General features: G+C 50.5%; 5 protein-coding genes across 14 annotated transcripts; 2 read left to right on the top strand and 3 right to left on the bottom strand.

Annotated features, from left to right (window-relative positions):
• The first annotated feature begins 23,972 nt into the window (after positions 1-23,972).
• On the top strand, positions 23,973-77,758 carry ZBTB46 (zinc finger and BTB domain containing 46). 7 transcript variants are annotated; one of them, XM_071572571.1, is made up of 11 exons: positions 23,973-24,070; positions 24,465-24,645; positions 31,327-31,454; positions 33,165-33,302; positions 39,806-40,778; positions 56,172-56,453; positions 62,551-62,723; positions 63,836-63,887; positions 64,195-64,506; positions 70,355-70,530; positions 72,893-77,758. In XM_071572571.1, exons 4-11 carry the CDS (start codon positions 33,249-33,251, stop codon positions 73,277-73,279), a joined length of 2,409 nt encoding a protein of 802 aa, XP_071428672.1. In that variant the 5' UTR covers positions 23,973-24,070; positions 24,465-24,645; positions 31,327-31,454; positions 33,165-33,248; the 3' UTR covers positions 73,280-77,758. The 7 variants fall into 7 exon arrangements, with proteins under 7 accessions (XP_071428672.1, XP_071428671.1, XP_071428673.1 ...); XM_071572570.1 differs by lacking the exon at positions 23,973-24,070 and adding an exon at positions 24,097-24,348; XM_071572572.1 differs by lacking the exon at positions 23,973-24,070 and having other exon boundaries at positions 24,365-24,645; positions 39,809-40,778.
• Positions 77,759-79,197: 1,439 nt separating this feature from the next.
• SLC2A4RG (SLC2A4 regulator) lies at positions 79,198-83,302 on the bottom strand. Of its 2 annotated transcripts, XM_071572854.1 has the most exons (8): positions 83,176-83,302; positions 82,065-82,216; positions 81,279-81,388; positions 80,952-81,196; positions 80,342-80,442; positions 79,976-80,243; positions 79,491-79,570; positions 79,198-79,401 (listed from the first exon to the last, which is right to left on the bottom strand). In XM_071572854.1, exons 1-8 carry the CDS (start codon positions 83,269-83,271, stop codon positions 79,290-79,292), a joined length of 1,164 nt encoding a protein of 387 aa, XP_071428955.1. In that variant the 5' UTR covers positions 83,272-83,302; the 3' UTR covers positions 79,198-79,289. The 2 variants fall into 2 exon arrangements, with proteins under 2 accessions (XP_071428955.1, XP_071428954.1); XM_071572853.1 differs by lacking the exon at positions 83,176-83,302 and having other exon boundaries at positions 82,065-82,451.
• Positions 83,303-87,837: 4,535 nt separating this feature from the next.
• Positions 87,838-94,725, bottom strand: LIME1 (Lck interacting transmembrane adaptor 1). 3 transcript variants are annotated; one of them, XM_071572893.1, is made up of 7 exons: positions 94,548-94,725; positions 92,368-92,546; positions 90,616-90,768; positions 90,103-90,151; positions 89,918-90,005; positions 89,312-89,745; positions 87,838-88,953 (listed from the first exon to the last, which is right to left on the bottom strand). In XM_071572893.1, the coding sequence occupies exons 3-7, from the start codon at positions 90,729-90,731 to the stop codon at positions 88,549-88,551; spliced, it is 1,092 nt and encodes a 363-aa protein (XP_071428994.1). In that variant the 5' UTR covers positions 90,732-90,768; positions 92,368-92,546; positions 94,548-94,725; the 3' UTR covers positions 87,838-88,548. The 3 variants fall into 3 exon arrangements, with proteins under 3 accessions (XP_071428994.1, XP_071428993.1, XP_071428995.1); XM_071572892.1 differs by lacking the exon at positions 92,368-92,546; XM_071572894.1 differs by lacking the exon at positions 92,368-92,546 and having other exon boundaries at positions 89,312-89,724.
• Positions 94,726-94,930: 205 nt separating this feature from the next.
• ZGPAT (zinc finger CCCH-type and G-patch domain containing) lies at positions 94,931-102,837 on the bottom strand. The gene is made up of 6 exons (XM_071572988.1): positions 101,790-102,837; positions 101,048-101,181; positions 99,498-99,656; positions 98,622-98,753; positions 97,477-97,888; positions 94,931-97,045 (listed from the first exon to the last, which is right to left on the bottom strand). Exons 1-6 carry the CDS (start codon positions 102,434-102,436, stop codon positions 96,907-96,909), a joined length of 1,623 nt encoding a protein of 540 aa, XP_071429089.1. The 5' UTR covers positions 102,437-102,837; the 3' UTR covers positions 94,931-96,906.
• A 149-nt stretch (positions 102,838-102,986) lies between these two features.
• Positions 102,987-114,456, top strand: ARFRP1 (ARF related protein 1). Its single transcript, XM_071572877.1, has 8 exons — positions 102,987-103,058; positions 104,325-104,424; positions 104,799-104,886; positions 105,315-105,397; positions 106,461-106,542; positions 106,706-106,776; positions 112,854-112,954; positions 114,289-114,456. Exons 2-8 carry the CDS (start codon positions 104,332-104,334, stop codon positions 114,374-114,376), a joined length of 606 nt encoding a protein of 201 aa, XP_071428978.1. The 5' UTR covers positions 102,987-103,058; positions 104,325-104,331; the 3' UTR covers positions 114,377-114,456.
• Positions 114,457-121,875: the final 7,419 nt, after the last annotated feature.

Genomic DNA, 121,875 nt, shown 5'->3' with positions numbered 1-121,875 from the left:
CCGGTGTCCAGCTGCAGGGACCAGGCCACCGTCTGCTCCAGATGTCCCGCGGTGCCTCCTGCAGCAGCACCGAAGGAGCAGCGCTGGCCAGAGAGAGGGGACTGGCCTGTCCTCACTGCAGGCAGAGCTCAGCCCAGGTGACCTCCCCTTTGGAGGGGCCCAAACCTGCCAGCAGCACTGCCTGAGATTCCACCTGGGTTTGAGACCAACATCAGGGCATGGAGAAACCCTGGGCTGCTCCACTTCCATCCATTCTGCAATACCTCCCCCTCCCCAAAAATCCCGCTGGGTTGGGGTCTTGTTTCATTTTCAGAGCCTTTCCCTTCAGTCTCTTTGCATTGCCCAGGATGAGGTGTGAAAAGGGAAGCGAATATAGCTGGGGAAATGGAATTTGTCAGAGCCCTTTCCATCAGCACCCTGGCTGCCTGAGCAGAGGGTTTGCACCCACGGATGCTCCTGGAAATGCCCTTCCTGGAACATGGCACATGACCAGCATCTGTCTGCTTGGGAAGGACAGGGAGCACTTTACTGACTCAGCTTTTAACTGGGGGATTTTTGAGGGGGTTTTGTGACGTTTGGAGCTTTGACACATGTCTCTTTTCAAAGCTGAGCTCAGTGGAAACCCGAGGAGTGGCCAAATGCTGAGCCCATGAGAAAAATCTGGATTTTTCCAAACTCACCAGAAGCCAGATTCCTGAAAGTCTGGCCCCAAGAGGTGGCTGCAGCAGGAGGAGCTGGTAGCGCTGTGGCTTGCAGAGACTGCATGGCCTCTGCCAGCTCTGCCAGGCACAAAGCCCACTGCCAAGTCCAGCCTCCCTGAACAGCCAGGGATCAGGCTGTGCCTCACAGGATCACCCTCCAAAGATCCATTGCTCCAGCAGCTGATTTCTCTCCACCTTCAGGCACTGGCTTTTAATTAAATGCATCATGCTGCCAACTTAATCATTCCCCAACCCAAGCCCTTGAAAGGCATTGGGAGATGCAAAGCAATCAGTTGCTTGGGGAGGGGGAAAAAATAAAATCTTTTTTATGGAGGTTCATTTCTTTCGGATCCGCTGTGGCTCTGGCAGGGTTGGGCAGTAATTTGGGGTCGAAACGCCAGCAGAGGCGTTTGCTCGCCCTGACAGCAGCAGTTCTGCACCCTCCATGTCCTCTCGGTTCCCCTTTTGCTGCCGCCGGGATTTTCGCTTGGTTGGGACTTTTTTTTTTTTTGGACATTTGCTGCGAACGCTGAAATGTCAGACCTGAGGCCAGTTCCCTTCGCTGATGCCCTTCCAGGCGTGTGGAGGCGGAGGGGAGGGAAGGAAAGGGGCCATTGATGGGCGGGTGGATGTCTCGTTTGGGAGGTGAGTGGCATCTCCCTGTGCCTGGGCATCCGTGTCTTTGGAACGCGCACGTCCCCGGGCACCACCTTCTTTTCCAGCCCTGGTAGAGCCAGAGCTACAAATCTCTGTTTGCCAGCAAAGCAAGGAATTGCGTGAAGGGCCACGCAGACGGGAAGCAGCATCCGTGGGCGCCCTCGGCCGCCGCAGCTCCCGGGAAGGGGATGCTCCGGCTGAGCACGAACATTCCTCAGCCGCCGGTGTTCCCGGTGTTCTCGGTGTTCTCGGTGTCCGCGCCGCGCTCGGGCAGGCGCTGCTGCTCCGTGGCTTCGCTAGAAGCCGCCGCAGTCTGGGCTCGGTGCCCCCTTTTAAAGCAAGCCCTGACCTAGATTTCTCTGCCTGTGCACAGCCAACTGGGCTCTCTGCTCCCCCGCCGCTCCTCCCTGCGGCTGGAAGGGGCCCAGTGGAGCTTTCGGATCCGTTCCGGGCTCCTGCGGCTTGCGCCAGAGGCATCCGCCCCGGCGGGAGCGAGGAGCGAGGCTGTGCCGGCTGATAGAGCCCTATCGCCCTTTTCCCGGCCCGGGGCGATTCCCAGGCGCTAACGGAGCATCCCCCGTGCAGGAGAGGTGGCCGGTGGGGCTATCTCTCCTCTGCAGATGGGCGCCCAGATGCACTGGTGCTGGCCCACTGCCAGCCCCCTTGGCCCTGCCTGCCCCCCGGCCAAGGCAGTGCCCCCCGTTCCTCCTGGCCTGGCCTGACATGAGGTGCAGCATCACTTGGGGGGTGCCATGGGGAGGGAGCACTGATGGATGGCCTCTGGTGGAGTGTGGGTGCAGCAGGACCCTGTCTGTCCATCTATGTGTCCATTCATGCATCTGCCTGTCTATCCCTTCATCTGTCCATCCTTGTGTCCATCTGTCCATCCATTTGTCCATCCATCCATCCATCCATCCATCCATCCATCCATCCATCCATCCATCCATCCATCCATCCATTTGTACATCCCTCCTTCCTTCCATCCATCCATCCATCCATCCATCCATCCATCCATCCATCCATCCATCCATCCATCCGAATCTCCCCATCAGAATCAACACCCATTCATGGTTACATCCCCAACTCTTTCTTGGGGAACTGCCCTGCTCCCTGTTACCTGTGCCAGCAGCTGCACAGAATAACATTTATTTGCACTGGTGGCAAAACAAACTTAGGAGAAAAAGCACCATTAAAACTGACGTGTGCACCAGTCCCCCATCCACTCCTGCATCCTGGTAAACGAAGTCAGGAGTTGGGAGCTAAGGAGCATCGGGGGATGCCCTGCAAGCACCACTGGGGCTGCCCACTCCTCCATTGTGTGCCCCCTAAAAATTCTTCAGATGGGATGAATCCTCTTTCCCAGTCCCACAGGTGAGAGGGGGGTTCCTCTTTCCCCGTTCAGCGCTGGCTCCTGCGTGCTGTGGAGCATCATCCGCCCCCACGCTCCGGTGCTGCCTTCTGCTTTTCTCCAGACCCAAAATAGCCTCCGGACGCCGGTGGGTGACGCTTCCTCTTTCTGAGCTGCCACTGTAGCTGCTGGGGAAGGTACCAGGACCCCTGGGTGGGGATGAGCCAAGGGGACGTGGGTGCAGCTGCTGGGGCTGATATCAGCTGTGGGAGCCCGTGGGCTGGATCCAGAGCATCCTCTGCAGATGCCTGGCCCATTGCCAAGACCACCCCAACATCCCCCACCCACCTTGCCATCTCTCTGCTGTTGGGGGGCTTGGTGCAGATGCTCGGGCCACACAGCTGTATCCCGTGGAGCAGCCTGGAGTGAGCTGGAGTCACGGCATGCCCCGGAGTTCCCCTTACCCATCTCCACACCCTGAACAGAAAGCTCCACACACCCACAGGCTGCCTGATGGGTTCCTGCCCAGGTCTCTCTCTTTCTTGGAAAGGGATGGTGACTGTTCAGCCAGTAGCTGGGCTTCCCCACTGGCAGCTGGAGTCCCCCTGCTCCCACCCAAATGCCCTCCAGAGCCATGAGACCAATCCCAGCAAGAGCAAGTCAGACTTTTCTCCTTTGAAGCCCCTCATCACACTTCTCTGCCTAGAAATGAGTCCCTAAATTTCTGGTTCGTTATCCAGGCTCATTTGGCTTCTCTCAACTTCAAAGCAGCTCCTGGGGACACCCAGGCACACCCTGCCGGACACCAGCACTGACCTATCAACTGTGGGGTTTCTCTCTGGTCCTGCCTTGTCACCTCTGGTTTCCACCCTCGTCACTGGGAATTTCCCCAGCAGCATTAGGGGTGAGGTTGCTCATCTTTGCAGTCTCAGCAGAGCCTGAGAAGCCACCAACACTGTGAGGAAGGAGGGATTGTCCCACTCCAGCCCCATGGAGTGGGAACAGCCCCTGATGCCCACAAGCCCCATCCCAGTGGACAGGAACAACTCAGAGGATGCAGGGGATATGGGGAGGGTGTGGCATGAAGCCTCTTGTCCCAGGACTTGCCATGCATTCCCTGGAATGTTGTGCACACCCGGGAGCGTGCACTCATGTGGGGACAGGCACACTCATGGGGACAGAGGACATGGGCAGCTGAAGGACCGAGTAGGTGACAGAGCCACATCCCATAACTGGGATCTTGAGCCCCACAGCCTGGCTGGCGCTCAGGGAATGATTCCCGGGGACGTGGGGTACAACAGCCATGCTGTGACACGACACCCACTGCGGCTGTGACCGGCTCTGGACATCAGCTGACATTCCTGGGAGCTGGGGGAAGGATCCAGCCCTCCCGCCCTCCCTCGCACTCCGGAAACGAGCTGGGCAAAATCCCTCCTCCTCCTCCTTCTGCCTGATTCCTCCTGCCCTGCCCAAGGCTGCTCGGGGACCTGCTTCCCACCCCGCTAACCCTGCCCTGGGATCCATCCAGCACCATCTGCCGCTTGGAAGAGCCCTGTTCCCTAAGCTGCTCTAATCCCCGAATCCTATCTGCGCCCCGCAGTCGGTGTGAGCTGCCGGCACCGACATCTCCGCGGCTTCCGCAGCCCCCGCTCCCGCAGCCCACGGCCACGCTCCCTGCGGCTCTCCCGGCTTTTCCTGCCCATCACAGTGGGGCTGGTTGGGCTCTGAGCAGGATCCGGCCAGCCCAGTCCCTGCGCTGCGGGAAAATGGGCAACGCTGGGAGGGACAAAAGAGGAAAAGCGGTGTGTGATGCCCGACACTGCTGCCTGCTGCGCCCTGGGAGCGGGGCGAGCTCTGATCCAGGGCAGGAGGCTGGATGGCAGGATGCAGCCTGGGATCGGGAGGCAGCAGAGGGCAGAGATCCCCGGGGATTGGGAGCTGGGGATCAGTTGGGAGGACAAGAAAGAACGAGGGGCCGGGGAGAGGTGGGAGGGGAGATGAGGTGGGTGAGCCCTGGAGGGAAAGAGCCGAACGAGGGAGAAGAGAGACGGCGGCTCAGGAAGCCGGGACCGGAGGAGTGGGGGGTCAGGGGTGTTCTCCCCCCGCTCTCCCCGCCGAGGAAGCGCAGGGGAGAACCTCCCGGAGGATGCAGGGCATGGGGGGAGAGGAAGCGCCGGAGACAGCTGCACAACATCTGGCAGCGGCGCGGCCCCCCGGGACCCCGAGGCAGCGGAGCACGGGGGGGCTGAGCCAGCGCGACGCTTCCTGCCACCCCCCCGCTGCCAGATGTGCCCCCGCTCCCCTCGGCCCTGCGTCCCCTCCCTTCCTCCCCGCAGGGACGTGCCCAACACCTGCTTCCAGTTCAGTCCCAGTTCGCCGGCGTTCCCAGGACCCCGCGGTCCCCACAACGCCCAGGGGACATGTGGCCCCGTCACCTCTGGCATCCCCATCCTCTGATGGCCTTCCTGGCTCCCGCGGGGTGGGCTGGGGTGGGACTGTCACTGTGTGTCCCCAAACGTCCCCCCTCCGTGGCACTGTGATGCCCTTGCCCAGAGCCAGACAGGGTGCCCAGTAGCCCCGGCAGAGCAGGGCACAGGGTGCAGGACCACCCCATCCTGACCGGCACTTCCCAGCCAACCCCTCCTGTCCCCAATCCCTCTGGATGCAGACTGCCCCGGGCAGGGAGCTGCCCGTTTCCCGGCCCCGGCAAATAGCTGGGTAAGGTTGAACAGCAAGACAGGATTAGCCGCGGGCAGGGAAAATAGCCTCTCCCTTCAAAAATAGCTTCCTGGGATTAAAAATAGCCAGAGGTCCCGGAGCTGTGGCTGCAGGGGGACACAGGCACCAGCTGGGCCGAGCCACCCGCTCCCGCACCAGGGGACAATTAGGGGCATTATGGGGAGCTTAGGACTGCTCGGAGCCATCTGGCCACAGACAGAACCCCTCGACACCATCCTTGTGGAAGGGTCAGGCCCCTACAGGTGATCCCAGGGAGTCCCATGGTGGGTGTGGTCCCCAAATCGTGGTTATCCCCCTCACCAAGGCAAGCTGTGTGACACAGATGACACACTGGAGGGAAGGGATGGCATCCAGAGGGATCTTGATAGGCTGGAGAGGGAGGCCTGTGTGAACTTCATGAAGTTCAGCAAGGCCAGGTGCAAAGGGCTGCCCTGGGTCAGGGCAATCCCAAGCACAAATAATGGGCAAATAATGGATCAAGCACAGCCCTGGAGAAAAGGACTTGGGGGTGTTGGCAGATGACAAGGTGGGCCACGGATATTAAGAAGAAATTCTTCCCTGTGAGGGTGGTGAGGCTCTGAGACAGGTTACCCAGAGAAACTGTGGCTGCTCCATCTCTGGAAGTGTCCAAGGCTTCAAACAACCTGGGCTAATGGAAGATGTCCCTGCCCATGGCATGGGGTTGGAACAAGATGAGATTTAAGGTCTCTTTGAAGCCAAACCATTCTGTGATTCTGTGAAGTCCCCTGGGAGATTTAGGGCTGCCCCAGGGCACAGAGCAGGGTTTCCCCTGTGGTCTGGATGGGGGCAAGTATAGGTGAAGTCCAGCTTAAAGTTCTGTGGGTGTCCCACAGCATGGGGACTGCCCCACTGCCCCAGATCCCTGGCACTGGAAACCCCCAACCTGGGGTGATGCTGGGACATGGCCAGGCCCCCCAGATCCCAGCCAGCCCTGGGGATTTCTATCCTGTGTGGCAGGAAAGGGGCATCAAAGATGGCCAACAGCCCTCGGGCTGGGAATATGGAGCTCAGGTTTTCCCTGAAAGCTCCATCACAGACTGAGCCCTGGGTGTTGGCAGTGATGGCCATGCCACAATATCACCACCACTTTGGAGACTGGAGGCAAAGGTGGTCTTGGTGACGAGGGACAAGGACCAAAAACCTCCAGCGAGCACTGAGTCCCTGCACAGCCAGTGCTGGGAGGAGGAGTGGGAGCTGGTTTGACATTTTCACCTCCGCCTCCTGTTTTCTGCTCTCCTCCCACCTAGTGCTTGGAAACGGCTCCTCTTTCTCTCCCTGCTTTTCTTCCTGCATTTCCGCTGGCTGTGGAAAGCGCACATCTCCCGGTGGGAGAGGGCGAGCAGAGACCTCCCCCCACCCCAGTGGGAGTGCTGGGGGTGCGGGGCTGGTGAGAGCCCTGCAGGTGGAGAGATTTTAGCAGAAGCCTTGCAGGGAATAAATCCTCAGCGGAGTCCAAGGAAAGGGCAAGTCACCTGGATCATGTGGCTCCAGCCAGAAAGATGCGTGTGGAGTGACAGTGGGGACAGCTGGCAGGGAACGGCAGTGCCCCAGTCTGGAGCGGGGCCAGCTGCCCTCGGGGAGCAGCAGGGTGGGGGGAACTCTCCGTGCCCCCCGTTAGCATCAGTTCCATCCGTTCCGCAGCCCCCCTCTGCCCCCGCCGGCATTATCCAGCTGATCCTGCTCGCAGCCTCCCTAAGGCACTTACAGGGGTTAAAAACAGCAACTGCCCCAGCCCTGACCCCAGGGGACCCTCTGAGTCCCCCGCTTCCGCGGGGCGCTGCCACTGACCTGAAGCAGGGCGGGCACTGCGGTCACCCCCTGCGTGCGTGCATGTCCCCCATTTCAGGACACGTCCTGCTCACCCCATCCCTCCCAGCTGGGATGGTGGGAGCAGATATGGGGTAATTCCCCCTCCCCCTCTGCCTGGGTGGAGGGGTGATGGGTGACATTTATGGGTGCTGGGCTGGGGGGCCATGGCGGGGACTGCTGTTTGCTGCAAAGGGGGGAGGAGGTCCCACGGCACCCAGCCAGTGCCCCTTCCCAGCACCCGCCTCTCTGCCTTCTCCAAAATCCCGCCCGAAGGCAGGGAGATGAAAGCGGGGTCATGCTGCCCTGCCTGCCCACATCCTTCCCGCACATTCCTCTCCCTCCTTCATCTCTCCGGGGGTGCCCGTTCTCGCTCAGAGCCGCGGCAGCCCAGGCTGGAGGAGACCTTGGCGTTTTCCCCTCTGTTAAAAATAGCCTGAGATTTATTTTCTGGCAGCATGGAAAGCCCCCGGGGCGGCCGAGAGGAAGCAGCCGGGCTGGGGCAGGCTGGTGCGGCGGGGGGAGAGCGCAGAGGGCAGGAAATAACCCCCGGCAGCGGCTGCCCTGGACGGGGAGAAGGCTCAGATGCGAACAGTGTGTGGTTCATGTGGAAACTCCCAGGACAGCAGCCACAGCTCCAGTCCCGCACATCCTACACTCTGGCTAGGTGCCTCCTGCTCCCCACGGCCAAGGTCGGACAGGGCTGGGAGCAACCTGGTCCAGTGGAAGGTGTCTCTGTCCGGGGCAGGGGTTTGGAATCAAATGAGCTTTATGGCCCCTTCCAACCCGAACCATTCCATGATTATACAGCCGGGCTACAGCCTCCCTGACTGCCCACAGCACCCCGACCCCTCTGCCCAAGCCCCTGGGTTTGTCTCGATCCCAGCCCCACGTCCTTGTCGTCATCCTCCCCATTTGCGTTACACAGAGGGCAGGTGGGATGTTGTGAGTGGTTCCAGGATGCTGTGAGAGTGACTGGGATGCTGTGAGAGTGACTGAGATGCTTCAGGAGCCCTGGGATGCTGCAACCCCCAGGATGCTGTGGAACCCCCAGGATGTTTCAGGACCCCTGGGATGCTGGCAGGTGGTAGACAGGGAGGGCAGGGAAGTGCCCTGCCTGAGTGAGCACTTTGGATCCCACCTTCCTCTGCCCTATGCCCCTTGGATCCATCCCAAACTACCCCTTGAGTGCTGGGTACTTGCTTTCAGTCTCTGTCCCCCTGCCATGACCCTTCACGGCCATGCCTGAAGCAGAGTCAAGCGCTGCCTGTGCACAAACCACCCAGAGCTCTGTGCTGCCTGCCTTCTCCTGGCATTTCACTCCTGGGGAGCTCACCCAGGGCACCCACCCACCCTCCAGAGATGATCAGAGTGCCTCGGCTACATCTGCCTCCCATTGTCCTCCTGCCTAAAGCAGGTTGGGGGGACAGGTCTGACCCCATTCCTGGCTGGCACTTCCCATGCTGCTGAAGGACCCTGCCCATCCCCTGCCCACACACACCACCCTGGGGCACAGACCCACCGGTTCCTGCAGTTCCCCTTGATTCCTCCTCCCCCAGGATGTCTCCTCTGTGCCACTGACCACCATGACCTCCCTCTGCTACCCAGGGACCAGTTCCTGTTTCCTGGGGACCTTTTGGTTCTTGTCCCCCTTTCCCAGTCCATTCGTTATCAGCTTCACTATCATTTCCTCCCTGTCCACCCACCTGCTTATTTTAGCTGTTTCTTCCTTCCTCTCAGCTGCTTTCAGAGCAGAGTCCATCCCCACTACCCTCTGGCAGCACCCACCCCAGGCACACCACCCCCTGCCCACCCACACCCCCAGTGACTCCTGGACACCCTGACCATGGCCTGGGGTGATGCTGCTGGGTGTGGGCAGCACGGGGTGCCAGGACATGCTGCCCATAGCACAAGTCCCTGCCCACTGGTCAGGCATGGAGGCTCTAATTAAGGCAGGATCTGCTGTCTCTCCTTGGCTAATTGCAGCCTGTGCTGCCCTGCCAGGCTCCCTGGCTTGCTGGCTGGTCCCTCCCTGTGCTGCCTGCGCTGCCTGGCCTCTGCCTGAACCCTGCCTGCGGGCTCTGCCTGTGTCTGGCCTGCCTTCCCCAGCTGGCAGTGCCTTCTGGAACACTCCACCCTGCAAACCGACTTGCAAAGAAGCACCTTCCACCAAGGGAAAACAGATGGGTCACATCCCCCTACCCTGCCTGCACCCTGCCTGCATCCTCACATCCTGGCTGCATCCCCACACCCTGCCTGCATCCCCACACCCTGCCTGCATCCTCACACTCTGGCTGCATCCTCACACCCTGCCTGCATCCCCACACTCTGCCTGCAGCCCCACACCCTGCCTGCCTCCTCACACCCTGCCTGCATCCCCACACCCTGCCTGCATCCCCACACCCTGCCTGCATCCTCACACCCTGCCTGCATCCTCACACTCTGCCTGCAGCCCCACACCCTGCCTGCATCCTCACACCCTGCCTGCATCCTCACACCCTGCCTGCATCCTCACACTCTGCCTGCAGCCCCACACCCTGCCTGCATCCCCACACTCTGCCTGCAGCCCCACACCCTGCCTGCAGCCCCACACCCTGCCTGCATCCTCACACCCTGCCTGCATCCTCACACTCTGCCTGCATCCCCACACCCTGCCTGCATCCTCACACCCTGCCTGCATCCTCACACTCTGCCTGCAGCCCCACACCCTGCCTGCATCCTCACACCCTGCCTGCAGCCCCACACCCTGCCTGCATCCCCACACCCTGCCTGCAGCCCCACACCCTGCCTGCAGCCCCACATCCATCCCAGCACCCCAGGAAACAACAAGGGCTTCTTCCCCAGACACCCCTCAGTGGTTAAATCCCATTCCCAACGTGAGACTTTGATGCTCCATCACAGGAGGCTTTGAGGAGAGGGTTTGAAAAGCCATTAGTCAATGCTGACCCTCTCAGGGCCACCCCAGGACACCCCCATCCCGTTTTCCTAGACCCCCTCCAGCAACCCCACCTCAGACCAAGCTCCCAGCAGCACTGTCCTCATTCCCATCATTTTCTGGAGCACAGAGACTGCCAGGAAGGGCTCCCAGCATGGTGCTGCCAGCAGAGCCGAGAGATGTCGGCAGCTCGTTATTTATTTAAAGCTCCATCTTCGGGGGGAGAGCCTGTCCTGCAGAAGGGATCGGGCTGGTAGGGACAGATCTGGCTGCCAGGGTGGGATCCGGCTGCTGGGGAGGGCTCCAGCTGTCAGGAGGGAGGCTGGCCACCAGGCACCCTCACAGGGGCTTTTCTCCCTGCACAGGGCTGGGTGATGCCCCCCTGCCCTGGGGGAGGATTCAGCCCCCTCTGCAGCCACCTCTTCCCCCTGTCTGGCACCAGCTATGGAGCGGAATGGGTGGACACGCTTCCTGAAATCCCTGCTGTCATCCCAAGCTGGCGAGTGGGGTTTGGCCTCACCACCGTGGTGGCTCAGTCCCTCAGCGGTGACAGGGATGTGTGGCTCGGGCGCCGTTTCCAAGGTAACCCTGGATGAGCTCGGCCTCCGCATCCCTCCATGCCCCCGCATCCCTCTGTGCCCCTGCATCCCACCATGCCCCCACACCGAGAAGCCTCCCAGTGCTCCAGGCACTGGCACAGGGATGGGGACAGGGAGGAGGGATGGGGAAGTGCAGAAATGCAGGACATTCCTCCCTGACCTATTCCCAGCACAGCCATCCCCTGGGCATGGGTGTGTTCAACCTATTCCAGAGACTGAGACCTTGAGGACCTCAGAGACCAGGTCAGGGTGTTCCCGTCCTCTCTCCTGGAGCACCTCCCAGGGAGAAAATCCAAAATAAGATCTGTGGTTCCCCACCCAGCCCCGGGCATGAGGCCATGGCTGTGAGTGGGAGTGTACCCCGAGTCCCAGGGGACACCCTGGATGAAGTCCCACCCAAAAGCATTCCCTGTCTGGGCAGGATGGGCCAAGTGGGCAGTGTGGTGGGTGCCAGGAGTGACTGGGGTCCCACCCCAAGGAGATGGGGGACAGGGCGAGAGACCTATGGATGCTGTCCCAGCTGGGACATGCTGGGAAGGGACCTGGTCAGGCTGGGGGGCTGTCTGTCCTACCCAGTGCTTTGGACACAGCCAGTTGGGATAAATCCCAGGGGGCCACTCTGCTGCTCTGCCCCCACTATGCCCTGAACCAGTGTGGCAGTGCTGAGTCATTCAGCACAGATGGGGATTGCAGTCCCCCACTCACCTCCCCACCTCCCCCCTGCTCACAGCCCTCTGCCCACTCCAACCCTGGCCCACAGTCCATTCAGGATGAACACCCCCAATTTTCCACTCCCTCTGGCTTGTGACAAACAAATCTTTCAGAGCAGGCAGTTGGGGCCAGAGCAGACAGGGATGCTCCAATGGGAATGACATGAAGGGGCTCAGCAGGGGTGGGATGCTCGTAAAGGGAAGCAGAGCTGCAGAGATGATGCTGGACTTATTTCTGTTGCATTGGGAGCCCCAGGGGGGCCATGACAAGCACAGGAGACTGTCTCTCCAACCCTGGACCACCGGCTGCCGTGAGGAGGGGAAGCAGCTCCACTGCCAGGATGCTGCCAGCCCGCCCTGAGCACCGTTTCCACCACAGCCCTCCCTCCTCCATCTGCTCCCGCCGGCTCCTCGGGGCCCTCCTGCACGGGGCCACCGATAGCAGCGATTTCTTATTACAAATATGTTCCAGTCCATCGCCCCCCAGATCTGCATCCCTGGGACCTGTGTGATGAGGAATTCGATTCCTTGCTGTTAATGAGTTTATGCCAGCAAAGGGCTTTGAAGATGTAATGCTCTGTACAGGAGCTGAGCATCATTTTTAATATTGATTTCACTGCCAGCCCCTGAGATGCTGCTGGAGGACATGGACCTCTGGGTAAAACCTCTCTGGGGAGGCAGCAGGGAAGAATAACAGAGAAACCCCTTCTGTGTGGACCCACATCTCTGCAGTGCTTCCAGGTCTGAGCCCTTCAAAGAGCAAACCCCTCACAGGCAGTAGGACAGCAAACCTCTCCTAGGGTTGGAGAAGGGTTTGTAAGGCAAACCCCCACCTCAGAGCCAGGGCAAGAGACCTGAGTTGGCCAGTAACGAAATGTCATCACTGATGGCATCCTGCCACCCTGCCCCAGCCTCAGCCACTCTGGCAAGCCAAGCCCTGAGGTCCTGGCACCACAGAGGACCCTGAGCCATGAAGGACCTGGAGCAGCTGAGGTCGGGGTCAGGGTGGGGCTGTGGAAGCAGCAGGAAGGGCGGCAGGAGCCTTTTGTTGGCCTCGGCTGGCGGCAGCCACTCAAAGGTCCTTGACGGGCTCTGCATGGCCCTGTCCCCACACACCCCTGGGGACCAGCAGCTGCCCTTCCTTCAGGGCAAATGTAGGGTGGGTGTGCAGCCTCCTCAGGCTGCTGGTCCCCACTAAAGCACAATGCTCAGTGGGACCCTCTGCCTGCACCCACCTCACTGCCCTGGGCTGTGCCCGGAGCTGCTGACAAGCTCCTTGGACCCCCTGGGCTTTGAAACACCGGGGAGGATTTCCTGCCCACAAAGGGCATCGCTGTCCCTTGGCCTGGACTGCTTCTGGCCATGGGATTTTCGGGAAACGCCTCCCCAGCTCCCCACTCCTGGGGCCACCCATGGTCATTTCCCATGGTGAGAGCTGGTGTGGGTGTGGGACTCACGACTCCCTCCAGGCACCCAACTGGGGAAATGCCACGCTGGGAGAAATCACCGGGAACCACAAAGCAAACGGCTGCAGGAGGAAAAACCCAGCTAATTATCGGCAAGGGAAGGAAGTGGGGAGGGAGATGCTGTGCTGGGGCTGGAGGGTGGGGAGAGGAACTGGACTGCTCCCAGCTCCACCACTGACTCAGTGGCAGCCCTGGGAAAGCCACCTTGCTCCATGGTTACCAAACAGAGACATCCATAACACCCTTTGGCAATCACACCAGAGTGATCTGACCCTGGGATCAGCATCCCTCCCCCCTGGGTACCACTCCAGGGATGCTCTGGTGGCCCTGGGGCTCCTGGTGAGGCCACACCTGTGATCCGGTATCAGGAGATGGCTAAAAATGGCAGGTTAAGAAAAAAATCAGAAACCAAGTGGAGCCCCACTTTTGCTTCCTGTTTTGGGGTCTCCACCACTCACTGCCCTGGGTTTGGTGGGAGAGGCCAACATCCCCTCGATGCTGGGGACAGGACTCCTGGTGTGCACCATTCTCGGAAGGGGCAGTGGGGGATGTCCAGAGCTCCGTCGGTGTTTGGGGGATTTTTGGTGGAGTTCCCATGGGTCCTTTCTCACGGGTTGCTCCTGCTGTGGGCAGAGCCAGCACCCCAGGCAGCAGCACAGGCAGGCTGCCCATGGACAGGTCAAATCTGAGTTTTGGGGACTGGGGAGGGAGCCCAACCAGCCAACCATGGGGCGAATATCCCCCTGAGTGTGCAGGGGGGGCAGGCACTGACCCATTTATCAAGGTCACGGCCGTGGGCAGCACGAAGCAGAGGCGATATGACTATTTCAGTGAGCTGAGGGAACTTCACTGGCCTGATTCCCATAAATAAAACATGCAGGGAACAGCCCCTGCTCTGTCCTATTAATTCTGCACCCCAGAGGCCTGGCTCTGTGTGCATTCAGCAGCTCTGTGCTGCCTGCTCTGCTCCCCTCTCCAGAGCCTGGCTGGGCTCAGGAAGGCTTGAAACCCCCTGGTTTGCACAAAACACTGAATGTGAGTGCTCTTAGGGCACTTTATGGAAAATCCATTTATTTTCTCAGGCACAGAGACAGCCAGGAAGGATGCTGTTGTGTGGGTGGGCCAGGGAGCAGAGGACAGCTCCAGCTTGCTGCAGCCCCCAGCCCACATCCCTGGTTTCAAGAAGCCAGAGCTGTTTCCACCCACAGCTCTTCCCCCTATCCCAGTGCCTCCCATCACCCTTCTGCCTCCCAGCTCTCCAGCAGCAGCCACAGCCCTCCCATGGCTGGTTCCTCCAGCCCTTCACAGAAGGCATTAGCAGAACAAGGGAGTTTAATTATCTGGGTTTTCTTCTAGGAGGGCATGAACCTGTCTCTCTCTTGAATTTATCAATTGCTGCCAGATTTTATCTCCAGCTTTCAATTTGCCTGTGACAGTGTTTTCTGCACTGGGGGCACCGTGTCAGCAGCTCCCTCCTCGAACAGCACAGACACAGTAAATGATCTCGCTCTTCCCTCCATGGCATCGAGTCCTGGGTGCTTCCTCCAACACCACACCACACCTTCTCCCCACCCATGGGTGCTCATGTTGGATTCACATCCATTACTGACCATGGCATTGCCCACCCAGCACAGCAGAAAGATGCTGGAATGATTCCAGCACAGGGAGCAGGTCTCGCCCCGGGGCTCTGCTGATATCCACAGCCCCACCAGTCATACCCAGAGATGAAGGGCCCCCATTTTCAAGTGACTCAGACTCACCCTTCCTTCCTCAGGAAAACCTGTGATCAGATAAAGCCATCAAACTATCTGGTGAGAATAAACACTTCACATCTGCACGGATGCAGGCTCTGTACCCCCACTAACCCCGCAGAGCCCAGGCAGCCTCTGCTGCCCCAGGCAGCATCTCTCCATCCTCTCTCATCCCACTCAGCTGTATCCACACTGCACCAGCAAGAAATGCATGGACAAAGCAAAGGGTGAGCAGAGGAGGAGCAGAGGATAAAGGAGGAGGAGGGAGAGAAAACATTTAAAACCCCTCACAATTGCCAGTAGATGGGCACTGTCCCTGGCAAGGGGCTGCACTGGCAGGCCAAAGGGCTGGTAAGGAAAAGACCAAATGAAGGAGTGAAGATCTCCCTGCAGATCAAACCAAACCCACCCTTGACAGGGAAGCCTTGACAGGGAAAACAGCAGGATTGGGGTTTGGGGTTCCAGTCTGGCACAGGCAGGACCCCCCCCCAGCTCCCCACAGCTCTCAGTCTTGCCTATGGGATGTCAGGGGTGCTCAGGACCACAGTGTTCCCACCCTGCCTGGGGGTTTGTGTGATACTGTGGGGACCAGGAACCTGTGTCTGAAGGAAAGCTCTGCCCACCTCCCCCAAAAAAACCCTCGGAGGTTGAAGATGGTGCAAGCACGTGGCTGCAGGTGCTGGGGGAGGTTATGCCACCAACTCCAGCACTGCCTCCTCTGGGAAAAACAAGGATGGAGTGGGATCTGAGCAAGGCAAGGGAGAAGCACAACAGGGCTGCCTGAACCAGTGCTGGGTCCAGCAGGATTTGGAGCTCAAGGGTTGGTGTGACAATGCAGGAGCAGATAATGTATTACAGGGAACAAAATCCCACAGGGATAGTAAAAATGAGTGGGTTGGGTTTAGGAAAGAGCTGAGAAAAGAGTACAGGCATTTCTGGAGGGGGTTAGAACTACTGAATTCAGGGGGGAAAATAAAATAAATACATCTGTCTTCTTTGCCCACATCCCTGTGCTACTTCCCAGGGAGAGCAGGGGCTATCCTGAACTTAGGAGCCAGTGGTGATTCTGCCTCTGCTTGGGACCCTGAGATTAGCTCAGTTGGTTGTAATAATGCCAAGGTCATGGGCTTCATTCCCTGTGTGGGTCATTGACTTAAGAGTTGGACTCGATGATCCTTGTGGGTCCCTCCCAACTCAGAATAGTCTGTGAATCTGTGGGAGCATCCCTGAGCCTGGGTGTGGGTGTGGGTCCCACTGGCACAGCTCTGGCTGGGACAGCTCCAGGGCTCACCCAGACAGGGACTCGGGGACATGGATGTCCTGGAACCCCACACCCCTCCGGGCCGGCACCCCTGGCCATGGCCCCGGGTGAGGGTGGACTTTGCCTGATCGAGAAGAGGAAACATCTTCCCGGCAGGGTCTGGCTCCGGGAGGGATTTTCCGCTGCCTGTTGGCCACGTGCTGCCGGAGCAGCTCAGGTGCTGGATGTCCCTGGCTGTAATTCCATCCCCGGGCTCCGGTGGCGGCTCTGCCTGGGCGGCACGAGGGAAGTGACCGGGGCGCAGGTCCGAGCCCCGGCCCGGAGCTGCATCCGCACGCAGTTTCCAGCCCAGCCTTATCTGGCAGCTCCCCCTGTGACTCCCCATTTTCCTCCTCTCCCCTCCTTTCCCCACCCGGCAGAGCTTCCTGCGGCAGGGCGAGGGCTGGGGGCTGCGGGGAGCCTGCACGGACCCTCCCTCCTGACCCGGCTCTGCCCAGATAGGAAATCCTGTGGGAGCTGAAGCCTGGGAACAGCGGCCGAGTCCTCCCTGGGGCTTGGCAGCACCGGCATTTCAGCTACACGTCTTGCCAATCAGCCAGACTGCTCTGGGAAAAGCTGGGGTGAGTAGGGAGAAACCCAGGGAAGGGCACAGACACCCATAAAGTGCCCATGGTGGACACCCATCACCTAAATGTGCCATTTACACCAACAAGAGGGGGATTGCACTTAAATGAGCCACTTTCCCATTGGGAATGGTGGGAGGAGAGGGCACCAGAGCAGGAAGATGCTGCCCAGTGTGATGCACGGCCACCAGGGTGACCCTGGCAGCTCCCAGGTGGGTGCTCACAGAAGGCTGTGGTGGTGCAAAATACCATTAACAACCCCTGAAATGCTCCAGATGTGAACTAATTATTGACAGCCTCATTGCTCCTCCTGAGAAGCAATTTAGTATGAATTCACATACTGTGCAACCCCCTTCCTTTTCACTTAAGAGAATTTTGTGGATGGTTTGCCAGGGTCCTCTTAATTTTCCTTGTTGTTATTTTAGAATGGGAAGGAACCAGAGATGTGCCATTCCCTCCACCCCACGGCTCAGCTCCAAGCACAGCCCTGAGGGGGACCCCGAAACTGGGGCTGTCTGAGCAAATTTAGGACACTGGAGGTAAAACCACAAGGAAGCACTAGGTCAGGAGCAAAATGAAGATGAGCCCTCCATCCTCTCTGAGCTGAGGGGGATGGGAACGGAGGCGGGTTGATGCTCCCAGAGTGGAATGCCAGCCCCAGCTCTGCATTAACCAGAGCAAAACTCAGCTCAGTGTTTAACCCAGCTAAACCTCAGCTGTGGCCTGAGTCGTTAGGCAAACCAGCAATTGCCTGCCGAAACCCCAAACCACACTTCCCAGACTCCAGGAGTTCTATATATATATATTTTAACTGTTGCCTCTGCCTGTTGCCAGCGCAGCTCCGTCACACGCACGCCTGACACGGACTGCACGAAGCCAAACCTGCCCTGCAATTTCTCTGGGTCCTGAGGAAAACCAAATCTTTGCAGAGGGATTTATTTCAGTGAAATCTCTCTTAAAAGCTGAGTGGTTTGAGCTGCTGTAGTAAGAAGGGTTGAGCTTAACTGCGGGCCACATCAGACTTCAAAGGATGCAGGACCTCGGGGGTGTCCCTGCCTGTGTGTACTGAAATGTGCTGTGAATGGTGGTGAAGGTGGAGGAGAAAGGATCAAAGTTTATTCTGGATGTGGTGACGTGATACTGGTGGTGGCAGAAGAAAACCTGGCCCAGGCACAGGTTCTTCCTCTTCTACCAGGGGGACGGTCAGCAAAGAGCTGCAGGAGGAGATCCCGTTAAAGGGCACTGTCCAAAGTGCACAATGGTGAGCTGGTCCCAACCCAGACCTGGGAAAGGAGGAAACCCAGGAAGGGAGGAAGTACCAAAGCACTGTGATGGAAATACAGCAGGAAGCAACTCCGAGAAGAACCCAAGCTCAGGGAAAGGAAAGCAAAGATCCTTTACTTTACAGGTGACTTTGGCAGGGCACAGGGATTGGCTTGAGGTTGGACCAACACCCAAATGACCTGAGGCTTCTGAGTGGGAGTCAGAGGGACCTCAGGTTGGCTCCAGGCTCCAAAATGAGTCTTCAAGAAGCAGCGTTTGGCTCCTGCTGGGCCACTCTAGGGAAGAGAACAGGGAGGGGATGAGACAGAGCTAGGGCAGCAAGTCAAGGACAGGGAGGATGGAACAGCCAGAAGGTGGGGACAGAGCTTGCTGCACCCTCTTGCACCCCCTGTGCCATGGCCCCAGCACCCTTCATCCTTACCGTCCCCTACAGCCCTGGGGGAACCCAAACAGACACCCCAGAGCTGAGCCCACCAAAGCCATGAGAAGTTGGGAGTGGGGGACTGAATCTGGCAGCCTGGATGCTTCTCCACTTGAGAGGCTTTGAAAGGGAATGTATTTTTGGAGCATTCAAGATCGACTCTTTCTGACTCTGGCCAATCCCTTTCAAGAGAAGCACCAAAGGAGGTCAGTGGGATGCGGCTGGTCAAATATTTTGTACATGACCATCATCTCTCACCCCCTCAAGTATTTGCAGACCTGAGAGCATTTCCTGCTGTCCCCCCTGTTGAGTATCTGGTGTCTCTGCCTGCTCCAGCAGGACAGAGCAGTGCATCCCAGAGCGTGGTGAAGCCATGAAGGACCACCCTGGCGCTGCCTTGGGGTGCAGAAAACAAAACTAAATCAGCACAATGTGTTTAGTCACTCAAATGGCAGAGGGTTTACCCAGCCAGCAGTGAAACACAGTCATGATAATGACAACAAACCTGCGGGGGTGGTGATGGTGGGGAGATGGGGTGGAAAGAGGGAGGTTTATTCTCCAGGGTTTTTTCTGTAATCTTCATTCACCATATTTAGTAGGCTTGCGACTTGCCCTTGCTAGCTCATGGAGAATTCCCCCAAGTGTTTACTCCCACAACCCAGCAAATGCCTCAATACACATCATGGAAAAAATACAATCGACATCTTCACTCCCACTAGAGAAGGAATTCCGACTTGCCCGGCACAGATCGGGAGTCTGAGCCTGTGAGAGAGACAAACACTGCTTCATTAGCTCCCCTCAGATGTGGTTTACTCCTCAAATGACCTGGTCAGGGCTACACCACCTCCCTCCCTTCCTTCACCTAAGGAACCCCTGACCTTTGGTCGGAGCACTGGGGACAGGAATGTGGGTCCTTTAACCCTTTCCTCTGACATCCACCAGCTGTTCTCAGTGTGCTTCACAAGGCTGATGGTCCCAGGATTTCCAGAGATCCGGAGATGCTGTGAGGGGCAGCAGCACCAGAGCTGTGCAAAAGAGCTTTCTTCCTGCTGCACCTGGGGAGGAGCAGGATTTGGTGATGGAGAGCCCTGTCTATGATGCACAGAACATGGAAACAAAACGGGAATCCCTGTGAACAGAGACCACAGATCACAGATCACTCAGGATTACTTTGGCACCCTTATTTCAGAGCACAAAACTTTAGTGGAGGAAAAACCAAAAATTAGGCCATTTGGATTTTGTCAATGTGTTCCTAAACTGCCCACAGGACAAGGACATACAGGAAATCATTTTAATTTATCAAATGTAGAATCTCCTACAACTACAAAGTGACTGATGATTTGGCATCTCTAGCCAGGAATTTCTTTGCCCATACTGGAAATTTGGGGAATTTCTGGTCAGGGAAATTGTGGAATCTCCATCCATGGAAATATTCAAAAATATGTGGATGTGGCACTCAGGGACTTGTTTTAGTGGTGGGTTTGGTAGTGCCGTGTTAACGATTTGACTTGATGGTCTTGGAGGTCTTTTCCAACCTAAACAATTCCACGATTTTGCAAATGGGACATGGTATGAGTGCAGCAGACAGTCAGCTCTCCTCTGCTGCTCTTCCCCAGGCTATTCCCACCTTATCCTGGCACAGGGGACAGCAGGAGCACGGTGCTGACTCATTCACACCAGTGAGGTCTGGGAGATTGTGCAGGGAACGATCGGAGAGGCACAGGGACACAAAGTAGAATCCAAGGACACAAGTGCAAGCCCACGTGTGCTTAATTTGCACAGGCAGGGGTGATGATGAGGCTCAGAGCATTGACTCGGGGTGTCCGTGTGGCTGTGCTGGTGGTTGGAGAGCAAAAGGAACATGCCAGGGTGATTCCAAACACTCTTGTGCTACAGGAATATGAGTTCTGGTTTCCCAGGGGCTAAAAGCCATCAGTGGTGTGATATCACCAGTCTCTGCCTGGGTGAACCCCATGATATGGTGGACTGTGAGGGAGTGGACTCAGCCTGGAAACACAGTCTGTAAACCCTGACACTTCTCCAAAGAGGTTACACTCTTAATCTCCCCTTTGCACATCTTGTTTATGGTGCTTTGCACACCAAAAATAACATTAAATACCCTGATTTTTTACTCCAGCCCCTCTTTTCCCCCCATTCTCTTCTTTTTTCCACACACATCCTTTCCTCCTTCACGAGGAGAAAGCACCTCTCCTTGCCAGGGCAGGCTGAGCTATTGCAGTATTTGCCTAAAATACAATACCAACCCCTAATTAAAGGAGGGAGGGGATTGGCAGAAGAATATTAAAGCTTTTCAAGTCTCCTGAAATCCTTTGTGTGGAACAGCTCTGGGAAACAGGGCCTGCTGCCACCCTCCCCCTCTTGGGAGCATTCCCCAGGGCAGTGCCCGGGCAGCAGCTGCTGCAGCGCCGGGGGAGTCAGCCCAGCCTGACACACAAATAAATACCACGGCTAGAAAAGCTTTCTCTCAGCAAAGACCTGGGGAAGAAACCCTGGGTAGGAGGAGAGGAAGGGAATGCACACGCTGCACCTGAAGAGCTTTGGGATAATGGGAAGCTCGTTCTCAAACAGAGAGGAGTGAGGAAAGGCAGGAATGCTTAGAGGTGCAACCAGGTATGGCACAGATGTCATGCAAAAGAGATATTGCATAAGGATATTGGTCCATTTCAAACAGCCCCTCCAAGCTTTGTATTTCAGCCTGGGAAAAAAAGGGCAGACTAAAAGCACAGGAGGATTTAACACCTGCAGGCACTGGGGAGAACAGATTCTCGTGGAAACCAGTGTGAGCACTTAAGGGTGCTAAAGAAATTTTGGCTGTTTAGTCCTGGTGCTCCTCACCCCCGGGTAAGAGAGGCTGGAAAACTTGTGTACAAGGTGGTGAACTCACAGGATTGTGTGTGAAAAAAGGGCAGGTGGCAGCAGGAACACCCGCCCAGCACCGATCCTGCCTTGCTCAAGTCTAAGAAATTGTGTCCTCCGTTGCATTAACAACTTCTGCAAAGTCTTCATTTGCATTTTAATGGAACTCTTTCTAGGAAGGTGCTGCTTGGACTCTGTTGCAATGTAAAATGAAGCGGTAATTAAAACCATGCTGCAGTTAAAAGGCGTTTTGTTTTCATTAATCAGGTTTATTCACGATCTTTTCGAAATTAAAGGTATTTAGGGTAGGTGGGAGGAAACAAAGGGGAGGAAAACACATGACAGAACATCCGTTTATTTAAATTACAGATAAAAAAGTGGAAAATGCACTTTTCTGTGAGGGGACGTCCTGGAGATGAAAAGCACCTTGTAGAAATGGATTTGAATAAAGAGTAGGTATAAAGGTCAAGACAAAGGTTCCAACAGCAGGTCTGCCTGCTTGAAAGCCAGAGAAGAAGGAAACGTATAGGATGAGGGGAAGGAAACCACAGAGGAAATTTTTAAACCTTCGGCACGCAATTCCCGGGGCAACGACAGTGATTGCACACCTAAGGCAGCAAACGATGCGCAGCCCCGGCCACACACGCACTTCCCCAATTTTGGGCGCAATCACAGCACGCAGATGCTGATAAACTGTTTGCAAACGCTTTATCTGCTGGACCAGCTCCTGATTTCGCAACGCAGCGGCCCCGCAGGAGCGATTCCTGCTCTGAACCTCCGAGCTTTGGAATACCGGGCAGTTCTGTCACATCCTTTGCCAAAGGGCAAACCCTGCCCTGGGGGACACCGGGAGGCTTTCCCACCTCGCATCCCCCGTCCTCCCCATCCCTGTGCTTTCCCATTGCTCATCCCTCCATTCCATCCCTGTGCTTTCCCACCTCGCATCCCTCCTCTCCATCCCTGTGCTTTCCCATTGCTCATCCCTCCTGTCCATCCCTGTGCTTTCCCATCGCTCATCCCTCCTCTCCATCCCTGTGCTTTCCCACCTCGCATCGCCCCTGTCCTCTCCATCCCTGTGCTTTCCCATCGCTCATCCCTCCTGTCCATCCCTGTGCTTTCCCACAGCGGATCTCTCCTCTCCATCCCTGTGCTTTCCCACCGCGGATCCCTCCTCTCCATCCCTGTGCTTTCCCATCGCTCATCTCTCCTGTCCATCCCTGTGCTTTCCCACCGCGGATCCCTCCTCTCCATCCCTGCCCTCTCCACCCTTCTCGGCCATCAGCGGCTCAGGCGCTCCGAGCGCCGCAGGGCAGCACTTGGCATTTTATATCATTTTATACCATTTTATTTCGGGGCGTTGTGTGAAATACATCTCAGCGCGTTAAAGCGGTTTGGGTTGGTTTTTTTTTTTCTTTTTTTTCCCCCTCTCAAAGGTGCCGAGGCGGCTCCGCTCCCAACACTGCAGCCCTCCATCCATCCCGCAGTGGGGCCGAGGGGCCGCGGCCTCTGGGGGAGCACGGCAGGGGCAGGGGTATGGGGCAGGGGGGAGGCAGGGGTATGGGGCAGGGGAAGAGACAGAGGCAGGTATAGGGGCAAGGAGAGCGGCAGGGGCAGAGAAAGGGGCAAGGGAAGGGCAGGGCAGGGGCACGGGAAGGGCCGGGGCAGGGGCAAGGAGAGAGGAAGGGAAAGGGGCAGGGGCAAGGCAGGGGAAGGGACAGAGGCAGGTACAGGAGAGCGGCAGGGGCCAAGGAGCAGAGGAAGGGGCCGGGGAAGGGCAGGGGCAGGAGAAGGGGCAGGAGCACAGGTAGGGGCAGGATCACGGGGGAGAGAGGCAGGATGGGGATGAGGGCCGTGCCCGGGGCAGAGGCAGCAGGGGGCGAGGGGCAGCGCCCGGGGGGCCGAGGGGCAGAGCCCGGGGCAGGGGCAGCACGGGGGGCCGAGGGGCAGCAGGGCCGGGGGGCCGAGGGGCCCGGGGGGCCGAGGGGCAGCACGGGGGGCCGAGGGGCAGCACGGGGGGCCGAGGGGCAGCAGGGCCCGGGGGGCCGAGGGGCAGCAGGGCCGGGGGGCAGCAGGGCCCGGGGGGCAGCAGGGCCCGGGGGGCCGAGGGGCAGCACGGGGGGCCGGGGGGCAGCACGGGGGGCCGGGGGGCAGCAGGGCCGGGGGGCCGAGGGGCAGCAGGGCCGGGGGGCCGAGGGGCAGCAGGGCCCGGGGGGCCGAGGGGCAGCACGGGGGGCCGGGGGGCAGCACGGGGGGCCGGGGGGCAGCACGGGGGGCCGGGGGGCAGCAGGGCCGGGGGGCCGAGGGGCAGCAGGGCTCCAGGGCCGTGCCCCGACCCCGACCCCGCTCCCGCCGCCCCCGGCCCCGCGCGCGCCCTCCCGGCGTGCCCCGCGCGCGCCGCGCGCCCCCGCCCCCGCTCACTTCCGGTGTCCGGCAGTGGCAGCGCCGCCGGCGGCGCCCCCGCTCCCCCCGGCGCGAGACACAGAGGGGGGCGTGGCTCTTTGTGTATGGGCGTGGCTTAGCGCCACTAGCCGCCCAATCACCGCGCGCCGCCGGGGCCGGGTGGGCGGGGTCAGCGCCGGCACGCGCCGCGCGGCCCCGCCCACCTTGCCCGCCCCTCCCGCCGCGGGCTCGCGCCCCGCGCGCCCGGGGGAGCGTCGGGAGCGCGCCCGGGCCCCCCCCCCCTTCCCCTTTCTTCCCCCCCCTCCCCTCCCTCCGCCGGGTTCTCCCCCCCCACACCCCCCCCACCTCCTCCGCCCTCCGCCCCCCCTTCCCCTTCCCTCCCCTCCCCACCCGGGAGGGAGAGGCGCGGAGTGACCGACGGAGCCACCGCTCCGGCCGCTCCGACACCCCGCGCTCCTCCATGGGGCACAGGTAAGCGCGGCCCCGGGGCCGAGCGGGGGTCGCCATGGCCGCCCCCCACTCACACACACGCTCACACTCACACACCCCCCGGAGGGGCCGCGGGGACCCCCTCCCACCGCTGTTATCCTCGTTATCCCCCCCCGCCCCGTTATCCCCGTTTTTATCCCTCCCATCCCCGCTATTCCCACCCGGCGCTGCCGGTCTCGCCCTGCCCCGGCCGGGGGGGGTGTCGGAGCCTTGTTTGGGACGCGATGTCCTATTTGGTGTGGGTGGAAAGGCTTAACTTGGTAAGTGCCGGGTTTAAACCCCTGCCCGGCCCTGCTCCGCCCCCCCCGCTCCCCCTCCCCGTAACCTCCAAAAGGGGAATTTTCCAGCTGGTAATTTCTGCTGCGTCAACACCCAGCTCAAGGGAGAGGAGAAGAGACAAGGGGGCATTTCAGCAGCAGCTCCACTTGCGGAGAGCCAGCCTCAATCCCGGCTCCAGCATTAAAACCCTTTCCGCCCCCTAAAAAGCAGCATCCGTGCAAGTTGGACCAAGAGTTTGTCAGGAGTGTGGTTCAAAACTGCTTGGAAAAAGGGATGAGGTAATAATACTGTGAAGCATGTTGTATTTCTCTCTTTCTGCCTGTCTCTCTTTCTCCCTCTTCTCTCTCTCTCTCTCTCTTTTTTTTTTTTTTTTTTTAAGCCAGGCCTGTTTTGGGTTATTGTCTCCCCCTAAAGCCAGACATAGATCGCCTGGCCTTGCCTCCATTTTAATTGCAGGCTGAAATGGGGGAAGTGACCCTCTTTTAAAAAAAGAAATACAAAAAAAACCCCAACAAACAAACAAAAAAAACCCCCCAAACCTTGGGGAAAAAAATAACGCTGTTCCTTTGAGGGGATATAGGTGGTTTTTCATAAGGCTGTAACAAGTGCAAAAGTGGCTGGAAATGTTTTCTGTCATGCTGGGAAACTCGTGAGGTGTCCTCTGCCCTCCCCAGGCAAAAGTGCTGGGGAGATTTGGCGGAGAGGAGAGGGAGAGGTGCTGGGAAAAGCAGGGGCTGTGCTGCTGGATTGCCTTTGTGTCTCTGTAAATAGACATGTCAGTTCCCAAAGTAATACAAGTAGTGCCTGATAACTCAATCCCAGATGACAAATAGAGAATGGAGCAGATTTTCAGGACTGGAATAGTGGGAGGATTTCTCTTTTGAAACGGAGAGGGGAGGTAAAAAATGTTGGTCCCTCCTGGGGAGGTTCTTCCCCGGCTCGTTATTGTGGAGCGAAACCTTCGGGTGGAATCCGGAGACATAAACCCCTATTTATTTATTTTTACACCTGACCGGGGAAAGATAAACAAAGAAGAGTTTAACAGCTCTTTAATGAATTCCTCATGCTTTTTATTTTGCAATCCCAGTGATTCATTTGGCAAGCCTTGCAGGACGGGATTATTATCAGCATTGTTTAAAGCCATGCTAATTAGGAGATGTGTTCAGCAAACAGAGCTGTTGGAGACACCTGTACCAAAGTTCCTGCGTGCATTTTAATTGCATCACTGGTATCATTTTTAGCATTTGGTCACTGAAATACAGACGTAGGTCCCAGTTCCTGGGCTGGATCAGGTATTTATCACAAGTGTGTGTTCTCTGTGTGCACAGAACACCCTTGATAATAACACATTAAATGTGTTTTCTCTAAAAGGACAGGGAGTATTTTTTAATTTTTTTAATTTTTATTTTCCTGTGAGTATTAAAAGAAAAAGCAGTGCTGTCCAAGAAGAGTGGGAAAAACATAATTTTGAGACAGAATCTTGCTGAGACTGGATAGATCTTTCACTTAATCAATACCTTGCTGGTACATTTTATGCTTTTATAGCCTCTTTTAATTGAAGATAAAATTTTACTTTCCCCTCCTAAACTCCATCCAGCTTCTCTCGCTGTTTGTCAAGTTTTATATTTTGAAATCCTCAGTGATGGAAAAAATGGGTGGAGTGTATTATTAGTCACAATATTTTCAACATGAGGTGAGGAATTCCTGCTTTGAGGTGTTTTTTTGGGACGGGGAATGGGCAGGGGGAGAACTACGGGACAGGATTTCAGGGGGCTCCTCAACACACACATTGCCCAAAACTCTTCTGTGGTTTGGTACGTTCGTGGGATAAGTGCAACTGAAATAGAAAACGAATCTTTTGGTTTTGATGCAGCGTGTCCAGGAGGGGGAAACTCACTCACAGTGAAACTTCTCTCGCGGTTGTTTTCACAGACTGTGCCTTCGCCTTGGTGGAATTGAGGCAATTTCAGTGTGCCACCAAAACAGGGGCATTCGAGTAACTCTTACCCTCAGCTGTTTATTCATGTGCTGCTTCCTTCTGGAGGGGGTGGGATTGAGCCTTTGGAAACATGTCCTGTACTGGGGGTTCTTGGAGACTGGAGAAAATGGGCCACTTTCTCCCCGTGGTCTTTGTTTTCTGGGACAGTTGTACAACACTGGGTATGTTCTTCGCAGGAGGATTTTTTTTTTTATTTTAATATCTAGAAGTGCTTAGAGGAAAACCAGTTTAACAGTCCCCCCTCCCCAGCAGCCCTCTGTCAAAAGGAAAATTGCCTCATGTTTGGAAGGTCTGTTATTTGCCTGCATTTCCTCCCGTGCCGTGTTGTGTTGCTGTGAGGCTGAGCAGATTCTTTTTGTCTTTGCTATCCACTCGTGTGGATTTTTTAAATTTTTATTTAGATCCGTGTTTTTGAAGTTTCTGAGCAAAGTTTCCTGTCCTCCCAGCAGCTCAGAGCAGGCTGACACCCAATCCAAACTGCCTGTTCTCAGGGCAGAATTATTTCATAAACAGCTCAGCCTTTCCCGGGGCTTTTTTCCCTTCGTGTTCTCGTTGGTTTCACTGGCTGCTCCTGAGGAGTCTGTGATGCTCTCCAGACTCTCCCCAGGCTGGTGAAAACCATTCACAGGGGATTTCCATGCCCCTGTGTGCTCAGTTTAATGGGCAAACAGAAGGGCAGAAAGGGGGCTTAGTTTAGGTCTTTGAAGAGCTCCCTGCAGGTGTAATGGTTGTCCCACCTGTCCCTTGCCATTCCCAGGAGCCAGTGGTTTGTGTCCAGTCCTGGCTGTGAGCATTGCCCTGGAAAATTCTAACACTTTGCACAGAAGGGTTAATTACGTGTTTGTATTTCGTGTCTGGCTTGAATATTTTGAAGTGTGGAGCTCACCTGTGTTTTCTGTGTGTGATATTTGAAACTTAAAATGTATTAATAGTTAAAGGGAGTGTGCCATGGGCTGTCTGCAGATATCAGGGGTCAGGTTAGGAGAGAGCACAAGGGCTGATGCAGCTGGGAGGCACAGGGAGGAATTCAGGGGTGTCCTGTGATCCCACTGCATCCCTAAAACATCTCCAGGAGAGTTACTGTGATATTTGTTCAAGCACAGTAACAGTCAGGACTCCAGTGTTAAAATTTTTTGTTTCAAAACTTCATTCCCTCCCCAGGGCTCTTTGTTTGTGTTGCAGCCTCCTTAAATACATCCTTCAGGAGTTGGTTTTCTCAGTTCCCTCTGGATCTTCAGTAGTTTAGGCAAGATGAGAAATAAAAGATGTGTCACTTTGTGCAAGACTTTCACTTGGGATGTGAGAGAGAAGAATCTCAACTTCTCCAAACAGTTCCATAGTTTTCTGGTTTGTGCTGCCTTGGTGTGTTTGGATGTCCAGTTTGGAGGGATTGCTGCTCCTTGGGACTTGGTTCCCATCCTGTTCCCATCAATTGAATGTGCTGGTGTTTTATCTGCTTGTTGTTATCAGTCTCCCTTCCATGAAACAGAAGTGCCAGAATTTACTCAGCTTTCCCAAAACATGGTCTGTTTTATGGATGAAAAATCATAACTGTGCTAGAAATGCTTATTCTTCATAAAGGCAACCAGTGTGAAGTCCTTGCTGGGCTCCCTCTGGGATGTTGTAGAGTCCAGAGGCCCAAGGGTGGGGTTTGGTGTCCCTTTGGGAGTCAGTTGGGGGGCAGTTGTTTTCTGAACAATTGCTTGAACTTTCCTTTCATACCCACATATTTAAGAAGCATCAGGCTGCTGCTGAGGTGCTGCCTTGAAACAGCTTCTGAGCACTCTGCAGGCAGGGGGAGGTCCTTGAGAGCCATTCTGATGAGATGGAAACGTGTCCCACCTGGCAGAGTTCAGCTGTGCCCAGGTGAGGATGCCCCTGGGTGTTGGTGCAGCTGTGGAGGGCAGAGGTGGCTCTGCTGAAATGTAACAGGTAGAGCTGGAACTCCCCTCCTTGGCCTTGCTTTTGGGGGATGTGCCTGACCTTTGTTCCAGCCCAGGGGTGATCCTGTCCTGTTGCTGTGTGTGCTTGGGAAGAAAAACATGCTCAAATGTTGGAAGTTGCCCTGCCTTTGTTTTATGGCAAATCTGTGGAGTTCCTGCAGTGGAGGGAGGCACTGAGGTGTCAAACAAATTCTACAGACTCATCTTTGAGCTTGTGTGTGGATTAAAATAAACTCAGTAATGAGAATGTTGGTGTGTGCCAGGACCTTACCTTGGCCAAGGACCCTACTTAGAAAAGTGAGTAGGGTTTTGCATATTAAGGAATGTGTTTATACCTCTGTATACTCAAATACCCACTTATCTTTCCTAATTATTTGCTCAATATATGTTGAACAAACTGCTTATTCCATCCAAATGAATTTGCTTCCTGGTATTTCTCAGCTTCTGGGGAAGAGCTTTGTGTAAAGTTGATATTTCAGGAGGTTGGTTTGTTCTCTTTGAGGAAAGGGTTAAACAAAATTTGCACTTTTTGTGCTAATACAACATCAGAGGAAAAACCTTCCTGTCTAGTGCTCAGATCATTCTCTGAAACAGAAGAATCAATGGTCTGTATTAGCCATTACTTACTTAAAATACCCAAACCCAACTAATTGAAGTACCAATAAATGAAGCAGTCAGGGTGCAGTTGCTCCCAACAGTCCTGCCACTATGGTGGTGGAAAATGAGGTGGTGGCTAAATATAAAACCAGCTTTTTGACTTCCTTCTTGTTGCCACTGTGTCCTTCTTGGCTCGCCTCCACCTTTTCTTTTTTAATAGTAGTTGATCAAATCTGGATTATGAGATTTGTGCTAAAAAGTAAACCAGGATCCCTACCCAAGACCCTGAGGATTTGTACCACAAATGATACAGACAGAATTGGGTTGTTCTCAGAGCACTTTATGTGTTATCTTTGGTTTTGCAGGGATTGATCTTGTTTTACTCTTAGATTATTCCTGACTCCTTATGTGTCTTTTAGGTGACTCTCAGTTCCTCCCCCTACTTTGCTTCTCTTTAAAAATCACCTCATGATTCTTCCTCCTTTGGCTCCTTCTGTTTCCACGTACTGAGTTTGGAAACTTTGGCAAAGATCCCCTGACTAAAAGGCCAAAAACCAATGAGAAAGTTTTGGGGAAACCATTCTGCAGGGCAATTCCTGGTGTGATAAACTCATAGTTCTCTAATCCTCTTTTTTTTTTTTAAGGTCCTTTTCGTGTTGTTTTCTAACAGATGCAGAAGGGCAGAGTCTTTAGCTTGGATTTCTTTTGTGACTTTAAATAGAGGTTTAGGATCTTTAGGAGGTGACAGGACTTGGACAGGTGAGTGTCACACTGGTCATGGACATTTGGATTGTTTCAGGTTTTTTAATCTTCACTGCTGGAGTAGGAGATACATTATATATATATTTGTTTGGTTTGTTTTGGGTGTTTTGTTTTGTTTTGGGCTTTTTTGTTTTGTTTTGGGCTTTTTTGTTTTGTTTTGGGCTTTTTTGTTTTGTTTTGGGCTTTTTTGTTTTGTTTTGGGCTTTTTTGGTTTTTGGTTTTGTTTTGGGCTTTTTGTTTTTGTTTTTTGTTTTTTGTTTTGGGCTTTTTGTTTTGGTTTTTTGTTTTTTTGTTTTGGGGTTTTTGTTTTGGTTTTTTGTTTTTTTGTTTTGGGGTTTTTGTTTTGGTTTTTTTGTTTTTTGTTTTGGGGTTTTTGTTTTATTTTGGGGGATTTTGTTTTGTTTTGGGTTTTTGTTTTTTTTTTTTTGTTTGTTTTGGGTTTTTCTGTTTTGGGTTTTTTGTTTTTTGTTTTTTTGTTTGTTTGTTTTGTTTTGGTTTTTTTTGGTTTTTTGCTTGTTTGTTTTTGTTTTATTTTGGGGGTTTTGTTTTGGATTTTTGTTTTGTTTTTGCCAGGTTTCTCAAGCCTGGATCCCTGTAAAACAGTTGCTTTTTAAGCCCTGCTTGGCTCTGCCTTGTTCCTTTTCTGTTCTGTAGAGTCTGTGGTGTGGGTACTGTTGGATTTGTTCTTCTCTTGCTGCAACCAGATGAGAGAATGGAGATCAAACACAGGGGAATGAGAGAATCAAGTGTCACTGTACCCTGATGGAGAGAGGGTGGACAGGCAGGATCATGGGCAGAGCTGGAAGTTGTGGGAAAATGAGTGAGGGAAATGCAGAATGCAGTGGAAATATTATTGCAGGGAAGCAGTTGGAGCTGGAAGGCCCAACCTGTGCCCTGTGGGGAAGGTGCATCCTGTTCGTATTAGCAAGTTGGAATATTCTATTTCAGGCTGCAAAGCTTTTACAGGCATGAAAAATAAAACTTCTGCATTTTCTTAGGTATTTGCATCTTTCTGGGGTTTCCTTTTTTCAGAGTTTTTCCATGTTTGTAGGAGGAGGAAAGTGCTTTCCTGGGCACCTTTGTGGATGCTCCAGGACAGGAGGGTCGTGCTGGTTTTTGAAGGCTGTGGTTCAGTTGAGCTGGGTGGGACTAAAACTCAGTTTACTTGTGTGTGACACTTTGTATTCCTGTAACCGTAGGCAAATATTTTGGTTTGAGTGGAATCAGTGTAACCATGAGGTGAGATTAACACTAACCCCATTTGAAGCGTGTGGGTGGAAGGGGGCACAGAATCATTCACTGAAACTTTGATGTTGGCTGAGACAATGTTAAAATGGTGTGAAACGATTACATGAAGTGCCGGCTCTTCAGAGTGACCTTTTCAAAGCTTCTGTCTGGAAGCTGGTCAGAAGTTGTTAATTGTCTGAAAATTGGTGTGTTAAACTCTTTCTTCAGGTTAACACAAGGGCTAAATCACTTTCCCTGTATGCTTAACTATAGAAATACACAGAATATTTCGTGTTGAAATGGGAAGCAGCGTTGGAAATGGGCAGTTATTTTAACTGTTGTCTGTAATTATGTGATGCTGAAGGGCTTTGTGTTAAATTGAAGTTTGGATTTTAATTTTTGCCTCCCATTCTTTCCATTCCCAACCACAGGACATCTGATGACCCTTTTGGAGCTTGTTACCAGAGACCCTTCCCATCCCTTTATTAAAACATGCAGTGCCCTCCTGTGAAACATCAAGACCTTTATTTTTGCTAACAGGAAACACTTTTAAATATCGGTAAGTTCTCAGCATTTAAAGGTATTTTCGTGGTGTGGTGTGGGAAGGAGAAAGAGGAGCCAGTGATAACATTGCCATGAGAGCTTGTTATAAGACTTGGCTTTATTGACAACAAGGACTCATTTAGACATTTTAGCCAACTGTGAACGTTGAAGAAATACCTCTGGCTGTTCTTCTGCTCCTTCCCTGGGGCAGAGGAGCCTCCTTTGGTCGTGGTCACTCAGTTCTCATCGGTTTGGTCAGAAAAGCAAAACAGGTGCAGAGCTCAAAGCAAGGAGAAAAGATGCAGAGCAGTGCAAAACAGAGCTCAGCTTTGCCTTTCCTGCCAGTCCTGGCTCCTGTTGTGCTCTGGGACAGAGGTGTAAATGAGAGTTTTAACAGTAACAGCCCTAAGTCTAAGGGAAAATACATATTCCTGTTACACTTTGCTGACAGTAATTTCCCTGGTGTCTGGTTGGCTCCCTCACTGCCCCACTTTATTTTTTCTGAGCTGTCTAAACAAGGGGACCAAAAAGAGCTCGCCAGAACAATTGCTATGGAGAAGCAATCAGAATCAGAGACAGGCAAGACTTGGCCCTCTGAAATAGAAATTGAGGACAAAGTCACTGGTGTTTGCTTCAATTGGGTCATATTTGTTTTCAAGATTTTTGGTTCTCTTTGCCCTAAGAATACTTGGATTTTCCTTATTGCTTCATTTCTTTATTAGGTATTTTATTTCACCTTCTATATGATATTAGTGTTGGAAAAGCTTTCTTAAATTTTGTCTTCTGATGTTTTCTTTCACAATCTGTTACTACAGAAGGTCAGTTTTGAAATCAGCAGTATTGATTTATAGCTTATTTTCATTAAGAGACCTAATCTGTGTATTGAAGGTGTTTGAAATGCAGAGATCAAAAAAGGCTTTGTCATGGCTAACAGTATAAAGCTTTAAATAAAACACACTCAGAGGTTTAAGTTGGAGGTTAAATGCTGCCAGTGTGGTGTGTGTGCTGGTGTGAAGAATATAAAATTTGGTTTGCATGAGAAAAATAGGTGTAAAAGGTGATGGTTCCAGTGGATGAGTCCTCACAGACAAGAGCCTTGGGTCAGATGAACTGTTCCTATTCCTGGTACCTTCTAACCACGAACACTCAGGATTGATATGAGAAGTCTCTCTGTGAATGTGCCTTACTATAGCCAAGTATCTGTACTTTACACAGAATTATAAAACTCTTGGGATTGTTCAATCTTAACCCAGAGTGGTGTCAGCCAGTAGAAAACAGCAACCAAACATTCCAAGAGGAAACTCTCCTGAGTCTCCCATTGCAAACTTCTCTCAGGAGCTGCATTGGCAGCTTTTTAACCTCAGTATTTCACAGGTCAGGTAAGGTGAGTCTCTTTAAAGAGTCATTTAAATGAGAATGTTTTACAAAGCTCCCAAACAGGAAACCCTGTTGTTCCAGGATCTGTTTGAAGTTTTAGTAGCTAAAATTAGACTTTTTGTTCCCATACATTTAAGAAGTAACTCTTGCTTATGTTTTTACAAAGTGGTAGCTGGGCTTTAATTGCCTGCAGTGTCTTGATATGCTTGGAGTTACCTTTTCTGGGGTTCATAAAGCCATAAATAGGGGTGTTATAACTCTGAGTTTGGAGCAAAAGGACTTCAAAATGTCTCATTGTAATCTCATAGTTTAATGCTAATCATTTCCTCTGGTTTGTTCTTTGTCATAGTTCTGTCTTTCTCCTACAAGAGTTCCCCCAGTGCTGTCAGGAGGTCACGGACAGGGCCCTGCCTGTGCTGTCCTGGGGCTGTTGATGTCCTCAGCTGTTGTAGGAGAAACACTAGACCTGGAACCCAGTTTGTTACTGGTAAGAACTAATTGTCTTGCATTTTATTTAGTTATTTACTATTACAGGTCACAGGTTTTCTGTAACAAAACCAGTAAAACCTTTTCACTGATTTTCACTTTGAAGAGCACTATAGCAAAATACACGTCTCTTGTCCCTTTTTTTTTTTTTACAATTTCTAAATTTCTAATTCTATTTCTCCTCCATCCAAAACATGGAGGCTCACAGTTTTCACTTGGCTTTCATTTCCAGTATTGGCTTTCTCTTGGAAGTCTGAATGTGGTGTCACAGCTGATGAAGGTTAATAAATGGCTTTTTCTATGATGCTTCCATAAATCCTGTGTTTTGGTTGCATTTTTGTGCCAGCTGTAACATCAGGTGGATGGTCTGACAGGTCAAAGGCCACAGCCAAGTCTCTGGTTTAAAGTTTTGGAGCAGAGGGTGGAATGTTTAATGATAGCCCCCTGTTATTTTAAGCTGTGCTTTGGAGTTTGATTTTGCTCGTGGCTCATGTTTGGACTGTGCTGTAATGAAATACTGGAAGTGTGTAGAGTTCTGTCCTGCTGTCAGAACTTGTGGACTTTCTGGGTTATATTTGTGCAGATTCTAAACAGAGATGATGTTTTAATGCTGTTGGTGATGGGCTGGTGTTGGCTTGAACTTGTAGAAATTCTGCTGGATCCTCATCAGGCTGATGTTAATTAAATATTTGTAGGGGCTTGGGGTTCTTACTGCCCTACAGTCACTGACAATTGAGTGGGCCAGTTCAAGTTTGATAACAAAAATGAACTAGTATTTTTCTTTAAGTTTACTGAAGATCATTTCCCTCCCAGATTTCTGCCCTCTCTGTACTTCTATTGTATTTCTCAAGCTGAATGATGAAAGTTTCCCCCCTGTGACTCCCAGCCCATAAGGCTGGACGTGCCTTGTCGGGCTGTAATTAGACGTTCCCAGCCCTGGTCAGGAGGGAAAAGTGGTGACTGTTGTTTGCAGGAAACCCTGAGCTGAGTGACCTCTGTGGCCCCGGGCTCTGCTTTGCTCTGTTTACAAACATCTGCCTGTTCTCTTTGAGTTCAGAGCCGTGGTTGGAATGGCCAACTTAAAAAGTGCATGATCAGATTGGGAATCAGAATAGAGTAGAAGAGTTGCCTTTTTGGCAACTGTTCATTTCCATAAGATGCTGCTTACATCGATTTTGAACAAAGCTGAACATATGAATATAATTTGGGGTTATTGAGTGTCAAGAGGCTGAAACTGTTCCAGAATCCTGTGCTGCTCTTCCTTGTCCACACCTGGGAGAAAGCTCTGCACTTGTGGAGGTTTGTGCTGGTGAAGCTGCAGAGCAGAGTCTTTGCAGGGAGGGACCATCCTTTAGTTCCCTGAATCTTCTTTTTCTCCCATTTACCAGAATAAGTGTAGGTATGTCCCTTGCAGTTGCCAAGGTTACATTGAGGGGTTTTGTTCCCTTTCTTTTCAGCACGGGGCACATGGAGAGGAGGAATCCTGGGCATTTCTGTTGTCTTTAATAGGATAAAAGTGGAACTTGCATACACACTGTGTGTCCTTGTGCAGGGAGGCATTTCTAGCCCAGTCTCACCTTACAGGGCTCCCTTGTAGAGGAATTTAAAAAATGTTGGAATGTCTTGGGAGTGGATGCAGGGCCAGGGCACAGGGGAGGCAGAGAAGTGGGGTGTGTTTGTTGGGTTTTTTGTGTAATAAACCATTGAAGTGAATTTGAGTTCTTCCTTAAGCTGTTTTTACTTTTCTCTGGAGGGAAAGGGGGGAGGAAACAACACATTTTTGGTTAAATTCCAGTTGGCATGTTTTCCCCAGGGAGCAGAGTGCTGGAGGAGTGCACTAGGGAGTATTTTTGGTTCTCTCTGACTTGGGTCCTTGGTATTAAGTGTAGAAACATGTTTAGAAAATTGTAACAGATGAAGTGTCATGTAGTTTAAATCTTCAGCTTACTTATATTCTGAGAGATAAAAAAGTAAACAAACAAACAAATCCTAAGAACTACAACCCCCAAAAACCTCTCCAGGCCTTTTTTTTTTTTCCTTTCCCCTGCTTGCTTTCTGAGTGAAGGAAGTTTATTTTTGGCCCCACTGCTTCCCCAGGGACTGCTCTGTAGAGGACTTTGTGTGTACTTCATTTCTTGTCTGTGACTTTTTGTCAACAATTCAAGTAGGACACTGAGATTGAGATGCAATAAATTTGTACCCCTTAATTTTCCTGGTGTTGAGGTTTTGGTCAGGAGGTTTATTCTGAGTTTGCTGAGAGACCTTGTGAGTATTGCTGGTTACTTTTCTTTAAACCTTTCCAGTGGTAAGTAAAGTTTGTGTATATTTAGACTCTTACTATGTCATCAACTGATACTTTCATGTTTAAATAACTCTACTGATAGTGCAAAATAAAGGACTTTTACATGTCTCTATGTGCAGAACTGGGTTCATGCCAGGTGGGGTTAAAGATGATATAAATTATTAATGGTTTCTTCAAGACCAGCTTTTTTGACATGAAAAATAAAAGGTAGCCCTGTATCCTGACAGAAATTTCATGAAATTGGTTATTAAATCTCCTCCTGTTGTGTTCTTTTTGCTCTTACATGCAAGGGTTTGTTTGGGGTCAATTTTTTTTGGTTATTTTTGGAGAAGAAATAGACTTGAATTACTGCACTGTCTCTGAATTGGCTTATAAGGGAAGCCTGTTCTGCTGCAATTTATTTTGTGGAAAATCTTAAGATGAGCTTTCATGGTTTGTTGGCTTCCTGGAGAGCTGTGCTGTGTCCAGGCAGGGCAGGACCAGCCTAAAGAACTCTGGTGGGTGCTCAACTTTGAAACCCTTCAGTGTAGTAAAAAGACACAAGATAAAAAAATATGTCATTGATCTTTGAGGGCTGTTTCTAAGAACTCTCCACAGCTTATTCCACCTTCCCCTGGAAGTTTGAAGGGTTCAGCTTTTTTGAAGAAACCTTTCCACAACATTTTTTTAAATGGAAATAAATATCATTACAGGGAAAAGGGAAAAAAAAAACCAAACCAGCAATAAGCCACCAAACAGCACGTAAAATTGGAACACAAGAGCACAAGGTTTTAAAGCTTCCTGAATTTTTAACTACTAGCAAATTGCCTTAAATTTAACTTGGATGAATTCCCTGGTGATCCTTGACATTAAACGGATGTTCTGCTTTGACATGGGTAGACAGAAAACTAATTAATTCCTCTGAATTTGAGGCATATTTAATTTTCTCCCCCAAAGACCTCTCATTTGAAAGGTGCAATGCTGTGACAGATGCTGAATGTGGAGCGATGGGAGGGACAAACCTTCCAACAGAGGAAGATCAAGACCTCCACAAGGATAATTCCTGACTGGGAAAATGTTCCATTTTATTGATTACACTGAACGTGGGAGTACCCACACCTTCACTTGCTTACTTGGAAGGGGCATAATGTGCCAACCTCACTGACCAGTAGGGAATCCTGCACAGATTTGTGTGTGTCTGGTAAAAATTCCCTGATATCTTTTCTCTGACTTTGTCTCCTATTTCCTAAAGAGATGAGCAAGGGCTTCATCTATAACAAGCACTAAATCAGTCAATGCCTCAACCTCAGGCTGGTCCAGTCTAACCCAAAGGTAGCAAGAGACAAATACTGTAAAACCTGTGTTTGTGCCACAAAAAAGAGCAAGGTAAGGCTGGAGTGGACTGTTATCAATGGTGGGAACCCAACCCACTGCACCAACCTGAATAAATGAAACCTGAAATAGCAAAGAAATAAAACCTCAAGGAATTGATATGATTTCCAGGTGAAGAACATGGAAGAGGAAAAGCTGTTGTTGCATAAATTCACAAGAGCAGGTGGAGACACAGACAAACACTCCTGATGTTAATCTGTGTGAAATTGAGGAAGGAAGAGGAGAAAATTATCCTTGCAGGAGCTTTCACACACACACACAGATCCAGGGAGCTGGTGTTTTGGAATATGGGGTTTGGAACAGTAAAGGAAGTGCCATATCCAAAATATTCTGATCACTTCCTAATTGTATCCTGTGAGGTTTTCTTGTGTGCAGTGTGTGGATTTGGCAGCTGTTGGAGACGGGACTGGTGATGGACAACTCACTTTATCCTGTGTGGCAATTCGTATTTCCTGAGGGGACAAAGCTGACTCTTCAGCTCCTAAAAGTAGATGCAGTGGTGGTTTCTGGAATAAAGGCAAACCAGGGCTGTCACTGTGCCTTACGAGGTGGTTCTCTCAGTGTGGAGATGTTGGGAAGCTCTGGCAGCCACCTCCAGACCTGGGTCAGAGAACTGCTGTGCTGGCTGGGGCCATCACAACCTTTTCAGGCCACACACCTGAAAAATCAATGTTTTTTTCCCCATGCTCCCTGCCTCTGATTCTTGGTTTGATTTTCATTGATTTATTTCAGTTCTTTCAGATGGAAGTGGTGTCTGAGTGAGGCTTTGCTTGGAGGTCTCAGGGCAGATTTCTGTGGTGAATCAGTTGTTGAGTGTTCAGCTGCTGTGTGACTGACCTCTTGCAGGTCAGATACAAAAGATTGGTTTCTCTGTGCATTCTGTGCTTAATTCTGTAGAAAAGCTGCACTGCTTTGAAGTGGGTGAGCACCATTTCAGCCTGTTTGTGTTGCAGGAAGATGGTCCTTCCTCTCTGGAGGGAAGCAAAGGCTCCTCAGTGATGAGGGACCAGTTGGTCCTGCAGATCAGCATTTCCCAGGCTGCAGAGGCAGCTCCAGCCTTGCAGAACTGGGGGGCTTGGAGCAACCTTGCATAACTTGAACTTTTGAATCATCAGGTGACTCTCTAGCAGGTGCCATCTCATTCTGTGGGCTGGGATGTGCTTTCCTGGCCAACAGTGTGGCCTGAAGTGCAGCTGGTTTGCTCCTGGTGCTGATAATGGTAGCACAGAGCAGGGGAAGGGGGCAGGGACCTTATGGATCTGCATTCCATGGTACAGGAAACACACCTGGATGTGTCAGGATGCTTCCTTAATCATGGCTGTCCTAGAACTGTGAGCCAATTCCAGCAGATGGGACTGAATTTGTGTGAGAACACGATGGAGGTTGGAAAGGTGCTTCAGGCTTTCATCCCTCCTTAATGCCAATGTTTATATTGAGCCGTGTCTGCTTCAGGACTCTGAGACCTCAGAGTTTTATGGTAACAACCAGTAGCCTAAATCCAGGCTTCTGATGTGTGTGTGTCTGCCCATAATCACCTCTGGAACTGGGTCCAATTTTACTGTGCTGTGTTGACATGTGGACACTGAAATCAGTTCTGCAGTTGAAACTACTTATATTGGAACAAATGTAAGTTTTTGAGAAAAAGGAGTAAGACATCCTTCACCTTTGTGCTTTTAATTAATTGGATCATTAAACCACTGTCACACAGTATATAAATCTTGATAGAAAGTTCAAAAAAAGTGGTATAATCTAGAGAAAATGGTAAAATTGAATGCCAAGGAATTTGTAAAGCTGTGGCAACAAGGGCAGGTATGGAGTTGCAAAGGTAAGAACTGGATAAAATTCAGTCTGAAAATCAAAGCACTGCTGATTACTGTCAATATATCCATGTTTAGGACCTTTTTCTTGGTTTGGGGTGTAAGAGGAGGGTATTTTGGAGCACAGCTTACAAGAGGCATTGCTGTTGGCACTGACAAACCTTTCTTTTGGGTAATACTGCCAAATTTTATGAAAGGTGATCAAAAACCCTGTGGATTTTTCTCAGCTTTGTTATTTTGGTCTTTTCTTTCAGTGGTGATGAGAATTTCTCACCCAATATCTGAGGGTGGCTGTGGGGTAAACTTGGAGGTGTAAAGCCAAGGAAATAACATGTTCCTTGTAAAGTGAAAAATGCTGTGCCTATAAGTAGTTAAGCTTTAAATAGCATTAATTTCATAGTTGTGATCTATTGCCAGTTTAGTTTGGGTGCAGACTTAAGGTTTTGTGATCTGTGATCCTGCATTTGCCTGACTTTTAAAGCCTATTTGTAGCCCTTCCATGGTAATATAAACAAGGGAAATGCTGGATTCAATTGGCTTTTGCTGTTTGAGGATTTCAGCTGTTCAGTGTCCTTGTTCCCTCGAGGAAATTGTGCTACAGGGTTCTCTTCCATAGTCTTGCCTCCATCAGTGGGATTTCAAGTGCAGCACCTCTTTGGAATCCAAATTTTGCCAAACTCACAGTAAAAACTGACAGCTGGTGTACTCTGGGGACTTCAGGCAGGTTTTCAGGCAGGTTTTCCTAAGAGTCTGTAGTAATTTAAAGAAATGCTCCTCTGGGATGTTATGAGCCACTGAAGATTGGCTTCAAATCTAGTCCTTTTCAATGTGAATTACTTGAGGTCTGGTCCAAGTAAGCTGCACATGTAATGAGTGTGCAGTCATAGGCAGTGACTGTGTTTGTCACATTCTTTCCTAATGAACCTGTTGCTTAATTTGGTACAACTCGGGGTTTGTCTCAGCCTTCTGCGAGCCATTCTGGGATTTTGTAACACTGTCCTTTCCTTCCCCAAGCAGGACGTGTGGAAGAGGAAACACAAAGACTTCCCGATGAATAACCGGAAGGAGGACATGGAGATCGCGTCCCACTACCGGCAGCTGCTGCGGGAGCTGAACGAGCAGCGGCAGCACGGCATCCTCTGCGACGTCTGCATCATCGTGGAGGGCAAGATCTTCAAGGCTCACAAGAACGTCCTCCTGGGCAGCAGCCGCTACTTCAAGACGCTCTACTGCCAGGTACAGAAAACCTCCGAGCAGGCCACCGTCACCCACCTGGACATCGTCACCGCGCAGGGCTTCAAGGCCATCATCGACTTCATGTACTCGGCGCACCTGGCGCTGACCAGCAGGAACGTCATCGAGGTGATGTCGGCCGCCAGTTACCTGCAGATGACAGACATCGTGCAGGCCTGTCACAGCTTCATCAAGGCGGCTCTGGACATCAGCATCAAGTCTGATGCCTCGGAGGACCTGGTGGATTACGAGCTGGGAGCCCCTTCCAGCAGCAGCACGGACGCTCTGATCTCGGCGGTGGTGGCTGGCAGGAGCATCTCCCCGTGGCTGGCGCGGAGAACCAGCCCAGCAAACTCCTCTGGGGACTCGGCCATTGCCAGCTGCCACGAGGGAGGGAGTAGTTATGGGAAAGAGGATCAAGAACCAAAACCAGACAGCCACGAAGACGTTTCATCCCAGTCTCTCTGGGCCAGTGACATGGGCTATGGGTCCTTACGTATCAAAGAGGAACAGGTTTCGCCATCGCATTATGGAGGGGGTGAGCTCCATTCTGCCAAGGATAGTGCAATACAGAGTGGGTTCTCTGAGCAAGGAGTGGGGGATGGCTGGCAGCCCACAGGGCGCAGGAAGAACAGGAAAAACAAAGAGACTGTGCGGCACATCACGCAGCAAGTGGAGGATGACAGCAGGGCAAGCTCCCCAGTGCTGCCTTTTTCACCTGCCTCGGGATGGCCATACAGCACTCGAGACCCAAGTAAGTCATTCTCCCTGGGTTTGGGGCTGCAGTTAAAAGTGGTGAGTTAATTAGATCCGTTAATGGTATTGTCTTGTCAGTCCCTGAAATACAAGCTTGCTACAAACAGAAAAATACAGAAATTTGTGTTGCCACCAATTCAGAAGCACCAAGTGCTGTACTTACAGTTCAGTCACAAGCTGGTTCTCCTGTAAAACCAGAAGTGTGGTTTTGTTTTGGGCTTGAATGGCCTAAATCACCCCCAAACCCACCACTATAATTGCTGGAATTAATGAGAGGAAAAGTTGGAATTTATTTTAGCAGGTGTGCAAACTGATGTCGTGGCTGAAGAATTTTCCTTGCCCAGTGCATTGATGATGTAATTACACCACATGCAGGTGTAATTTAGTCTTGCTGATACCATCTTCAGAACTTCCTGATATTCAGGTGTCACTTTCTCTTGGGTAAGAAAACCACCACAGCTCCTTGCTGGCAATGGCAGGATCAGTGTTTGTTAACTCTTAAGAATAATGTGTTTTTTGAGGCACTACTGTGGCTTCAGATGTATTTTGATGTGTGACTGTGGTCTGACATCAGTGGCTGCTTTTAAAGTGTAGCCAGTGAGAAAAATGTTTTCTGGACTTCCTTTGAATCTTCGGGGGTTATTTTTCTGTCTGAAGATAACTGTCCTACTTGGTTCATTAATCAGTGGCAATTAATAGATCCCAGAATGCTACTGAACCAGAAGTTTGGTGGTTTTTCCTAAGGACTTTAAGGAAATGTGGTATTAAACTCTCAGGGTGACTGGAAGAGCTGAGTCTGTGCTGTGTTAGCCTGAGTTTCATTGCATACCAGAACCCAAGTCAGTGAGGAAAAGGATATGTGAGATTATAGACTTTTATGTTGCCAAATTTGGATTTAAAAAGCAATACAGACAGTACTGAAAGTCTTAAAAGTCTTTATGGGCTGAAAAAGGAGGTTTAAGTTGCTTACATTCTGGAGTTTAAATGTGGTTTTCATTGAATGGGTAACTCTCTACAAATGTCTTGAGATTTATCATGTTTTATGGTTATCTGCTGCAGTCAGCATGCATGTAATTATTCTAATTAGCTGATGATAAAATCTAAACAACATCAGTTAGAAGAAAAATGTGAGATAATTTAAGATAACAGTGATTTACTATGAATCTTCTTTGTATAATGCATGTATTTTAGGCTTGTTTTGAGTTCAGACACAGCATGGATTGCCTGGTGTGCTGTTCTCATGCAACTGTTTTTCATTTTTCATGGAATCCCATAAAAACAACTCAGTCACTTGTGCTGTCTGAGGGGTGTGAGTTTGGGCAGTACCTGGAATGAACCAGCCATGGAGTGAGTGCAGAAACAGAACTGGAAAACTGATTATAGATTGGATGTCTTTACTGAAAACAGTGTGGAATAGAAGAGATTGTATTCCTGGAAGCTGAATGAAGCATAGATTGTTTAATTCCTAATTGTTAAGGAATTAAATTGCAGTGACTGTGCAGATGAGGGAGATGCTCAGGGGTTTGACTCAGCACAATCCTGAGACAGCACATCAGCAGGCACATCAAATTATTCCTTCCAAATCTCATCCTGAATGCAGTTTCCAATAAATGAGGTGGTTCCAGTGGTGGGAAAGGGGAAGCTGAATGATGGTGGTTGGGGGAAGAGCTCAATATTCCACTGGTGCTGGTAAAACCAGAGGAAAAGATGAATGGCAACCCTTTTCTCTGTCCAAAATGAGCAGGAACAGGGGCTGCTGCTGCCAGAGTTGTGTGTGCCACATGGAAGTGTCCATGAGGATCAAGAAGGGTGTGTGGAGACTGAGCTGCTTGTGGGTTCTTCTAGAGAGAAGGATGGAAATGGAATTCTCTGTTCTGTCCTGTGCTGTGGGGCCTAAAATTGTGGGATGGGGCTGTGTGGGCTTCATGGCAGGGATTGTCTCTGCGAGCCCTGCATGTGTCTTGGGTCGAAGCTTCTTGTCTCTGGGGGATTTTTTTTATGATTTCAAAGGATTTGAGATGCAAATACTCAGTTTCAGTTACCCTTGGTCACCCTGTCGTGCCTCTCCTGCACTTGTGTGGTGGGTGTGTGGTTTGGGTGAAAGCAGCTGGTCACTGAGGTGAGACTGTGCTTTTTCAGGGTGAGGTGAGAACCCTCCTGCTCCCCCAAACCCCTGTCTGGGGCCCTGCAAGCAGCAGGAGCTTCTGGTCCCACAGATTATTCCCCATACCCAGCAGGTGGAAGCAACTTTCCTCTGAACTGCCCCATCTCCCAGGTTGCCAAGCCACAGGTTCTGTTTTCCCTGGGTTTGGTACCCCAGGTTTTTGCCTCTCCTGTTGGAATTCAGCAACTGTGTAGGGGTGTTGCAAACTTGACTCCTGAACATGAAGAATAATTGATTTTCTCGTGTGCAAATGGATGACACGGCGCAGACACTTCCAGCAAATAATTGGGATGTGTCTGAATTTCAAATTGAAGTTGTCTTTGATTTAGGAGTGTCAGGTTTCATTCTTTAAAACACACTTCATAGTCTAGGACTCTGTTTCACCTCATTTATTTAGAAGTGTCCCTGTCCACACTGTTCACAGCTAAGATGAAAAGCTACTCATTTGCTGAGGAAATGGGTGTTGAATGTTCTTTCTTGAGTAACTAAGAGGAAAGAAACTTACCTGGAACTGTTTGTTCTTCGAGGCTCCCTCACTTTCCTGATTTGATCAGAAGATGCTGGTTGCTAAGGCTCAAAACCCTCCTTGTGGGGTAATTTGGGTACTGTTTGTGACTGCCCCTGTGCTGGGGGACTAACGTGGACCTTCTGGCAATGCAGGAGTTGGTTTAGGAGGATCCATCTGCAAAGTTCAGTCTCCCCAAAGCTGAGCAAGGCACTCATTTGGTGCTGGTTACAAACAGCATTGCATTTCAGCAACGTTTGGAGGGGGAATCCTTTAAGTAACCATTGCACCTTTGATTGTTTGGGACAGTATATTTCAGATTGAAAATAATGCTCCTGCTCCTGAATTTACAGGGGATCACTTAATTCTGGTTATATTACAAAGCAGAACGTTGCAGTCATTGAAACTTCGTTTCCAGCAACTCCCAGCTCGTTCACTCTCAGCAGTGGGAAACTCCTTCTTATCAGTACAGGCAGCTGTACTAAAGTGCCTCAAATATTAAGTAAACTATATTTAAATACTGATCAATGAGGTCTGGAAAAGACAAAGTTTTGGGGTTTTTTTTTAAATTTAAAGGGTGAAAAAAACACCTTTGTGAATGAGTTGATTCCTTCCCAGGTGCTGGTGGAGTGTTGCTGAGTCTTTGAACTTGACAACATTACAGATTGCTCCAGACACTCCTTTTTATTTTAATCTTTTTAATGGTAATCAAACATCATGGAAATAGCAAGAGGTTGTTCACATCTGCCATGAAGAGTCTTCTTCATCCACAAAGCGATGACCAAATGGGTTTTGCAAAAGAATGCAGAGAGTTGAGGTGCTGGATTGAGATTGTGACTCAGTTTCTCAGGGTGGTGTCAGTCAAACAGAGGCTTGATGAGCACCATCTCTTCATTCTACTTTCAATTTATTAATTTGGATTGTCTGTTTAGCATCCAACACATTGGGTTTCCTCTTTCTCATCCTGTTTGGGTTGCTCAGGATGTCAATCTGTCATTCCTTGTATGAACATCCATATATATGTTTTCCTCACCAAGCCACATTAGCTTGGAACAGCAGTTCTCCAAAGTAAACTAAAGGATGGGCTTTTATAAATAATAACTATCTCCACAGCTGAGCCAAGAAGAATTTCCTCCACAGACTTGCCAAAAGAGCAGGTCTACTGTTTATTTTATCCCTTTCTCTTGAATTTCATAGGCTTTCTAAAGAAATTTATTGCTATTTGCTATAAGCAAAGATGCTTATGAAATTCAAAAGCAGACTTGTGCCTGGAACATCTTCATTTTCCTTAGGGTGCAGTTCCTTTAACAATGCTGGGTAGTTTTTACAGGTTTGCCCATCCCAAATGCATGGACAGAGGGTCAGGTGGGGTTGGGAAGGCTCTTGCCAAAGGGGACAGTTCTCTTCACTAGGAGAGCTCTTGGGGTAGCAAAATGTTGCTGGATTTGCTTCGTCATATAATAGAAAGCTCTGTCACTTCTGAAGAATTTATTGATGGCTTTATCAATGTGGTAGTTCAAGTTGTGATTCAGGAATTTATTTCTGAGGAAACACTCCCACACATCATCTGATTGTTTGCATCCAAAGCTGCAAGTGGGTTTCTGTCTGCCAATTGACTGTGAAATGGAGCTAATTATTTTAAAACCAGAACAGCCCTTCTAAAGGATGATGCAATTTGGGGATTATTTCTTTCCTTTGGTTATCTGTAGTGGAATTTCTATATTCTGCAAGAAGAGCTTCAGGACTTGAGTAAGCCCAGAGCAGTGACCTCCATGGGAAGGACAGGCAGGACTTCACTGTGTCCTTCTGCCTTTGCAGAGTTCACAGTCCCTTTAACATTTTCCTCCTCAAAATCTTGAATTATGCACAAGTTTCCTCCCTCCTGGTGAGGGTTGAGGTTCCTCCTTTCCCAGTGCCACAGACGTGCTGGCAGCTCCCTGGGAAGCCTGGAGGCAGCTGCTGGCTCAGCCTTCCCCAGCCCTTTTCCTGCTTTCTGGAGAGCAAATGATGATTGCAGGAGCTGTTGGTGAGCACAGATGCTCAGCAGTTGGATCTTACACTGCAGAAGGTTCCAGAGGAAGGCCAGGAAACCCATTTGGGGTGAACTCTCAGCTGTTCTGTGCAGGTGAAGTCTCTGAGTGCAGGCAGGGGAATGGATTTATTCTGGAGAAAAAGTCTTTTTCTCATCAAGCCACCAGGCTCTCTGTAACTCTGTCCCTTTGTCAGTGCAAATCAGCTCTTTCTGTGATTAGTATTTTCAAAGTATTTTTAAATAAATTAATTCCACTGAAAATTCCATTGTCTCTGCTGTGATATTTGGCAAACAAACTCGTCCAAGTAGAAGAATACAGATTTTTGCAATATGAGAAAAGCAGGGGGGAAGATGAGCTTGGTGTTTGTACTCAGGATTCAGGTGCTCAAGGAACTTGTGAAGATTTTTGTTCTGTTTTGTGAGACAAAAACAAACGTATTGAAGGAGATGCTGAGGGAAGGCTTGGAAACACCTGGTGTTGAAATGCTCCGTAAGTGTGGGAGCTGGAAAACTCACAGTGGGTTATTCTCCCTTTAAGTGGTTTTGCTTTGAGGAGATGGAGTGTCCAATCCACCTGCTGTGGTCTGAGCCCTGGCTGGAATATGAAAACTTCAGGCAGGTGGGAATTGTTTGTTACAGACGTGACTGAAAATGGGCTGGTTAAAATTCAGCTGATGGATAAATATCTGATGTCCTAAACCAACAGGGGCTCAGATTTTAGTGGTTTCCTACCATTAGTTTATTGGTTTACATCATAACTGAGCATATCCTGTGACTCTTTCATGCCTGATTTTGGAAAGATCCCTTTTAAAGCAGGATGGGTGGTTTGGATCAAAACATTCAGTTTATTGGAAAGGTTCTGGAGTATTTTTGAAAGTAGGCAATAGCAAAGTACAAATTGCCTGGAAAATTCAGTTCATTACTGCATTTCCCCCCCTTCTTTTCATGGAGCTGCAGTTATGATGCAAGGTATGAAATTTTCTTTGCCACGAGGGGTTTTTAGTGATGTTTTTACTGGGGAGATGTTTCAATGCCATCAGCAGTGGTGGGCAGAGATGCTTTCTGAGCCAGGCCTGGGGGGGTTACAGCTCTGGGCTGTAGTTGGAGGGGTCACAGCTCTGGGCTTTAGCGGAGGGGTCACAGCTCTGGGCTTTAGTTGGAGGGGTCACAGCTCTGGGCTTTAGTGGAGGGGTTACAGCTCTGGGCTGTAGTTGGAGGGGTTACAGCTCTGGGCTGTAGTTGGAGGGGTCTCAGCTCTGGGCTGTAGTTGGAGGGGTCTCAGCTCTGGGCTGTAGTTGGAGGGGTCTCAGCTCTGGGCTGTAGTTGGAGGGGTCTCAGCTCTGGGCTGTAGTTGGAGGGGTCTCAGCTCTGGGCTGTAGTTGGAGGGGTCTCAGCTCTGGGCTGTAGTTGGAGGGGTCTCAGCTCTGGGCTGTAGTTGGAGGGGTCTCAGCTCTGGGCTGTAGTTGGAGGGGTCTCAGCTCTGGGCTGTAGTTGGAGGGGTCTCAGCTCTGGGCTGTAGTTGGAGGGGTCTCAGCTCTGGGCTGTAGTTGGAGGGGTCTCAGCTCTGGGCTGTAGTTGGAGGGGTCACAGCTCTGGGCTTTAGTGGAGGGGTTACAGCTCTGGGCTTTAGTGCCACCCCCTGAATTCTTTCAGAGCCCAGAATCAGCTTAGCCTGCATTCCTGGGGCTTAAGGAGCTCCCAGGTTTTGGACCCTCCTTGGAACTCTGGGTGTGCTCAGAGCACCAGGCACTGTGTGGAGGTCGCTGTGGTTGCACCAAATTAAAACCAAGCCAAAAAACCCTGTCCCAAGCCACAAAATCCCTGCCCCAAACCCCACTGACCTGTGTGACCATCTGGTGGGTTGTGCTGAGGGTGCTCAGGGAATAATTCAGGTTCTCTGTATCGCCACAGTTACAGGCTAAAGGAATTATTAGGGTACAGTCTTTGTGGGAGTGACTTTGTAGTTTCTGTTATTGAAGGGTTAGGTCGGGTTATGTTCAAGTTTGGAAACTAAAATCATCTCTTTAAACCCAGATACTGCCTGGCTACACCCTGGCTTGGAAATGGTTCCACCCTAAACCAGCTTTAGCTCCAAGCCCAGTGCCTGTTTCCTTTCCCCACCCTGCATTCCATTTTCCCCAGGCTCCCAAACCCTCCTCCTCCTCCTCCTCTTCCTCCTCCCCGTGGTAACAGCCCTAATTCTGTTAATCTGCTTTAACTCCTGAGATCAGAGGCATTTCCCCTCTCTTGAGTGCCCTTTTCTCTATTTTATCTGTTCCTTGTGCCAGGGTCTCACTGGGCTCACCTTCACAGAGTTCTCAACCTTTCAAAAACAATTTTTACCTTTTTTTTTTTTTAGTTTCTGTACTGAAATTACAATGACAAATCAAGAAGCTTTCAGTATCTTAACATGAGTCCTAGTCCTGCTTTGCAGTCAGCATCGTTCAGGATTTAACTTCCCTCTTTGCAGTGTTTTTGCATTAAAATGTAGTTGGAATTAATTCTTTAGATGCAGTTCCTGGGAATCAAACCCAAACTTTGCTGTACTGGTCTCAGATTGATTTATTTTTTTATTACTTTTTATTTTTTTAACATTTCTTACAAGCACTTGTTTCAAAAGGTAAATATTTGTTCTGAGGATTTTTAAGAGTTTATAACTCAGCATTCTGTCATATCATGAGTGTTCATGTTTAATGTGGTACTTGAATGTTTCATTTCTGTCCCCTCAGGTTTGTGTCTGTTCCTGAGCAGTGAGAGGAGCACAGGGAACAAAGTCAGTCCTTTCACTGCCTGAGTGAGGACACTTGGACAAAGAGGTCAAGCTCACAGTCAACCTTAATATTTTTAAAGTGATACTCTCAAGTTACTGTACAATTCTATGCATATTTTAGGAAAACAAAAGTGGCTTCAGTTATTTCTGTACTGCCCAGTCATTCCTGCTCCTGTGAGGACTATTTATTATTCCATTTTAGAACAGTTTCAAAGCAATTAACTCACCCAGTTTAACCATTTCTTTCTCTTCTGGATTTGGGAGTTCTGTTGTGTCTCAGTTTAGGAAGGTCAGTGGTTGACCAGGTTTTCTCTGTAGCCCTTTTGCTGACACAGACCATGGAAAAGTGTCTGCAGAACTTGATTCAATGGTAGAAAAAAAAATGTTATGGGAAAGGAATGAAAATTGATTATTTTTTTCCGGATAGGAAGTTTTCCAGTTATTTGTACACTGGTTACTGTTTTGAGGAAGATGAAGATGGTGATACACTCGTGCTTTTAAGATGCACTGCAGAAGCTGCAACATTGAAAAGACCCAGGTTGTTTCTGTGTGAAACAAGCCTGATTTATCCTAGAAACATTATTTAGAGATATTGAGGAGAATGTAAAGCATAGATAAAAGCATCCTGTGGCTGTGGGCTTTAAAATGATATTGAAGCCTCTGTGTTCCTCCTGAGCCTTCCAGAAACAGGAACAGCCCTGGGAAGGGGCAGTTTCATTCAGGATGGGGTTTTTCAGCACTCAGATCCCAACAGTCCCAGCTCCCCCTGCTTTGAGTCACGGTGGGGAAGCTGAGGTGGGACTGAAACCTGGGAGAGGAGCCTGAAGGAGACCGTGGGTTTGGTTCCATAGGGACTCACCTGGGATATCCTGCAGTCTTTAATATGAAGACAGTTTTTAATGATCATTAGTGGCTGAGTATCTCTGTTAGCTTGACAGTTTCCTGCAGTAGGAAATTGGAGCTTGTTTTGAATGCTGTGCACATTTATTATATCCACATGTCGACTGTTTTGTTTGTCAAACAGTGCAAATCCAACCCAATAAAGCTCTTGGCATCACTTCCCTGGGTAAATATTGCAGTGGGTGAGAACACTGGGCTTTGCTTAACAAATAGTAAGTTGTGAAACACTTTTGGAGGATTTCTGTTAGAAAGGAGGTGGTATCTGAAATACAAACCTCAAGGATATTTTTAGCAGCTGGTAAAAGATTGTCATTTTTCTGCCAGCCTGTGTGCTCCTTTTTTATTTTTTTTTATTCCCAAGAAAAGATCACTATGAAATGAAAGCTCTTTTTCCTTTTCTTCCCCAATAGTTTAAAAATTAATTGTCATTTGTATAGAAGCAGATCAAGCCAAATCTTCCTAAGCTTAGGTAGGAAATATCATCCCTGGAATTCTAGATGAAATCTACTGTCAGGCAATTGCTTGACACAAATAAGTGGGAGAACCTCAGAGAATTAAGTCTTTGATTTCACCGAGGTTTTTTCCAGGGGTGTTTGGCGTGGGTCACAATTTGGCAATGTCCTTGAAACAGAAGCTGAGTTTCAGTGGCTCCCACTTTCCTCTGGGACTCCATTGCACCCCCACGCTCTCCTGCAGTTGTTCCGGTGGAAATGTCTGTGCACCCAGGTTGGGGAACTGATCTGGCTTTAAAAATAGCTTTTTTAAATAAATCAGTTTATTTTTAACATATTAGTTCCTGTCTCAAGTTTACTTCACAACTCTACTTGTGGTCTTGGTACCATTGAAGGAGCAGCAGGGGAGGGTGCAGGAATTTGGGGTGGGAGAAGTTGCTGATGTTGGGACCTCTTCCCTTTGCCCTTTCTGCTTGTCATGTTGTAAACAGAAACAAATTACCTTTGCCATCACACTGAGTGTTACCCAGCAGTGTGCAGGAGATGCTGAACATCTGCCCCAGAAAGGGGGATCCCTCCATCCATCAGAGCTGCTTCCAAGGCTGCTGTTGGCTTTGCTCATTAACAACTTGTGTGGTGGGATGTTGTGAACCCTCAGCAGGTCGTTGGATGGCACCAGGCTGGGAGGGATGATTTGCTGGAAGGCAGAAGTGCCAGGCACAGCATGAACTCCACCAAGACAAGTGTGAAGTCCTGTGTGTGGGACAGAATAACCCCATGCAGCAGTTTGGGTTGGCAGCCAAGGGGAGAGAAAGCAGCTTTGCAGCAAATCTTTTGGTGAGTGAGGAGCTGAAGAAGGGCCTGTGTGCCCTTGCAGCAGTGAAATCTAAATCTGGCTGCCTGCCTTAGGAGGAGCATTTGGAGTACCAGATCCAGTTTGGGATCTCCAGGCCAAGAAAGGCTTTCCCAGCATCAATACAATGTGTATGAGGACAGGCTGGAATGGCTTAGTTTAACCCTGAAAAAGGAAAGGGAGGGCAGATGGATTGTCCAGAGCCAGATCCTTCTCAGAATCTGGATGGAGAGAGGATGAGAGGTAATGGACATGAGTTATGGGAAGGGAGATTCTCATGGGGTGAGAGGAGGAAGTTCCTGACAGACTGGTCAAATCATGAAGCTGTGGAGAAACTGTGCTCTCTCTCCCCTGCAGATTCATGGGGATAAACTGGATAAACTGGGCTGTACAAACTGCTGAGCAACAGGATCTAACTCCAAAAGTAGTCCTGGAGTCACTTTCAGCCTAATTTATTCTGCAGTTCTCAGCTGACTCCACCTAACAGATGCTGTCCCAGGTCAGGGGGACTCCCCCCTCTCTGTCTGTTGGTGACACCACTCCAGATGTGGTTCCAGTTCCTGGGGTTTCCAGGCTGTACTTTCCCTGGTGCTTGCCTTGCTGTGGCTGTACCCAAAAGTGTCTTCCCTTCGGTTCACCTTTCTACCCTAATTTATGTAAGGAGAGAACATTCTCCCCACCTGGAGGGTCTGCTGTGGAGGTTTGTGTGCTTTGTTCTGAGAGGAGTTGAAAAGAAAATGAGCACAGTATTCCTTGTTTCATGTTTGCCAGTGGGAGGGAGAGTATTTGGGGGACTTGGCTGGGAGTTCCACTGTTTGTGAGTGACAATGTGCTTTATAAGCAAAAGTAGGATATAAGATCATCCAATGGTTCTTTAAATAGTTGTGGGCTCTTGCTGCCACCCCTGGGTTTGGCAGGTGTCCCCAAAGCACAGGCAGCCAGAGGCTGTGGCTGGGTTTAGCTAATGGTGGTGCTGACACTGGGCTGAAAGGATGCTGGATGAGACCAGCAGGATGGTGGCACCTAAAGGCTGAAATTCTGCCAGAATGGGTCCTGCAGGTCGGGTGAGCTGTGGGAAAGGGCAAGGAGTGTTTGGTGGCAGGAGGTGGCTTTGAATTGCTGTTGTCTCTGGAGGCTGTGGGACTTGCAGAGAGTTTGCTGCAGCTGCAGAGCAGCGATAACCTCTGCTTTGGATGGAAAGGTGCTGGGGAGTGGCTCAGAGTGTGGAACAGCTCTGAACTCCAGGGGCATTGGGGGGGAGTTGGGAGGGCTCCTCAAAGCATCCTGAAATTTGCCAGGGTGGTGGAGAAACACAGAAACTGGGCTGTAAATAAGTGAGGTAGAGTTCCCTCCTTTGAAGGCTGCTGTGTTTGTGGCTGCCTCCCCCTCCTGCCTCCATCCTGCGAGCTCTGCATCCCAGAGACTTGGAAAACCAGGGGAGAAACATCCCTGCTTTGTGCTCCTGCCAAACAGAGCTGGGCTTTGAAAAGATGACAGACTTCTTGGATCTCCTCTTACCTGAGACTGTAATGAAAAGAGCAATATTGAGAAAGATTGACCTGGCAAAATGTTCCCTTTAGTTCTTGGGGAAAAAGGTTGTTTCTGCTTTGAATTTTCCTGCAGCAGATGTAACCTTGTTTGGCTTTTATTCACACCTTTCTCTCTTCTCATGGGTTTAGTCCTCCAGCTACAGGTTTCTAGATGTTCAGCTGTCTACATGAGAGATGAAAAGAGGAAAAAATTATTAAAAATAAACAATTATGAAAGAGAATAATAGCATGGGGAGTCTGGGAAACCCCACTGGGGGTTTACTGAGGAGGTTAAAACGCAGCACAAACAAGAAATAAGTGGTGTGAGAGAAGCAGACACTGAGGAGGCAGTTTGGTAACAGATGAGGTTGAGCTGTAATGAGGAAAAATGGCAGAAGCAGGGAGAAGAAATGCAGGAAGAAAAAATTGTTTATTAAAGTAATTAATAAAGGTAATCAAATGGAGTCTTTAAAGTAGACAAGGTTTCCTTGCTGTTTCTGGAATGGCATGTGTGTTTTGCTTAGTTGGACTGGATTTAATGCCTTTTTACTGTCAGTTTCCTCCTAGATCTTGGAAAATAAATTATCACATTAGTATCTCATTTGGGTACTTTTTAAGTTCTGTGACATTTCTTTGTCCCACAGCCCTTTCCAAGGGCTGCCAGATGTCTGCAGTGCTGGATTGTTTGCCTGGCACAGCTTGGTTTGCCCATTCCTGGTTTGTGAGAGGAGCTCAGTTTGTAGAACTTCCAGGGATTTTGGAGTAGCCACGTTGGGTGTGTGGGGAATATTGCACTGCTCCTTTTGTGCTGGGATGAGGTTTATTCCTCACTGTGGGTCTGTCAAAGCCTGCCTGGTCAGCCTGGCTGGGAAGGAGTTGTGTTTGGAGCTCAGCTGGGCTGTGACCCCTGTGAGAAGATGCTCATGGTCAAACTCCTGTGTCACTGTCACAAGAGGTCAGAACTTTACCAGTTAAATGTTGCTTTCAGGGCTGAATGGAAATTCTGTTGCCAGAAATGTCAAAAAGTGGACCCTGTGTTTTATTCAGAAACAAAACCTAATAATAAAATAGCCTTTCAAGTCACCAACTAAGAAAGCTTTTCTAAAGCTGCTGTGTTTGGGAGGTAGGGTGGTGCAATGGAGTAACTGCAAAATAATGATTGGCTAAAGAGACTAATGAGCTCAGTTTCCCGAGCAGGATTAATCCCGTGTTTAACTCGGGATTTCCTGTGTGTGGAGCCCCAATCCCTGCACTCACAGAGGCTGTCCCAGCCGTGTGAAAAGTGAGATCTGGAGGGTTTGGATGGAGCTCTGGGGCGGCTGCAGGACCCGTGACAGTGAAGAATTGCAGGAGAGAAGCTCATTGACAAAAGCCTGGTTTATGTGAGGCTGGAGTAAACAGTTTGGATTACTGGGAAGTGAGGGATGCTTTCCATTCATATAATTCTTTGGCTAAATCTTGTTAAAGGGAGCTGCATTCTAGAGAAAAGAGAAGTGGTTTTGGAGGCACCATAGGGAGGAACTTGTTGCATATTTTGGGTTTTGGTGTGCTGAGAGTATTTTAGTACTTCTGTGACTAAGTGGGTATTTATTTTGCCTTAATGTGTTTTTGATTATATTGCATCAGCTATAAATACTGGAAGCTCTAAAGCATCTATTTCACTGTCTGTCTCTAATCTTGGCTTTTGAGGAACATTTAATGTCTTGTTGTGGTTACAATTAATCTGCGTGTGTTTAGCAATTAGTGTTTATGTTTATGTTCTGGTGACTGTCAATCAGCAGCTGGAACAGGCTCTGAGAAAGGGTGGCAGAACACACAAGGTGCTTTCCTGCCTCCCTGGTTATTGGGAACACAGTTTTGTGGGCAGACACCAAGTTCTGTGCTGTGATTTCCCGTGTAGGCAGGAGGAGCAGAGCAAGGTGGTATTACCACGGCTTTGATGTGAGAAGGGCTCTGTTACCTCCCCAGTTTAATGGGCTAAAGTTTCATTTACTTCCTTCACCACCTTTTCTGACAGCTGCTGGTTTTTAATGTCTTGTAGTTTCCTGTTATGTGGACATGCTGGTTTGTTTTTAAAAAACCCTCATTTTCATCTAGAATAACATCTATCCCTGTAAGCCACTGACAGAGGGATGAGAAAACGTAAAAATTCAAAGCATTTGAATCCTTCTTGGTGAAGATTTAGTAAAACTGATAATAAGGTATTGTACAAGCAAAACACAGATGGAGGAGGGAAAATTGTTTGTTTTAGACATAGATAGTTCACATTTATGAGCTACCTGCTGGCTTGGTAGCCCCAAGCCTTGAGTATTCCCTGCACCTCTGGGGCGTGGGAGACTCTGCCTGGGATTGCTTCTCCTTTATTGTTTGCTTTGGGGCTGTTTGTTTTGCAAAGGAAATGGAACAACTTAGGAGTGAGAGGGACTGGCAGGTTAGTAAAGCCAATCTGAACATGTTATGGAATCTGGGATGTTATGGAATCAGTCCTGGGAAATCCACTCGCTGCTCCAAGGGCTGGACACCTCCAGCAAGTCACTGCGTCTGTCTCTGGCAGCCCCACCTGTAAGTGAAGATCAAAGTAATGATCTTCCTTCAGCTGTTTTCCAGACTGCAGGAGTTGGGCACAGCACCAGTGTCCTCATTAGCATTTTTTAATAAGGCTCTGCAGATTAATGCCCTGCCCTGGATTGAAGTTGTGCCTCCTCCCTTCTCCGGGCTCTGCTGCTCCCAGACCTGCCCAGGAGAGGGTTTATTGCAGTGGGGTGTGTGGACAGCACCTGAATTCCATGCCCTGAGGAGCACGGGGTGGAGTTTGGAAAGCAGCAGGTACTGGATTTGCATGTGTCACACCCACTGCTGTGAGCTGGGACCGTTCCCTCCTGCGTTAAGTAGATTTAAATCTGTTTTAAACTAAGAGGCAATAAATGTTCAGGATCTGCAAAACAGCTCCTTTTTCCATCCAATCCCTCATTATCTGCCTTCTCTTTGGATGTGGGTTTTTTCCCTCTACATCTTGGTAGGGGAAATGCTCCAAAGGCATAACTTTGGGAAGCTTCAGCCCCATTTCCAGGTGCTCAGTTGGGGTTTCAGTGTCTTTGCTGCTACAGATTGTGCAGTAGGTAATTGCAGTTTGTTTTATGCACTTTATAAATGGGCTAATCCCTTTTCCTCCATAATCTTCCTTGTTTCATGTGAAGAATAGAGAGGAGTCTGAGTCACTTTACATTAAAATACAGAAATTATTTAAGATTATAAGAGAGTCAAAGTTCAAACAAAAGAGAATCTTCAATTAGACCTTCTTAAAAATACAAAAATAAACTATGCTTCACAGGGAGGAATTTACCTTATCATTGCTTTTTTGTTTGGGTTTGGTGCTTGATATTTTATTAATATTTTTCATAATAATCATTATTTTAGTAATAATTACTATTTTTATTGGTAATAATTCATAACTACCTGTTGCAAAGTGGCTGATGTGCCTCTGTGGGGTTTTTTATCCATATCATTTCTATATAAAACCCACCCTCTGATTACTATATATTTTCTAGGTAAGTGACCCCAAGGGATTTATACTAATTAGCAGCCCACTGTTAAAGGCTGTTTATTACTGCATTTTTCCAAACATTCATCACTGGGAAGAAATGAAAGAATAAAAATTTGGACTACTGGCATGAAATTATGAAGAAAACAGAACTTAAACCTTTGAATCTTAATTTCAGTACTAGCAGAATACCCTGAGATCTCAGTTTGAGATAAATTGAGATAAAGTGTTTGGAATTAGCTCAGTTAGTTAAAACTTGGCTGTAACAATGCCAAGGTCATGGGTTCAATCCCCTGTGTGGGCCATTGACTGAAGAGTTGGACTCGATGATCCTTGTGGGTCCTTCCAACTCAGAATAGTCTGGGATTCTGTGAACTTGTGGTCAGGCCCAGCTGGTGGGGCAGGAGTGGAAGGGGCAGGTGGGCACGGGCTGGAAAAACAGGACTTGAGGTCTGGAGGAAGTCCCATCAAGCCTCTGAATGGCCAAGTCTTTGGGATTTTGGGGAAAGGCAGCTGAGAAACACATGACAAATGAAGCCAAAATGATTGTTGCTGCCTTCCTGGCTGTGTTGTTGGGATCCACGGCGAGGCAGCGCCGCGTGCCGGGAGCTTTGCCGTGTCCCTGACATCATCTCCATCCCACAGGTGCCGACGCGGCAGGGCCAGAGCCCAACAGCTCCGACAGCAGGGGGGAGCGGCCCGACCCCTACGGCAGCGTGGAGGAGGCTCTGCTGGCGGGGGAGTCCAGCTACATCCCCCAGCCCCTGACCCCCGAGAAGGAGGACGCGCTCCAGGCCGCCACCGTGGCCAACCTGCGCGCCGCTCTCATGAGCAAGAACAGTTTGCTGTCGCTGAAGGCCGACATGCTGGGCGAGGACAGCTCCCTGCTCTTCGAGTACCTCCCCAAGGGCACCCACTCCCTCTCCCGTAAGTTGGGGTTCTTACCTTCTGCTTTGGGTTGAGGGAAGTCTTCAGTGGGAAGGAAATACAGGTCACCGCCTTGTTTATTGATGCTGATGTGTTTGTATCCAGGTTTTTCCATATAATTTGGGAAGCTCCCTGGAGGGATGTTGTAGCCAGGTGGGGGTTGGTCTCTTCTCTCAGGCAACCAACAGTAGGACAAGAGGGCAAAGGCTTAAGCTCTGCCAGGGGAGGTTTAGGTTGGATATGAGGAAGAAATTCTTTGCAGAGAGAGTGGTCAGGCATTGGAATGGGCTGCCCAGAGAGGGGGTGGATTCCCATCCCTGGAGGTTTCTAAGGTGAGACTGGATGTGGCACTGAGTGCCATGATCTGGTAAAGGGACTGGAGTTGGACCAAGGGTTGGACTTGATGATCTCAGTGGTCTCTTCCAACCCAACTGATTCTATGATTCTATGATTTAAACCTGTGTGTGATATTGATCCAACTTAATATTAACTGCTGGAATCATGGAAGAAAATACTCAGTCTGTAGTGGTTGTGCTCAGGTTTCTGTTTCTCTTGTTTGCAAAATGGTCATTACAAACAAAATACAAAACTCCTGAGTCCTTGTGGTAAAGGAGTAGCTCCAAAGCTTCTGAATCCAAACCTGATGGATGTTGGTTGGCTTTGCTGTTGCTCCTGTCTGGAATCACTTGGGATGTTGCAGATTGCGTGTTCTTTACTTCGTGCAGTGTAATTTAAGGAATGAGCAGCAATTGATTGTTTTGTTATACTTGCACATGGAAATGGATGTTTTTCTCCTGGTGGTCTGTTGGGAGGCAGCTGATGTGAACCATTAACTGGGGACAGCTGATTTCTCAGCATATTTCTGTGTTTTCTTCATCTCAGCTTGATTTTCTGGTGCATAAAGAAAGAGAAATTAATAATGCTGTATTTTAATAATACCCTCTGAAGATGGGGATGTCATTTGTGACATAGAATAGGGCAAGCAGCAGCTTTCTGAGTACTGCATGTTAATTTGCAGGAGAAAACATTTATTTTCATCTACACTGAGAAAACTGACCAGTTAAATAGAATGAAAAATTCACTGAAGTTATTTATTATTCTATTTTCTTTAAGTTTTCTCAGTGGGAAAAGATAAATAACTTTAATGGTCACAAAATCAGGGAATGAATTGAAGAATCATAGAGTAGTTTGAGGTGGAAGGGACCTTGCAGGCCATTTTATTGCACCCCCCCTGCCTTGGGCAGGAACAGCTTCCACTAGACCAGGTTGCTCCAAGCCCCATCCGTGTGTCCAGCTGGTCACTGGAGCAGTAGGACAAAGGGAAATAACTGCACAAGGCAGTGTCAGGCTTTCTCTTTTCACTTCTCATATCTAAACAGTGGGATTAATTTAAAAAAAAAACCTTTCTAAAGAAATGAAAGTTTCTGTACCTTATTTTGCAGCCAAAGTGTCTGTGGGGAGTGGCTGGTGCCGTGTCCTGGTTTCTGTCACAGTAACTCCCTGGCTGAGCCATCCCCAGTTAAATCCCATTGAGGTGGTTCAGACCAGGCTCCAGGGCTGGAAATGTCTCTGCTGCAGAGGAACAGCACAGATGTGGCCCAGCTCAGGGACAGGGTTTGTGTGCAGGGAGCAGAGCCCTCAGCTGGCACTGGGAGAGGAACTGGGATCGATGGATGATGTGATGGATGCGAGTCTGTGACTCGTGACAGGTGAAATCAGCAGTGCCATCTCCTGTCATGACACACTGGAGCAGTGATGGGGCTGCCCCCTATCCATCATCCTTCTCTTGGTTGGGGGATTTTAGGTTTTACTGAAAAATTGAAGCTCCACTTGGCATAAAGACAAATGAGTATAAATCATCATAAATTCAGGCTAGAAATTACAGACAGCCCAACCAGCTGAGAAGTGAAATTTGGGGACAGGCACGGTGTAGGCAGAAGATCTGCTGAAGCAAACTAAAATAAAGGTGGATACACTGAGAAAAGGGGGTGGTTGATAACTCACTGAGAGGTACCCTGGCTCAGAGGGTCCTTCCAACATGTGTTTGAGGTCACTACTTTCCAGTCTTCTCACCATCACTTGAATTTCATTCAGCTGAGCTTCAATTATTTCATATTTATGGAAGCAAAGTGAAATGCCCAAGTCAAAAAGAGGCTGCCCACTTGGTCTGTAGCTCTCACACCAGCTGGAGATGTGGCTGTGCATTTTTACAGAAGCAGGGAGTGAAGGGACATAGTTTTCTTTCATCTTATTCAAATTCACAGGTATCAATTTATTTTAATCACTTGAAAAAGATCTGATATACTATTCACCTTTAAGTGGCCATTACTGAATACAATGGGAGATCCACTTTAACAAGGGCTTTCAGTGTATAAATGACAGTGGAGTGAGTGGTAAGACATTATGGAGATCTAAAAGCACAGTCTGGGTCGGTGCTGGCTTTGTAGGTGGTTCTGACATTTTTCTTCAAAAACAATTTGAGGATGTTGAGTCATTTTAAGTCCTGGGTTATATTAAAAAAAAAAAGAGGGAGGAGGTAGCAGGAGCACAGAGAAAAAGATTGTATTTAACAAAACAACCAAAACCAGCAGTTTTCATCTGTCTGATATGAAAAGAAATACACTGATTTGGGGAATTAGAAGTGATTGGTCTCTCTTGACTTTAAAAAAAGTGTTTTTTAATCTTGGCTGCCATCACTGGATTGTCTTTGTTTTCTCTCATGAAGCACTGCAGTATAACTGGCTCAAGGAGTAGTGTCCAGGTTTATTTTGCTTTTCTGGGGGGAAAAAAAAGACTTAATGGAGGTGTGGACAGATGCAAAGAGGATGTTAAACATGGATGAGATATTTCTAAAGGGGATATTGCTCTGCATACACTAAAAGGTTCTTTTGTTCTTCTGTTGTAGAAGTTAGAGGAAACCTCAACGTTTTTATTTCACCCTGTGTTCTTTTTTCTTAATTAATTATAAACTGTAATGATCATACAAGTCATGAAGCTCTTTGACATTCTGCTGGTGGAAACTGAAGCCCAGGATGCATCTGGGGGGGACTGTTGTGTCACTATGAGAAGTTAACCAGTTCAAACTCATTTAAAATCAGTAGGGAAAATTTAAATATCTTGTCATTTGGGCAGCACAGTTGCCAGATAACCTGCAGCTGGAGGCTCTGAGAGTTTGATGTTCACGATGTGTGATCAAGATTGACATTCATGTGCTTGTCAGAGACCTGGAACATGCAGGTTTTGCTGGGAGAAAGGTGTGTGTGAGTTACTCGTGGGTAACACCAACCTCGTGTGGGGAACTGCTGGTTATTGAGCCTGCATGGCTTGTTGCTGGGGGTGTCTTTCAGATAAAGCATCACCAGAGGTTCAGTTTTCCTGGTCTTCACATGTTTCCTTGGTTTGTCTGTAAAAGCAGGTGGTGGTTCTGTGATTTCCAGCTCCAGCAGAGCAGCTCTGCTGAGCTCCTTGGTTTGTGTCTTACTCCATTTGTGAGCCTGAACTTTGGTAGTGTTTGTTCCACATGGTTACATCACATGGCCAGAAGTCTCAAAGGCTTCAGTCGAGTGTTTGGAGCTGGTTTGGCCAAGTATAATCAAGAGAAGGGGAATTCTAATATTCATTAGAAAATGAGATGCTTAGTTCACATCCTTGTTTTCTTATTCAGGGGAAAAAATAGAGAATTTCAAGACTGTGGGATGACTGGCTCCCTTAAAGGGCAACTTCTGAATTTCAGAATAGCACATTGCATGTTTTTTTATATGTCTAAGTTTGGCTTTTCCTGTTTACCCTGTTGCAACTAAAACTGTTTATAGAAGCAATTCCTATGAAGCTTCCAGTCCAAGTGATTACATGGTACACAGAGCCCTTTTCTTTTGGGCAAACCAACTAATAGGTTATTTTTAGTTGGTGGTTCATTGGAGCCAATAATTTATTCTTGCACTGAATGTTAAGGAACACATTTTACACAGTGGTCAACTTTGCCAAGAGGAAGTTAAAGGTACTCAGTTTGGTGGGGAATTTTTGTACAGAGTAAATGGAGATTTGGAGGAGAATTAATGCAATTTTAAATGAGATAAATAACTTTGCCTTACACTTTTCCACAGTAATTTGCTGTCCATCTGTCAGAGAATGTTGTATTCATATAAATACTGCTAAACCCCTTCCTCATCCTCTGAATGCAAAGCTGACTGAAGGAAAGTGCTTTTGGGGTCTGATGTAGAAGTTAAAATGCTTTTGATTAAATTTCATTTCTGCACAAATTTAGGAGGGAAAAGGTTTCTCACAGTACTAGTCAGAATGGGACAAAAATCCAGGTGCTCTCTGGGTTCTCATGTACAAAATGTTGGGTCATTGTTGTGGGTTTCTCTTCTTTATGTCACTTGCAGTTGTTGAAACCAAATAAATATGAATTATTGTTTGAAAACTCATCTTTGTGCTTTGTTTTGTTGTACATCTCTGTGGCTCAGTTGGGTGTTTGTTTTTCCTCTGTGCTCTATTTCGTTGCTCATTCATGAGCCTTAACTTTAAGAAGGGCAGTTTCTTGGGAGCCTGTGAAACTCTGGAGAGTTGCTAATAAAGAATTAATCAAGCCAGGGCCCACTGGCTTATCTTTGCTGTCTGCTGAAGTACCATCAGTTAAATGAAATGCAACCCAGAGATAACTCTGGGGCAGTTTGAAACAGTTTGGGATATCCAGGGGGGAAAAAGGAACATGTGGCTGTCCAGGCAGGAATTCTGCTGTGAACCTGGAGAGTGGATTCCTGGTAACAGTTTCTAACGGGAAATACTGATGAATTCCTGGTTTTCCTGATTTTTTCCCTATCTTCAGTGTATGGGGTTTTACATTTTGTTGTCCTGCCTTTGAGTTACAAGAGCCCCAGCAGAGACGGTGGAGTTTTGTTACCCCACCTGAGCAGAGTTCCCCGAGTTGTGAAACATTCCAGCCTGCCATCAAAGCGGGAGAAGGCAAATCAAACATGCAGCTTGTGGCACAAGAGCAGAGTTTCCTTTGATAGCTGATAAAACACTGAGGTTTGGGATTGTTCACGTGTCGAAATCTTGGTGTGGTTTCACTGAGTGCTTTGTTGTCACTCACCCAGATCGCAGCGCTTTGTATTGGGACACTGCAAGCTGTGACTTGTCATTTGCAGCCGCATTAAAGAGTGTGCTTTTCTATCCCCGAAGGTTTCAAACAGACTCTTCTGTTCTGGAAACGAAAAAGCCTTTGGGGCATAGAGTGCTTTAAATAAGAATTTGTTTATTTTATGCCGTATTTGCTTCTGGTTTTGCCTCTTTGCTTTTCAAAATGAACGACCTGCTCAATATGTCACTGCAACATTCAGTCAGAGTTTGTTTAACGATTTATAATGTATGCTAATTTTGATGACAGTCTTTATTTGTATTTAGCTTTGTCAAAGACGTTCAGGACAGTTTCTGGAATATTGTTTTGCATTTGGTTGTTGCTACAGCATTGGCAAGAGGGTGCAGCTCTGCTTGGGCTGGACACAGAGGGCTTTCCTTTTGAACTATGGGAGATCTTTAGTCTGTAATGACTGTTAGGTATAATTGAAGAGTTTTGTACAAATATTTGAACTTCCATGACAGGAATCCTTTTTCCCATCTTTTGTAAAGCACTTTGAGATCAAGGACTGACAGTCCAATATTAATTAAACCACCACGGACGGATCTTGAGATCTGAACCTTTGACATAAACTTTCCAGACAGTTAGTGGAATGAAGTTTGTGTGTATGTTCCTTAAAGATGGAGATGTCTGTGTCTGGAATGGTGCTTCTCCAAGAGAAACGTGATTGCTCAGGATATTTGTGCTGCCCTGTGCTCCCCTTTCCGGACGGACTCTGCGGTGACAGTGCCGGGTGATGTAACTCCAGCACGTCCATTCGGGTGGGGAGGCTGTTCTACAAAAGCCCAGGACCCACCCAGGAGGACCCAAAGCCTGGCATCCCCGTGCTGCTGCCTGGCATCCCCGTGCTGCTGCCTCCCTCCCACTGCCAGAAGAGGAGCTGCCTTTGGGGCCGTCTGTAAAGCCACCAGCTGGTGCTGGTGCACGTGGGTGAGACTCGTTTCCTGTGTTCCCCAGGGCCTGGCACCAACCCGAATCCTTCACGGGGTGAATGTGATGGCAAAGTGGAAGCACCATCTCCCCCACTGCCCTCAGCACACCTTGCCACTCAGAGCCCCCCCAGGATCTGCTCTGCTGGTGAAATGTCACCAGAAACTGTGATAAAAGGAGAGGTGCCTTCCTCAACCCAGGTAAGATCAGGGGGGAATGCAAAGAAATTGAGATGCAAAAGTATCTGTTTGATCAAATCCTCCTCCGTTAGGAAAGAATTAATACCTTCTACTTTAATCTGTTAGGGTTTTTTTAAATATAGGTTATTTTAAAACTGGAAGTCTGTTGAGGTCAGGACTGATGCTGTCCCAGTTTTAGCCTTTTTGCCTTACCTGAACAGAATTTCCATTCAAAAACCTCTATTTTGTTATTTAATATACTGCCCTTTTGGTTGTAAATCCCTTCATTTGCACAACATTGCACCAAGCACATAATAATGGCATGAAGATAGCCAAGACCTCACCGACCCATTGCTCACTTCTGGTGTTCTGCATTTGGGTTTCCTGTAACTGCTTAAACTCAGACAGAAGTGGGCTGGCTCTCCCTGTTACAGAAGCCAGGAGTTTGACCTAAAATCCGTAATTTTCTGTGACATTTCTTATTCTTAATGTTTTTAAATGATACTTGAATTCTGTTAAACAAATGGATGGACAAACAGATCTTCCTCTGCAGTCCCTGTGGAGAGAGGTGAGCTGCTCTGCCTGCTCTGCAGCCTCTGCCCCACACAGAGCTGCCATCTGCCACACACTGGCATATCGCAGAGGATTTATGGGAAAAAACAAATAAAATCAGCTTTTATTTAGAATTTGGCCCAGCAGTGCCAGGGAGCATTGCATAAAGGGAGCTACACAGAAGGTGTTTGTCTTCTCTGTGGAAAGGAAAAGGAGCTATGGAGAGCTAAGGGAAAATTTTCCAGTTCTGTTGTATCTGCTGTGAATTTTCCATCCAGCTTTTCCCGTTGGCTTGAACGGGAGCTGCGGATGCTCAGTGAGACTGGAAAGTGAGTGGTTACCCAGGACCTAAACAGGAATGTTGATTTCTGTCCACAAAACACCCAATCCTGCAGAATACCCCCCAGTTCACTGCCTTGGCAACGAGAGCTCTGTGAAGGCACGTAGGGTTGCCAGTCAAATGGTTGAGCCTCCTGTAGAGAGGGGGAGAAGGCAGTGCCAGCAGTGGAGTCAGAGCTGTGCCAACCAGGACAGGTCCTTGTGAATGCCTGTCTTAACCTCCCCACGCTTTTCCTTTGCAGGCTGCTTACGAGAGAGTGTTGGCACTTTGGCAGTTTGATAACTCTGACTCAGGTAAGCAGAGAGGGAAACACTTCTTTAAACTATCATTATTTCACACCTGAAGACACTGATCTGTACTGTCATTATTTCACACCTGAAGACACTGATCTGTACTGTCATTATTTCATACCTGAAGACACTGATCTGTACTATGGTTGTTTCACACCTGAAGACACTGATCTGTTCTATGGTTGTTTCACACCTGAAGACACTGATCTGTACTATGGTTGTTTCACACCTGAAGACACTGATCTGTACTATGGTTGTTTCACACCTGAAGACACTGATCTGTACGTGTGTGCCCGTGGTTCTGTTTTAGATCCGAGTTTCTGGAGACCCGAAGACACGGACGTCGCTGCTGATGGGATGTTCCTGGATTCGGCCCTGGCCAAGAGGCTGACCTGTGGTTTCTGCAGGAGGGTGTTCCAGTGTGCTGAGGAGCTGAGGGAGCACATCCACGAGCACACTTTCTCCATGCTGCTCCCACTGGATGTGCTGGACTGCTCCCAGCCCGGCCTCGCCGACGGCGTTCCTGCCGGACAGCTCGGCCGCTTCCAGTGCTCCAAGTGCCCCGCCAGCTTCACTCTGAAATCCAACATGGACCGACATGAGAAGACCATCCACTTCCACTGTAAGAAGATGCAGTGTCCTCACTGTGCCAAGCTGTTTCGGGACAAGACAGACTTAAAGCGGCACCTTCTGTCGGTGCACTCGGGCGAGCGCAGCTTTGTCTGTCTCTGCTGTGGGAAGGGCTTCGGCACCCAGAAGAACCTCAGTAGCCACGTGAAAACATGTTACCTGAGCTCTGCCCACCTGGCTGGGCTGGAGCTTTTGGACAGTGTAGGACCAAGCCAGGAGCATTACGAGACACTTCCTTAACCTGGGAAAACCAAATTGTTCTGTGGTTCTCGTGCTGCGAATAAAACGTTCCAAGGGTGTAATTTCAGAGGGTGACTCCCCAGAGCTGATCAGTCGATACTGTGCTGGTTCCAGATCCTGTGTCACTGCACCCTCAGTGCAGCTTTTGTGCAGAGATAACTTCTGTTTGGCTGTTTTATTGGTGTGCTCACACTGTTCTTACACTACCTTCAACTTTATCAGCAGATCTCAAAGTGCTTTATAAAAGAAATGGTGATGTTTTCCTCCAGTTCCCCGAGAAAATAACATATCTCAGGTTGTTGAAAGTGTTAGTAATAGAACTAATAATAGAATTCAGTTGCCAGTTGTGCTCTGGTACTCTGTCTTTGGGCAATTTGGGTGTTTCAGGGGTTTCCAGTGTGGACTCAGGAGCTGTGGAAGCACTGGTTGCTCAGGCCTGTGAGCTGTTTGTAAAGTCTGGGTTTCTGTGTCTTTTAAAGCAGAAAAACATTCTGCTGTTCATATGTGCAACAGGGTGTGTTCTTTGGGCTTGGAAGTTGTCACAAGGCTTGTATGTTTTATTGGTGTTATATTTGAGTACTTTCAGGACTTCTTTTTAAAATCATCCTGTGGTTTTCAGGAATTCTGTAGATTTTTGTGAGTCATTTGTTTAATGTACTGTAATTAAATTAGCCAGGCTGAGTCTGTGGTGTTGAAGCAGAGAAAGGGACTTCACATACATCTAATTGTAACATGGGGTGTGCACACAGAATCAGTAATGGCTGTTCCTGGTGGGTAGAAATCTAACTATAATTCCTATTTTATTCTATGGAATTCATTTTTTTTTTAAGATTAAATATTTCTGTGTCTCTTGCTGTATATTTACATATTAAACCAGATTATGGTAACTGTGAAATGAAAGTAGCATAATTAAGTGCAGTGCTTCCCAGCTGCTCTGTGTGCAGCACAGCTTGGCAGCAGGTGGGGTTGTTTCCCTCAGTGGCTGAGAGACAGCTGAGGGGAAAAAACCTCCTACAAATATTCTTTAGAGTTCCTCAGGAAAATTCTTTTTCACAATATTGTTCATCTCAGGGACACAAAATTGAGAAACGTTTAGTCGTGCACGAAGTGAACTTGAGCAGCCTGGAGACTCCAGTGGGGAGATTCTTCCAGAGCTGTTTCCTGTGGGAAGGTGAGAGAGCCCATCAGCTTCTGCTGCCCCTGTGGAGAGGGAACAGGTAGTTGTGGTGCTTCACTCTCTGCCTGTTCTGCTGGGAGTTGGAGCTTCAGGGGGACAGCTCCGTGTAGTGCCAGTGCTGGGAAGTGGAGTTTCCCTGCCTGGCTTAGTTCTTACTCTTCTTTTTTGCAGGCTGCAGTCAGGATTGAGAATAAGTTCATACAGAATCAGTGTAGGACATCATACTTTAATAATTTAGGTTTAAATTTTGGGGGTTTTGTGAAGTCATGTTTATTTTTCTGCTCTTGTTCCCATTGACATCCTTTGTGTTGGGGATCTCTGCTGTCTGTGATGTGTGTGTTATACTCTGTCAGCTCCCCTCTGCCTCATGAGTTATTATGCTCTTAAATAACCAGCACATGAGGAAGGAGAAAGCTGAGCCAGAAACAAAGTTGTGACCAAATGAGTCTTACCTGGAAATCTGGGAGCAGCAGGGTAGGATTTGTCTGAACTGGGAAAATAAGGTGCCAGCAAAAGCAATTCCAGCAAAATTTAAAAGGCTTCATTCATGTGATAGTTAATGATGTTTCATGTTAGTTGATTTTTTCTCATGTTTGAGAATTTAATTCAACATGAAGTTTGTTTTCTATACTCAGGTCAACTCACTGTCTCTTAATAGAAGTTTCAGTTGTATTTTCTTTGGCCTGTTCTTCCTGACTTCAGCACTGGGAATTCCCAGTGTTTCCCTTCAGGATCAGGACTAGGTTTTGTAAACTGTTAGAACCATAGGGTGGAGCAGAGCAGAGCCTTGCTGGGTTGGTGAAAACAGGTGTTGGAAGCAGGATTTTTTTGTTAGGAAATGTCGTGGGAGGATGATGGGAAATGTGAGTGACAATGAAATTACACCTCACTATTTATAACCTCAAGTCTAACAGGGATTAAGCAGACAACAATTCTCCTGAAGTCTGTGAATTCTTCATAATAACCCAACGAGTGTAGTATTTTGGTGATTATTAACCAGGTATCAGTTTACAGAGTTAATCCAAAGCAGCTCTCTCAGCAGGGCATCCCTGGTGCTTTTCCTCCTCTCTCAGGGATACAGGAACCTGTTTCCTTCAACAGCCTCAGTGAAATAAGTTACTTGAAATGACAATACCAAAGGGTTTTGCCCAAGCATTATGTTGTTGGTTTTAAAAACACACATTTCCATAAATATTTTAGTGACATTAAGTACACAGCTTTTTACTGTGGCACTGTTTGTTTTTCCTTCTCCATTTCTTGGTGCTGTGTCCAGTAGCTCATTATCCACAGTGCTGCTGTTAATCATCTTGATGATCACGTTAAAGATGATTTCCTAGGACCTTAATGCTGCTACACTTAATGCTGCTCTATAAAACCCTGTCATTTAGACAGAGATGATGCTCATACCAAAGCTGGTGTGTTGCTCATTAAATAGATGTACTCTGGGTCCATATATTTAACAGGACTGTGAAAATGTTAACTCTGCAATACAGTTATTTTCCTGACAGTGCTGCTGGTTTTCAGGTGTTCCCTTTTGTAGATACAAGAACTAAATATATGGCTCTTTGATGAAAAAATAGTTTTCAATAAAACTATAGCTGCAAACAGTGTTCTGTGAGTATTTTTAAATATAAGCATACCAGAAGCTGCAAATGCTTCTCTTGAGTGATTTAAGCTGAAGGTTGACATGAGGGATGTTGGAATTGGGCAGTGTTAGGAATGTGCTGTTGGAAATACACGGATAATGAGGAATGTGCTGTTGGAAATACATGGATAATGAGGAATATGCTGTTGGAAATACATGGATAATGAGGAATGTGCTGTTGGAAATACACGGATAACGTGCTGGAAGCAGCTGTTGGTGTGTGCAGGAGGGTCCTGGGGGTGCAGGGTGTGCACCTGACCCTGATGTTGCCTTTCAGCTTTGCAGCAGCTCAGCCATGAAGTGAAGGGAGAGGTGTGGGCAGGGAGAGGAGGTCCCTGGAGCAGTGACAGGCTCAGGGACCACCTGGCATTGCAGGAAATAAGGAATTTTGTGCTATTATTTCCTTAAAGTGCTTTTGCCTCCCCATCCCAGGACCTGGTTGCTGTCAGGATCTCTGTGTCAGTGTTTCCCAGTGGTTCCACCCAGCTTAGACTCCACAGTAACAGGTTATTAGAACTGGTGGTGTGTGACCTGTGGCTGATAATCGAGTGGTTACAAGATCAGACTGGAAATGTATTTATCATAAATAGCTCTGTATCATAAAATCCTAAAATGTAGGAAAATGTGGGCTCTTTGCCTCTGGGGGTATAGATGAGGGGGGTGTCACAACCAAAGGAGAAAATAAAAGCAAAAAAACAATTTTCCTGTAAGTAATATAGAAGTTTTAATCTTCTGGGTGTTAAAAAAAGAAGTTAAAATGTTATAAATGAGAATATCAGGAGAAAGGCTGGTGTTTGGGTCACCAACCAGAGCTTGTTCAAGGCTCTGGGCATCAGGTCATGCTCAGGCATCTCCTCTGGGAGGTTCCCAGAGCAAGGGCAGGGTCCTTGAACACTCTGCCCGTGGCAGAGGGTGGGCTTTGCTGGCAGGGACTCAGATATTCCCTCTCCTTGGCTTTCCCTGGTGTCTGTGTTTCAGCCATGGCCCAGGTGAGTTGGTGCTTTTTTTTTTCCTTTTTCCCATGGGGTAGAAAATTTCCCTTGACAGCTTTAGAAATGTGCTGAGAAAACAGCAAACCACCAAAAAAAAAAGCGTCAGTGGGCTGGACCACCACAAGTGCTGAGCAGCCCAAGGACAGAATATGAGAATATTAGACACAATGCAAACTATTAATCAGAGGAAGTTTTTTCCCCACGAAGTTGCCTCTGTGGGGGATGTGTCAAAACAAATGCTGAGACAAACTGTGTTACAGCAGCACTTAAGATTTTCAATCGTGTTTTTAGTGTGTATGAGAACAATAGAAAACTTGGAATACTTTAAGGTGAAATGTTGAAGTGATTGTTCTGGTTATGCCAAGGGAGTGTCACCTCATGTAAAGGGATCTTTTCATATCATCAGGTGATTTTGCACTTCTACATGAGTGACAAATGTAGCACTTTTCACATTGTTTCACCTGCATTGAAATACAAGGCAAAGGAAGTTTTAAAAGCAGAAGCCAAAAAAAAAAAAACAGCCCACAAATTGGGCATGAAATGACAGTGAGTGCATGGGCTTAGTGATTTTCTTCATAAAGGCCGATTTAAATGTACAGTGTAACTTCTGGGCATCACTTGTGACATACTGGGGACATGCACTGAACACACCCCTAGCAGGGCACTTATAGGAGGTAATATTTCAATAAGCATCTAAAAATATTGCCAAGCTCTGTGTCTTTTAGGAGCCAGGTAGCAGGTTTGGTATCCACCCATTCCCTCAGCTCCCCTCCACAGACCGTTTCGTTTACCAAGAGCCATTTACATACACTTAAGGAAGTTGGGATCATTAACCAGAATTTGCTTGTTTTTCCCCCTTTCTTGTTATGCTAATATATTGCCTTGAGAAATAACAATAATTAAGAGAAAAGTGGGTGAGAATTAACATAATAATGGGAAGCAATAGAACAACGAGAAGCTGGAGATGTAAAACCATCCCCATGTGGACAGTAATTTCCAAACTTGTAGTGGATTGGTGTCCTCAAGGAACAGCAGATGCTCTGTTTTCACCTGATCTATTTTGTCTCTGTATTTGAGGGAGGAACCAGAGCTGGGTGACACAGAGAGTGATGATTGTCAGTGTCCTGTTTCTTCTGGGTCCTCCTCAGTCTCTGCTCCTTCACTGAGCTGCTCTCAGGGTGTGTGATGATGTTCTTGCATTGCCCCATAAGTAACTAAAGCACATTGTGCTGTTGGGGTGTTACCTTTGTGGGCTTCTGTTCCTGGCTCTCTGCTTGCTCCACAAGTAATAAGTGTTAAAATTTTACATCTTGATGTTTAGGATAATTGTTTATAATCAATCAGAGCTCCAGCAGGTGCCAATCCTCTTCCCCTGCCCTTCAGCAGGTGTAGGGCAATGTCCATAACAGGCTGTTGCTACATGTTTGTGTGTTGGCTCGTTCAGAAGCTGCTCTGATAAAGGTATTTAACTTTCCTCAGTGGGTGAGAGACAGCTGAGGAGAAAAAAATTCTCCAAATATTCTTTAGAGTTCCTCAGGAAATTTCTTTTTCACGATATTGTTGCATCTCAGGGACACAAAATTGAGAAATGTTTAGTCGTGCACAAAACCTTTCAGCTTTAATAGTATAAGGGCAAGAATATAGTGTAAAGATGGAAAAAAATGTAGATGTGTAAGGGGTGAGAGTTTGATTTCACAGGGAATTCACTTAGTAGTGAAATAGTCAAGCAGAAGATGTTTTGAGACATCCTGAGATTAATCTGCATGTTCTGCTTGCTCTCTTGCAGTCAACGAGTTCACAGTCATCAGGAAGAAGTTCAAGTGCCCCTACTGCAGCTTCTCAGCCATGCACCAGTGCATCCTGAAGAGACACATGCGCTCCCACACCGGGGAGAGGCCCTACCCCTGCGAGATCTGCGGCAAGAAGTTCACCCGCCGCGAGCACATGAAGCGACACACCTTGGTAAGGGCAGGGCCGGGGCAATCAGCCCGTTTGCTGGGGTCAAAAAGAAGAGAGAGGAGCCTCACCTGAATTAAGGCTGGGGTTTGTATTCCAACTGGGGCTTGACTGAGGCTTCTCCTGTATCTTTTTTCCCTGCCTTTCAAAGGCTTTGTGATTGGCTGCCTGTTCATCCAGAGCTCACCTCCTCCTGCTCTCCAAGCTCAGCCAGAGGGTTTCCAAGGTTTGGATTGGATAACAGCAAAACATTCTTCACCAAAAGGGTGGTCCAGCTCTGGCACAGGTTGCCCAGGGCAGTGGTGGAGTCACCTTTCCTGGAGGGATTTAACAGATGTGTAGATGTGGCTCAGGGGGATGTGGTTTAGTGGTGAGCTTGGCAGTGCTGAGGGAGTGATTGGACTTGATAATCCTGGAGGGCTTTCTCAACAGTTCTATAATTCTACAACTTGGTGCAGGAAGCTTAAAAATACATTGCTCAGCAAGAATTAGAGGCAAAGCTACTCTGGCCTGGCCATGTGCTTAGTTGTCAAAAATATTGTTACACCTTATTAAGGAGCAGCTGCTCAGCTCCAGCTGCTGGGCTGGTGCTGCTGTCTGGCTTTTCACAGCCTCCTCAGGAACAAAGTTTTAAGCCAAACTTTGATTTCTTTTTTGGATAGAATTAATCTGCCATCCTAGAGAGGCTCTCCAGGTTTGGTGTAGAGGTGCTGCTGTGGAAGAGCAGGTAGTTTCTGTTTGATTATTTCAGCAGCAGGTGCTGGCAGTGGGCACAGCTCACCAACAAGGGTGCCCTGGAACACCAGGATCATGGGGGGTTGTGTGATAGTCTGCCACAAACCCCCACCATCCCCTTCCCTCCCTTCCCTGCACGTGTGTCCATTGGGATGAGTGCCCAGCCATCTGCTCAGGGCACTGCCTGCTCCCCGAGATGCCCCTCCCCTGTTCCCTTGGGGCACTGGGGCTCTGGTGTGCTGCAGGTCCAACGGTGAGCTCAGTCCTGCTGCAAGAGCACAGGTTTCAGGATCACTTAATGGGTTTGCAGCAGGGAACACCTTGTCGTGCCAGCTGGTTCCCTCCAGTGTTTTATTTCTGAGGAGTTTCCCTTTTTAAATTCTTCTTTCATAAATGTAAGATGTTGTCAGCACGTTTCCCCCTCTCTTCCTTGGATTATTGGAATTTAGTCTGTTGCAATATGATCTTGCTAAAGGCATTGTCCAGTACTGAGGGTCAGATGCTGTTTCAGTGTTTAACACTTACTAATTTGGCAGTAAGGGAAATGAGATTAATTTGTGCTCAGCTGCATCTGGGAATATGGTGCTCTTTGAAGCTGCTGAGTGAACTGTCAGTGTTGGAAAAGAGGGAGAGAGGTGATCAGGTTTTTAACAGGTGCAGAGCCTGCTGTAGTGAGAGGTGTCCCTGCCCATGGCAGGGGTTTGGAATGAAATGGGCTTTAAGGTCCCTTCCAACCCAAGCCTGTCTGTGATTCTGTGATAATTACAAATTGGTTTCATACCTGTTTTATAATTCCTTCTTTTTATGGCTCGTTTAGCCCTTATTCTGCATCCCTGACCACCTTCTGTTCTCCTATTCAGCTTTTGATGCCTGAAAATCATTCTTCTAGGAGTTAAAAGTGAGTGATACCAATAGATCCAGCTGGATGACTCTGACCAACCCTGTCCAACTGCTTTTGAAAAAAATAATAAAATCCAATGCCTTTGCTTGATGCAGTAGAAGAATGTCGTGGGGAGTAGCTCAGAGCAGGGGGAGCTGCAGCCAGAGCACATCAGAGGCACTTGGAGGCTTTGAGCACAGCTGGGACTGGTGTGACACAGAGCCTGAGCCTGTGCCCTGTGGCACCGAGGAATGAGGGGCCTCGATGGGTCAATTTGTCCTCTTCCCAAATAGCTTTAGCTCAGCTGAGTGTTCCAGAGCACGGGGTTATGGAGAATCAGGTTAGAGCTGTTGATCCCATGCTGAGGCAGGAGCAGGGAACTGGCATCCAGGCAGCTGCTTTAAAATAAAAGGAAGGACTTCAACCTGCAAAACTTTTCCTGCAGGCTGTTGTGAGCATAAAAAGAAATGAGTTAAAAAAGAGTTAGGGACTGGTGATACGTGCCCTGAGGCTCTGGTGGCTGATGGGCAGCTGAGGAGGACTCCTGAAGGGTGCCCTCATCAATTACCTCAGACATTAAGAGAGCTACACACACACTGTCACCCCCACATTTGAGTTCCCAGTGAAAGCCAGCGGTGACCTCAGGTTGCAGCCGTGGATTTGCCTTTGCAGGGGACGTGGAGCGTGTCCTTCCCTTCAGCTCTTACTCCATCTCCACTGGCTCTAACCTTTCTGATGATTCTCCTTTCCCAGGTGCACAGCAAAGACAAAAAGTACGTGTGCAAGGTGTGCAACAGGGTGTTCATGTCGGCGGCCAGCGTGGGGATCAAGCACGGCTCGCGCCGCCACGGCGTCTGCGCCGACTGCTCCGGCCGCGGCATCGCCGCTCACCTGGACCACAACGGCGGGGAGGGCTCCCCTGAGGAGTGTTACCCCGGGGAGGGGCAGTACATGGAAGACCCAGATGACATCAAAGTGGAAGGAGACGAGGAGATGGGAGACGACGACGACATCAAGTGGAAGGATGACGTGGGGATGTCACAGGATGATGTGATTTTAGATGATGACAAAGATGTCGACTCCCCGCAGGAGCAGGACAACTCTGGGGAGAACGACAAGGATTTCACCTGGATTTCTTAGGGATTGTTTTTTGTTTGGTTTTTGTTTCGCTCTGTTGTTTGTAGGGGGAGGGAGGGTGGGGAGGAAGGAGTATGTTGGAAAAACTTAAGTAGCCTTGTTGTCGTCCATGTGTGCAAAATAACTCTTGTGTTTTCTAAACAAGTCCTTCTCTGTTCCACTCAGACACTGTCTTAGCAGTGTCGCTTCCAGCGGCACCACTGACTTTGCCTTCCCTTTCCCCCCTTCTCCCTGTGACCCCCACCCACCCCTCTGGCCGAGCCAGCCAAGATGCATGTGAGGGAGATGGAATCTCTGCAGGTGTGAGGAGGTGGGTGAAGCTCGAGTCCTCCTCCCCTCCCACCCTGAGCTGAGCACCGGGGAGGGGTTTGTGTCCCAAGCACGTTTGTTGGGTGGTTGGTTAGGGTTGTTTTAACACCTTGCCTGTGCTGAAATCCCAGCAGGAGTGGAATTCCAAGCTAAAGTTGTGAAAGCAGATGGATGGATGTGTTGGAGGACTTCCCCTGATGATACAAGCCTTTTGCAGAGTTATTTAAAGAGTTTTTATTTTTTTTTACGGAGCCAAATAGATCAAAAGGCAAGTCAGACTACAGCCTTACGAATCCTTCTCTTAGATTCTTAGCTTCCAGAAAGAATCACCATCAAAGACAGATTGTGACTTTTCTTGGACCTACTGGCATCTTACCCACATCCTGTCTTCCAGCCTTGGTTATCCACGGGCGCCAAAATGCATGTTGGTGCCTCTGGAAGCACCTTTTGCTGTAGAGGACACAGGTACTTCTGTGCCTGTCATTCTTCTCCACAAATATCTCCACTTTCCCCCCTTTGCTCAGCTGCCTTTTTCATAAATATATGCAAACTGTAGCAAAAACGAGGCGTTCAGCCAAGTGCAGGATGAGCTGGGAAAGGCGAGAAGCCAAGGTGGGGAGATCCCAGCAGGGTGGAATCCTGCTGCTCCTGTCCCATGGATTTCACCTGGGTACCTTGTTCTTCCTTGCCAATCTAAATATTCTTGTTTATCACTAGTAGGTGTAGCAAGCACCGACTTAATTCATAACAAAACCTTTCAGCTTTAGCTGTGCTGATTCCATGTGAACTTTCAAATAAACCATTTTTTCTTTAAATAAGAACCAGGTTTCTCTCCCCTCAGACTCTGTGGGGCTGCTCCAGGTAGTTGGATTCTCCCTGTTCATATCGGCCACTGTTGCCTTCTCCAGCTACACCTGAATAACAGTAACAAGTGTGTTGGAGTCTCTTGTTCCTGAGACACAGCTTGTTCTACCTTCACCTCTTTGCTTCTGGTGCTTTTTTAAATAAAAAAAAAAAAAGGTAGAAGACCTCACTCCTTCCTTGCCACCGAGCAGTTTTCTACGATGTCTGTGACAGTGGTACCTTAGAACCTGCCACGAAAGACAACCCAGAAGCCAAATGACTCAAGGTGCTATTTTCCTCCCTGTGCTCCTGCAGGCCTGGTGGTCCCTAAGGAAAAGCATGGTCCCACCCAGCAAAGGAATTAAAAGTGTATTGTACTATAAACCCCCACAAAGCAAATAATCTGGAAGGACTCAAGACACTCCATGCCAGGATTTGGTAAAGTGTGGTGGGAGCTTCGATCCTGGCACTTGCAGGAGCTGCTTCTCTATTCATTCCCTGATTCCAGCTGCATCCTGAGTTATGGCATTCAGTCCTTTGCTCTGCTCCTCAGTTCCTTGCAGATGTTCACCACATTCTCCCTGCATCCATCATCCCAGTCATGCTGACCAGTGTCCCACTGGGAGCCTCCAGCAGCTCCCAGGCTCCTGCTTGGTGGTTTGGGGGTACATCAGCAATGTGGACAGATGGGGCTTCCCTAAAATCCTTTGTGAGGCCACATCAGCATTGCTGCTGCTGCTCCTTGGACTGGAGGAGTCACTGGGACCTGTTGCTTTAGCCAGTGATCATGGATAACCCTCTTTCTTAAATCTGGCAAGAGCAGAGTGGGTCATGCAGGAACATTTTTATAAACCTGTAAAAATCTCATTCTGCATTTCAGCTTCTTTTCCTTCTCCTCCCCTATTTAAAAAGCTGTAAAAACACACCCAGTATGTCACGATTGGACCTTTATATACCTTTTCCCAGTGGTTTTGGGGGGTCCCAGACTGGGGATGTTCCCTTGTCCCACTCTTGGTCCCCCCCAGAGTGTGGGTTCTGTATTTATTGTCATTTACCCTGTAAATATGGAGGGGTGGGGGTGCCTGAGGTGCTGAACGTGCAGCCTCACCTGTTACATGTAGACAAATACATACAGTACTTAAAGATTTATCTGTAGCTTTGCTTTTTATATGTAAAAATCTATTTAAAAAAGAATTTTAAAAGCTAAACAGTTCAAACCCCTGGGTTTGAGTGACATTCCGACCGCCCATCCTCTCTGATCCCGGTGTGTGCATCCACCCCCTGGGGAGGAGCAGGTGTGGGCTGAGTCCTCTTCCTCCTGCCCTCACCCCTGGGGGACTCAGTTTTGTAATCAGATTTACAGAGTGCTGAGCTTTACTTCACAATTCCTTTGGAAATAGTGTCCTTTTCTTTCCCTATTTGTGTTAAGGGTGGGCAGAGGGCCGGGCAGCGCTCAGGAGTGTTTCCTAATTGTGCCACTTTGAGGCTCTTTGAGCTGAGGATGCAAAAAATAAAGCAAAAAAAGGAGAGGAAAAAGGAAAATCCACATAAAAACTAACTTTTCCCAGGTTACCATTACAACTTTGCCCGAGCTTCTGTCCCACTAACACCGTGTACCAAATAAAACCCTTCTAACACCTGCTGTCTAGTGAAGTGCTTTGTTTTGATGGAGGTGTGCAGAGCTGGAAGCCCAGGAATTAATCCTTGACCTTCCATGCTCCGACTCGGGTTCAAAAACAGGAATTTGGGCGCTTTTTTTTGATGCTGAGACTTTATAAACTTCATCAGTTGCTCCAGGTGATTGCATCCCTCCAGTTTCTCTCTGGGATCTACTGCCTATGCAAACTTCTGCTCTTGGAGATTTAAACAAAACCCCCACTAATTCTGCCTGTTCTGCATCTCGTCTTTGTACTTCCCTTCGGGGCTTTGTATACTTCACTGAGGGTCCCTTTTTTTAATTTTTTTCTAAATATATATATATATGTGTGTGTGTGTGTGTGTATATATACACTTAGTTCCAAAACAGTAACTCCCTTAGAGGTAAAACATGGATACACTCGGCCTCCAGAGCTTGTGACTCATTTTTTTTAAGCATTTGTACATGTAAATGTTCCTCCTTGAATTCCTTGATTATCCTCCTTTTTTTATTTAAAAAATGAGTGCCAGGAGTACGGAGCATTTTGGCCATGACATGGAACAGGGGCTGGAGGCTTTGCCCTGCCTGTGCCCTCTGGAAAACATCCCAGGGATACTTGGACTTGGGTGGGATCTTAAAGGATGGAGGCAAAGGAGCTCCTTGTGTCTGTCAATGCAGAACTCCCAAAAATACTATTTAAGAGTTGTTAATTCCCCAGTTTGTGTATTTTAAGGTCACCCCAAAGCCCCCCAGCTGCAGAGGGAGGCAGAGGGGGACATCCCTAAGGAACTTTGCAAAGTGACTCTTTTCCCTGTTCCTTTAATTTTTACTCAAAAATCAGTGCTTTGGACAACAAAATGAATAATATAATTTTTTTTGTACAGGAGGAAACCCACTCCAGCATTACTTCTTTTATTCCCTCTCCCCACTCCTGCCTTTAAATGCTCTGCTTTCCCAAAGCGAAGCCGTGTGGCTTTGGGGTGGGTGGGTGTGTTTGGGGTCCGATGGCTCTGGCCCTGAGCACCCCTCTCAGTGCTCCCCCTTTTGCACATCACCCTTGAGGAAAGAAACTCCACGAAAACAATGCAAAAACTGGAATTTTTTGCAATATTCTGAAAGATAATCTAATTTTCGCTCATTCTGTGAGACGTGCGACTCCTACGAAAGCCATAATTGATGGTTCCTTTCATTTTGTAGGTCCTGAATTGTGTTTTGAATTTCAGCCTTTTTATTTTTCAGTCCCCCTAGTCAGAGTGCTGTGTGTATGCTTTCATATATATTTATTTTTCAACGTGCTTTAAACCTGTCGACAAAAATAAAGCTGAACAAACACAAAAAGGATGGTGTTTGAAGATTGTTGAATTTTTTTCTTTTTTTTTTTTTTTTTGCTGGGAATATTCTATATTATACTGACTTTATATTAATTATTATAAACCTGTGTTTGTATTGAAGATGTGTTTAATATTTTGGGGAGGTTGAGGAGATTTCTTAACCAGAAGTCAGTGGGAGAACATGCTGTGTTGTACTGATTTTCTGTCAATGTAGTTCAGGTAAATCTGATTTGATTTTCTAGTTGCTGCCCAGTTCCTGCCTGCTGGGGGCTGCCCCTCGGATAGAACCTTTGTGATGGGATTTAGCTTAGACATACCTGCAAAAATCAATCAGTTTCAATAAATTGGGAAATTGCTGCTACAGTTTTGTCTGTTTTTTCTTTTTTTTTTTTAATATGCAAGTGTGACTTTTCTGTTTGCCCTGTGCTTAAGGATGGAGTGACATGAGGGACCATGGCCCATGACCCTGTGATGCTGCAGGGCTTGCACCCCCTGCTTCTGGTTCTTCCATGGGGGTCCCCACTCCCCCAAACCTCCCTTCTTCACCCCCTTAGGCTCAGGGTGCTGCTCCCTCACCCTTCCCCTTCCCCATCTCTATCCCAAACAGGCACCTGTGGCTCATTCCCCCCTCCCTGCTGCGTGTTGGTGGCAATTCCCTTATTTTTAGGGCTTTGTCTGAAATGAAAACAACTCCCAGGAGGATGCACAGGGCAATGCCATCCCTGGGGATGGGGGATGCAAGAGGGGGTGACAGCAGCAGGTCTGGGGGTGCCAGGGGGCCCACCCTGCCTGTCTCAAACAGTAACTAAAGAACAGGAATCATTTAAAAAAAAAACAACTCCAAATATTTATTTTTTTTCCTTCTGGATCTGACATATCACATCCCAGGAGGGGACAAGGTGGGGGGCACAGCACCAGCCCAACCCATGGGGCCAAAGCAGAGACCAACCCCCTGCAAGGGGGAGGACTCTGCAATGGGGGGTCCCTGATGAAAAGGGAACCTTCCCACAGGGCAGGAAGGTGGCAATGCCACCAGCCCTCCCTGTCCCCTCCCAGCACAGGGAGAGGAGTGGGGTGGCATGGCTTGGATAAACCCCAAACAAAAAACAATCCCTAAGAAACCCTGCCTGGGCTGGAGAGAGACACGACAAGAAGGGAAAATGGGTTTTGAGGGAAAAAAAGGGTTTTTTTGGGTAAAAAGGGGGGGATTTAAAGTGAATTAAACCCCTTAAAACCTGCCCAGGGCTGGAGGCATCCCGTGCGCTCTCGTGCTGTGGGAGTCGTTAAAAATACGAATTTTCATATATTTTATTTAAAAAATAAAAACCACACGAAGGAGAAAAAAAAACATAAAGGAAAACAAAAGACCCCTCTTTGTGCAGTTTGGCTTAGTGCAAATGGGCGCGTTCCTGCAGGCACTTCCCGGGGCATGGCCCCGGCTGCGGGAGCTGCTGCTCCCCAGAACCAGAGAGAGAAATGACAATAAAAAGAGTAAAAACCCCCTGAGGGGTGAGGGGGGGGCAGGCGCCCACCTCTGCCCTGGGCACTGGGGCTGCCCCCGGGGAGCAGGTGGGGGGTGGGAACAGACACCCCCTTTCCTGAGCCCCCACCGGCCACAGGCACAGCTTATTTGGGGTGTCCCCAAAGCAGAGTGGGGAGAGGGCTGGGAGCTGCCCCCTCCAGCCCCTGCCAGCAAGGAGCTGCGTTGGTTTAGCTTATTTTCCAAGGAAAAAAAAGGGAGGGTGGGGTCAAGCTCCGTGGCAGGGGGGGCTGTGTGTGTGCATAAAGCTTTGGGGGCCGTTCCCTGAGTCCGGGGGATGCGGCCGGGCCGGGGGGGCGCGAAGGCACCTCGAGTGCAAAATGTGCAAGAAGGAGGGAGCCCCAGGCGGGGCCGTCAGTCGAGGAAGCGCTGGCACGCCTTCTTCCAGCGGCACGCCGTGCACCACATCTCCCGGTGCTCCATGCCGTACACCTTGCGGCACTTCTTGGCATCCCCCCGAGGCCGCCTGCGGGAAGAGGGGAGAGACAGGTCATGCACAGGGAGGGGACACGCAGGCAGGAGGGGACAGGGCCGGGTGTGTCAGTCAGGGCTCACCTGGGGACGGCGGGTGGCTTGGGGGGCGGCGGGGTGGGTGAGGAAGGGGACAGCGGTGGCCGCGGCGGGGTCCGGCAGCCCTGCAAGTGAGGACACAGCCCCTGTCAGACAGGTGGGTGACAGTGATGAGCCCCACAGTCCATCCTGCCCCTCTCCATCCCTGTCCCCTCTCCATCCCTGTCCTCCCATCCATCCCTGTCCCCCCATCCATCCCTGTCCCCCAATCCATCCCTGTCCCCTCTCCATCCCTGTCCCCTTTCCATCCCTGTCCCCCCATCCATCCCTGTCCCCCCATCCATCCCTGTCCCCTCTCCATCCCTGTCCCCTCTCCATCCCTGTTCTCCCCTCCATCCCTCTCCCCCCATCCATCCCTCTCCCCTCTCCATCCCTGTCCCCTCTCCATTCCTGTCCTCCCATCCATCCCTGTCCTCCCACCCATCCCCATCCCCTCTCCAGCCCTGTCCCCTCTCCAGCCGTCCCCTCACCTGGTATGCGTGGTCGGTGTGGACATGGCAGCGGCTGGGGGGTCCCAGGGGGCTGCAGGGGGAGGCCAGTGCCAGGTCGGGGATCGGCAGTGCCGGCGGCAGCAGCAGAGTCGGAGCCTCGGGGCCGGGAAAGGCGGGAGGCACCGAGGAGGTGGGCGAGACAGGAGTCAGGCTGGACAGCCCGTCCGTCAGCGCGTCCACGTCCACGTCCAGCTCCGTGTAGTAGAAATCCTCCTCGCCATCGCTCTGCTCCAGGTCAGCTTTCCGGCTGCAGGGAGAGCAGGGTCTGGCTGCAACACTCTCCCCACTGAGGCAGGACCTCACAGGGGGCACCGGGGGGTGTCCAAGGGGACCCCATGTGCTTACCCAAGGTGCACAGTTCGGATGTGCTTCTGCATCCCTGAGGAGCTGCTGAGGACTTTGCCGCAGCTCTTCCACAAGCACTTGAACATCACCTTGGTGGAGTTCTGCAGGAGAGGGGCGTCAGGCTGGCAGTCTCATCCCCATCATCATCCTCATCCCTATCTCCACTGTCATTCCCCTCCCCAAGCTCATCCCCAGCCCCACTGTCATCACCAGTATTATCTCCACTCCCAACACCATCGACACTGCCATTCCCAGCCTCGTTCCCATCATCATCCATATCCCCAACTTCATTCAAAGTGTCATCCCCATTCCAACCTCATCCTCTTCTTCATTCCCTCTAACCTCATCCTGCTCATCCCATCCACACAATCCCCATGCCCCCATCACCAGACACTTGCTCAACCACATCTCAACTGTCATCCCCACCCCAATCTCATCTTCCTCTTCATCCCTGTCCTTACTATCCCTGTTCCCAACCTCATGCCCATCACTTGCCACATCTCCAACATCATCCCTAGCCCAGCCTCATCTTCCTCTTCATCCCCATGCCCACTGTTCCCAAACTCCAACCCCAACCTCATCCCCATAATCATCCCCAGCTTAATCCCACCTTCCTCTTCCGTGGGATGGACTCTCCAAAGATGAAGTGGGTGCCATCGGGCTCGTCGGGGCCCTCATCTGGCAGGGGGGTGGGCAGGAAGGTGCTGGGGACGTGGCTGGAGAGGGGGGGTGAGGGGGTGGAGGGGGTGGAGCTGTCGCTGGGGGGGTCCCAGCCCCAGTCCCCGCTGGTGTTGCTGCTGCTGCTGCAGCTGGAGGACATGGTGGGACCCTCCTTCCAGACTTCACTGCCAGGCTCTGGTGAGGAGGAAGAGGAGGAAGGTCAGGTCCTGCCATGGGACACATGTCCAGGGATGGGAGGACAGGGACAAGCTCCTACCTGGGGCGTGGGTGGCTGGTGGGTGCCCGAGCACCAGCGGGCTGGCAGAGAGGCTGGTGAGCACCGCGGCCGCCATCACCTCGTCGATGCCTGCCTTGCCCGAGAGCTTCCTGCCAGTGAGAGGGGGGGAGGCTGTGTCAGGATGGACAGGGTCCCCTGGGACCCTCCACCCCTCTCCATCCCTGCCATGAGGTGCCAGGGCAGGGGGACACAGGGGTCTGCTTGTGTGGGGGAAGGTGGCTGGCAGAGGGTCACAGTGGCCACACCGTGCTGGGGGTATCACCACGTGCAAAGTGGTGTCCTGGCCTCTGAAATGGCACTGATTCCTGCAAGGATCATCTCAGCAGGTGGCTGAGATCCTCCCTGGCGTGGCACAGGCACAAGTGCAGGGACATAGATAAAACCCTGCTGCCTCCCACCCTGGGGAAAAACCCTCCATGCCCGTGGGCAGCATCGTGCCAGAGGGCACTGGCAGCTGCATCCTCCACAGAGGTGGGGATGGCTTGGCCTGGGCCAAACAGCTCCTTAAAGTGGAAAGCAAAAAACTATTAAAAAATTAACTTAAACAAGAAGGCAAAGAGGTCCCTCTGCAAAGGGATAAGGCGGTGCAGGAGGGCGGTGATGCCCCAGCCTTGGCACCGCGGCCGCTCGAGGGAGCCCCCGGCGCTGCCCCAGCGGGATGGGCGGGCACCGCCGGACACCGCGGCGGGGCAGACACAGCGGCCAAAGTCCTCCTGTGGCCGGCAGGGAACATCCCGACTCCCATGGCGGTACCGGTGGTCCTACCTGTGCCGGGGCACGGGGATGCCCTGCACGGCCGAGTGCAGCGCCAGGCACCGCTCCAGCCCCGCGTCCAGCGCTCGCAGCATCGCCTCCCGGCCCGCCGGGTCCTGGCGCGGCGGCGACTCCCCCGGCCAGCCCTCGGATCGCAGCGGAGCCTGCGGGACAGACACGGCGGGCAGACAGGGGTCCCTGAGCAGTGGGACTTGCAGGGATCCCCCACCCCGCTCAGGAGAGGAGGGGGGTTTGGGGAGCAGGATCGGTGCCTCCAGGCAGGGCTGTGGCGGGACCCTGCTGGCCGCTGAGTGGGGAGATCCCATGTGGATCCCACCAGGTCGCAGTGGCATCCAGCCAGGATTTCCCTGGCACTCTGCAGATGGTCCTGTGAGGCTGCTCCCGGTGCCAACACCCGCTGGCTGAGCATCAGCAGGCAGCGGATCCCTCCCCAGGCAAACCCACGGGACCATCAGCAGGGATCCAGCAGGGATCTCCACACAGCCAGGAGATGACCTGACACTCTTCTGCAAGGCAGCTCCAGGGTGGCAGCACGCACATCCCACATGCCAGCACGGATCCCTCCCTCCTACGGATCCACATCCCGAGTTTATCCCCCTCTGCGCTGCTCGCCCCGGATCCAGCAGGTATCCCCTGAGCTGGGAGCACACTTGTCGCTGCCAGGCCAATCCCGGGCACCAGCAGCATCCTGAGCTCCGGCACCAAGGGGATCCTGCACCAGGAAGATCCCTGGTGATCCAGCACTAAGCGGATCCCGATCCAAGCGGATCCCGCTCCAAGCGGATCTTTGCTCATCTCCCTAGGGCGGGGCGGGGCGGGGCGGATCCCTCCGGGGGTAGATCCCTGCAAGATCGCACCGGGCTGTGATCCAGGAGGGATGATCCCAACGCGGGGGTGTGTGACCCCCCACCCCCGGCGCCCCGCCGACACACTCCCTCCCCCGCCACCCTCCCTCAAAGTTTATCCCATCGCGGCGCCATTTTACCGGCGGGCAAAGTTTCGGGCGGGCCGCTGTCAGCTGTCACCGCCCCCCCGCCCGCCGCCTCCCCCGGATCCCACCCCGCCGTCCGCCGCCGCCCCCCCCGCCCCTCTGCGCTGGTACCTTCGGGGCGGCCCCGGCGGGCGGTGCGGGCGGCGCGGGCGGGCGGCGGCGGCGGCGGGCGGGCATTAGGACCGCGGGCGGGCGCGGGGGGTCCATGCGCGGAGCGGCCGCGGGCCCGGCGTGGGGAGCGCGCTCCGCCGCGCGCTGCCCGGCCTCGGCCACGCCCCCCCGGCGCCGCGCCATTGGCTGGGGCGCGCGAGCCGGAGAGCGGCCGCCGCTTTTGCCGCCTCTGATTGGTCGGGACGCGCTGCCACTCCCGCCCGTCGCGGCCACGCCCCCTTCTCCCGCCACTTTGGCCACGCCCCCCCTCGCCGCCCGGCGCGCCACGCCCCCCCCGCGCGCGGCCATGTTCGCGCGCCCCGCCCTCCCGGCGCGCGCGCTCCCCGCGGGACCCCCCAAAAAAGGACCCACCGCACCCCACCCCACACACCACCTTGGGCCGTGTCCCCCCCATGTCCGCCACCACCGACACCCCTGCGACACCCCTACGGCACCAGGGAGGTCACTGCCGCTTTCCCGCCAAACTCGCGGGGCACCCCAAAAAAGTTGCGGAGGACGCCCGAAAGTTCCCGATTTGCTTGTTACGGCGAGGAATTCAGGGCGCCCCACACCCACCTCCCCCCACCCCCCAAAAAAAACAACTCGCGGCGCCACAAAACTCCCGACAACTCCTCCAGGCTTCTTGCAGCAGTAAAATTTGGGGGTTTCCCCAAAGGTTACGCTCCACCCCCCAAAAATTATAGGGCTGCCGATGAGTTAAAGGGGCTCCGCAACAGTTGCGGGGCTGTCCACAAAGTTATACTCCCCAAAAGTTAGCAGAGTCCCCCCCTCCAAAGCTCCCGCCGAAGTTTTAGACCCACTGGAAGTTGTCTGTAAGGCTGCCCCAAAAGTTAAAGTGGTTTTCTGCTGAGAAGGGGGTGTGGTCTGAATTTTTGGGGTGCGAGGTAGTTCCCTGCAGGAAAGAGGTCCCCAATCCCACAGGGGTTGTGTCAGTCCTGCCCACCAGGAGGAATCGCTGCCAAAACCCATCCAGAATGGCAGGGCTGGGTGTGGTGTGCCCGGGGTGCTTCGGATGCTGGAATGCGTGGGATTCAGAGGAGCATGGGGTGCCCTGGATACGTGGGGTACCTGGAGTTCAGGAGGTATTGGGGTGCCTGGGGTGCCCTGAGTATATGGGGTGTGTGGGGTACCTGTAGTGCAGGGGATCGTGGGGTGCATGAACTGCTCTGGGTGCGTGGGGTGCAGGGGCTTTGGGGGTGCCCTGGGTGTGTGGGTGCAGTGTATGGGGTATTGGGGCTCCGGGGTGCTCGGGGAGCCCGGGCTGGCGCCCACCCACTCCCTTCCTCACCTGCCCCGACACCCCCGGGGGCCGCCGAGGGGCCACCAGGTCCTGCTGCTGCTGGACTGACCAACGCGCAGCCTGGAGCCCGGCACAGAGTCCGTGGGTCTGTCCCTCTCGGTGGCCCCGCCTGTCCCCCGGCAGCCCCGGGCCGGCCCACACGGCTCGTTCCCGAGGCTCGGGGGCTCCGCGGGTGCTGGGGCGGCATCCCGGGGATCCCCTGCCCGGGAAGGCGATGTTCCCAACTTGCTTCCTGGGGTTGGCTCCCCCGTGTTCCCTGCTCTGCTGCGAGAGGCGGGCGGATGGAGATGCCGCTTTCACACTGCGCCGTGTCCAGGTGCTTTCCTAAATGCGAAATAAAGCAGCAAACTTGGAAAGCCCCCACGTGCCCGGCCAAGAGCCCGGTGTCACCCCGGGACAGCCGCCCGCGGGGTCCCCCTGCATGGAAGGGGGGACCGGCCGGGTGAACTCAGCGTCCCCGGGCACCAGGACTCCCGCGGGGCCACAAACCTGCCCGGGCAGCACGGGAGGAAAAGCGCAGCCGGAGCAACTTATATCCCCATCCTGTCCCGTCCTGGAGGGAGAGGTCTGGCCCCGCAGCCCCCGTTAGCGCGGCCCTGGAGGGGTCCGAGGGAAGCTCCGCGGCCGCTCCTGCTCTGGTTTAATGGTTAACGGCGGCCGACTCGCTGAGCTGGCGGCTCCGGCTGCTCCGTTCGCTGTTGTGCAACTCCTCGAGCATCGCCCGCCCCTGCGCAGGGCCCCGGTGCCACCAGCCCGACCCCCGGCCCAGGCGGGGGGGCTCGGCAGGGAGCCATCCCAAAATAAAAACAGCGAGTCATAGAGTCTCCAGAGCTGGAGGGGACACGCAAGGATTGTTGAGTCCAACTCCTGGCCCTGCACAGGACACTCCCAAGAAACACCTTCCCGGTAACGGCATCCCTGGAAGATGCCCTCGTTGTACCGGGATGTCCGTGCCAGGGCCGGCTTGGCTCCGGATGGGCTGTGATGACCCTCGCCCAGGTGGTCTTGCGGAGGGACCCGGGGCCGTGCCCACCCTGCCCACCTCCCCTGGCTGCCTGCTGGGGGTGCAGAGCTGCGGGGATGCGCTGCGGGGATGCGGAGCTGGGCGGGCTGCTCAGTGCGCAGCTGATTTGGGTGCGGAGCCGTGCGCTGCCGCACAGCCCCAGAGCCCTGCGGGCTGCGGGACATACGGGATGTGGGTATTTAGGGCACAGAGCCCCGCGGAGAGCCCAGCACAGCACCGTGCGGTGTCACACCGTGCAGTGTGGAGCGCATCTTGCTGCACATGCAACACCCTGCAGAGTGTAGGACTGTGCGGCAGGCCCGTTCAACACCGCGCTCCTGCTCACTCCCTCTTGTGGGAACAGCACCGCTCAGCACTGGCCCTTGCAGCACCATCGCCTGGCACTGGGATTTAGAGCCCCGTACAGGTCTGTCTGTCCCCGGCGCCGAGGAGGGATCGTCCCAGCCAGCCCCGCTCCCCTCGCTCTGACCCAACCTTCCCAACCAGACCCCGAGACTCCAAGTGACGTTTCGGTGTGGATTCTTCATTCACTACCCAGATTTCGAACCTCCAGGGTTCCAGGCACGTTTTCCATCGCCCTGAGGACTGGGCAGTGGTTCTTTAATTTGAGTGAGTCTGGCTCTCCCAAGTCCCACGGGAATTACGGGCAAGCAGAAAGTCCTGCACAGTGACCTCCTTCTGCTTCTGCTGCTGGAGCTGGTTGGGAAGATGCATTGGCCACCTCAGCTCTGCCAGAGCAGGAGCTTTCCATCCCCTGGTGCCATGCCATGCCCACCCCAGTGAGGTGGCATAGTGGTACCCCCCATCCCAGCCCCTCGGGCAGCACAGGGCCCATTTCATAGAATCACAGAATGGATTGGGTTGAAAAAGACCTCCGAGATCATCAAGTCCAACCCTTGGTCCAACTCCAGTCCCTTTACCAGATCATGGCACTCAGTGCCATGGCCAAGCTCAGTTTAAAAACCTCCAGGGATGGGGAATCCACCCCCTCTCTGGGCAGCCCATTCCAATGCCTGAGCACTCTCTCTGCAAAGAATTTCTTTCTGATCTCCAACTTCAATTTCCCCTGGCAGAGCTTGAGCCCATCGTGCCCCCTTGTCCTGTTGCTGAGTGCCTGGGAGAAGAGACCAACCCCACCTGGTCTGGTCCCACAGGGAGTTGATGCTCCTGTGTGGGGCCAGACAGCCCAAACCAGCACCCAGAAGGTTCAGGTGGCACAGGAGGTGCCCAGTCCTGTGGGTGGGATGACGGCTGAGGGGAGCAGGGGAGGATGGGGAGCAGGGGGAGGATGAGGAGCAGGGGGAGGATGGGGAGCAGGGGGAGGATGGGGAGCAGAGGGAGTAGGGGGAGGATGAGGAGCAGGGGGAGGATGGGGAGCAGGGAGAGGATGCGCCGGGGGCAGCGCAGGAGGAGCCCCCGCGCCGTTTACTGGGCTGGCAGCAGGAAGAGCGCTCAGCGCCGGCACCAGCCGCGTTCTGTCGGGGCCCTTATCTCGCCGGGGGATGGGAGCAGCTCTCGAGCAGGCGTCTGTGGTTTGGCATCGAGCGCGGGGCTGACGAAGCCTGAGGTGCCTCCAGCTCTAACGCCTGCAGCGGGGTTTGCTGAGCTCTGCGTTTTCAGTTTTAATCTCTTCACCTGCCGCGATGTGGGGGCAAAGCTGATGGAGGAAGGCGTGTGGCTTCCTGCTGCACAGCATGGCACGGCATGGCACAGAGGCTGCAGGCTCCAGCCGGCTCCAGCGAGCACCAGGACACTGTGCCACCATGTCAGCCAGCCGGGCTACAGCCAGGGGAGGCACTGGTGGTACTGGGGCCACAATCTTTACATCACCTGGGGGACACTGGGCATCCCCTGGGGCAGGGGTGCCCAATTCCCAGCGGGGAGAAGAGTAGGACAGTTTAAGCCCTGGGAGCTGAGGGTCCAGGTGCATGTCCACCCTAACCATCTTTGGCACGTTGAGGCTGCAGGACCCGTGACAGTGACGGGGAGGTGAACAGGCAGCTACACCCCAGCCCTGTGCAAAGCTCCACCGCATGTCCCTGTTCTGGCACAGCCCGACCCATTTTGGCTCTTGGTGGCCACATGTCCCCATTTCGGCGGTGCCAAACCACCAGTGCAGGGTGGGTGCACCCACAGTCACACTGTGCCCAAAGGTGCTTTCCAAGCCCCAGCATCGCTGCGTCACTGCAGCTGCAGCAGGACCACCAGCCCCCAGAACCAGGGATTTAGATCCAGTTTAGGAGTGTTAACACCCTCTCAACCTTTTAATGGTGTTTGGGTGATGGCTGCCCACGGAGACACCGTTGCCTGGGTCTGAAAGGGTGGGAGTGAGTGATGGAGGGTGGAGCAGAGCCCTCAGTCCACGCTGCTCTCCGGCCCAAAGTGGGATTTCTGGGTTGCCCTGTGCGGGGTCAGGAGTTGGATTCAATGATCCTTTGTGGATCCTTTCCAGTTCAGGATATTCTACAATTTCATTAAGGACCAGGGCTAACTCCATCTCCCCATATCAGAGGACATTCCGTGATGGGAGCAAAGTCTCTTGGGGCATCCTGGGGGCTGGAGGGGGCCCTGCTCTCCCCCAGGCAGTGGAAGCAGGACAGAGAGCCTCACTCATGGCATAAACTCCCTAATGAGGGCCCCATCCTGCAGCCCAGAGCCACAGGGCTGACCACAGTCCTGCCATCCCCTGCCCCAAAACATGACCAGTCCCCACCCTGTCCCCATCTTGCTGGCAGTGTCAGCCCTGTCTCACTGGGGTCCCACACGGCACCCCCAAACTGCCCATCCTGGGGCATCCCACCATCAACCTGCTGGTGCCAGCTGGGATGGGACAAGGACACTTACAGAAAAGTAATAGAAATATATACAGACAGCATGTGCAGGGACAGCCACCCAGGTGGGCACGGGGCTGCAGGTGCCTGACCCTGGGCACTGGCTGTGTCTGGCCAGGGTGGGCCCCCTCTGTGGCACTGCCCCTGCCCCTGGGGGGCTATAGGTTGGTGATGTACACCTCCAGCCCATTGGCTGTGGTCCGGGTGGAGGCTCTCCGGGGCTCCCCTGCCCAAATGTCCCCAACACTCTCGTACAGGTTCTCAGGGACACTGGTCTTGCCCAGCTTGCCCCGTTTTGCTGCCTTCTTCCAGTTAATGTCCACAGTCTCATAGTCGGGGTCGGGGACACGGCCCTGAGCAGTCCAGGCTCTGTCATTGATGGACTCATAACAGGGGTCGGAGGGTCCTTGGGCTGAGGGGGAGCAGCACCCAGCTGGGGCACCCTCCTGCTGGTGGGGGGATGGCCACCCAGAACCCCCCTCCTTTGCGGCCCTTGGGGTCGATGCAGGGACTTGGGATTTCTTCTTGGTGGCTTTGCAGACCGTTGAGTACATCTCTTCCAGCTGCAAAAAGAACCTTTCTTGGATGGGGGTTTGAGGGCAATCCCTGCCCACTGCAGGGTATCCCCCTGCCTGTGCCCCCCCAGATTCTCACAGCCACCCGAACAGGATCCTGGCAGTGGATTAACCATTGGGGATCCTACTTTTTGCACAGCCCAAGCAGCCTTTTGTGGGGCCCAGAGAGCAGCATTGTGGGCATTGCCTGCCCCTTGAGGTTTTGGCTTCCTTCTGCTCCCCACAAAAGCTCCAGTGGAAGTGCAGTAGCCTAATTTATACCCCGCTCCAAACATGGGCACTACAGGGAGGTAGAGAATTACATGACCTCCTATCTGACCATTCTCTGATGCCCCCAGAGTCATACCTGGGCCCGGGGGGCATTGCCTGTGCCATCCCAGCATTGCTGTGCTCCAGAAGGTCCTGCCATGGCCCCATCCTGCACCTCCACAGGCACCGTCTTCTTCACCTTATGGACACAGGCGTAGTCGGCCGCGCCATGCCCGACCCGCGGGGGGGACACCTGAGTGCCAGCGGGTGTGAGGGACACCGGGGCATCCTCCCCACCCACGGCCAGGCACTCGTAGACCGTGTCTGCTGTTGGTTTCCGCAGTGGGGTGAAGAGCAGGTTGGAGTAGGTCTGGTCAGGGGCCAGGGAGGCGGCTGGGGGCTCGTGGACAGGGATCCGGGGCAGCTCACGGTGCAGGAGGCCAGAGCTGGGCAGGGACTCAGCTCCAAGGGCTGCAGGACAGGGGACATCCAGGCTGGCTGGACGCTGGGCTATGGGAGAGGAGAGCAGAGCTGATGAGAGGACATGGGGGATGCAGCAGGGACCAACCCCTGTGCCAGCACCTCACTGGCACTGTGGCGAGTGTGTGCTTGCCACAGTGTGCTCCCTGGGCAGCGTGGGCACCACAGACACGTGCCAAGGCCCACGGGCCCTGTTGGGTCCCCCAGACCCACAGGCACTCACCATCCCCTCTGGCCTTCACCCGGTACAGCTCATGCAGCTTCGTGTCCGACCTGCTGAGCGATCGCAGCTGTGTCTGTCGGAGCAGGGACTGCAGTGGAGGACACACATCCTCAGACTCATCTCTGGGAGCTGGGAGGTCCCAAAGCTCCCCCTGGGACTGATCCTGCCCCCCAACATGTCCTTACCTCGTCCACCAGTTTCACCCCATCTGGAGCCACCTTCTTTCTGCCCTTGCTGTGGGGAGAAGTGGAGCTGAGCTTGAGGTGGGTGGCCAAGCCAGGGGTGAGCAGCAGCTGCCCCAGGACCCCAACATGGCATCCCCCAAACCCCCATTGCCCTGCTCCTTCCCCAGCCCTGCAGCAGGGTCTGTGCTGGCTGGGGAGGTCTCAGTTGCATCCTGCACTCCACTGAGCTGTGCTGGGCACCACCGGCACCACCCTTGGCATTGCCCCTGGCATTGCCCACCCCACTCACAGCTCAACCCTCTCTGCTCCTGTGAGATTTTTGGGTGCAGGGGGGTCTCCCTGAGCATTGCCAGCCACAGAGGTACAGGGCACTGGAGCAGCAGATCCCAGTGGTCCCAGCTCAGGATGGGCACACGTGGCGTCTCCACATGTAGCCACCAAACACCACCGAGGGGCCCCCAGCCCCATCCCAGTGCCAGGAGGGAAGGCAGAGGGGCTGCAGGCAGCACATACCGTCTGCAGGCAGCACACAGGGCACCCAGGTAGACCAGACCACCCAGCAGGGCCAGGGCAGCGCCAGGCAGCAGGATTGGGGTTCCTGCCGGCCCCTCAGCACCAGCTCCAGCCATGGGGGAGCTGCTGCCAACACCACTGGAGGGCCGAGCTCTGAGGAGAGAGAACATGGGTTGTGGTGCAGCCAGGCACTGCCAGCTCACCACAGCATGAAATGGTGCTCCAAGACTTGAGGAAGGAAAGGGTCTCTCTGGATGACCTGGAGGGGGGGACATGCACCAGGTGTCCCATTTTCTGGCCAGCAGTTGCACTCCCAGGGATACCATGGTGCCTCCAGTACCCCACCCAGTGAGGACACCCAGCAGCAAATGCTCTGCCACCTCCTGGGAAAATGGCAGATTTGGGTTCCTTTTGAAAAAACCAACACAACAAACCCAGCGAGACTCAAGCTCCGAAGCTGCCACTGAGATGCTGAAAAGAAGATGGCCAGGGGCCCCAAAAAACCTCTGGAGACTCTCCAAAAGTGACAGGTGCTTTCTGGGGTGACTGGGACACCACCCTGGGCTGTGGGATGGAGGTGACACCACTTGCAGGCATAGGGGAGGCCAGACAGGACAGGCAGATGACTCAGCTGCCCAGAAATGGGGAGAGCTTCAGCCTCGCAGCCACCTCTCCCTCCTCACACCCCAGGACACTCTGCAACCACCTTCTGCTGGGACAGGGGAAATGCCCAGCCTTTCCACCACATTTCCTCTGCCTAAAGCCATGTCTTGCCCAAATCCAGCCCTTGTCCCTGCACCTTCATCAAGAGAAAAGTCCTCCTCTGCAAACTGCAGCAGTGGCAGGGCCAGAGCAAGTGATGCAGAGGCATGAAGGTGCTGGGAAGCCTGACACGAAGTGCAGATGCTCCCCAGACTGTCAGGGTCGTTCCCAGGAGGCTCTTGGTGACTCCTGTGCCACCATCCCCGTCTCTGCTCAGCCCTCAGTGCGCTGCAAACCCAAAGCAAAAGCTGACACCGCTTCACCTCCACCAGCAGCCGCGGCTCCAGCTCTGCACAGCTCAGCTCTCTGCACCCTCCTCTCGGAAAAAGATGCCTGTGAGAGCACCCGGGAAGCGCCGAAAGGAGGAGGAGGCAGGTTCCAGGCTGGGAGTAAAGCGCGGCTCCAAAATGCCAGGGTAGCCGATCCAGCAAAGCCCCTGAGGGCAGAGCTGAGCAGGACAGCCTGTCCCAGCACGGTGGGGACCCAGAGATCCTGCAGGGCACGCCGAGCGCCTCTTACTCACCCTCTTACATATCCCCATCCGGATGACAAAGAGCAGATGTGCTGTGGTGAGGAGCCACCCTGCCTCGTGTGAATCTCAGGAGCTCCAGCAGCCCCACAAGCAGGGCAGTCTGGGACCATCGTGGGACTGACCCCCATCCCCTGCCCTCCATGTCACAGCAGCATCTTGGGCACATCTTTACCCAAATACCTGGCAGGTCTCTGCCCACTCGCAGCACCCTTTTATCTGAGAGCAGCCTTTTATCTGAGAACTTCCCATGCCTTTGGAAACTGCCCTGACTGAAGCCTGAACCCTGGAGAGCAATTAGTTCAAGGTAGAAAGTGAGACAGAGAGGTTTTAGGGACTAACCAGGCTGGCCAGACTGGCTTAGATCAGAGCTGGGAAGGGAAGGCTGTTCCCTCTCCAACAATGTTTTAATTAGACAACAGAGCTTTTCTGTCTGAGCATACATTAATTACATGGATTACCTGCAACAGGGCCGTCGTGTTAGACAGAGCCTGGAGCTCCTCACTGGGCTCGTTCAGCTCATTAGAGTGATGGGATCACAGGCTGCAGGAGTGGCTGTGCTCAGGGCAGAGCTGGGCAGGCTCAGGGGTTCAGCAGGCAAAGTTCTAACGAGGTGCAGCAGTTGGGAACTGGTGTGATGCTGGAAGGGAGGTGGGGGCTTTCAGCATGCTGGGCAGGCACATGGGGGAGCTTCCCCCACAGCAGAGGGATTTTCCATCCCTGAATTTTTGAGACTGAAGAAGCAAGAGACTTCCTGAGTGGAAACGAATACAGAGAAATTCATCTGACCTGCTTGGTTGTGCAGGTGGGTGGTTGCTCTGGGATTTCTGGCTGGTGAAACTGCCCAGTGCAAGCTCCAAGTTTTGTGTTCAGGCTCAGCTGTCACTGGGAAAAGCCACTTGGGACAATGCATTGGGTTTCCCAAAACTACATACTGAGCAAAACTCAGTGCCTGACTGGAGCTGCTCACGTAGGACTGAGCAGGTTTGCAAGGCAAAGTCTCAACCAGACCTTCTGAAACCTACTCCTGAATTTCCTGCCAATGGAGTTATCGATCTCCCAGTCCTGGGGCTGTTCCCTGGGGCAGGAGACTCAGCAGAGGAGGTTTCACAACGTGCTGCCTCTGCAAGCCGAGGTGGCTTTGAAGGCAAGGCTGTTGTGTCTGAGCAACACACCCCCACTGCCCAGGAGAGGCAACTCCCCCCCGGGACACCCCACCACGGGCACTGTAAAGGGCAGATGGTTTGTTACTCCAGGATGTGGGAGTTTTTTGTGACTCCTACAAAAAGTGCAAGTTCCTCAGCTGGGTTTCATGAAAACAAGATTAAATCCACTGCAAAACTAAGTGCTGCTGCTGCCCGACCTCTGATTCATCTCCCCAGATAAAACCACACAGTTTTCAGTGCAGGGTGATGAGCACAAAGTCTGTGAAGATACTCAAACCCTGTTTTTGCAAGAAATTGGGGGAATATTTTGAGCTGATTTCAATCAGAGACTGCCCACACGGCTGCAGCAAACTCCTCTCGGGTACCCTGGGGAGTTGTGCTGCAAAAAAGGCCCAAGAAGCAGAAGTAGATGGGCTTTTTTCTTTTCAATTATGAAAAATGAAAGCTCTGTTACAGTTAGTCACAACTCTAAATCCGCCCTAGACCATGGGTTGCAATTAGTTTTAAGACTATTTGAAACACAGAGCAGGCACAAGATCTCACCCACTTCCCTCATCTCTGCAGGGGGAGGCAGAGATTTCATGGCCAAATGCCTCTGGAGGCATTTCATTTCTAAAGGACCAACTGTATTTCTAAATGCCAGGTCCAAAAGTCCCAAAACTCTGATGCAGCTTCTAACTGCAGTTCTGACCTCTGCATACGTGCTGGAGTGGCTTTTGTCTTAAAAACCTCCAGCTAAGTGATCATCTGCCACACTGTGGGGCTTCCCTCAAGGCTGACACCCTTTCAGCACGTGTCTTTCTTCCTGCCCTTCCCTGGTCACTGGACACTCATTCACTTGGGGCAGAGAAATGCTCTTCTAAGGCAAGAGCCTCCTGGAGAGATTTTCTGCAAAGCAGGACACCAGCAGAGAGCTCAGAGCTGCCATTAAGGGAAGGCAGATTCCAGCCTACAGGATGGATGCATTAAGGAGGTTTGCACCTTCTTGAGAACCATCTGCCTACCACAGTGGTTTTCTTACCACAACTTCAGTACATAACCTCAGGTTTAGAGGACAGTGTTTCAGTGGCCACTCTCTCAAGCCTCCTCACTCACAGCCAGGTCAACACAACCAAAACTCCAATCCCTTTCCCCACAACTGGAAGTTTTCCTTATTGAAAAAACCCCAACACCTCACATCTCTGAACTCAATTCATTCAACCCAAAAGCAATTGGCTCCCCCTTTGCTCTTCCCTTTGAAGCAGAGCACGAAGCATGGAGTGCCACACAGCTTCCAGCCCAGCTTGCAAGGTTTAACCCACCCAGCTGATGCTTCCCCAGAGCAGAGCAGGAATCCTGCCTGTCCAGTCCAGCCAGCTCCAACAGCACCTGCAACAACGCTGTGACTTCTGTACACTCAGGGGGTCTTAAAGTACTTCCCTCTAACTCCCTGTTCAGCTGCAGATCCCCCAGGCAGGAAAGCAAACACCACTTACTTTGCAGGAACTCAGAAGACAGTGGAGCACAGGAATCCAGTCATGCTCTCCTCTCTGGCAGACAGCCTGGAGAATTTAATTTCTCTTATCCCTCTGAGTTAATCCCAATTAGGGGTTCCTGCACATTTCAACCATCCTGAGCTGTCCCACCGCCGAGCTCCGTGTGAGCAGACCCAGAGCACACACCAACCACAGCTTCCTGGGCTGGGAGGTGGAGGCTGCACCCCAGGGAGGGCTGGTCTGTGCAGGTCCTGCTCACAGCAGCACCCTCTGCTACGCTCCCTCCCCACCCGCCCGGTCTGGGTGCTCAGGGGAGTGTGAGGAAAGGATGGGGCGTCCCAGATCATCATCACCTTGCAAATGAGCAAAGCCTTACAAGGAGAGAGGGGAAAATAAACACCAACTTTATTCATCAGGGACGTGGACTGTGTTGGGTGGGAGGGGGAAGCCGCTGGAACAGGAGTGTGGCAAGGCAGGCTGTGGAAATCCCAGCAAGGGTCACAATACCACCAGGGGCTAACACACCCAGTTCCTAAAGAGATGATGTTAAATAGTCTCAGAGCACAAAATAAACCCAAAAAATTTCCCTGCCCAGCTCAGCTCCCCAGTCACGGGCCACTTCAGTGAGCACCCATGCTACGCTGGGCACATTAATCCTTGTCACCACTCAACACTCAAGTGTGGGAAACAAGCAGTCCTTTGTGAGGGAAGGGCTCTGAGCAGCTATTGTTAAGCCCTAGAGTTGAGCCCCGTGCGTGGAGAACACAAACTCAGAACAATGAGGACAGTACAGCCAATTCCATCAGGAACCGATGGGTGTCGAAGCGCCCGAGGCAGCCCACGCCTGTCCCACATCCACACAGTCCACAGCATGATCCAGGTGCTCTTCAGGAGCACAGACTCGCTCCCACAGTTTCCTGAAGATGTTCATCTTGTTTGGTTTTGCTGTCTCGCTGTGCTGTCTGAGGTGTGTCTGCAGCAATGTGAAATCTCACATGACTCTACCAGCTTTGATTGTATCTTCCTCAGCCTCAGATTTTCTGGTTCGTTTGGCAGCCTGGCCCTGCACAGCCCTGCCCAGGCTGAGCTTCACAGGTTTCTTAGAACAGATAAAAAAGGGGGCACTAAAAGAGCAAACCTTTTCAATAGAAAAGTGACTCACGGAATAAAAGGAAATCAGTTTCTTAACTGAGAAAAAAACTGTGTCCTTAAGATACTGGCATGAATTTTAATTTTTTTTTTAAAAAAAGCCTTTACAATGCACAAATCCCACCAGAAAGAGTTTGATGAAACCACCACCTCCTCTAGGGCAAGGATTGGCTGCCATCAATGCAGAATGTAACCGAGGGGAGAGAACATCCTTGTTGTCCACACTCCCCATGCTGCAGGGAAGGGCACTTGGCTTGTCTGGCTGCTCCCAGCCCAGCCCAAGCTCTCCCACTGCAGGGCTGCATGTTGGGCATACACAGATCTTGCTCTTTGTGCTCATTCAGGGCCCAGTCCAACCTGGATCTGGGTCCTGAGGTATTTTAGTAAGAGGACCTGTGTTCAGTGAGCCACTTTGGACAGAAAACCCAAATAATGGTGGCAAAAATCACAAGGCTCCCTGTGGAGCTGTTCCCAGCTGGGAGGTTTGGGAATCCCATTACACTGCTGGCTTATTCCCCCAGTGTTGGCACTCTGCTTGTGGAACCATGCAGCCTTCCAGTCCAGCCAGTGAGTTGGGCTACAGCATGTCCTGGGATACTCTTACAGTCCAGCTGCTGAAATCTGATGCCTGAGGCTGCTGGTTCCCACCTCTGACCTGCCAGTTTTCTGTCTAGTCCTTACACTAAGGCTACAAAGAACTGCTCCCCCCAAAAATGGAGCTCTCAGATAAATCCCATAGTAAAAACCCAAAGGCAGAGAGCAACTGAAGCACTTTGATGTTTTACCCCAGCACAAGCCTTTTCTGCTTTGCCTGTGCTGGGAACCCTGCCTGCACCTGGCAGGATGTGGGGCTGTCCAAGCCCCTCAGCTGGTTTGCAGCCAACAGTGTTGTCACCTGAGCAGCCACAGACTCTGGATGGAGGTGCCACTGCAGGGAAAACAAAGGAAAGAAGTGTGCAAGAGAGCAGAGAATTGTATTTCTTGTGGCCAGTCCTCACCCAAGGCCCAGATCAGTGAATGCTTTCGGGTCTGGACAGATGTGTACTCCCCCTCCTCCCAGCAGAGATCAGAAGCATCCAGAAACTGCTGCTTTTCCACCCAGTTTTAGGCTGGGCAGCCTGAGGCCCAGAGGAGCAGGATGGCTCACCCAGGCTCTGAGGCCAGGAGCACTAGAAGGACAATCCCTGCAGTCCAATGCCTTCCTCTGCACCTAGAACTCAGTCATCTTCTTGTGGGTGTCTGCTTTCTTCTGCTCCCGCTGCAGCCTGGCTTCCTGGGCCTGCAGCTGCCCCAGCTGCTTGTGAGCATTTGCCAGCTTCTCCTCCAGCTGAGCTGCAGCAATGCTGTGCCTGAAAGCAAAAAGCACAGTGGCAATGTCATCCTGCATGCTGAGATCAAAGACTTGTCCTCATCCCAGGAGGGTTTGCCCCTTCCTGTAGGATTAGCACAAGGGACCTGCTGAAAGCCAGGAAGAACCTGATGTTTAGCACAGTTTGGGCCAGAAAACTCTCCTCCTGGCATGTTTAACAGCAACAGTGGTGGGCATTAGACAGAAAGGACTCCAACACCTTCCCTCAGAGAGCTGCTTTCCCACAGCCTGAATTCCAACCACAAGACCCCAGACACACCTGGCAGTGTCCAACATGGTCTGAAGCACACACTGAGCTCTCTACTCTACTTCCCCCCAGTTCTCATTCACTTGTTCCTCCTACACCCCCCTTCAAGCCCAGCCCTTCCCAGAAGCACCAAGAACTTGGTCCCAGAGAGAACATTTTCCTACCGCCCCACGTTGCGCGCCAGGGCCTGCTGGATTCCTCGGATATCCCTCTGCGTTTGCTCAATCTTCTCCATGGTCTGGAACAGGTGCACGCTCAGGGCTTTCTTGGTGCTCTTGCTGGCATGGTAGATCTCCTTGCTGTTCCTCTGGGGCAGTGCCAGCCCTCCAGCCTTGTCCCCAGTGCTCTTCCCACACAGCTTCTCATTCAAAAAGTCAAACACATTCCGGGAGGGTTTCCGGCCGCCCGACTGTCCGGAGCTGCTTCCCTTTCCCCGGCATTTCCTGGATTTGCCTGGGTCCAGCTTGCCCTGCTTCTTCTTCTGAAGCACCTCAGCACACTGGTCCAGGGACTTCCCTCGAGGAAGCACCACAGCCTGCACTGGCTCTACTCTGCCATCAGAATTCTTCCCTAACCCTGAGGAGAGACACGAAGTGATTACAGTAAGTGAGGACAATCCCTCTCCAGACACCTCCCAGCTCAGGCTCACACTGAGAGGCACAAGAGCAGAACAAGCAAACAGGCTCCTGAGGTACCAAAGGCTGTCACTGCTGTCCAAGCGAGGGGAGCAGCAAAGGCCAGGAGCCTTCCCCAGCAGATTTGTGATTCCAAGCCCCGGGCCATCCGTCAGGCTGGTTTCTGTGAAACCAGGCTCAGCCTCACATTCCCAGCCTCTCCAGCCAGGTTCTCCCTAAAACTGGTTTGGTTCCTCTGGGAGAACTGGCGACACAGAGGCAGCAGGGCTGTCCTCCAGAGCCCCCAAGGCTCCATGCAATTTGGGTGGGGAGCAGCGAGCTCAGCAGGCTTTGAAGTCTGTGTCCAGAGCCAGGAGAAGCCTTAACAGACATCAGAAGCTTTGCAGATCAGTTCCCTTCCACCTACAGCCTCTGAACACTCACACAGCTGTTCTCAGAGCTTTGATCATGAACTTGACTGTGGTTCCAAGTGCCTCCAGTGTTTGCCACTACCATGCAGGGGCTGGTGCCCCACATGGCTGTACTTCCAGGAAATAAGTCATCCCTCTTCCCTCTAACACCACCATGATGTATCATATCCCTTAAGCCTCAGCCAACAGGCCCCTTAGCACAGCAAAGTTCTGGCTTCACCCCAAATCCTGGTTCTTCCCTTAATCCCCCCCTCCTCCCCTTACCTTTTCCAAATTCATATCCCATCTGAACCAGCAGTTTGGAGCCAATGCCACGGGTATGGGCTTCCCAGCCCCCAAAGGAGGAGCTGCACGCAGGAGTCCATTCCCCGTTCTCTGGAACTCCTGAGTCTATCACTGTGGCACAGAAGAGAAGGATCAGTGAGACACAGAACAGAACTGCTCAGTAAAACCTTCATGGGGGGCACCCATACAGCACAAAACCCCCTCACAGGGCAGTACAATTCACTTCTACCACCTGAAAATCATTTGGCCACTCCTCCATCCTTACTTGGTTTCTACTGAGTTGTCATCTGAGTTGTCACAGGGAGTGACTGAGATGGGAGACCTCACTTGATTTAATGCACATACCACTTCCCAGATCCAGGCAAAGTCACCCAGGAGTTTTATGCTTCCTTTCCTTTCTTCTAGGATGGTGACACAGACTGACACACACAGCAGAGTAAAATCTGGCACAGACCCCAAATTCAGTTGCTGGGATCTTGCACTCCTGGGTCATGGAGCTGCAGGAGCTCCCAGGGATGAGGGAATGTCCTGAGTCACTTATTAGCCCAGTTCAGGCAGCCATGTAAGAAACAGGCTCTGAGCTTGGAACTCTAAAATATCACACCCTCTTCTTCCCCACGTGGGCAGCTCCCATGGAAACCTCCAGCCTTCATTAGCCAAGTGATGGGCATAGAACAAAGATTCCAGTTTGCAGTTGTGGCCTTACAGCTACTTACTGTTCTCCATCTTTCAGGAACACATAAAGAGATTAACTCCTCTTTCATGAGAGGTGAGACACAGAGAGCTCCAGGACAGTCATCCAGCCCCAGAGAAAGGCAGGAGAAGCTTTTGCTCACACCCTCCTCTCTGCCTTACCTTTGGCATAACCAGAATCATCAACACTGTCCTCATCAGACTGGTCAGACTCAGCAGCATCCTCAGTTCTCAGTGGGGGGATGACACTGTCCCCCTCCAGCACAGCCTCCTTCAGCAGCAGGGAGTCAAACTTCACTGTGTAGTAGCCACTGTCCACATCTGCAGAGGGAACAGCAAGGACAGGAGTTGCAATTTGCCTCCAACACACAGGGGGCTAAACCAGATTCAGCCCCAGCACAACAACACAGGAGCAAGGGAAGGCCCAAGGAACATGTTTTTAAAAATTCTGGGCTTAATTTGTGCTTTTTATTTCTGTCTGGGAGGGAGAGGCCCCCACTGCAATGAAAACCCATTTCCACAATGCCTGTGTTGATACCTAAAGGTTTGTTTCTGTAAGTGAAGAGAGAAGGGCTGTAGAGAAATGGAATTAAAGAGGAGTCAAACTTGATCCCTGCTGAATTACTAATAGTTAAAAGAAAGATGGAATAAATCATATCATAGAATTGATTGGGTTGGAAAAGACCTCCAAGATCAAGTCCAACCCTTGGTGCAACTCCTCTCTCTTCCCAGGCCATGAGAATCAGCTGCTGTATCAGCAGCTGTTGGGCAGGGCCAGCTCCTCTGGTTTTTCTTTAAACAAGAGCAGATTATTGCAATCCTCACCCAATGTACATGCAAATTCCCACAGTACCTGCCTGTTCCCTTTCAGACCTGTTAATGACCTTGTACTAATTTCCTTTCCCCATTCCTGCTCTTTATGTCTCGTTTCCCAGCCAATTCCCTCCCCAAGCCTGAAAAAACTCAGCCCCTTCCCTCAGCTGTGTCCAGGTTTTCAGTTCAGGGCTGCAGCCACACAGTTCATGTTTTTATAGAATAATAGAATGGATTGGGTTGGAAGGGACCTCAGAGATCAGCAAGTCCAACCCTTGATCCAACCCCACTGTGATCACCAGCCCAGGGCACAGAGTGCCCTGGGCTGGTGATCACAGTAGGGTTGGATCAAGATGTGGATTCTCACTCAGTGCCACATCCACAGAATCACAGAATGGATTGGGTTGGAAAAGACCTCCCAGATCAAGTCCAACCCTTGGTCCAACTCCAGTCCCTTTACCAGATCATGGCACTCAGTGCCATGTCCAGTGTCACCTTAAACACCTCCAGGGATGGGGAATCCACCCCCTCTCTGGGCAGCCCATTCCAATCCCTGAGCACTCTCTCTGTAAAGAATTTCTATCTGCTCTCCAACTTCAATTTCCCCTGGCAGAGCTTGAGCCCATCGTATCCCCTTGTCCTATTGCTGAGTGCCTGGAGAAGAGACCAACCCCCACCTGTCCAGAACTTCCCTTCAGGCAGTTCCAGACAGTGCTGAGGTCACCTCTGAGCCTCCTCTTCTCCAGGCTGAACACCCCCAGCTCCCTCAGCCTCTCCCCACAGCACTTGTGCTCCAGTCCCTTCTCCAGCCTTGCTGCTCTTTTCTATCATTAACCACAAGTTTATTAACCAGGAACCCACCAGGCTCCCCCTTCCCCAGCCCCTGGGCAGCCCCTCACCAGTGATTCTGGCTGGGTACCAGATGCCATCGCTGTGCTTGGCCAGGCAGGCTGAGCCCACCCCCAGCGAGCTCAGGTCGGGCTCCTGGAAAGGCTGGAGCTCCTCCACAGACACCACCTGGCCATGGGAAAACCTGCAGGGAAGGAGGAACAGGAGTTCTGAAATGAAAACCCCTTCCCAAAGGAAATGTCAGCAGGGAGGAACCTTCCCTGGTGATTAGGGAGGTCTGACCACTTGCTGTGGTTTGTTTCACCTCAAATATTTGCACCATGAAACAAAGAATGGATTCCACCCTGGAGGACTGAACTGCCCTGCCAGTGACACATCCAGGGAAAACGTTCATGACCTTGGAGATAAAGAGGATGAGAGACAGGCAGGGCCCAGCCCAGCCACCTTCACAGTCCCCTCAGGCTGCTCCAGGCCTTTCCCAGTGAAGATCCTCAAAAATGGAGCCTCTACAACCTCCCTGTGCAACTGGAACAAGTACAATGCCCACACTAACTGATGTTTTTATTTTAAAATGCTAAACTGGTTATTAATTTATCCAATTACTCAATATCTCTGCAGCTTTCCCATGGGATTTTCCATTTCCTCTCTGCCTTAGCCAAAGGGAACAGCCACAACTGAGGCCACTGCTCAGCACAGCACAATTAAAACATAAAAGGCACAATTTCAGTGGGTGAAAGAGCCACACAGGGCAGTTCAGGAGGAGGTTCTTCCCTCCCAGCCCCCTCTGTTTACCGACAGTTCTCCTTAAATCTGCACTTGTCATCCAGGAAGAAGGGGCACGGCTTCAGGGACTTGTGTGTGGGGTACAGGTACAGCACCCTGACCCCTGCACTGCCATCCTCCAGCTCCTCTGTGCCCACAATCATGGCATTGTGGTACTCCAGGGTCCCCCAGGAACTGTAGTAGGGGGCTTTAACCTTCATCCCACTCAGCTCCTCCTCCTCCTCTCTCTCTGACTCCTCCTCCTCTTCGCTGCACTTGGACTCGTTTTTATCATCACTTTCTCCCTCCCTCTCCAATGAGGTCTCGTCCTTATTCCCTGGAGGCTCCTCCTCTGTCCCAAGCCCATCAATGGCTTCCTTAAAAGCAGCGTATTCCTCATCCTGGGCAGAGCTCTCCGTGCGGGGATCCTGCCCTGGGAGCGCTGCTGGGGAGGAGGAGGAGGAGGAGGCATCGGTGTCCAAAGCCGCCAGGAGTTTGCTCTTCTTCACGGCCACCAGGCTGGACTCGGTCAGTTCGATCAGCTGCTTCAGGTCCTCCTGCAGCTGCACCAGGTCCGAGTGCTGCGTGGGGTCCTGGCCGGCTCCCAGCGCCAGCTGCACCTGCTCCAGCTGGGCATTGTAGGTCTGGATCGCCGCTTCCAGGCTCTCCTCGTCCATCCTCGCCACAGGAAGGGCGCTCTGACCCGCGGCCCCTGCGGGAACTCACACCACATTCAGCGTTCACTTAAGAACCTCCTGGACAACTCCGCAGAAACCATCCATCCCGCCGTCCCGCTCCTTCCCTGGGAATCCACCGGGGCGATGCTCCTGCTGGAAACAGACGACGGGAGAGGCCGGGCCTGGCCTGGCCCTGCGCTCCCCCCGCCACGGCGCCGCTCGAACCCGCCTGGCCCACGCACGGCTCCGCTCCTCCCGCAGCCCGGACGCTGCCGCGGGGCCGCACCAGCACCTCCCCGGCCGTGGGGCCGCAGCACCTTCCCGGCCGCCCCGCTCCGCCCTCAGCCTCGCCGGGCCCCGGGACGAGCCGCCATGACTGCCGCCACTTCCGCCCTCAGCGCCTCCACTTCCGCCTGCGCGCTCCAAGCGTCACGCCGCTCAGCCCCGGGGCGGGCGGTGCCGCTGAGCATTCTGGGAGTTGTAGTGCATCGAGCCGCTCCGCTCAGCCCCGGCGGCGGCGCCAGGACTACATTTCCCAGAACCCCGCGCGCGGGCCGGTGGCGGCCGGCGGTGCTGGGCGGCTGGGACGGGCGGAGGTGCCGCTCGGCTCCTCCGGGACCGGGTGAGGAGCGTCGGGCCGCGGGTGCTGCGCTCTGTCCCCCGCCCGCCGCGCTCGGGGGGCGGCAGCGACCGCGGCGGGGGCGCGGCTGGGCTTGGGGCGGAGCTGCCGGGCCGGGACTTGGCGCTGGGCCGTGAGGGGGAAATGGCGGTGAGGGCCCGTGTCCCCCTTCAGCCCTGTCCGGCTGTGACAGGGAAGGAGGAGGGGGATCTCCGGGATCCGGAGGGGTCTCCCTGGTCACGGAGCTCCGCTGTCCCGAAGGCGGAGCGGGCCGGGGGTTCCCCCGCGGGGACAGCAGGAAGGAGCTGCAGCCGAAGGGTCCCGATCCCCGCAGATACTTGTTGGGGTGAAACCCTCAGGCTCCGCCGTGCCCTGCCCTGCCCTCCCTTCCCATGAACCTCCTGCGCTGGAGCGCTTCTGTTTCCCTCTGGGTTCAGGTGTTTGCCCTCAAAGTGATCATGTAACCACACAACGCTCAGGGCCAGCTGCCTCTCAAAGTCTCTGCCTTGAGGTTCCCTTTATCGGCGTTGGAACAGAGGGATTGCTGCAATGGCCCGTGAGTCAGATGAGCACGTGGTGCCGCTGCTGCCTGCAAGGCTTCTCTGCCTCCTGTGTGCAAATCCAGCACCCAGAAAGGCAACAAGGATGGGCTCCTGCAGGTGCTTTTGTTGGGCAACCCACACGCCTGGCCTGGCCTTCCTGCTCTGTGAGATGACAAAATGCTGCTCAGTGGGTGCACAGCAGAAGGTTGTTGCTGGGCAAGGCTGAAATGAAGATCAGAAGGGGGTTGATGTGCCTTCAGGACACTCTGCACTGCAAAAAATACCCCAAGATGTTTTTGCAGGGACTGTGAACAAGGAGGGGAGACTGACCTGTCCATTCTTGCTCAAAATTCCTGCTCTGTGTATTTGTATAAAGTTATTTTCTGTGGGTTTTACATTTCCTGCAAGGGCTGTTCAAGCTCCTCCTCAGCTCCCCTTCCAGCAGACAAAGTTGTCAAACAGAGAGTGGGTTTGCAGCTGGTGCTGGGCATTGTGTGCAGTTCTTTGGAAGAGAATCCCTCCCTTGTGTCCATTTCCAAACCTGACCTCCAGCTCTTCTCATGATCTCTCTTGACTCTGTGATTTTTCCTGGGGTTGCCCAAATGTGAGAGTTACAGATCAAAGAGTAACATCATTATTTGTCCAGGGCTGGGAAAAACTCGCCTTGTGGAATGAGAGGCTTTTGGGAATGAGCTGTTTGGTGATGATTTCCTGGCATTTCTTGCAGGAGCAGGATGTACACGCTGCTGTCAGGGCTCTACAAATACATGTTCCAGAGGGATGAGTACTGTGTCCTGATCCTGGGTTTGGACAATGCTGGGAAAACTGTAAGTGCTGTTTGTCACCCTGTGGAGGGCACACTCACTCCCAAACACCCCCCAGAGATGAATCTTCCATCACAGGTCAATTTTCTTCAGCTGGATCATGAGTTATTTTTGTGCTGCCACACCAAACAATCACCTTTTTCCCATTACTTAAATTTAGCACAAGTTTTCAGGGATGTGGCCAAGGCTTTGGTAATCCCATAATCACCCATGATCCCTTCTTTCCATGCTAAAATAGGGAGCAGGGAGAGTGGTTTGTCCAAAATTAGGTAGGGCAGTGTCTGCTCTGGCAGAAATGAGAAGGCAAGTTTGGATCAGGACTCTGCCCCAGCAAGGAAAATATTTGGCAGTAAATCCTTTGTCTTATTCCTTTTCAGACCTTCCTTGAACAAACCAAAACCCGATTTAACAAGAACTACAAAGGGATGAGTTTGTCCAAAATCACAACCACTGTAGGCTTGAACAGTAAGTAAATCTGTCTGGAATTCTTTCAGCTTTCCTGCACAGCTGGACAACAGCTGGTTCTTGTTGGAAAGATTTAGGGATTGACAAGGGTAGAATAATTCCTGGAAGCAGAGATTGTATCTCCTAACTGGCCAGATCTTTTTGTGCAGAATAAAGGAGGCTTTCTTAGCTTAGGAGGGAAAATCCCTGAAGTATTAAACCCCCAGGTATTTAGCTCAGGCTGTATTTCCCTGGAGTTCATTCCTTGGCCTGATCCTGGTATTATTTGCCTGGAGTGACTCATGGTCACTGTACAATTGCAATAATCCCTTCCTGGGACTTGTTCCCCTACAAGAATGTCCTGCCCCAGATTCCTGAGTGGGCTGTGCAGGTGTTTGTGCTTTACACCTTTAGTTTTCACTGGATTCCTTCTCTGTTTTCCCCTCCAGTTGGGACTATTGATGTTGGCAAAACTCGGCTGATGTTCTGGGATCTGGGTGGGCAGGAGGAGCTGCAGTCGCTGTGGGACAAGGTGAGAGATGTGGGGTTATTTTGCCTTCATTTATTTTGTTTGTTCAACTTGCCCAGAGAAGCTGTGGCTGCCCCATCCCTGGAAGTGTCCAAGGCCAGGTTGGATGGGGTTTGGAGCAACCTGGGATAGTGGGAAATGTTCCTGCCCATGGCAGGGAGTTGGAGCTGGATGAGCTTAAATATCCCTTTCAACCCAAACCATTCTGTGTTTTCTTTTAGAAGTGGTTTTGTCTGTCTTAGAACTGAACCTGTACAATCATGGGGTAATCACACAGACTAATTAGTAACCCCAGTATTTACCATCCAGAGATTCACCTCTATCTCTGCAAGATGAGCAAAGATAATGCTTAATATTCATAGAATCATAGAATGGATTGGGTTGGAAAAGCCCTCCAAGATCATCAAGTCCAACCCTTGGTCCAACTCCAGTCCCTTTACCAGATCATGGCACTCAGTGCCACGACCAAGCTCAGTTGAAAACCCTCCAGGGATGGGGAATCCACCCCCTCTCTGGGCAGCCCATTCCAATCCCTGAGCACTCTCTCTGCAAAGAATTTTTTTCTGCTCTCCAACTTCAATTTCCCCTGGCAGAGCTTGAGCCCATCGTGCCCCCTTGTCCTATTGCTGAGTGCCTGGGAGAAGAGACCAACCCCCACCTGGCCAGAACTTCCCTTCAGGCAGTTCCAGACAGTGCTGAGGTCACCTCTGAGCCTCCTCTTCTCCAGGCTGAACACCCCCAGCTCCCTCAGCCTCTCCCCACAGCACTTGTGCTCCAGTCCCTTCTCCAGCCTCGTTGCTCCTCTCAATAATGTAAACATTGTTTACAAACAGCAATTACCAACCCACCTCTGGGGGTTGTGCCACAGAGGGAAGGTTTGGGGAGACACAGGTGAGCTTTTCCACAGACCTGCAGACAGAACATCCTGTGTGCCTCCATTCTCTCTGACAGCTGGAGCTGGCTGATCTCTTCCAGGTGTGCCAAAATTTTACCAAATTAAAATAAAATCAGGAAAAGGAGCAAAAGGTGCCAGTGGATCAACAGCAAATGTGTGTTCTCCTTTCAGTACTACGCTGAGTCTCACGGGGTGATCTATGTCATTGACTCCACGGATGAGGAGAGGCTCTCAGAGTCTAAAAGAGCTTTTGGTGAGTACAGGGTGAAGAAAACAGACCCGAAAGTTGTATCAAATGAAACTGTAATGCAAGAAGGAGCCTCTTGCTTCATCCCTCTGTCCAGGCAGTCTGTGCCCTGCATTTGTACAACTCCAACAACTGGCTAAACATCTGGTTTTGTTTCTCTGCTTTGTAGAGAAGATGATCACCAGTGAAGCTCTGGAAGGGGTTCCCATTCTGGTGTTGGCCAACAAGCAGGATGTAGAGGTAAGATTCCTGCAGATTTTCATAAAGGAGCAAGGTAAGATTCCTGCAGATTTTCATAAAGGAGCAAGGTAAGATTCCTGCAGATTTTCATAAAGGAGCAAGGTAAGATTCCTGCAGATTTTCATAAAGGAGCAAATAAGCCTTGGAAAGGGGAGCTCTGCATTCAGGTTAAATTTGTTCTACATTCCTGGGCTGATCCCATGGCATTTTCCTACCACAGCAAATAATGGCTTTGAATTTAGATGGGTTTTATTTTTTCCAGTGGCACAAATGAGCTTCCTACAGGCACATAGTTGTGAACTCCCTGTGTAAACAGAGCAAACTGCACAGCTGTGGTGGGTCTTTCTTGTACCGTGACTGGGTGTATTGATGCTGTTTTTTCCTGTTTATTCAGAAAAAAAAATGTTTGGTGCACTTTTTTTAGGCTGCTCTTTTAAAACCCAGGGACAGCACAACAAATGTATGTGAGGCAGTGTCATCCTTTTCCCATAACTGGATAAGATCTATTCAATAAAACATTTGTTTGTGCTGAGGCATTCCATCAATGTCAGCAGTGCATGGCAAGGAATGCTCTTTTCTGATAATAGAATTTAAATTCTTTCCAGCATATCCAGAACTGCAAAGGTCTTGGTTTGGATTTACCAGGTTTGTGGGTGGTGCAGTGTTTAGGTGACACATCCAGGACCATCTGCATCTCCCCAGGCATGGAAAGAAGGGAAGAGGGTGCCTAAAGTGGTCATGGTGTGTTTTCCATGTGTTTCTCCTGTACTTGGAATTCCAGGCCTGCAGCTCCAGCGATTGATCTCTAGATGGAGCCAGAAGCTTCCAGTAGGAGTTGGAGCACCAGCCCTGGCAGCTGGATCAGTGTCCCTTCCAAAGAGTGCAATGCAAAGACTTCTCACCCTCTTCCTTTGGATTTACAGTTTTCCAAGGGATTGCACTGGTGGGAAATGCTTGAGATTCCCATGGGAATCTATCTGGCTTTACAGGAGGATTTGGTTGCACTTCCTGTGTCCAACACAGCAGGTTGTTTTTTGGATGGTCATGAAATGATCTAAGAGATTATCCAGTCATAGAAGTAAGAGAAATGTAGTTCCATGTAAAACACAGCATGAGATTGAGACAGAACTCCTGATTTATGGTCCTGAATTCACTGAATGTGGGGAAATTGCCTTTCCTGTGTGGAAACCAGAGTCTAAACTCTCACATTTCCATGCAACACTCCAGCTTTGCTGCAGGGAGCAGCCTGCACTCCTGCCTTTGGAGCTGGGAAGCTCTCCCAGTTTTCCCTGTGGCCGTGTGGGCACAGTTTGTTCCAGGCACTGCAGACAGTGGCTCTTCTGGCACTCCAGCCAGACTACAGACAAATAACAAGTGGGCTGCTTTAAATACCTGAAGAGGTGTTTGGAACAGGCTCTCAAGATAAAAACTCACTGACTTCTTGCCCTTTCTGGAGGGTCCAAGACCAGCCCACAGACTTAGTGCCTCACAGAACTGCAACAAGAGATCAGCAAAGCTAAACCCTCTGGGGCTTTACCTGTTTGTAAGAAATACATAAATTGGATATTTAGAGGTTTGCTCGTGCAGTCTGATCTTGGAAATGGGCACAGCAGAGACATCCATGCTGTTATCAAATCATTAAGGGTGTTATGGCTTGTTTTGCAGTAATTCTTCAGGTGTAGAAAACTCAGTGGACTGTTCTGTTCCTCCAGTCAGGCAGAATGGAAGACATCTGGAATAAAACTGAGCATTAAAGGAGTATCATTGGCAGATGTTTTTCTGCTCTGCATGTCCAGACATAAAACAGTAGTAGGGAATTCTTGCCAGCATCCCTCCATCCTGGACCAAGATAAGGGAGGATAAGTGGTATCTTAACCTTGCTGGTATTTGCAGATGAATGAGAATTCTGGATTATGACATCCATAAAGGCCACAAAATACATCAGAAGTAGAATATCTGACATAGTTGGGGTTTTTTTAGGTTTACATACCTTAGAGTGAGATAACAAGAGCTCTGACTCAATGCCTGAAGCTGCACAAAGGGTAAGAATTCTGCTGTGAACAGGCCCCACTATCACAGGTTCTCTGTGGCCTCTCAGCACTGCCCAGCACAAACTTGGTCATCAGGGGGTGAAATACAGTCACAGACTGCAAAACACCAATTCTGAGGTTGTGATAATACTGAATTTGGTGTTATTTTGTGTGAGGAGAACACTCTGTGTTCAGCAGGGGCTTCAAAAATGCATCATCTTATAATTAATTAAAAGACTGACTCAAATGTGTGTTGTGGAAGGAATTTGGTTTTAAAGGAGCTGCCACTGCCTTGTAGGGGAGTTCAGTGTCTACTGTATAATAATTCCTGTGGTCTGCCTTGCAACTCAGAATGCCACCTTTGAAAATAAGTTTTTCTACAGAAAAAGCTGCAAAGTAAGAGTTGGTATTTGCCATTTGATGTGAATGCAGCTGTTTAAAGGTTTATACAAGATCTGTATTTCTGAGCTGAGGAATGAACAGCTCAAGGGCAGAATGGCTCATTATGAAACACTTAAAAATGCTGGAAAACATGAGCTGTTAAAAAATAGCATCTGAAAATAACCATGTGTTGCATGATGCCCTTGGAGGGAAGTTTTGCCATCCTAACCTAAAGATAAACTCTGGAAATTTAATTTGAAATCTCCAGAATGTCAAAAGCCTCCCTGTGTCTTTGGAAAATGCAGGGAGTCATGGTGAGCAGCAGGAGACTCATTTCCACATTGCATGAGAGCCATTCCAATTTCCAGCTGAAGACATGCCAGAGATTCCCTCTGAAATTAGTTTTAATTTAAATAAGCTTGTTGAATTTGAGGCTATACTATGACTTGTTTAAATCTAAACAAGCTTCAGTTTTAATTTAAAATAAGCTTGTAAAACAAGTAGACCAGAACCAGTCAGGTTGGTCAGACTTTTTTTTGGAACAGTTTCACTGGGCTGTTCATCTTCCTGTAGTTTCTCTTTTAGTTCCATTCTGGTGACTGATTAGTTTTGAGATGACTGAAGAGCCTGTACTTGAGGTTTTATCCTGCAGGGTTTTATCCTGACAGGAGACCAAGCAGCAGAATTGTCTTTGCTCCATTGGATTTGGTGAATTGATAAAGATTCTACAACATAACCCTTTTTTTTTTTTTTTTTTGGCTAAAACTTGCCTTGCTGCTTGATAGAGTTTTGGGTGAGTCTTAATTTGGGTAATGCTGTTCTGAACCCAGTTCATGAAAGGAACTTGGTTTAGTCCTGTCTATGTTATGCCTTGAAGGGCCTCCATGCAAAGGTGTTTTACAGTGTTATTTTGGGGAAGTTGAGATGGAAATGGGTTTGTCATGTGCTGTGTGAGGTTCCCCCGAGTGGCTGATGGATCTGTGGCTCCTGAAAGGTCACCGTGAGTTGTTGTTGGAGTGGGCAGGGTTTGTGTGATCACAGATCAGTTTCCCTTTGCCTTGGGGTTTTGTGGTTTCAGCTGAGCAATGAAACACGTCTGTAAACAAACACTCCGTGGTGTGGCTGGGGAGGCCTGTCTTGTGCACAAGGGGAATTTGGGAGCCACAGCTGACATTCCCCTGAGCATGAGAAGCTCAGGTGCCCCTGCTGGAATGACGGATAATCCACCTCATGCTCTGCTGTAAGGTGAGACTCCAGTTTGTGGCTTCCCCTCAAACACTGCAGCACAAACTGAGAGTTTGTGTTACCCTCTGCTGTGCTGCTCTACCTCATCCCAGGGGAAAAGGTTATTCCACAGAGCAGGAGGGTGCTGTGATGCAGTGGCACCTGCTGGATCAATGTGAAAGGGGCAAAGTCTTCTCAGAAGCAGAACTCTGATGGAAGTTTCCATGGAATAGTCATGGCTGGATAGTGGGGCAGGACATGGTTATACCAAAGGGTGGGAAAGGGAAGTGATGGCAGTGGATGATACTGGGGGGAAAATGGCTATAATTTCAGGTTGCTCTGGGAAAAGTGGGCTCTGAAAGGCCTCAGGAATGGGCTGTGGGTTCTCTGTGGGGTGTGTGCAGCTGTGCTGGTCTCCTGACTGGTTTGGGGAGCTCATGCCCTGATGGCTTTGCCTGTGCAAGTGGAAATCAAGGACAGCGTGGCTGTGCTCTCTGTTGTTGTTTCCTGTCTTGAACACTTTCGGGTTTATTTTAAAAATATTTAAAAACAGGTCATAGTTCACAAAGGGGAAGTTGTTACAGAAGAGTATAAACTGTGAGATGCTTCAAGGATATTTCAAGAAACATTTGCTCAATTTCAGCTGCCTTGAGGTTTAACCTTCCTGCTGTCAAGTCTCCTTGACTGAAAAGAAATAAAATATAGTTCAAATTACTGACATGCAGCTCTTCCTCCTTCTCATTTGTGGGCTAATTGACTTGTCCAGAGCTCTGGCTTAAACCAGGAGGCTTTTGGACCTGCCTTTCTTTCTGGGCAGTGAATTTCATACCAGACTAAAGCAGCATTTTTTACAAACCCATAGAGAATGGTTGTTTAGTTGTTATCTCTTGCCCATCTTCCAGACCTACTGGTATGAATCCCAACTCCCAAGTCCAGTCTGACTCCCTCTGAAGTTACTATTTGTTTGTTGGGGTTTTTTTAATTTACTTTTTATCCTGTGGCTGACAGCTCATCCATATCAACTGCACACTTTTCACTTGGCAGGAATCCTGGACTAAATTGTTAGGAATTTGGTGCAATGATGTCAGTAACATTTCTGGATATGATTTCCAGGCCATTCATTGAAAGGGCAGGTTTAAAATGCAGCTGAGGTCATAAGAAGGTACAGTCATTGAAGGTTGCACAACTCATGGAGTTGAGAGCACTGGGTGAATTGGGTGTTGTTAAACTCCTCTCAAGACATTTCTTAAGAACCCTTCCTATTTATAAGCAATGAAACCTGCTTTCTTGCTGTATGGTTATCTCCACAGGAGTTTCCTGTATTTAATTTCTCCAGATCAGTGTTTTGCAAAATGTTGGTATCGTTGCTTTCCATATTTCTGTTCTCTCTGAGTTTACATCCACTTGGCTGATCCTCAGGACTCACAAGGGTCTGGTTTGGCATTTGTGTAAACACTTGTCCAAGACATGTATTTGGGCCTCACTGATGATGGTTCAAAACACGTTTTTGAGCCTCATTGAAGGTCCAAAATGTTTTTCAGAGAGAGGAGGAAACGGGGTCATGGCCAACTGAAGTGCTTCAATGGCTTATCCAAGGCTTCTGAGGAAAAAGTGAGCACTGAGATCAGGCAGGACCTGAAGGCTGGTCATTTCTCCTGTGCTCAGGGGGGTGCAAGTCCAGACTTCAGCAGGGCAAGTGTGCTTTTGTTGTGTTTGTAGCTCTCAATAAGATTCTTGTGGTAACACTGTGATTTATATTGGGAACATAATGCACTGGTTTATCAGGGGGTTTTTGATTTGTGTTGTAAAGCCACTTCCCAGCAGCTTCCTGGCAGCCTCACAGGAGTGCAGGGCTTGCTGAAAGTCAAGAGCACAGTGACACTGGGTGTGAGGAAATGTGCTGGATTCTGTGTTTCTCTGGAAGGACAGACACGTGCAGGGTGGCTGTGGCTTTCCTGTAAGGGCAAGGAATGTGCTGAGAACTTAAACAAAACTCCACAGCCAACCATTTTGTGAGTGCCCAGGCTGCTGGCACAGAGTCAGCTGGGCTTATGGCAGGTACAGCCTTTCAGAAGCCTTTGTAAATAGTAAAGCTCATGTAGTGTCCTGGTAGGCAGAGGCTGCAGTGTGTGATGATGGGGTGGGTTGGAAGGACTGTCCTGAGGAGGTGCAAGTTGTGCTCATTTTCAGGACTCTGCTTGCTTAGAAGTGCACAGACCTTAGATCAGGGAGGTGTGTCCTGTCTGCAAACAGCATTCTCTTCAGTCAAAAGAAGAATGTGTTCATTTCTTTGGAAAGTAAAGAGCTGAATTTGCTGATGGGTGAGGAGGTTTAACCTCCCAGTGTGTCCACCCTGCCTGAAGCAGGACTGCAGGATTAATTGTGGAAGGTCACCATCTCTTGCAGCACAGAAAGCAAACTCTTCTTTGGTTCCCTTTGCAGACTTGTCTGTCAATACCTGACATCAAGACAGCATTTAGTGACTGCATTAACAAAATTGGGAAGAGAGACTGCCTGACTCAAGCCTGCTCAGCCCTTACTGGGTGAGTATGAGAACAGAGCTGTGGGGTGTCTCACACAGCAGCATTACAGCATTTACCGACCCCTGGAGGGGAGCTGGCCCTCCTCCCAGCACTGAGCCTTGGATGTGCACCAGGTCAGTAACTGCATCTGTAAATCTGCCTGTGAAACCTCAAGGAAATGCATTGCTGGCTGAGGCCTATTTTTGTCCTCTATCCTCCCTTCTCCATCACAATCTGCCTTCCAGCTCCCGCTCTGAGGTTGGACATCAGTTGAAAACGCAGCTGTTGATGTCACTGCCAGAGAAATGGGTGGTGTTTCACCACTGCTTCCATAATTACACTCCTGCTTTCATACTTTTTGGCATGCAGATGAGCTTTGTGATGTAGACAATGTAAGAGTTTCCAAGAGTGTTCTGACTGTGGTTTAAAATTTGATGACTAAAACTAGACCAAACTCTGGGCGTGCACAGCTGCGTGCCCTGACCTTGACCAACCCACTGCATTCTTGGTCTCTCAGCATCACCCCTGCACCTTGAACCCTGCAATACTTTGGTTACACTTTCAGTTCTTTGAGTGAGAAGTGCTGTTTGTTGTAAGTCAAAAGTTCTGTTCCTGATGGAGGAAACAATCCTGGCTGAGTTACTGCCTGTGCTGAATCCAGAGCTTTGAGATTTAAATCTAGCAAGAGGGTTGTGCTATCACACCTAACAAAAACCTCTTAAACCATGAAAAAAAATCTGTTGTCTGCATTGCCACAAATCACATGCCATTAAGCAGGTGAGTGACCACCAGAGCACTGACTGAAAGAGAAGTATTAGATAATAACCTTACGAAAAGCAACCTTTTCAAACACTTTGAGTTTTGGTCTCTGTGGAATTCCCTTTCAAAAATTCCGGTTTGAGCATGCACTAAAACAATAACTTGTGGAAGTCCTGGCTGGGGAGCCAGACCAGCGAGGTGATGACTTGCTTGGCAGCCCCAGCACAGATGGTTTACAGAGTGGTGGAATCAGGATTAAAAAATCTGCTGCAACTGACGTGAGGTTTGTGGCAAAATAACCTCAGACCAGCTGTCAGGTGTGCTTTTAATGCTTGTTTATCCCAAGGTTGCCACAGAGTCGGTGACTAAATTGGATGTAGACATGTACAGACACCAGAAAAATAAAGGATGGTGTTTATATGCTGAGTTAGAAGAAATCAGATCCCTGAGCAGTAACAATAATGCCAATAAATGACTGCAGGGCAGGGCCCTTCCCTTCCTCCTCTACAGGCTCAGGGCCTACCTGAGCCATGTTTCTGTTCTTGTTGGCTTCTTGTTGTTGAATTATTTTAAAACCTTTCTGCCTGTTTCCTTAGGAGAGGGGTGAATGAAGGAATTGAGTGGATGGTGAAGTGCGTGGTGAGGAACATCCACCGCCCCCCGAGAAAGAAGGACATCACGTAAGGAATCCCAAGCCAGCCAAGGAACAGACACTCTTTTTCCACACAGTTTTGTGTTCCCTTTAAAGAAAGTGATCCACTGGATTCCTATTATGCCTGATTCTTTCCTGAGTTTGGAGACAAATATTCTCTTTCTGCATCTAAAAAACCTGAGCCAAGGATTCCAACTGGGTGGGGGGGTGGGAATCTCTTACAATAAGTGTTAAGTCTTTGACCTGAGAGCATCCTATGTAGCAACCTACACTCATTGTTGCAGATGCAAAGGACTTAATTTTCTACTGTTTTACTTTGTGATTCCTGATTTGTTAGTCTAACAGGCTAGAGGCCAGTGATGTGAAGGAACTCCTGAAGGAACTGTGTAGGTGAATGTGGGAGGGGAGGAACAGCCTGGGGAGTGGCTGTCCCTCCTGACTGAGAAGATCCCTTGCTGCTCCAGCCCCGTGGTGACTGCAGGATGTTACTGGCCCTGTTATGCTGCTGTTTTGTAGTGGGGAGAGACAGTGTTGATTAGAACCTGGTTTTCAGCCACCATGATGACTTGTAGCTGTGACCTGTGGTGAATGCAGACATGGGAGCCAACAATGGTCACAGGATCATGGAAGTTCTGAAGGTGGAAAACAGAGACCATCAAATCCCACTGCAGAGTTGTATGCTGGTTAAAATGGGTATTCCCACTGGGACATGGACTCCAGGAGCACTTCCCTGCTCTGACTGCCAATCTCTTTGTGCATTCTCTTTAATCTTAAGAGTAATTGGGATCTTCTGTAACGAATCAAGGCCATCTCTGTGATCTTTCTTGGCCAAAAGCAGAACCTCAAGGTAGGATGAAATCAGTATGCAATAAAGCTTCCTACTTCTTTGAACTTCTCTGGCTGCAACAAGTAATGTTTGGGAATAGCAGTACTTACCCTTTTTAGTTTTTTGAAATGTAAGAAAGAAGAGAAAGGCAGCACTCAAAGAGTGCTCACTTCTTAAGTCACCTCAGCTAGATCTGCTGATGTATCACTAACATTTCTCTGAATATCTCATTCTACATGAACTTGGTGGTGGTTTGGCAGTGGGTACTGCTTTAGTTAGTGCTGATGCTGTTTGCTCACACAATGAAGGGGTCATTAATCAAGCTGTACTTGAGCATGTCAGCAGTATTTGTTTAAAGTCTGAGCTGGCGTGTGTCAGAGGACTCTGTGCTGAATTTCCTGCGTGCAACTCGCTGCAGATTTTTGGTGTAGAGAGAACATTCCTCCGCTCACATTTGGGTCAGAGCATGACGGCAGCTGGAGTGTGTCCTTAGGCTCATGAAGTCAGTGGAAATAGCTGCAAACTGGAAAGCAGAATCCTGCTTTTCCTTACTTAAGGAATGCTCCTTCAGATCTCCTGACCCAGTCAGGTTTCTTGGTGTGCTCTGCCAATGTGGAGAATCCCTCAGAGTTCACTGTCCCACTGTAGGAAGTGGCACTTTCTCTGGGTGCTACATGGTATGTAGGGCTGAGATTTTCAAGAGTACAGGAGTTTTGGAGACCCCCTTGATTGTCAGGAAAACCTCTCTGGGCTGTGTTGGAAAGCCTGACTGTTTTTAAGGTGACTTGATGGCCCTGGCTGGTTTGGTTGGCACGGCTGGTATTGACAATTAAGATATAAAACAGTAACTAATGAGAACAAAACACTTTAGTCAAGTAACTTAAAATGTCTGTCTTGTGGCATACCAGGGGTTTTCCAAGCTTTCCACATACTCTTTTCAGATCTCTTGATCTCCCTTTTCCCTGGGAGACCAGGAGGAAAAAACAGTTTCTAGACACAGACTGCTTTGTTGCCCAAATCAGCAGGGGGGTCTTAATTTAAAGTAGGTGTTTTGACCTCAGGATTCCAAGTTCTGAGGCGTGGGAGAGCCTTTCTTCCAGAGACATGCCTGAGTGTGATGGGTATGTATGAGCACACTGTGATGGCCACAGCAAAATAGGGAGGGGATTTCTTTGAAACCAAGAGTGAAAAGTTCACTCTAGTTCAGAGTGAGCTTCCAGAGCAGTATCCCAGCAGGTACCACATGGGACACTTCTTATATTTTGATCCAAAATTTAATAATTTATCACATTTTATAACACAGGAAGCACAGACTCATTTAAAATGCCTTTGCATTTAAAATGCCTTTGCAAATGACCCCCATGCCAGACCTCAACCAAAGCAAGGGCATGTCTGAGTAGTTCAAATTACGTCAGTTTTTCAGATTTTTGATGCATTAGCATTGGACCTATTTTGCCCATGCCAGCTCACAGCAATGTATTTCTCTGAAGTGCTGCTTTGTCTTCCCAAGGTGAACAAATTCATCATCTGCATTTAGTAATCCCTGTTATCATGCTGCACGTGAGATAAAGGTAAGTGTCTAATAACCTCTGCAGAGACTCCACTTGCCTTATTTGAACATTGGCAGATGATTATGTTTTTCTCACCCATCTGGAATTTCCTATGCAAAGATTTATTATCTTACAGGACCAGGAGGCAAGAGCTAAAAAAACACTTCTAAGGCTTTCAGGATCCCAGTGAATCTGTGAATCCCAGTGCTGTCTGTGCTGGCAATTCCATCTTCATTTAGAACTCTGGAAAGACACAGAGAGACGGAGGTACAGCCTTTTGGCTGGTACACCCTGATGCTGTCCCAGCCTCACACAAGGGAGCAGTGACGTGTGTTCTGGCAGTCTGTGCCTCAGGACTGCTGAGGTCAGAGCTTATCCCATTCCCAGGACGTCCCGTCCCACAGAACCAGGGGAAAAATACCAGGACAAATCAGACACAGCTTCATGTTAAGTCCAGTATCTTAGTCTGGGCTCTGGCCAGTAACATCTGGTGAAGGTGAAGGAAGCAGAGACTGTTTGGTGTCTGTGCCATGACCATCCTTCCTACTCTGCTGAACTGAAATCAGCCCATTGTAAACAAGTGCACAGTGCTGTAAGATGGTTGTATTCCTTTTAATCTTTTTGTTGTTAAGGTCCTGCTTCTGTCCTGCTGACACATCCAGCATGTCCATCTGTTTGTTTAGGGAAAGGATTTGCTGTTACACATACAGATCACAATCTCGAGTGAGGCTCCTCAGTGATGATGTTTTATCTGGGCATGAGACTGTGGGGCTACTCATGGTTTCCAGAAGTGCTCATGATTAACTGACTCTGAGCTACCACTGCAGGTTTAGAAAATCAAGAAGGCTGAACTGGCCCCACCATGGCATCTAGACCAGGTGGCCTCCCAAAATTCCCTTCTGGCACAGTTTTCTCTTCAAATTTATCTCAAATCTCTCCAGGGAAGTAAGAGGCAATGGTGAGGTAAGAAGAGCCATTGCTCTCTGCTGAGCTCTTATCAGGACCAAAGATGCCAGAGAAGCTACAGCAGGTGCTTTTTCACAATGGAATTTTACACCCATTGGAAATCCCATGTAAAACATTCCTGGTGGATAAGACAGTTATTGTTCTCTGGACCTTGGGTATTTCCTGCAGCACTGCCCTTTGGTTTTGTTCCTTGTCCTTCTGTAATCCCTTAAGAGTTGTTTTTCTGCTCCTCTGGTGAAACCATCTTCCACGGGGACTTTCCATTCATTTCTTTACACACACTTTGGCTTCTTTATTCCCAAACCACCTTCACGAGGCTTTAATCAGAGCTGTCAGTAGTGACTGCTCTTGTACCACTTCATCTGTACAACTCACATCTGATCACAGCCCTTCTCTCCTTACACCCATTGCCTCAGAAGGAAGTGATGCTTAAAATTCCTGGTAAAGCAACAAATTGGTACTAAAAGGAATCAGACCTCATGGAAAATACCAAAGTTCTGGCACAGAAAACATGGACAGGGCAGTGTGCAACATTATCAGGGAAAGAATTACCCAAAGTTTTTCCATGAAGTAGGTGCTTGTTAGGTGGAAACAAGGAGAGGAGGAACGTTGGCAGTTAGTTCTGCCTGACATTCTCAAACACATAAACTCACTTTTGGAGACGGGGATCTCCCCCTTCCTTCTTGGTTGCACTCGTTACTCAAAGCTGCTGATGTCAAATGAGTAAAAATTTCCATCATGTTGTTGGTGTCCTCTTGAATGCCACATTCCTCACATCCTTTTTTAAGGGTGTCCTTGCACAGTCTCACCTTTCCCACGTCACCAGGTGTAGTTGTGAAAGGCAGGCAGTAGATAGAAACCCACAGGATGAACCATTCTTTCCTTGGCACACAATCCTTGCTGGACTGCTAACACTCCTAACTCACGAGTAAAAACTTCTTTTTGTGCTTGGGCCATCTTGTCTAGGCTGTGCTTTTGCCAAGAAAGTTTGGACCTGATGATCCTTGAGGCCCCTTCCAACCTGGAATTCTGTGATTCCATGACTCTCTGTCATTTGAAGTGCACATCCTTCAGCTGAATGCATTTCATGCTAAACATCTGGAGGAACTAATCCAATCCTCTGACCCAGTGCAGCCCTAACCCATCTGTATTCAGTCCATATCAGAAGAACTGCTCTGAGCCTAAACTAAATTGACTGTGCAAATAAGCGTGTCCTTAAGTGCTTTCCTGAAACAGAAACCTCTAGAGCTGCTTCTGTTGTGTTCCAGTTCAGTTCATTGCCAGAACTCCTCTGCCAGTTCTCAGAAGTCATAGAACCTTGTCCTGTCTCACTGGAGATTTCCTTCAATTTTTTTTTTTTTGAGTCACACTCTTACAAAGAATTAATAATAATAATAATAAATAAACCATAAGGAGGAATAAGGAATTTGCTGTTCCCAGAAGCTGGTGTTATGAACAGCACCTCCTGTAACAGTAACAGGCAAAGGAATGAAGGGGCATTTCATAGAATCAAAATATTTTGATTTGCAAGAAACCCACAAAGATCAAGTCCTACCTCCATGCTGAGCTCTTGCTGGGTTTTGTGACCAAAGCCCTTCAGATGGTCTCTTCTGCCAGGGGAACAAGAGGACCTGTGGGATGTGGAGGGGTGTCCTGCCCTGTTGAAAGATTTTTGCTCCTCTGAAACAAACAAGACTTATTTTTATGTGAAATAATTGAATTTACATGTGATACCCCAACACCAACCATCATGCTGAGACAACAACCATCATGTTTGATGCTTTGCCCTGGACAGGACAGCAGTGGGGGCGAAGGCAGCTGTGGCCTCCTGGGGGAATGACAACCACTGGACCAAAACCAGTGATCCCACACAGCAAAGATTAAGCTCTCACCAGTTTGTACTCACATGCTCAGCATGGGGGAAATTCTGACAGCTCATCTCCGTGCCATGAGAAGAGGCAGGATCATGGGATAGCTCAAACCACAGGCTGTGGAAGACCAGTAACTATCCCATGAGCACATCTGGTGTATCAGAGGGGGTCTCTTGTAAATAAGAGGTGCTGAGTCACGGATGAGGTGGCTCTTCCATGACATTACAGCACCAACATGTGAAACTGAGTGAAAGAAGAACTTGGGTTTGATCTTGTCAAAGCTAAATTGTCCTTTCAGAGTCATGGAGTGGGGAATGTACACTCCTATCCTTATCCCCCAGGTTTCCCAGCTAAAGAGTTCTAGTCTTATGGGAAGACCAAGAGAAGTCCAATAAATCACCTACCAAGTTCCAGTATCACAGAAGGAAGTAGAGGGCAACAGAAAAAAAAACCAGCAACAGGGAATCTGTGTGGTCTGACTAAGGCTGAAAAAGCACATTGGAGCAAGTTCCTGATGCCAATCCGGATTCTCCAAACCTTTATCTGGTCCCTTTTGCTTCCAAATAAAAAACACTGACACCCCCATGCCTGAGACTCAGCAGACTGAGCACCCAACACACATCCTTGCTGAGCTCGTGTCCCCACAGCAATAGCTGGGAAGATTCCCTGTGTTTCCATGGGAAGATGATCCCTCTCCCACGGTGCAGCTGAAGTCACCACCCTGCTGGAGCACGTGGGAAAGCCCCAGACTCTGCCCAGTCTGTGCCCTGAGTGCTCAGTGCCCTTCCTGGGTGAGCAATGACATAAACCACAGCGGGGACCTCAGTTCCCCCCACAACCCCCATGGCACTGGGAGGTCTGGAATCCCCAGTACTGCTTAGTCACTTAGACACAGCAGGTTTTCTGCCCTCTGTCCCTACACATTGTGTAACTGGAGAAGGCCTTTGTTTTCAAGGGCAAGGAAACTGTTGCTCAGGGAAGTGTCCTGTTGACTCAGACAAAAATGCATCAAGGGCTTGTGGTTCTAAGCAGTGAGGGTGTTGTGTGTGGGTATTGTGGCTGTGGCCATGGCTGTGTAGGCCAGAAAACTCCTGGAGATTAAAAGGCATCAGGTTTACTAATATATTCTGATTTTATTCAAGCTAAGAGGAGACAGTGCCCAGACCCAAGCATGAAAGTCTGAGCACCTTGGGAGCCAGGTCAGGGAAGCCAAACCCTGTCTGACCAAACAAGAGACAGAATGTCCCGAGTTGCAAGAGACACATGAGGATCATGGAGTGCAACTCCTGGCCCTGCACAAGACGCCCCAAGAATCCCACCAAGTCCCTGAGAACATTGTCCAAGTGCCTTTTGAACTCTGTTGGCCCTGGGGCTGTGCCCACTGCCCTGGGGAGCCTGGTCAGTGCCCACCACCCTCTGGGGGAAGAGCCTTTTGCTGAGATCCAACCTGACCCTCCCTGACATAACTCCAGCCATTCCCTTGGGTCCTGTCACTGGTCACCAGAGAGCAGAGATTGGTGCTGCCCCTCTGTTGAGAATATCTAAATAGAAGAAATGTGCACATTTGCTGTTGCCTGTAAGTGACATTTTAAGCCTTTCAGGGCAAAAACAAGCTGTGCTGTGAAGGACAACTGGCATCCCAACACTTAACTTGAAAGCAAACACTGGGAATAAGTGAAAACTACAAAACTGTGCTCTATAACTGCCACGAGAAACCAGATCCAAAGTTTTGTTAATAAAGACAAGTTCATGTCAGTATTTTTTTAGCTGCCTTTTAAATTGTTGACTCAATGCTACTGTGATGTCTGAACAAGTCTCCTGGGTACTAAATATTCCCAAAAACTGAATCTGCTCAGGGAGGTAGTGATGTAAGGTACCAACATCTGTTCTCACCTTACTCAGCAGCAGACTGTGGTAATCTGGTTTTTGGAACATTATTACTCCAAAGACCTCCCAGCATCTGTGAAACATGAAACCTGGAAAGATTCAGTTCCACAGGAGGTCAAAGAGGACCATCTAGTTCCAACTCCCTGCCATTTTACAAGGGGATGGGCAGTGAGGGGAGGGATGGGGAGTGACACCCAGCCCATGCTGCACCCCAAAGTCAGACATGTGCCTGAAGGGGGGACCCTTTGGTGACACTTGTACAGCCATCAGGCTGCCAAATTGTGTTTGAGCTTCTTTAATAGGGGTAATAATGACTAACCAAACTGTTTCATCACAGAATCACAGACTATTCTGTTGGGAGGGACCCACAGGGATCATCGAGTCCAACTCTGAAGTCAATGGCCCATACAGGAGACTGAACCCACAACCCT

Source organism: Pithys albifrons, chromosome 18, assembly GCF_047495875.1.
Source record: "Pithys albifrons albifrons isolate INPA30051 chromosome 18, PitAlb_v1, whole genome shotgun sequence".
NCBI lineage: Eukaryota > Metazoa > Chordata > Aves > Passeriformes > Thamnophilidae > Pithys > Pithys albifrons.
This window is presented reverse-complemented; position numbering and strand designations above follow the sequence as displayed.

What these genes read in the sequence shown, in the direction of transcription:
- ZBTB46 (XM_071572571.1), top strand. Translation starts at nt 33,249, where the DNA reads ATGTCCTCAGCTGTTGTAGGAGAAACACTAGACCTGGAACCCAGTTTG. An exon ending in TGGAACCCAGTTTGTTACTG is followed by an intron (nt 33,303 to 39,805) that starts GTAAGAACTAAT and finishes TCCTTCCCCAAG; the next exon opens with CAGGACGTGTGGAAGAGGAA. An exon ending in AGGTGCCTTCCTCAACCCAG is followed by an intron (nt 62,724 to 63,835) that starts GTAAGATCAGGG and finishes TTTCCTTTGCAG; the next exon opens with GCTGCTTACGAGAGAGTGTT.
- SLC2A4RG (XM_071572853.1), bottom strand. Translation starts at nt 82,405, where the DNA reads ATGCCACTGCGACCTGGTGGGATCCACATGGGATCTCCCCACTCAGCG. An exon ending in ATCCCCGTGCCCCGGCACAG is followed by an intron (nt 81,389 to 82,064) that starts GTAGGACCACCG and finishes TCTCACTGGCAG; the next exon opens with GAAGCTCTCGGGCAAGGCAG. An exon ending in ACACCGACCACGCATACCAG is followed by an intron (nt 79,571 to 79,975) that starts GTGAGGGGACGG and finishes CCTCACTTGCAG; the next exon opens with GGCTGCCGGACCCCGCCGCG.
- LIME1 (XM_071572893.1), bottom strand. Translation starts at nt 90,731, where the DNA reads ATGGCTGGAGCTGGTGCTGAGGGGCCGGCAGGAACCCCAATCCTGCTG. An exon ending in CTGTGTGCTGCCTGCAGACG is followed by an intron (nt 90,152 to 90,615) that starts GTATGTGCTGCC and finishes TTCTCCCCACAG; the next exon opens with CAAGGGCAGAAAGAAGGTGG. An exon ending in GGTGAAGGCCAGAGGGGATG is followed by an intron (nt 89,746 to 89,917) that starts GTGAGTGCCTGT and finishes TCCTCTCATCAG; the next exon opens with CTCTGCTCTCCTCTCCCATA.
- ZGPAT (XM_071572988.1), bottom strand. Translation starts at nt 102,436, where the DNA reads ATGGACGAGGAGAGCCTGGAAGCGGCGATCCAGACCTACAATGCCCAG. An exon ending in GTACCCAGCCAGAATCACTG is followed by an intron (nt 99,657 to 101,047) that starts GTGAGGGGCTGC and finishes TTCCCTCTGCAG; the next exon opens with ATGTGGACAGTGGCTACTAC. An exon ending in GGGATATGAATTTGGAAAAG is followed by an intron (nt 97,889 to 98,621) that starts GTAAGGGGAGGA and finishes GTCTCTCCTCAG; the next exon opens with GGTTAGGGAAGAATTCTGAT.
- ARFRP1 (XM_071572877.1), top strand. Translation starts at nt 104,332, where the DNA reads ATGTACACGCTGCTGTCAGGGCTCTACAAATACATGTTCCAGAGGGAT. An exon ending in TGGACAATGCTGGGAAAACT is followed by an intron (nt 104,425 to 104,798) that starts GTAAGTGCTGTT and finishes ATTCCTTTTCAG; the next exon opens with ACCTTCCTTGAACAAACCAA. An exon ending in AACCACTGTAGGCTTGAACA is followed by an intron (nt 104,887 to 105,314) that starts GTAAGTAAATCT and finishes TTTCCCCTCCAG; the next exon opens with TTGGGACTATTGATGTTGGC.